The sequence below is a fragment of the Salvia miltiorrhiza genome, chromosome 3, assembly GCF_028751815.1.
Source record: "Salvia miltiorrhiza cultivar Shanhuang (shh) chromosome 3, IMPLAD_Smil_shh, whole genome shotgun sequence".
Lineage (NCBI taxonomy): Eukaryota > Viridiplantae > Streptophyta > Magnoliopsida > Lamiales > Lamiaceae > Salvia > Salvia miltiorrhiza.
Genome location: NC_080389.1, coordinates 52,777,942 through 52,920,787, shown reverse-complemented (window position 1 = coordinate 52,920,787; position 142,846 = coordinate 52,777,942). Strand labels below are relative to the sequence as shown.

Here is a 142,846-nt window from a genome sequence, read left to right as displayed (position 1 = left end):
GGACAGGTATATTCATAGTTTATGACAAGTATAGTTTGGTTACATAGAGACTGATTGTAATGGTGTTTGACAGAAGCTTCGGGGGTGCGTGCTTCAACTGTGGGCAAGCTGGTCATAGAGCATCAGATTGCCCTACCAAGAAAGAGTACTAACTCCTCTTGTAGTTGGCAAGTGGAAAGTTGCGTTGCTGAAGAGCCATCATTTTGGGTGGAAGCTGGAAACGACTTTGCAGAGGAATTGGGAAGCACCAAACTCGTCTTGGACTTGCATCTCCTAACCTCTGCTCTTTACTCACTTGGAATCTCATTATATATTATCCGTTTCTCACAGCTTTGGGTGATACGTTAATAGGAATTATGTATCTTCTTAGAAAATGCATATACGAATCTTCATTTAATCACGTTGGTGTCGGATGGCGACATATTCAGGCTTTGTATTCAGACGGTTTCTACTACTTGTGAGCTTACTCTGATTGGGGCTTTTCTTTTCTTCATTGCTTTTATTATCCACTATATTAATATACATCATTCTAACAAAGTTGCTACTCCCCCGTAGGGTGAATTTGTGGAGTAAATGTGCGTTCGTGAACTTGTTTCTCAACGGGAAGCAGGAATAAAGCAACATAATTATCTGTGATTATTCCTCTATATATATTGAAATAGACTAGACTAGGCTGTAAGTCTGTAGATTGCATAGAACTTGGTTTTAAAAAAATCAAATTCAAGCGAAGAACTCCTAAATACGAGTGTAAACTATTTGCAAATTCAAATTCAAATTAAAGAACTCCTAAATACGAGTATAAACTATTTGCAAATTCAAAAAAAAATTCAAATCAAGAACTCCTCGATAAGAGTTTAAACTATCAAAAATGAATTTCGAGACTCGTCTATTATCAAAGGCATTTCGTCCATAAACAAGTCTTGATGGGGCAATTTGTAGACAATTAAATTTGTCGTCAAATTAAATCATGCCACGTGTAAATTCATGAATTAAATATTCAATTATATTTTCTATTTTTATTAAAAGGGATTTTTATTCCTAATTTAAATAGATATATATAATTAATATTTAATATAATGAACTAATAGGCCTATTGGCCACTTAAAGCCCTAAATCCCATGCATGGAGGTTCAAAGCCTATAAAGTCCATGAGGCCCATCTCGTATATCTATAAATAGGGATGTCAATCGGGCCAGCCCATCGGGTTTTCGGGCTAGCCCTATCGGGTTCCGGGTTAGTCGGGTGCGGGCTAATCGGGTTGAAGATTTTTTCGGGTTGTAAATCTTCAACCCTAACCCTAAACTTTCGGGTTTCGGGCTAGCCCATCGGGCTAATCAGGTTAAAGGCGTAAAAATAAAATTATCATTTGTATTTTATTATTCCTAATGATCTAATGTATAATGTATAAAATATACATATATATTAAAGATATAAATTATATATCAAAACATGAAATGCAAAAATATAAGATATTCAAGATTACATAAATAAAATTATATTAAAATGAGATAGTAAAATTTAACATGTATCAATGCACTAGAATCAATCTGGATTATTATTGAATAATTAGTGGATTTGTCATGCACGTCTCATTGACAGAAAAAAAAAAATTGGTATCACTTTAAAATGAGATACTAATAATTAATTTCTAACTAATGAGATACTAATAATCAATTTCTACAAAAAAATCCGTAATTAATTTCACTTTTTTTAATGAGATTGCACACACACACACACACACATATATATTCTAACTAATTAATTTCACTTTTTTTAATGAGACTACATATATATATTTAAGCAAATACCATAGATCTAAACATAGCAGAAGTTGTAACTAGATGCATCAGTCACAATTCCATCAGCCCACTGAGTTTTCGGGCTAGCCCTATCGAGTTCCGGGTTAGTCGGGTGCGGGCTAATCGGGCTGGAGGTTTTTTCGGGTTGTGATTTTTCAACCCTAACCCTCTAAATTTGTCGGGTTATTCGGGTCGGCCCACGGATTTCGGGCTGCATTGACATCCCTATCTATAAATAGGGGTGTTGAGAGTTCATAAATGACATCTTGGAGGATGGAAAGGTTGAAGAGCACAAGAATTCTCTCTAGTGTCACAAGTGAAAGAAGTGGATGATTCAAGTATTCTTCAGGCATTCAAGCATTCTTCAAATCTTCAAGAGTTCAGGAATTCAAAATCTTCAAGAGTTCAAGAAGAGTTCAAGAATTCAAGATCTTCAAATTTTCAAGAATTCAAGATCTTCAAAGCTTCAAGAGTTCAATAATTCAAGATCTTCAAATTTTCAAGTGATCAAGATCTTCAAGTGATCAAACCTTCAAATCTTCAAGTGATCAAGATTTTCAAATCTTCAAGATCGAAAGCTTCAAGGCGTTCTTACAAAATTCTAATGACGTTTTTCTCCAAATCAAATCAACTTCGACGTGCAATTCAAAATCATGGCTTGAAGCCCTTTGGATTTATCGTCATCAAATCAAATATTTCAAGAACCTTCGAGATTGTTCGAGAATCAAATGGAAGAGAAAAATCAGAGGAACAACTAGAGATTGCAACCCGCAAAACTCTATCAAATTCTATCAAATTATCTTTGTAACGCGCTTTTGTATTTTCTTAAATTGAAATACAAAAATTTGTTGTTACAAATTTAAATAGACTAGACTAGGCTGTAAGTCTGTAGATTGCATAGAAAAGAACTCATTTTATTGTATTGTGAAAATCAGACTACAATGCGTAGAATTTATCATATTTATACACAGTTGAATACAAATGGAAGTATCAAGAAGCTACACAAAGTTTCAAGAAGCTAGACAGTTATAATTAATTTTATTTAACTAAAGATATCAACTAGTTGATCAGGAAGCTACACAAAGTTTCAAGAAGCTAGACATTTATAATTAATTTTATTTAACTGAAGATATCAGCTAGTTGATCGAAGAAGGAACATATCCCACATCGATCTCAATATGCTTCGTTCTTGATAGAAATACCAAGCTCTAAACATAGAGCTTTGAACCAAACAATGCGGTAGTCGCATTTGCCATGCTCCTATATTCAGATTCGGCAAGCCAAACAATGCCGATAGTCAACATATCCCACATCGATCTCAATATGCTTCGTTCTTGATAGAAATGCCAAGCTCTAAACATAAAGCTTTGAACCAAACAATGGGGTAGTCGCATTTGCCATGCTCCTATATTCAGATTCGGCAAGCCAAACAATGCCGATAGTTGCATTTGCCATGCTCCTATATTCAGATTCGGCACTGCTTCATCACACCACATCCTACTTTTTGGTAAATAGACCACGTGATAAAGTTATTTATATTATTATATAAAATAGCTAGAATAAAGATAGTATCGTTAAAATGAAGATGAAATCATCTTATAGTTGGAGGCGTATCAAATGAATGACCAAGACCTTGACAACATCTTTTTATCTAATGATTATTATTATCTATTTAAAATTTTCACCAAAATATCTAGATATTTTTCTTTCAAATTTTCTATTAGTCTTTGGGTTTTTGGAACTTTTAATTACTGTTTACTGATTTGCATTTCATAACATATTTTTTTGAGGCGTTAATTGACTGTAAATCCACAAACTATTAGTGAATTTTGGTATTTTTTTTAACTATATAAAATTGTAATATAAATACACAAACTTTAGTCCATTTCGGAACTTGCCCTGAATTTTGATTTCGTCCAAATCAAAACATACATGAAAAAATTAAAGATGATATAATATTTACACATATGTTAAAATAACTTATATACAAAAATTTCTCCTGAAATATATACAGTACTAAAATATATACATACATATATATACACACACACATTGTTATATTTAATGAATATATAGTTTAATTTTAAGATTCGTATTTTGATAGAATAATAACAAATAGTACAACCTAGCAACAATTATCCTAAAATATATGATCAAGGATCATGACACAATTAAAGTGGTTGGATTAATCTTAAATGTTCATGAAAGAAAGAAAGAATAAATGAATTAATAGATAAATAAATAAATAATTTTGTTAAAAGTCCATGTAAAATCATAAATCTATATATTATATAAAAGAGCAGTATAACGACTACTTTTTCCCACCAAAATTTCTCTCTCCTCATTTTTCTTTTTTTATTTTGATTCTTTTATAAAAATCGTCAACTTTGATTAATAAAAAGATATTCAACATAGATGTTAAATTAAAGATAACGAAAAGATCTTTAATTTGATATAAAAATTATAAAAAAAAAAAATTTAAAACGAATAAGTTATTATCAATTAAAGTTACAAAATTATTTTTTTTTCTCTCTCATCTTTTATCTCTCCTTTCTCTTTTATAATTTCTTTTAATTATCAATAAAAATCAATTAATTGGTAATTGAAAATACAAAATTAAAAATTTATATATTTTCAAATTCGTGTTTTTTATTGAAATTATATCGTGGATAATTTCAATTTTTTATTTAGATTTATATTTATATTTAAATTATAGTATATATTTAATATGGATATTTATTTATTTAAAATATCGTTCAGTTTCGATATTGATCGTGCATCGCACGAGTGGGCGTGTGGTAGTCTTGATCAATGTTAATATTTTAATAATTTTATTTAGGTTTACTAAATATCATATATACATTAACTGAAGATTTTATGATCATTTTAGACAAAAATATGTGATTACATATTTCATTAAATAAACATGAAACTGAATATTGCATATATGCTCAGAAAATATTTTATGACCATTTTAGACAAAAAGATGTGATTACATGTTTCATTAAATGTTTAGGTAACTAAATATTGTACACACATTAATTGAACATTTTATAATCATTTTAGACAAAAATATGTTTGACATATTTCATTAAATAAATATACAATACTGGTCATATAAGATAGTGTTAAGCTATAATTCCATTTTAAATAAGAACTACACGGTAAAAACTATGAAAATGTGATTGTATCAATAGAAAAATTTATAACAAAAAAATATAGGGTAAATGTCACTTTATGTCCCATCGTTTCAACGAATTCTAAAAAATGTCCCACCCTAACGATAATATCAAAGCAGTACCCAATCTATCACAAAAATATCATCCGTGTCCTGCAAATTTTTTTCGGGAATTAGAAACTTATGTGGATTGCCGGACTTACACCATAGCAAATTCACATGGACTCATTTAATCTAGGTGAAATTAATTTTTTTGCAGCCATTTAAAAAGCCCTAAACGACACCATTTCAGCCGTTCTTCTTCTCCTCTGCGCAAGAAAAATTTAGACGCAAGATTCTTCAAAGTTTGTTCCTGAAAAAAAAACGCGGCTATCTTCGTCTTCTTGAAATCGCGACGACTTCCTTCGTCTTCTTCAAATCGCGCATGAAAAGTTGGCGGCTGCTGAAAAAGCCCTAACACCTGCTGTGGCCTGAAGAAGCCCTAGAGGTGTCTGAAAATTTTCGGTAGGTATCGCCATCCCCAATCGCAGTGTTCTTCAATCTACTTCTTCAGCTTCTTTCTGCATATTTATTCCTAAATTCCATTCGAAAATTTCCAGCATGAACTCGATCCTAATTTGAATAATTTTTCGAAAATTCCCAAATTTCTTGCATCTGCTGCTATGTCTAATTTGATGGAATCAATTTTTGAATTAGTTTGTAATGATGGAAATTCCATGACTGCCTTTAAATTTTTGAAAATTCCCAAATTTCTGCATATTGCACAGAATACATCTACATTCTGAAATGGATTCTCTAATACTCCTAAACATATTTTTTTGCAGATATAATATAATGGATAAACTTGTGGTTAGGCTTAGATTGTGGCACGGAGGGTCTTTTTTCAGTGATAGAGAGTATGAATTCAAAGAAGCATTTGATATTCCCGAGTATGACATATTTGAATGGGAGGATGCTTTTCCTAATGAGTTGGTGGCTGCTGATTTTGGGTATGATGACGTAGGTAGATATGCATTTAGAGATAAAATCAGTGGTCAGTTTGTGTTTGTGGATCCGTATGATGACAAGGCTGATTTTGTGTCTCTTACATTTTGTGGATGATGAAACAAAGATCTTGGAAATATTTTGTGACTGTAAGAAAGAAGAAAATGAGGATGGGGGACCAACTGTTGAGAAAAAGGGTAAAGAAAATGTGGTAGAAGAGGGAAGACCAACTGTTGACGAAAAGGGTAAAGAAAATGTAGTAAAAGTTGATGTAGGTGAGTGGGGACCAACTGTGGAGGAGGAGGTACCAACTGATTCAGATCCTGACTTTGATGAGAGGGCCTTTGAAGATGATTACAGTTGTGATGATGGGCTGGAAGATATAGACTTTTCAGACGATGATGATGAATTTCTCGAAGCAAGAAAGAATGGCATAGCACGAAAAAATGACAAAGGCAAGAGTGTTGGTGAAGGCAACATTGCAAGCAAAAGATGTCGAGGATGAAGATGAGCTGGACTCAGACGCTTCTTGTGAAAGCACTGATGTTGAAGGCAAGAGAAATAACAGGTCTAAGTTGTACTCGAAGAATATTCATTTCAAGTATACAGTGGATAGCACTCCGGGATCGCAAAGCAGCCAAGTGGATGATCCGACCCCTCCTTAGTTGCATTTTTTGGGTTTTTTTTTTTATAGCCAAGTTTAGGCTTTTTGATGGAACTTATCATTTGGATGAAACTTGTCATTTTGATGCTTAGCCAAATTTAGGCTTTTTAGACTAAGTTTAGAAGTTTGAGCAAAATTGTCATTTTGAGTACTATGTTATCTAGTTTCATATTTCATGAATGAGAAATTTGTATCACATTCACTAATTATTCTTGGAGTACAGAATTTTGTTACTTTGTGTTTCAGCACCACCATTAGTCTTCTTCTTCTTCTTGTATCACATTCACTAATTATTCCCTAATTATTCTTGGAGTGCAGAATTTTGTATCGAATAATTACTATAAAATTAAAATGTAACAGCTTCTAGCATTTCATTTACATTAACTCGAACATGAAAGTGATGCAGCAACTCAATGAAGCATACATTATGAAGTTTTTGTGATGAAAGTCTAAGTTTCATTAAGCATAACATTTACATAGGAAGACGACGTCGGGTGTCCGATACAAACTCAACTCGACCTACGGAAATCCAAAGCATCAAAAACACATATGTTTCAATCAATACAAAACACAAAGTATGAAGTCTACACTTCGTCTCCTTCAAAGACTTCTTCAATGACCTATTTTCAACACGATACTTATGCATCTTCAACTCTAGGTCGTCCTTTAATTCTTGAAGTTTCTCGACTGCAACCTTTTGCTCTTTCTCAACCAATACGTTACTTTTTCCTATGCAATGTAGTAGAGCCGATTTCGCTTTTCCATCGAACGGCTTATCGTACCACACAAAATACTTGCAATCACCCGGCTAAATTAACAAATTCTTTGACAATTACATAGAATTGGACAACAAAAATTTTGACTTCAAAGAAAAAAATGGAACTTTAACGAAATTGAAGAAAAACAAAAAACCTTACCAAATTTCCAAATCGACATCTCCAAAATCTCCTACTTGGATTAGCTGTACTAAATGATCGAAGGAGATTACATTCTCCATTAATGCAGTACTTTCTCTCAAATGAATTCACGGACTCCTCACTGTAAGAGTTCTCCATTCTTTGATCTAGGTTGAGAGATTTTTATCGAGAAATTGATAATTGAATAAGATGTAAGAGAGATGGGAAGAAGAGTGTCGCGTTTGAAACTAGGGCAAATGCTGAGATTTGAAGAAGAGTATTGCATTTGAATTTTTCTTACGCAGAAGAGAAGAAAAATGGCTGAGACGGTGCTGTTTAGGGCTTTTTAAATGGCTGCAAAAAAATTAATTCCACCTAGATTACATGAGTCCACGTGGATTTGTCATGGTGTAAGTTACACCATGGCAAATCCACGTAAGTTTTCGATTCTCGAAATTTTTTTGCAGGACATGGATAATATTTTTGTGATAGGTTGGGTACCATTTTGATATTATCGTTAGGGTGGGACATTATTGAGAATTTGTTGAAACGATGGGACAGAAAGTGATCTTTACCCAAAAATATATGTATAATCTAGAGTAGATGAAATGAATAAAAAAATTAGAAACAAAAAATTATTTCTAAAAGTAGTAAGGTGATTTTTAGTGAAAAAATATAACTTACTCCTCCGTCCACAAAAATTAGTCATTTTTTGCCATTTTGGGATGTCCACAAAAATTAGTCCATTTTTATTTTTGAAAACTATTTATTACATGGTGGGCCATATTCTCCACTCATAATACAATTAATTATTATTATAAACACTACTCCCTCCGTCCACGAAAAATAGTCATGTTTCACTTTTTGACAAATTTACCCTTATTTTACTTCACTTTTTACTTTAGTTGCCATTGATGGACCCACCACAAATCAAATTTAAACATCCCAATTAGTATTCCTTAATTAAATTAGTGAGGCTGAAACACACGAATTAATTAACCCCCCCCCCAATTTAATTTCGTAACACCCCCACTCCCAATTTAATGTCATTTTACCCTAAGTCTTTCTCTCTAAAAACCTTAGGTGCCGCTTCACTTCTCTCTGAAAACCCTAGTTTATGCCACCTTGCGCCTCTTTCCTCGCTCCGATTCCGCTTCATTTCCCCTTTGATTCCTCATCGCCTCTCACCCCTGCGCGATGGATCAACAACCATCTCTCATTTCTCTTTGTAAATTTGGTGATTCTACCGAAGAATCACTGGATCCGTTGCCATCTCCGATGAATCAATGTAAATCCGGTGATTATACCGATTATTCACTGGATTCGATGAAGGTGCCTTGATTTTTCGATGATACGGCGCCTCTGACGGAGTCTGAACCGACGTTTTCAGACATTTTGATGGCGACCCATACTGAAGATTTGTCCTTTCCGTCGTGGGCTTTGGAGCCGGACACTGTGGTGCCGAAAACAGAATTGATGGAAGCGTCGCTGGACTCCCCGATTCCTCATTCGATAGGGGAGTCTTTCGGTGAATCGTCTCCGACGTTCTGTGATACGGTGGTGCCGGAAACATCCTAAGATCTGGTCGTGGATGGCTTCATCCAGGATGAAGAAGTCCGACCTTTTGATAACTGGAGGGGCTGGAGCGATGAGAGAAGGATTTGGTACCTTCGATTACTTTCTCGGTGGTGCCCGACGGCCTTGGACCTAACCTAATCAGGTGATTATGTTCCTAATTTGCTTATGGGTTGGTGGTGGCTGGTGATGCCTTGCATTCATTATTTATTTTTGTTGGTTGGCTTCTGATGCATTGCATGCCTTATGTGACTAAATTAATTGGCTGAAAATAATCTAAACGATGAAGCATTTAGGAGGTTGTAGCCACCACTAAGTTTTTCCTAGTTTAGGAGGTTCCCCTCTATTTGTTATGTTGATATATGTTGGCTGAAATAAATTACCATGTGATGGCCACAACTTCATAGTGTCTGAGGGTGCAGCTTCTGTAATTCTAGCCCCCACTAGGTATTTCCTAGTTTAGGAGGTTGAATTCAGGGCCTGAATTAATGTCAATGATGCAAAAAAAAGTGTTTTCAAAAGCTGAGACATTAAAAAAGTGTTTACAAACATATAATGCAGTGTTTGAGTTTGTAAACATTCTAGCACAAAAAAAATGTCAACATTACTTGCTAATCCATCAAAACAACCTGTTGTAGTCCGTCGACTAGTTGATCAAGGTTGTAGATTGTGCCTTGTTCAATTTGCTGTTGTCTTAACTCTTTCAAACAGTCTCTTACAAGATGTTCTTCCACCTCCAAACATTCTGGGAGAACTCCAAGTCTTGAGAGTCTTTCCTTATTGATATGTTGCCCCTACATTTTATCATTTCATGGTAGCAACCCTGTAGTGTGAGGAAAACGTTGTTTAACTTATGTGGTTCAAGCTCTTCAAATGCATCTTTCACGTTCTTGAGCAAATCTTCTACACCATTAGCCAACTTGTCATCTTGTAGGGACTGAATTGCTCTTAAAAACCCTAGATCATTCACATTTGTATCCGGCAAGTTCGGCGGTTGGCACATCAGTTGGATATTAAATCCATCTGATGTGGCAGCAGCTACAAAGTCAGGGTCTGAACCCTTAATGTGGGGCTTCACGTTGTCTTGTTGTACAATTATATGCCTTCTTGCACCACGAGGCCACTTGGCCTTAATTGTTGGAATAATTAGAAACATTAAGTGGTAAGTAGGAAAATAATCTAAATGATGAAGCATATAACGCATTCTGATAGTTAAAAGCATAGTCTAAAAACTCACTTGGTTGATGAAAACATCTTTGTTGACTTCCTTTGTGATTGCCTGGATTGGCTTTGTTTCCAACGTGCCTTTCAATCTGTTTTTGTTGTTCCTAACAGCTGGCTCAACCGTAGTGAATGGGAATATCCCATACTTACCATCAAAAATCATTTTACCTTCATTGTCATATCGTGGCCTTGAAACCACACAAATGAACATGATTTTCTCAATAAATCTTTTAGATTTGCATGCTCTATAAGGCTCTATCTCATCTGGCAGCAGGTAGTACCTATCCGATGTTTTGGTTAAATAAAATCATTTTTCATCTATGTTTATTGTGTTATACATAGGCTGAAATTTGATTCTCCCATTTGCACTCATTGCACTTAATTAACTAAGGCTCCAAGTGAGCCTACTTAACTGATTTTGAAGTGTTAGAAGAGGTTTAATTGCATTGGTATGTGCTCTAATCTTTTTTCCTTTATCCACACTCCAAGAAAGTTTTTACTAACTTCAAGTTTGCTTGCCATTTTCCTTATAGTTGACCTCTCTAGAATGGATAGTTGCTTTACTTTTTCTACGTCGAGTACCTTTTTATCGTTGTGTGTTGATCCATTCTTCATTGAAACGAGTTGTACAGGCCTTCCCATCATCTTTTGTGTGCGTGCTGTTGTCCATAGTTGCCAGACCGTCCTCACATCGATCTGGAAACGAGTTGCTGCCTCTTTCTTCGTGTCGTGTCGAAGCTTGAAATCCTTGTTGTTCTGGAACAACCACTGTGCAACGTTGTTCCTTTCAATTTCAGACATGTTGGCTCTTTTCCTTTTGTCTGCCATCTTCTCTTTATCTTCTCTTACCTTTTCAGATTCTGATGTAAATGGAGCATTTAGGCTTTAAATGCTCCTGAATTTATTGATGTAAGTGGAGCAAAAAATAATTTGAATTTGGCTCCAATTCGTATGAAATGAAATCTAAAATTTTAGGTGAAAAATGAAATTTAGCTCCTTTATTTCACTTGGTTTGTTTTTGTGCATTTCGAAATCAGTGCAACCTTATTTCATTTTAATTTTGGAAATCAGTGAATTTTAATGCCATACACTTAACTTTTGAAATCAGGAATTCTTAATACTCGAAATTAGTGTTTGATTCTTAAATGAATTATTAATTAAAATCTGAATTAAAATGAATTCTTAATTAAAGTGTTGAATAATTAATTCAAGTTTTTAGAGCATCTGCAATGGTGCCTACTTGATAGCCTACTTGAGAGCATCCGCAATGGGCTTACTTGATAGCCTACCTGATAGCCTACTTGATAGTGGGTTGTGTTATTGAGTAGGTAGTGCTGCATTGGGGTTACTTGATAGCCTACTTGATAACATTAGTTTTGATTTTTATGTTTTTCATTTAAATTTAATTGTGCAAATTTAAATAACACAATTTATTTCAAATTTAAATTGCATTAATTATAAAATCCTAAATATTACATAAAACTTAAATAAAATAAAAATAATTCCTAAAAATTAACTACTCTGGCCTTAGAGGTCCGAAATGTGCCCAAAGGTGCTCCACCAAATCATTTCGGAGCTGAGCATGTAGATGTCTATCTCGGAGAATTGTATCCCTTCGCACATATTCCTCGAAGGACACCGGTCTTTGTCCAACACTCTCCGTCGAAGCACTGCTAGACGCTTCGTCATCATCTCTCCAGTTGACAGCCGCTTCACCTTCGTGCTCCACAATCATGTTGTGGAGAATGATGCAACACAACATGATGTCCTTCAGGTGCTCTACGTACCAATTGCGCGCCAAATCCACAAATCGAAAGATGCAACGGCCTCCAATATCAAGGTGGGCTCTCCCTGATCCCCGCGTGTGTAGGCGCCGTGCCACGCCTTTGGGCAGTTCTTCCACGCCCAATGCATGCAGTCTAAGCTCCCGAGCATCCCGGGAAAGCCATATCGTACCTCGTGCAAATGAAGTAGGCGTTGCACGTCAGTTGGCGTTGGACGGCGCAGGTAATAGGCTCCAAAAGCCCGTATGACCACCTTGCAGAACTTCTTGAGGCATACACGCCCGGTTGAGTCCGCCACTTTGAGATACTCATCGAAAATATCCGCACTAACCCCGGTGGCTAATTGGCGGATAGCCGACGTGCATTTCTGTAAAGGAGAAAGAGAATCTCGACCGAGTGCATCAGTTCTCATATGGAAGAAAATATCTTCACCTTGAACAGCCTCGACGATGCACAAGAACAACTCCTTCTGCATGCGAAAACGACACCGGAAAAAAGTAGGGCCGTACGTTGGATTGTCGATGAAGTAGTCTTGCATAAGACGTACATGGGCCTCTTCACGATCACGGTGGACGTATGATCGGGGACGTTTGACACGCGCCGGCTCTGGCGCCGGTTGGGGGCAGTATGATTGAAGCACTTGTTTCTGCAACTCAACCAACTCCATGAACCTTTCAGCTACTTCGTCGGAATCGGGCGAAGAATCATGTTCGGGTGACGACATTTTTGGAAGAACGAAGATGATATTTTGCAAGAAAAATTGTAGGAGGAAGAAGGAGTGAGCTGTGATGAATGAAGAGTGAGTTGTGATGAATGAGGGAGGGAGAAGTATTATTTATAGAGAGAAAAGAAGAGAAAAAAAAATTGGGCTCAAACGGCTAAAAGAGCCGTTGCAAAAAAAAATAATCAAAAAAGCCATTGGAAATTAGTTTTTTTTTCTTTTATTTGAGGCGTGTGCACAGCACGCGCCGCTCGAGTGCTACACGAGCACTCGAGCAATACTCGAGTCCCCCCCCCCCCCCCCCCGCAACGCACATACACGATGGCAACGCTCTACTCGAGTAAGCCATCGAGTAGAGCGTTGCCAATGCTCTGATAGCTTACTTGATAGGAGGGGACCACATTGAGTAAGGAGGCTGCATTGGGATTACTTGATAGCCTACTTACTTGATTTTTTTAGTTTTGATTTTTATGCTTTTCATTTAATTTTAATTGCTCAAATTTAAATAAAATAATTTACTAATAATTAAAATTGCATTAAATAAAGATCCTAAATATTACATCAAAAAACACCTAAAGACACATTAAGAATTACTTAAATCCTAAAAAATATATTTAAAACTAACATTAAAATATCTAATTTCAAAGAAAAGAAAAAAAAAAGAAAAAAAAAAGAGAAAATGGGTGATTATCGGGTATACTCGAACAAACGAGTAACCCTCGAGTAAGCAAGCTCTGCAACGGGCTACTCGAGTAAGGGGCATCGAGTAGCCCGTTACCGATGCTCTTAGTAAAGTTAAATTATTGCCATCAAAAGTTAATTGAGGATTAAGGAACTTTAAAAGTCATATTAGCACCACCCCTATAAATTTACTTCTCTCTCCACTTACACCTACTTTAACAACTTTCTTAAAACACATGCCGAACTTCAAATGAGACTCTTTTTCATGGACGGAGGGAGTACTATTTAAATGTGATCATTTATCCACTCATAATACAATAACTATTTTTATTAAAATCTGTGCCGTCCAGCTTTAAGATTAGTTTTGGTAGACGGAGGGAGTACTATTTTTAAAAGTGATTGTGCTTTTATATTTATATATATTTCAATAATAACAATTTATAGTAAAAAAATACACAAAATTTTCCAATGATTGAAAAGATGAAATGGCAACCTTTTTGAATCTTAATCGAAAATCTCAATTCCAATGATTGAAAAGATGAAATGGCAACCTTTTTGAATCTTAATCGAAAATCTCAATTCTTATGCAATGCACGCTGTGGAGGATTTAGAAGGCAAGATGAATTGATTCATGTTTCACAAAAATTGTAAAAACTGTGAATATTAATTCTTGTAAGTGGCTTTGTGCTCAATTCTCTTTTTTTTTTTTTTTTGTTGTTCAATATTTGAGAGGTGTGGTCCGCGGAAAGATTATCTAGCAAGTAGGCTTTAATTTTTGATCTTCTTATGGTAGAGGAGTACCCCTTTTACTCATCTATATATAGTTTTCCCTCCGTCCCACAAAAAATGGCCTATATTCTATTTTGAACCGTCCCTCTATAATTGACCTATTTCCAAAAGTGGAAACATTTAACCATTGAAAAAGTGAGAGACCTACCACTTTTAACAAATTTACACTATCTCCTTAATTTCTGTGCCGAAAAGTTATGAGCCACTTATAGTAAGACGGAAGGAGTATGTTTTTGACTTCTCAAAAAAAAAAAAAAAACATCAACAATATCAGCCCAAAAAAAATTGATCCAAGAATTTGCACATTGCAAGTTTTGCAACTCAAGACATAAAGGTATTTGATTTAATCTGAGAACGAAGAAATAATCAGTTGGCATATAAAACATTGATGATCAAACTCGGAATGCTCCCTTTCTTATTCTTAATCACATCCCTGATTTTGTCTTCTTGGGGCGCGACGCCCTTTGCCTTCAACATCTCCAGCAACTGTATCCCCTCATTCCGGAGATCCGCCTTCAGCAGCCCCTCAAACACTGCCACGCACGTCCCCGCATTGGGCCTCATCCCCCGCCCCACCATCTCCCCCACGTACTTGCTCGCCTCCTTGGCCGCTCCGCTCTCGGCTAGCCCCCTGATCAGGACCTTGTATGTATAGGCATTGGGCGACACCCCACTCGCCAGCATCCGCAGATACACCTTGTGCGCCTCCTTCGCCTGCCCGGCGTCCACGTACGCCTCCATCACCGCCGTGTAGGCGATCACGTCCGGCATCTCGCCTCTGTCCTTGATCCGGGAGAAGAGTTCCAGGGCCTCGTGGGTCAGCCCGTCTTGGGACAATCCGTCGAACATCTTGGCTGCGCTGTTCATCAGGCCGTCCTCGCGTATCTTCGCGAACACCTCCTGCAGATTCTTCGGGTCCCCGGGCCCTTTGATGGCCGGCTCCTTGCTGAACGGGTTGTACGGCGGTGGGATTTTGGACTTGTCGGGACGTGTAGCTGGAGCTGCGGCGTCGGAGTCGGAATCGGTGTCGGAAGGGGAGAAGTTTATCAGTTTGGGGTTTGGTTTTTGGGGCTGATCAGGGGTTTCCGGCGAGGTGCAAAATGAGGCGGCGGAGGAGGAATGGAAGGAGAAGGCGCGGCTTAAGAGGGTGGGAAATTGGGATTTAGATTTGGAGAGGAAGAAGGATTTCAGCGCCATGGCGTTTCGGCTGTGGGAATGGAGGAAAACCACCTTGCCCTACCCTGCGTTTTCTGTTGTAGGGAAACTTCTAGAACCGCCAAGTTACACGAGCATGTGCTTCAAGAAGGAGGCCTTTATACACTTATTTATTTATGTTTTTTCCGTGAATATTTAACTTTAAATACTCCCTCCGTCCCATAAAGCATGCCCCATTTCTTTTCGACACAGTTGATATTTTATGTATTAAGTATGGTAGGTGAAAAAGTGAAAAGGTGAATAAAGGGTAAATTTTTTACACAAAAACTTAAATGAGCGCCGTGTATTTTTTGCGCTCACATGGTGCGCGCTGAATTTAATATATATTGAAAAGAAAAAATTAATTGTCGCTATCGCTGGACAACCAGTACTCCTCTCTCTTCTCTCGCTCATCATCTTTCTCTTCTCTCTCAAAGGAACACGCAAACAACGCCGCGCCGTCCTCCTCCTTCTTCGCCGGCGGACTCAAGGTGAAGTTGCTAATGTTTACGGCGGCTCCAGTCGGGCGACCGCCCGCCGATTTTAAGCTAGAGGGAGATGGTGAAGGCGCCGGCCTTCACCGATTGAGCCTTGAGGGCGGAGGCGGCGGCGTTGTGGTTGCAAAAGAGTAAGCGCAGAAGATGTTGGAACGGGGAATTCATCCTATTCGGGTTGCGGAAGGCTATGAGATGGCTTCAAGGGTATATATCGCATAAGTTTGAGTTTAGTGCGATAAATGCTGAATCTCTCATCCAGACTTGTAAATGACACCATATACATTAATAAATGACACTTATAATATATGTAAATGACACCATATACATTAATAGATGAAACTATGATTCTATCAATATTCTTCTCCCTATCTTCTCTCGCTGACTTCAAACAAAACAAAAACAATCATGTCTCGCTTTTAATTATTCTGATTACTTAACAATTATTTCTTGATCTTTTCTCGATCTGCAAACATTTTTCCCATTGATTTATCCAAGGTTAATTGGACAGTGTAATTTTTTACGTAATGAATATAGTGTTATAATTTCATTTTAATGAAAAGTGTCATTTCAAATGTTAAAATGTTATAGTAACATTTGTACGTCGGAGTAGTGCCATATCAAATCTTATTGTGTTATTTCAATTGTTGAAGTTTCATTTGAAATGTCACAGTGTCATTTGAAATGTTATAGTATCATTTGAAATGTTAAAGTGTCATTTGAAATGTTATAGTGTCTTTGAAATGTCATAGTGTCATTTGAAATGTTATAGTGTCATTTCAATTGTTAAAGTTTCATTTGAAATGTCATAGTGAAATTTGAAATCTTGTAGTATCATTTCAAATGTCATAGTGTCATTTGAAATGACGTAGTGTCATTTGAAATGACATAGTGTCATTCGAAATGTCATAGTGCCATTCAAAGTGTCTTTGAAATGTCATAGTGTCATTTGAAATCTTTTTTTTATAACATTTGAAATGTCATAGTGTCATTTGAAATGTCATAGTGTCATTTTGAAATATGATAGTGTCATTTGAAATCTCGTAGTGTTATTCGAAATGCCATAGTGTCATTTCAATTCTTGTAGTGTCATTTGAAATGTCATAGTGTCATTTGAAATGTCGTAGTGTCATTTGATATGTCATAGTGTCATTTGAAATGTCGTAGTGTCATTTCAAATGATATAGTGTCATTCGATATGTCATAGTGTCATTCAAAACGTCTTTGAAATGTCATACTGTCATTTGAAATGTTATAGTGTCATTTCAATTGTTGAAGTTTCATATGAAATGTCATAGTGTCATTGAAATCTTATAGTGTCATTTGAAATGTTATAGTGTCATTTGAAATGTCATAGTGTCATTTCAAATCTTATAGTGTCATTTCAATTGTTGAAGTTTCATTTGAAATGTCATAGTGCATTTGAAATCTTATAGTGTCTTTTGAAATCTTGTAGTATCATTTGAAATCTTGTAGTGTCATTTCAAATGTCACAGTGTCATTTGAAATCTTATAGTGTCATTTCAAATGCCATAGTATCATTTGAAATGACGTAGTGTCATTTCAAATGACATAGTGTCATTTGAAATGTCATAGTGTCATTCAAAGTGTCTTTGAAATGTCATAGTGTCATTTTGAAATATGATAGTGTCATTCGAAATGTCATAGTGTCATTTGAAATGTCGTAGTGTCATTTCAAATGATATAGTGTCTCGCCTATAGAAAAATACAAATATTAAAGAAATTACATACTTAAAAGAAAGAAACTACATACTTAAAAGAAAAATACTACAAGTATTAAAAGAAAGAAACTATAGAAAAAAGAAAGAAACTACAAATATTAAAAGAAAGAAACTACAAGTATTAAAAGAAAGAAACTACATACTTAAAAGAAAGAAACTACAAAAAATCTCGCCTTCTAATAAAGAAATTACATACTTAAAAGAAAGAAACTACAAGCATTATTTTTTTATAAAAAACGTGGAGTGTTTTGCTAACATTATATGTTAATAAAATTACAATTATAAAAGTTAAGCATTGACACTATTTTTGTTAATAAAAAACACTTTAAAAATATCTAAATGACACTAGACAAAAGTTGAAATAAAATACTAAAGATAGTATGCTTCATATATATAAACTATAACATTGACACTATTTTTGCTAATAAAAAACACTTTAAAAATATCTAAATGACACTAGACAAAAGTTGAAATAAAATACTAAAAATAGTATGCTTCATATATATAAACTATAACATTGACACTATTTTTGTTAATAAAAAACACTTTAAAAATATCTAAATGACACTAGACAATTAAAAGTTGAAATAAAATATTTAAAAAAAGTGCAGGAGCTGAAATTCGAACCCAACACCCGACGCTTAAAATTACTACCCAAACCAACTACACTACCTTCTAACTTGTTTCTATTTCCATTCACATTTTATATAATTAGTAGTAAAGTCATTGCAATTTTTTTTTTAATATATATAATGGATCCGGATCCGGGTCGAATAGATCCAAGATCCGCGCTCACTGTGTGAGCGCAAAATTTGTTCAGCGCGCACGTAAGTCTTCCTCAATTTTTTATCATTTTTAAAAATTGGTCAAACTTGGTGGGACAAACTGAAAAGAAAACTGGTCATGCTTCGTGGGACAGAGGGAGTATGTTAAACTCGGTGTATAACGTGTTTCAATTTTTATTGAAGAATACTGAAAATAGTACTACCAAGTATCAATATGCTTTTTCTCTCAAAAAAAAAAAAAAAGTATCAACATGCTTCAATAAAAGTTAAAACTCAGTGCATATTTGATAAATATTATAGATTCATATGAGTTGCGTGCAGTTTTTCTTTTCAAGTAGATTTTTTTTGAGATACAAGTAGCTAGAAGAATGTTATTGAGCGTATATATTTCAAGTAATGGTAACTAAAATTGCAGAGAAGTTCATTGTTCAAACTACAATGTTGTTCTTTTCTTGCATAAGAAGATTGGTAATCATTTTGATTTTAAAATCAATAACCAATTTAACATGTTGAGCGATAGAAAATAAGAAATAATGTTTAATTGTATGAAAAAATTCATAATAAGAAAGAAAGAATGTGATGGGAGTGAAAGGAATAATATAGGTCAGCTGCAGCATAAAGGAATTAGATAGAAAATCTTGTTTTCCATCTTCTTAGGAATATAGGCAGGAAAGATTGCTGCAATCAAACATCTAAGTAATGTTATTGGTTCCAATAATTTTTTATTAAAAATTTAGTTTGGAAAAGTGAAGATTTAATAAATCTTCATTATAAATTTTGTATATGCTTGTACTTAAAATAAGATTTAACTTTGTCCGATATTTTCCCTGAAAAAAAATATCTTATACTTACAATAAAAAAACTAAGAATTTTTTAATTTTTCAATTTAATTTTATAGGGCAGACGGAGGTTTTCATGTCATATTTTAAACGAACCAATTGGTAAATGCTTATAGTTTTGAATTGTCATTTTCTAAACATTCTTTAGTTATTACTCCCTCCGTCCCAATAATGAAGACACACTTTCATTAATGGGCTGTCCCAATAATGAAGACACATTTCCATATATGGAAATAATTAGGGCACTCCAATAGCTAGTTAATTGTGGCTTAATTACGGTATTTCCCTCAAATCCTTTCTGAAACACTCCCATCCCCGCCTCTCTCATTCTCTCTTCTCGGCACCATTTCTGAAACACTCCCATCCCCGCCGCCCCATCTCCTCCTCCTCCTCCTCCTCGGCGAAGTCGTCGCCGGTGAGGCACGACGTCGCGCCGCGACCGCCCCTGTCCGACCCCTCTCTCTATCCCTCTCGGTTCTCCTTCATCTCTCTCGCTCTAGACCTCTATGTCTGCCGCCGCCGCCTCCTCCTCCCTTCCGCCGCCTTCTCCGGCCGAACAGCCGCCACCTATCCCTCTCTCTTCTTCGGCGGATCTGGGGGCTAGGGTATGCAGGGCGGCGGATCTGGGGGCAAGGGGCTAGGGTTTGCTGGCGCGGCAGATCTCTGAAGAGAAGGAGCAGAGGCGTTCGATTTTAGGCGAGAATCCTCCGTCTGTTTCATGCCTATGGTTCCAGACCGCCATCGCCGCCACTCCACTGTCCTCCGTCCTCTCCTCCGGCTCCGCTGCCTTCCCAATCGAGAATCTCTAAGCGAAAATTGGCCCTATTTCTGCCAACAGCAAGGTAATGTTGCAGAATCTCCGGCCAAAGGTAATGTTGCAGAATCTCTAGGCGAAAATTGGAGAGAGCAAATGGAGAAATTGAGATTTGAGCTTTGAAAAATTAGGGCTCGATTTGGGGAAGAGGGATTCCGCTAGACTGAAAAAGAGGGAGCACCCGTCGGATTCAGGGAGAGGCTATCATGGTCGGCGACTTCTGAAGGAGAGAGGGGAGTACGACTCTGTTTCTCGCTTGGTTGATTCGAAACTTTCAAGAATCGCTTAAAACTCGAATCTTTGTTCAATTTTTGTAAAAGTTGCAGAAATCGTGTAGTGTTAATTTTGAATCAGTTTTCGATGCTCAATTTTTTGGACATTTTTTTGGATGATCTGCGATTTCTAAATTTGATTTCTGGGTTCGATTTTTGGTGGTTTGATTTTCGGTGGTTTGCTTTTCTGGGTTTGATTTTCGGTGGCATAGCAGATGGAATCGGCGCCGGCGGCGGTGGTGGTTGGAGAAGATGAGAGAGAGTACTAATTTACCTACACCAGAATAAATTTAAAATAAAAGTAAATAAAACTCCTAATCAACTTCTTAATCAAACACTTTATTTCCTAAACTATCTCGCCTTAACCTCCGTGCCCAAATGAAGTGTGTCTTCATTATTGGGACGGAGGGAGTATAATAATAATACAGCAATAATTTACTATAAAATACATGAAAGAGACGCAAAAGAAATTATAACAACAATTTAAAGTTGTGGGACCAAAATTACATAAATTTGCACCCAAAGGTATTTAATGTTCCAATGAAAATAGTATTCCCTCCGTTCCACGAATCTTGACACGTTTTCCTTTTTGGGCCGTCCCACGAATCTTGACACGTTTCCTTTTTTAGCAATAATTATTACCTTCTCTCTCCTACTTTATCACCTTTATTATATCTCTCCTACTTTATCACTTTTATTACCTTCTCTCTCCTACTTTATCAATTTTATACATTATTAATTACACACTTAAAACACTAATCTACAACTCCTTAATTCTCGTACCGAACCCAAACGTGTCAAGACTCGCGGGACGGAGGGAGTACTACCAATGAAAATAGTACTACCAATTATCAATATGCTTTGTCCAATAAGATTTGTGTTGCTTTAGTATTTTCAAGGAGTTTTCAGAATTCATAAGATATACCACTGTAAAATTAAGCAATCTAGCACTGTATAACTCCTGACTCAATTCGGGAAATTAGCTACACGTTACTCAGTAGTTTCGAAATGAAAGTTCTAACTAACAGGTATCAAATTCAACATCAGACACCATGCTTCCGATAATAGATAACTCACTAAACTAAACTTCTCTCTGCGTTGCTGCGAGCAATCTTGAAAAAGTGGTAAGAAGAGAACAAATGCAGCCAAGAGGCTTTAGCCATTGATCTACCTACCTAAGCTCTGATCCAACACTAGCTAGAGAAAATGTACCGCAAATTCAAAAGATAAGTCAACAAATTTACCACCAGCTACGCTAATGGCCACAGGAGGTCTCCAGCGGGACAATAGAAGAGGAGGAGTCAGCAGAGTCGCCACACTCTTGGGTTGACACAGATTCACTAGTATGAGAAATATATGAATAAGCAGCCAATGATGCCCCAATTCCAAATGCCATTCCCATAATACTCCATAGCCACCTCCTTCTACTCTTCCTTTCTTGTTGTCTACGTGCGACCTCTGCAGAGATAAACTCAAGAAAGTGAGTTCAAATATATTATTTACAGACCCCATCATTTTTTTTATCATGTATTTTCTATAAAGAGCAACTAACGTATGCAAAAGTCATGTAAGCTACTGGTCCCAAACTCAGGTTCTTTCAAAACAAAGAAATAATTCTCGAGGAAGAAAGCATCGTACAAACTCAACAAATTGAGTTACAGGCATATAGGGAAGTCTAGGCAGTATCTGGAAGTGCATAATGATTTCAAAATTCCCAAACAATGAGCTTTGCTGGATTTATATCAGCCAAGTCATAAAGCAGAATTTGATAGTACTAAAATAAAACCAACACAATTGCTTAAGAGGAATGGAAGATTTTAAAAATGATAATATACTTATCCAAGGGTATTGGAATTAACTTTGGATATCTTAGAACCATCTCTTTCCTGAAATTACAACTTTGATCACTTCAACACCTAATGAATTCCACCAACACCTAATGAATTCCACCTTATTTGCAGTAAATCTTAGTGGTAGGCAGGCAAAGAGATGTTGTTTTCTCTCCTCTCTATTTAGATGTTTAGATAGTTCTCCTCAATTTAATGGAGTTTAACTTTCGAACAGCCTTATCAAAGGAGCAACTAGAATCCACTAATCAACAGGAGACTGCAAATAGTCCGAGACCATGCCAATGTAAAGAAAAAAATAGCAAGAAGTATATTATGTGCAGGAGATTTTAAGGCTTATATGATTGCAGAATGGTAACTTAAACTAGAAAGCATAATTTCGAAAGCTTACCAACAAGCTTCCTCTGGGACATTTCATGATTAACAGTTTCATAGTACTGCAATCTATCACGTAGCCGGAGGATCTCCAGGTCTTTCAATTCAATGATCGCCGAAGCAGTTTCTTCAGCCTCAGCGCGTGCTAGACCCCTTCCAACTGCTTCAGCAACAAATTTAGCAGCAACAACTTCCTGGGACATTTTATCCACTTCCTGATCCTCGAGCTGCATGCCATCACTAATAGCAGGAGGAGCAGGAAAAGTAAGTCCAGCTTCAGACATAAGGATCCTGATTTTCTCCCACCGACTGTGCATCAAAAGAAAAGTTTCCTCTGCAATCTTTCTCTTTTCAATTTCCTCAAGAAGATTGAGCCTTGACGCATGCAATTCTGATTCAAGTCTATGATCACATGATGGTGTGTTTGAAGTGGACCCATCAGAGGAGAACTCTGCAAACAAAGTCAAGTCATCAATCTTAGTTTCACTTAAAGATATAATACATGCAATCTTTCTATCAAATTGACGCAAAAGTCACAATTACAGGAGCCGAATGTTATCAAGTGCAGCATGATGTGCCTACTACTCCAACATTGATATACATGCTAAACAAAGAACCACCAGGATTGCAGAAAAAATACAGAAGGAAGAACATAATCAGGCAAAAAGCTAAGTAATCCATTAATTTACTTTCACATAAAACTTAAAGCTAAAAACGAATTTCTTGAAAAATCATCTCTCGCATACTATTGTGCAGAATCTCGAATCGATGTAAAAGGTGTTCTGTAGTTATTTCCTGATTTCCTTCTGCCGCAAATACGAATCAGAGTTGACATTCATCACAACAGTATTTCCTGACAAAAGTCAGGCCATCTAAACTTAAACCCATCATCAAGTTAATACAGGCACTCAGGGAAAAAAAATCATTCAAAACAATGAAATACCTCCATACACTATATTCATTATAAAACTAACTTCATTCTGTCGCTAGTTTTCTGAGCATAACATACACACAAAAGATACGAAGGATCTGTTCGCAGCATCCCAATTGTGCCTACCATTCCCAAAAACATCATACTGCAGGCATTCCCATAACGATTTTCCAATGCGAAGTTGTAAATATAAAATAAAACGATTGTCTTATAATACCGTCACATAATCAAGGATCTAATTCAGGAAAAAGACAATTCAATTATACCATCGATCGCGTCGAAGAATTCCCCTTGCGCCGAAACGAAGCTGCGGCTCTCCATTTGAATTTGGCTCAAATCAGCTGCATCCAACTCACTCGCCACCTCACTCATCGGATCGAGACACCCCTCATCCTCCTCAGCTACACCGTCAACGCCCTCGTTCAAAAACTTCTCCGCCTCCTCCTCCTCCACACTAGAACCCTCGGTTTCGTCACCGCCGCGGCGCATTTCCGGAATTCTGACATGCCCTCCTCCGCGGCGCTTGTGATTTGCAACGTAAGGAGAAGGGGAGGGAGGGTCATGCGAGGAGTACTCGGGTATGGGTGACTGCTCCGGCGTGGCATAAAGGGCCGGGGATATGTACAGGTGCCTCGAGCGCCCATTCTCTGGGTTCGGGCCCTCCGGCTCGGGCTTCTTGAGGGAATCCCGAACTCTAGGCTCGAGTAGGTTTTCTAGCGCGATTGCAGTGTAGGTCGGCATGGTTGTTAATTGAGGAATTCCGGTTTATTTTGGCTTCGCCGCCATGTAAAGAGACGAGAGAGTAAAGAGAGAGATGAGGTGGGTAGGAGGGAGGGAAGGTGGGTTTTAGGGAAGGAAGATTGGAAGACAAGAAAGGGCGACGGTAGATGTATGAGAAATTCATTTTCTTTTCCAAAAAAAGAGAATTTTTATTTTTATTTTCCTTTTTATGTTGTATAGGAAACGTCGATTATCACGCGTTAAACATGTCAACTAGAAAAGGATTTGTTTATAAAATATTAAATAAACAAATTTTGAAAAGCATTATTCTTAATAAATAAATAGCATACCTTCGGACAAAGAAAAATTAAATCAATAGTATTAAATTAGTTCTTTCAAAAGCACAAGAATATTTTTATTTTTTAAGAAAATAGGCTTACGGCTATGCCTATTTTTTTTTTTTGAGGTATCCCTAAGCCAATCAGGGTATTCCCTCGTCCAACATACAGAGGTTGGGAAGTTTCTAGTCATCTGAGCAAGTCTATGAGCTACCATTAGGGATGGCAGTGGATCTTGGACCCGGTCCAGATCCGTGGATCCAGATCCGTTTTTACGGATCTGGATCTCAATTTTTTGGACTCGACGGATCTGGATCTGGATCTGGATCTCAGTTTTGAAAACGGATCTGGATCTGGATCTGGATCTGGATCTTGAAATTTTAGATCCGGATCCGGTCCAGATCCGACCTGTGGATCCGTTTTATTTTATATATGTTTTTTATATTTTATATTTAGTTTACTAATAATATTAACTAAATTAAAAATAATAAATAAATTATATTTAAAAGAATAAAAACTAAAAGTAATTAGATAAAAGTATTTTGTGTTATATTTTTCATGATGGAAATTAGATGTTGTTGATTTTGTGAATTTTTTTTAATTTAATTTAAAAATAGTAGATCCATGGATCTAGACCCGTGGACCCGCGGATCTGACGGATCTGGATCTGGATCCAAAATTTTCAGATCCACGGATCTGGATCTGGATCTGGATCTAGTATATGAAAACGAATCTGGATCTGGTATTGGCCAGACCCGGTCCAGATCCGGCCCGTTGCCATCCCTAGCTACCATATTGGCTTCTCTATACACATGATTCACACAAATCAGACAATTCTCTCTAGCAACCTGGATAATTTCGCAAAAACCCTCTGGTAGAAACCGCTCCTCTTCACCTTCATTCGCCATGACCCTCGCCGCAAGAAGCGACTATTATTACTAAACAATCAAATATCGGTGGATAGGAACCAAATATTCTCGCAAATAAATGGATAATAATCATACCTATGCATACTCCCTCCTTCCCACGAATCTTGTCACGTTTGATTTCGGCATGAGAATTAAGGAGTTGTAGATTAGTATTTTAAGTGTGTAGGTAATAAAGTATAAAAGTGATAAATTATGAGAAAGAAGATTTACCTTATTTGAAAATGTGTCATGATTTATGGGACGATCCAAAAAAGAATACGTGTCAAGATTCGTGGAACAGAAGAAGTAGCATTTATAATTAAAAAAGATAAATTATCTTATTAGGAAAAATCAATTCATTGCTTCAATTCCTTTTCTTTTTCTTGAATAACCTGAGCGTGTTAGTTGGGTTTAATGTTGAGACTAGCAACTTTTCCCATAACTTTGGAATGTTCTTTGGTTTTCGAAAGAGACCAAATCATCAATTTTGTAATGTGAAACGTTCAAAGTCAAATTGGCATGTGACGTGTGCAACTTTTTAGTGGTTATTTGGGTTATTTAATAACCAAAAATAAAAGGGCAAGGGTGATCTGGTCCGTGGACGTGGCTTTGTTTGACTTAAAATTTCAAGAAAATTAGAATAGCATCCGATCTGGGAAATTGTTTTCTACATTGAGTGTCCACCGTAGACCACTACTTTTCTTCGAGTGTCGATGTATACAAGTAGTTAATTCGATGAATCTATGAATTTGGTCATATGAATCATACTCGTACAAACATGAATTGTGTAGTTACTTTAAGAAAATATTACACTTCTACATTTAAAATATGTTTTAGAATTAGAACATAATTTCAACATTGAAAGATTAATATTTAATTTCCAATGAATGTATAAGAGCATTTGCAGCAGGGCACAACCAAAAGATTCGAGCTGGTCCTCGATGAACCCTGCCTCATTGCCGAGCCCCCAGGCTTGATGATGGGGCACGATGTTAAGAGCCCGACTCGCTGCAGAAATTTAAGACTCGTGCTATAAATGCGTAATTATAAAAACAAAACAACAAAAAAGTTTTTTAAAAAAAATTGAATTTCTCATTTTTTATTCTTGAACCGTTGCAAACAACGATTTTTTTCCATTTCTATTATTTAGTTTTCTCTTATAAATATCTCATACTTTCATTCACTGTTTACACCAACTAAATATATACCTCTTATTCTTCCGATTTAACTTTTGTTCTTGTTCTTTCTCTTTAAAAAATGGAGCGTGACTTCAACAATTAGTTCACTAACCAACCAAATTCGCCAATGATCCAAACTTTTTCTCGTCTCGGCTTTTTTTTTCGTTCTCAAGCCTTCAACACATTTAACCCTCAAGGTCTTAAGGCTATAAAAAAAATTCAAATCGTTGAAGATGGCGAAGTCATCGTGATTTCCTGCGCTTTCAAAGACAACGAAGTCACGTGCTGGGTGTAGACCGAGCTAATTTTCTCACTATGTGCCGATGTGACCCACAACACTATCAAGGGTGCCGATCAAAAGATACTCGTCTATTATGGAGAAATCACGAGGCGATTCAATGAATCTCGTCATTCCAACACACCGACACACGACAAAAAATAAATCAAGTTGCACTTCTAATGTGTGTAAAATGACGTAAATGTTTAGGAGGCTAATTACAACATTGTTGAAGCAATTGGGAGAGCGACATAAGCGATGACCAAATCACCTAACAAGCCCAATACATATATCAAACCAACATAGACACTCCTTTCAAATACTTCAGGGTGTGGTGTATTCTCCACGAATCTCAACGATTCACCTTCATCGGCGATGATGTCCATTTGACGAAGCACACGAAGAATACCTCTGAGGGGGTACTCGACGACATCCTCCGATCTGAGCGTTACGACTAGGCCTATAAGCCAAAAAGACGGCAAAGCGCGACAAAGAAAATGGACAAAAGGTTGAGTCATTGTTGGTGCCCTCGGAGTACCTTAATATAATGGAAAAATTCACCGAGAAGCTTGACGATTTCAATAAAACAAAGCATGAACTAAACAACTACCAAATTATTATCCTAGACACTTCGCAAATGGGGCCGACTCAATTAGCCATGCATAAGGCAATGTGTGAGGAGATTATTGAAACATCGACGATTCAATTTGTAATTTTTTTATAATTATTTTAATTTATTTTTCTATTTAATTATTGTAATTTTTGTGTTACGCATGAAACGTGAATCTGATCGCCAAGAACAGAGAAAACACCAGCACAAATGCAGTAAAGAAAACAAACACAAACAATTACATGGTTCGATCCTAAAACGATCTACATCCACGGGACAAGGAGAATATTTTATTACTGGTGTGAACAAGCTTCGAGTACAATAACTGTGTATAAGATCCAGGGCAAACTTGGAATAAAACTGATTCTTTGAAACCTTTACACTAACTGTGAAGAAGATGATGAAAATCGAGCTAAAGAAAATCGGCTATATCTAATTTCAGCTGGATTTAATTTGAGCCTTTGATTTACTGAATGGCTGAGATTGAACTGAACTTGAGTGTAACTGTTTTCTATTAACTCCCTCCACATTTCAATCTTTGGTACAGAGGTCCTCCATCTTCTCAATATTTCCTATGAACGCATGAGACAATATATCCACATTTTGAATTTAAATTTAATAAAAAAATATTATTGTAAAATTTATAATTTATTTAGAAATCATTTTTTTAAATGGGATTAAAATCTATAAAGCCCCCATTGTAGGGGTGAGCATTTAGAATTTCAATCAACTTTTTGCTTGATCCGATCCGATCTGAAAATTCAAAATCTACCTAAAATTCAATGCGATCTAAACCATATTATCTGAAAATCCGAATCCGAAGATCCCAAAAATTAAGGATAAAATCTGATCCGAACCGAAAAATCAAAATATGAAAGAAAAAAAAACGAAATATGAAAAAAATCGAAATGTGAAAAAAAAAATTCAAAAACCAAACAAATCTAAAAAAACTAAAATACATATCAACCTAACCAATTAGATAATTACAATCGAATTAAGGTCATAATTAATAAATCATTCAATATAATCAACCAAGATGAGAGTGTAGGTTAAAATATAGAAATATTTAACAATCTAAGAACTAATATATATATATATATATATATATATATATATATATATATCGATTTTTCTCGTAGTTTAAAAGTATCAATCCGATCCGAAAATTCAAAAATTCCGAAAGACATTTTAAATTTCGGTTTGATTTGGATTGGTTATTCGAATTTCGGGTATTTTGTTCACCCCTACCCCATTGTTGGAGGGGTGGCTCTAAGGAGGGGCCCACCTCTATAGAGCCTCCAAGGGGACTTTCCATTGTACATGCTATAAGATATTCAAATTTAGAAATGGTAAAAGTTTACACGTGGAATATATTCATGTTGTTTGGCTTTGGTGTGGGAAAAAAAATCATGTCTGATGAGGAGTAATATGTGCAGAGTAGGGAAAGAATATAAATCAGAGGAATCGACCCCACTGGCGGGACGAATATGGCAGAAGAGATACACTTACCAGAGAAGTCAATTCCATCAGAGAAATCACCATAATCAGAGAAGTCATCCCCATCAGAGAAGTCACCATCATCAGAGAAGTCATCCCCCTCAGAGAAGTCACCATCGCCAGAGAAGTCCTCCACGCCAGAGAAGTCATCCACGTCAGAGAAGTCCTCCATGCCAGAGAAGTCATCCATGTCAGAGAAGTCCTCCATGCCAGAGAAGTCATCCACGTCAGAGAAGTCCTCCATGCCAGGGAAGTCATCCGTGCCAGAGAGATCGCCTCTTTCAGAAGGATTGCCAAAGACGCGGAGGATTTTCCCGCGTGAAGATGAAATTCCTGATATACCCTTCGACCACGCCAAGTGCATGCGCGGACACCAATTTTACTATTTTACCCTTCCCTGTACCCTATAAATAGACCTTAGCTCGTGTATGACAATTACGCTAGCATTTGCTCTTGAATACTACAGTTATATTTTGCTCTCGTGCTCGATTCTCCAATTGTCAGTTCATCCTTTCCGATCAACGTTACTAGGTATAGTTTACGCCTTTCATTCCGTAGTTTAGGTGTTGGTTTCATTAAACACCAATGTCAATGTTTCACATCTATTACCCATATCCCCCAAAATTTTATCATTTTGAGAATGACATGAGTTTTAATAAAATGGTTTGTATATTTGGTTGGCACTTGCCAGACCCGCCCGAACAACAACTTCATTTTTCTAATGGTCATTTGTCACTTGGCAGTATATTATTTGACAAGTGTATTTTTTATTTTATGTTGGATTCGGTCATTGATAAAGTATAAAGGTTGTAGAATTGAGTTTGATTGTAGGGTCATTGATAAAATATAAAGAGAGATGAATAATTATTCTATTAAATATTGCGGATAGTTGATAAATATAGTCTAAAAGTCTCTGTTAAAGTGATTACAGTGGAGTAAGAGTCTCACTTTTATGGGGTTACGTGGAGTAATTTTACTAAAAATAGAAATAGTGAGGATTTGGATGATAAACTAAAATAGAAAAAATAGTAAAGATTTGGGGGACGAATGAAGTATATTTTGGGTGGATTTGAAACCATTAGAAGTAGACAACATCCTAAGAACACTGAGGTTTAGAAGCATGCACAATACAGTTCACATCGACGAGAAGTAGTTTTACGTGACTAAAGGAGCACACGAGTTATATCTTACACCAGGAGAAACTGAGTCACATAAGATATGCAAGAGCAAAAAAATCATAACTAAAGTTATGTTTATGTATGTTGTGTGCAAACCTATATTTAGTCCAAATGGAGATGTTACATTTGATGAGAAGATTGGGATATTCCCATTCACTCAGAAGGTCCCAGCATAGAGGGCAAGTAAAGACAAACTAGCTAGTACAATAGCGACCAAGGCAATAGACACAGTGACTAAAAAAGTTGTGAGATAATGCTTAATCAATAAGGTATGGAATGCAAATGATGCATGTATGAAATGTAAGTCTAGAATGTTTGATTTACAACTATTGAATGTCATAGAATAAATAGTTCATTTTCTTTTATGTGTATTTTAGATTATGTCAGCAACTAAGGCAAAATGGCTAATTGGAGCAAGCAAGATTATTTATATTGAATAGGACAATGTAAAGCTAATCCAATTTTCAGAGATGCAACCAATCAAGATGGCTTTACATTTACTATAGTGCATCAACCACCAAACTCACCAGACACTAATGTGAATGATTTAGGGTGGTTTAATGTTATCCAAAGTTTACAAACACAGACCAACAATTAGACGATTGATCAATTAATTGAGGTTGTACCCAAGTCATTTGAAGACTTGTCTCCCACAACTTTGAACAATATCTTCCTAAGTTTACAAGTATGTATGGTGGAAATAATGAAGGTAAGATGTGAGAATTCTTACAAAATTTCCCATATGAAGAAAGGGACACTTGTTAGATCTGATGCATTCACATTAAACTTGGAAGTGTCGGAGGATTTGGTGAGACATGTATACTATACTTAATTGAAAATGGAAGTGCAATGGGGATTAAAGAGCTTATAAATACGCTTGGGAGGGGGGTGTTTACCTTGGAGAGCTTATAAAAATAGTAATATTAATTCCTTGTTTACTTATATGGATTAAAATTTTAGGATATTCTGAGGACCTTGATTATTTATATCATTTAAGCTAATTTTGCTTAATCCATATTTCATTGAAAGAGTGAGATTAGATAAATCCTACTCAAGAATAAAAATATTCAATCATGCAAAGTAAATGCACATTTGGTATTCACACGCTAGAAGATCATTAAACAAAAGACAGATCATCATTTTCAAAACATTAAGCAACACATACAGGTGGTAAAGAAGTTTATGTCTCGGAAACATGGTTGATTTGTAAAAAACATGTTTTAGATCTAAACTTTTTGTGTGAATAGGTTGATTTTTGTATAGAATGTATGTGTCCTATAAAATGAACGATGAATGGTAAAAAAAAGTGCAATTAACCTCAGCAGCACACACAACACATCTCACAATTTATATTCAATTATTGATGTCAACGACATACAGAACACATCTCAAAATTTAACCACATCAACAATCAGCCTCAGTAAACCATAAGGGTAACATCACATAATAACCTCATGAAACCACAATCTCAGTAGCACAAAAACCATAAGGGCAACATCATATAAAAACCTCAGAATAACACAACCTCAGTAGCACAAAAACCATAAGGGCGACATCACATAAAATTCTGAAGACACCACAACCTCATAACATCTAAGGTCAGCAACCAATCATCAATGCCAAAACCACACCAGTAATACAAAAATGAGCATATCATCATCATCATCATCATCATCATCATCATCATTATCATAAAATACAAAATTCATTCCAACACAGTACTCGAACCATAAGAAAACCAATACATCGTCATGCAAAGGGAGTGGGAAATGTCTAACTAAGTCAAAGTACATCAGGAGTAAAATTCTTAGCAAGTTGTTTATAGCTTCAGAATTTTCGGATCCAGGTTCGGCCCTCTCTTCTCCACCCTGGAAGTCCGCTGCCATCATCGAGCAATTCTCAAAGTCAGTCGATGGCCCTTCACCAATAGAGTCCTACGACCCTTCTTCCCACAGCGAAGCATATAAAAATGAAATAGGTTTCAAAAGGGAGTTCGCATATAATAAAAACACAAAATCGTAAATTTTGCCAATACCTTACCAAGATTGTCCTTTAATATGAGGAAATCAAGAGATGTGCTTTCGAAGACGAAATCTACAAGTAAGGGCTTAGAGAGTCGGGTTTCCATAAGATTTATGCAAGATCTCATACGATCGCGGACAAGATCAGCTTCCATTAGACAAAGATACTAACTCTCCAAGTTAGAGATCTTATAACATGTCTTTAGGGCATTATTGATCTCGCCCTTCGAGAAAGAAGAGGTGGGAAAGAGGCTCAGATTTCATCGACATTGGCGGAGGAACTGAAAAACTGAGAATTGCTCGAGTTGTAGACAGATGAATCAGATAATAGAGATAGAATCGTTCAAGTTGCAAACGAAGGATAAAGAGAGAGAGAGGGGTCGAACGAGAGACAATGGAGTGGAGAGGCAACGCAATAATGAGTGGGATGAATTAGGGTTTGGGGGATGGGGGCTAATTAATTAAAGGGGATAATTAGTAAAATTAAGGTTTACCATAATGAGGATTTAAAACCCCTAATTATTTTTATTTTAGGAAATTTTCATTATAAATAAGACAAATAAAAAATGTAAGTGTGTCAAAATAAGCGGGACGAAGGGAGTGTCATTTAAACCTCATCCCATATATATTTATATACTCCTTCCGTCCCTCAAACATCTTCATTTCTTTCCATTTTGGTCCGTCCCCAAAATATATTCCTATATAACCTATTTTTGGAAATAATTTCATTAATATTTACCCTTTTGTGGGACCCATTTTCCACTCATCAAATACACAACTAACTTTTATTAAAACTCGTGTCACCCTTCTTATGAAGATGTTTGAAGGACAGAGGGAGTATTTGATTACATATATATAGTGATGTGGATGATAATTTGCTCCTCTTTTCGAAATAGGCATAACATATGAAAATTACGGATTAAAGTAAAGAATCAAACTTGGTAAAAGTAAATTATAAAGGATAAAGTTAAGGTTGATTGCATTTAGTTAATGATTGAAGAATAAGACAAAAAAAAAATCAGTCAACCTTGGCGGATCAGCTCCGCCGACTTTGGATGTCAGCTCCGCCAAACTTCGATGGTCCACTTCAAGACATAAACTATTGTAATGAGACTTGAGCCCAATTTCCGCAATTAATAGACCTTGGTGCTAGATTTATTTTGTAATCTATAAATAAGACTCTCATTTATAAAATTACCAATTCATTATGTATTCATCAAGTGAAAGTTAAATATTTTCTATCTCTACCTTTTCTATGCAAATCTCAATTGTTCATACTCAGAATCATGTTATTTCATAGTATTTTTTTTATTTTTATAAATTTGCTATTGAAATTTAAATCCGACTCAATATGTAGACTATAAACATATATTTTGTAGTATATAATATGCTATTTTTCACAATAGTAACATGATATCTTATTATAATAAAATATTTAATTTAAAATAAATTTGATAACTTAATCTTAAGAAATCTAGATATCATAAATAAGAATAAGATCAGAAAGATTTAAGGGAATTTATAAAGAACGACTTTAAAAGAAGGGTTAATGACCATGTATTAAGTTTGAAGAGAAAAATGAGTCAATAACAATAAATACAAAATTATTTAATAAGTTGAATCTTTGAATAATACTAATTTCATTTGTCTATAAAAAATATACTCATTTCATATTTTATTTTTCAGTAAGTATATATTACTAACTATAATCCTCAATATTACCCCATATTTATCAATATTTCATTATTGGGCCTAACTGCAATAAAAGTAAAATTATATTCCACTCACAACACACTCAACCAATTTATTAAAATTTATGTCATTATGAAATGAGATTTTTTTTAATTGACTGAGGAAATACTAAATTAAGATTTATTTTATTTAAGATGTGTATTGTATATTTATTTAAGAAAAAGCTACATTGAAAAGGTTACTTATGTAGAGTGAGAATAAAAAAAAATACTACTAAATTTTTACAAAGACGCGTGAATATGTACATGTTTAGAAAATGGTGCTCAATTTGTTTTGATGTTTTTTCTATTATATTAAGTGTTGTTATTTAATTTGGATAACTAGTACCCCTTCGTGCAAATGCACGATAAATATGGAAATTAAACAATATATTCAATTAAATAAATAAATATATTAAATAGAATTAAAATATAAATAAATATAACATATATTTTAAAATTAAAATAATCCACATCAATTACTCAATGAAATATTGAATTTAAAAATGAAAAATTTCAATTCTGTACAAAGTTTAATGATAATTATAGTTATTAAATGTAGAGGCTAAATCTACAATTGAGAAGAGCCCTAGGTTGAGCATCGGGAGGGAGCCGAATTGGGCTTGAGCCAAATCGACAAATTTTGTCCACTACATTTATATAATTTCAAATCATTTGATAAAGAAAATTAACATTACACATTATTATTATTATAGAGTATTACACGTCATAATAAATAAATAAATATTTTCGTACACAAATATAAATAAAATGTTATAAAATTTTAATAAAGATAAAAAAATAAAATATTTTAAAATTTGTATAACTTATTAAATATTTTGTCACGAACCTTCATTAATCAAATTTGACAATGTTTTAAAAAGAATTAAATTATATAAAAAAAATATAGTTAAAAAGTTTGTGGGAGTAGTGAGAGAAAAAAAGGGGAAAAAACTCCTCATTTATATATTATATAGATGTAATTTATAATTTGAACTTTATAGTTATATTTATTACTACAATTCAATTGAAATTTTTAATTTTTTAATAGAATTTATTTATAAATTAATTATGTTTTAAGATTAAGATTAAGACAAATCAGTACATGAAGCTGAAGCCTGAACCGTAAAATTAAATTCGCCTGAAATACCAGGTTGTACCATTTTTTTCTAGCAACCCCCTAGCCTAGCTCATCGTCAGAGCAAAATTGAGTCGATCTGAACCGCTTCTTCTCTGGCGATCAGCAAACAATCTTTCCAACTTTTCTTCATTCGGATTCAGATCCGTGTTTTAGTAGAACCGAGAGAGAAATTTGAACGCAATGCTGCGGTTGCGGGCCTTCCGGCCGACGAGTGATAAGATTGTGAAGATTCAATTGCATCCGACACATCCGTGGCTTGTAACTGCCGATGCGTCAGATCACGTCTCCGTTTGGAATTGGGAACACCGCCAGGTTAGTCGCTGGGTGTGAGTGTGTGCACGTTTTTAAAAAGTAATTTATCTTGTTTATTTTCTTTCTCGTTTTCAGTATGTGGTGCGAATTTGTGATGCTTGATGTTGTTTTTTCTTTTTTTTTAGGTTATTTACGAGTTGAAAGCTGGAGGTGTGGATGAGAGACGTTTAGTTGGTGCTAAATTGGAGAAGCTCGCGGAGGGCGAAACAGGTCGGTTTGCGTGATCCTAGTTTCATTGTTGTTGAGACCTTTAGCAGAACTCGATAGCGTTCGATAAATATCTGATGGTTGTGATTGAGATAGATTCATTTTCTCCCCATTCTTGTTTAGTGCTTATTTTGGTCAGGGTTGGATAGTTTGAATGTTAATGGCGCTTGATGTCAAATGTGGTTTAACTGGTTAGTCGTTTTGGGTGGAAATGGTTTGACCATGGTTGTGATCCCCTTATTTGAATGACTGGCAACTGTAGTTTGCTACAGAGGTGCTTATCTCTTTTAAGGTTAATACTTGTCAAGTTTTGCTTCAGGCCTAGCTGTGGGCAAAAGACTTCATCTTTGTTTTTCTGCTAAATGTATTTTCCTTGTAGGGAACAGTATCAGATTCTGAGTTTCTCAATTTCCTTATGCACATATAGCTCTTTTTATACCTAATGTCTTTGCATTGACATCATTCTAGGACAGACAAAAGTAACTCAAAACGCCTTTTGTAAGATGCAAAGAGTCATCATATCTTGAGTTGTCACTCATCAGGAGTTTTCTATTAGCTTCTTCGAGAGAAAATAAGTCAAAATAATGCATAGAAGATCTATGTTAATTAGGTATGAAAAAGTAGAGATGCGAAGATTCATTCTATCTTGAGTCATTAGTCTTCCAGTTCTGCATTAGTGTCCTATTAGCTTTCATATAGAATCTCATTGAGCTTTTCTGTTTTGGGATACGGTTTGTTTATGATATTAATCCAAAATGGCTGATTTCGTTCTTTTGATGTGTGTAGAGCCTAGAGGTAAACCTACAGAAGCCATACGAGGTGGAAGGTATATTTCCATGTCAACACTTCAGTGTCTTTTTCCACGTTTTCCGTCAATTTATTTTCTATTAATGTATGTATTTTACCAGAGACTGATATCATATCATGGGGTTTTAAGTGTTAAACAGGTTAGCTTTTATGATGATGATGTACGCTATTGGCAACTTTGGCGGAATCGGTCTGCTGCTGCTGAAGCTCCAACGGCTGTCAACAATATCACCTCAACTTTAAGTTCCCCTGCTCCCTCAACGAAAGGACGCCATTTTCTTGTCATATGCTGTGAGAACAAAGCTATTTTTCTAGATCTAGTGACAATGCGTGGCCGAGATGTACCAAAGCAGGACTTGGATAACAGATCTCTCCTATGGCAAGTTTAAATATATCTACATTCTAGAGAATTTAGTGCTTTTTTATACTTGAAACTTTCTGCTAAGCATACTCAAAATTCACGCTGAGCTTGACTATACTGCATACGTTAGGATAGGATCCCATTAACGAGAAATCATTGGTGCCGGAGTGCTTGGACTTAGTTCTTGTAAATTTGTCACTCATAAATTTTATTAAATTATACTACTAATTATTTTGGGGAGTTTATTTTCAGAGATAGGTGGGAATGTGTTAATGATGATAATGTGTTTATATATGATCTTTGAAAATATGTTTGGTGTTTTGTTGGGGAAGCATGAATGAATGTGTTTTGGTTCTCAACGCCGAGGCTTGTCAATGTTACTTCTTTGTATCCAGATGAGGTATAGAGATAGACAACTATTTAAGTGTTAAAAGTTGATGGATAATATATGAATATGAAAATGGTTCTTTCTAAGTGTTAGTGGCGAAAAATGTTTGATAACGAGTTTGATAAATGAAACTACATGCAGCGACAAGCTTGCACTGGTCAATTTGGAAGGATTTCATTCACTTTAAAGGCATTTCTGTAGACAACTTTAATGTTAGCATGGCTGCTTAATGAGTTAAAGGTTGAGTTATCAGAGAACATTCAATAATATTGTCCTCCTATTCGTTTTTTAAGATACGGAGAGCTTGAACTAGAACTCTAACAAAAACTATTCTAAAATCTGCTCCAAATTTTGTGATTTCCCAACGATTAAGTAGTTGATCTGGCTAGTCTAACTCTTTACTGAGCCCTCCCTTTATTCTTATAAATACTGATTATAATGATCCTTTTTGTATTTGTCTTTACCCAGTACTTGCATATAGTACTAACTAATGACTGAGTAGTCTAGTTCAACTGCTACTGCCCTTAGAAAGTACTCTTTTACAAATGGAACATGTCATTTTGGATGCACATTTTTTATGTGGTTCACCTTAAAATGCATCATGTGGCCGGATTGCATGCACGGTAGAACCTAGTGTCAAAATATGTGTTCTTTTCTGCTATGTGTAAATCAATGTGTACTGCCTCCAGGAAATAACTTGACTAAATAGGGCACTGCCTCTTAGAATTTAGAAAGTATCTCTTTTGATATGGCCATTGTGGACGGCTGAACATTGAAAGTAATGAGTTTTTCTTTCTCATTATTTTATTTATTTATTCCTTCTAATTTCTATTTGTTTCTGGAAAGTTATCTGGAAGCTTGTTGCCTGGTAATGAAGGAACAACTGTCTTGACCATCTCGAATTATTTTTATGCAGCATGGAATTCTTGTGTAGATCTACTGCCAGTGATGGGCCCCTTGTTGCGTTTGGCGGATCAGATGGTGTGATCAGAGTTCTTTCTATGCTAACTTGGAAGGTTTCTCTATTTCTTTTTGGTGGTTTTCATCTATGATTTGAAGTCATGAAGCACACCTGCAAACTCAACCAAACAGGATGATTGAGGACTGACATTGCATGAGATGCTTATTTTGCTGCAGCTTGCTAGAAGATATACAGGAGGTCATAAAGGATCAATTTCTTGTTTAATGACTTTCATGGCCTCTTCCGGCGAGGTAATTCTATAGTTATAAAGTTGTTTAGTTTTATGTTGACTTATGGACATGTACTTGGCCTCGCATGTTGATCACATCACAATCTTGTATCCTTCAGTGGTATCACAGTATCACTTAAATATGGTGAAATTGAACTGCTTTATTCGGTTTTGTGAATCTTTTGTCTGCACACGGGCGGACTTGTGAGACAACGAGAAAGTTCCAATTTCACATTGGAGAGTGCCAGTATAATGATCAAGCAACCTATCATAGCTGGAGCTTTGATATGGAGCTTGACAATGCTGTTTGAGACCACTTAAGGAAAGAATTTCTTGTGTGGGGTCATTTATCCGCTGATACCAGGTTGCGGTTCTTAAGTCTAAATTGTCATAAAAGCCTTGGCCCTAGTTTACTTGATGTGAAAGAAGTGAGGAGCTAAGTGACAACTAGAGATTCTTCTTTCTTTCTTGTTATTTAGATTTGCTGCTAGACACTTCATACTTCCATCTTTTTGTGTAAAGCCATAAAAAAACAGGCCTTTTATCTCTTTGCAGAAGATACAGAGTGTGGAGTGAGAAAAATAATTCTAAAGCAATTTATTTGATGTCAAGAAATGTTCGGCAATCAAATTAAAGAGAACATTCAGCATCTTTCTTCGAAACTGCTTATAACAGAAAAATATTACTTCCCATTTTTCTTGAGAGTTGAAAATGGAGTTTAAAATAAATATATGCCATTTTCAAAGTAATGAATGAAATCTATAATATAGATCTTGCCTCAAACATAGTTTTGAATTTGTATGTCATATCTTAAGTTGTTCATTGGCATCATACTGAAGATTGTTGGTCTGCTGCCGTTGAAAATAGGATTCGAAGTACATGTTTGCATATCCAAAGTGATGACTGAACCGTTTTCTCATTCCCGTTCTATTATATATTATCTTTAGCATATGTAGCTTTGTTGTTGTATTTGATAACCTGTGGTTGTACATTGTTGTCCTACTGGAAATTGTGGATTTGCTCATTGCAACCGAGCTCAAAGTATACTTATTCTTTTTTAGTTTCTCTAATTAAGTTTTTGAAAGAGATAAAATATTTGTTATGTCTCTTCATAAAACACGGAACACTGGTGAATAACCTTGTACTTCACTAGAGTAACAGTTTAAGTCATGAAAATTTATGATTTCTTTCACTATCATTTATTTGAGCTTTGTAAATGCATAATTACTTTGTTTATTGGCTATCAGGAAATATTTTTAAAAGATTACAAATCTGGTCGGTCCCACTATTATGATTATAAGTTAAGTTTGGTGGTGCTTGCCCATGCCTTGGGAGATGCTATCAAAGTTGCCGAATTGCACCATCCTGTAGATTTTGCATTGTATACAACTGATTAAAGCCCAAGTGGAGTGCTCCTCTTGCACACAAGCTTGCGAACTTAATACGAGCATTGATTAGCGCTGTGGTCCTTTATGCGCGCATGAAACATAAAGAATGATCTTAGTTATTGTTTGCCCCAGTGGTAATATAATCATTTGTAACATAAACAATCTACTGTCAAGCAATATCAGCACTACATTCATGAAAGATGTTAATTTGAGCTGCTTCCTTTTCTATTAGAGTTTGGCATGTTATTTATTTCATTTGTGTTATTTTGGTGACTTATTGCCTCTCTTTGTTTGATGTGCTTTATCAGGCCCTTTTGGTTTCTGGTGGCAGTGATGGCTTGCTTGTGCTTTGGAATGCGGATTATGGTCAAGATTCACGAGAGCTTGTTCCTAAGTTAAGCTTAAAGGTAATTGTCTTCATCTTTACTCTGTATTTACGTTCTTAGGTTTCCTTTTTTTTTTAAAAAAAAAAAATATAAACTCTGTTTTATGACGTATCAGTATTTATGTAAATAACAACAGTTAATTAATAACTGCTTTGCCAATTCTGATGTTTGTGTTGAAAACCCTTTGATTTTCTTGCGACATCCAGGCACATGACGGCGGGGTTGTTGCAATTGAGCTTTCTCATGTGCTTGGTGCTGCACCCCAACTCATTACTATTGGTGCAGACAAGACTCTAGCTATCTGGGACACTATAACGTTTAAGGTTCTCCTTGATTATTTCGTGCATCTTTTAGTACAAAATCAATGTTCAAATACCCCCCCCCCCCCCAACACACACACACGCACACATTTTTAATTCCCCTTCCACTCATACCAGGAACTGCGTCGAATAAAGCCTGTTTCGAAATTGGCTTGCCATAGTGTGGCATCTTGGTCTCATCCTCGAGCTCCAAATCTTGACATTCTGACATGTGTTAAAGATTCCCATATATGGTATGTTGCAGTACAGGTTTTATAAATTGTCATTTAAACTAAGGAATGGAATTATTACAAACTAATGATAGTTTTTGATGGTTCAGCTATTTTCTTATTTCTATCTCAAAGGGAACCTGATTACCTGTCATATCTTAACAGGGCCATTGAGCACCCCACTTATTCAGCTCTGACAAGGCCACTGTGTGAGCTGTCATCATTAGTTCCACCCCAGCTGCTTGCATCTCACAAGAAACTAAGAGTATAACTTTAATAACTTAACATTTAGTTTTTATCATTAGTTAGTTGACATCTAAGATAAGAACTTGTATTGAGCTTACAGTGCATATTACTGAAATAGGTTTATTCCATGGTTGCACATTCTCTACAACCCCATCTTGTTGCAACTGGGACGAACATGGGTGTTCTTGTATGTGAATTTGATGCCAAATCGCTCCCACCTGTAGCTCCATTGCCAACACCAACTGGAGATCGAGAACATGCTGCTGTCTATGTAGTTGAACGGGAATTGAAACTGCTACAATTTCAATTGTCAAACACTGCAAATCCAGCTCTTGGAAGCAATGGATCCTTGAATGATGTGGGAAGAATCAGAGGAGACGCACCAGAACAGCTCCATGTGAAGCAAGTTAAAAAGCATGTTAGCACTCCTGTTCCACACGATTCATACTCGGTGCTTTCTGTGAGCAGTTCCGGAAAGTAAGTAGTCTTTTTTTTTTTCATGTCTTGGCAGTGATTGCTGCTCAGGCATTGATCTCTCTTTAGATATAGGAACGGCAGTGTTGTTCAGCACTCTTCCAATCAAAATTGTTACATATACTTATTATGAATATTATGACTGTATTTTTCTTGCCCTTATCTGTGACGTATGCATACTTGAGTCTGAAACTGTGATGTTGATATGTTTGATTTGCCGTGTTATTTTTGCAGGTTTCTTGCCATTGTGTGGCCAGATATTCCCTACTTCTCAATTTACAAGATCAGTGACTGGTCGATTGTTGATTCAGGTAGTGCAAGGCTCTTGGCTTGGGACACTTGTAGAGATAGATTCGCGTTGCTGGAGTCTGCTATACCTCCCAGAATGCCTATAATCCCTAAAGGCAGCTCATCACGGAAAGCGAAGGAAGCTGCAGCTGCTGCTGCACAAGCTGCTGCAGCTGCAGCTTCTGCAGCTTCATCTGCCAGTGTCCAAGTCCGGATATTGCTGGATGATGGCACATCCAACATTTTGATGAGATCAGTTGGTAGCCGGAGTGAACCAGTTACCGGGTTGCATGGGGGAGCACTGCTTGGTGTTGCTTATAGGACATCTCGACGAATAAGCCCTGTTGCTGCCACATCTATTTCTACGATTCAGTCGATGCCCTTGTCAGGATTTGGAAGTAGTCCCAATTCTTCTTTCAGCACCGTGGATGATGGATATTCTTCACAAAAAACTACTGCTGAAGCTGCACCTCCTAATTTTCAACTTTACAGCTGGGAAACCTTTGAACCAGTGGGAGGTCTTCTTCCTCAACCTGAATGGACTGCATGGGATCAAACTGTTGAATATTGTGCTTTTGCCTACCAACAATATATTGTCATATCTTCGTTGCGTCCTCAGTTTCGATACCTAGGAGATGTTGCAATTCCTTATGCTACTGGAGGTGTATGGCACCGAAGGCAATTATTTGTTGCTACACCAACCACCATTGAGTGTGTTTTTGTGGATGCTGGTATTGCACCTATTGATATAGAAACTAAACGAAAGAAAGCAGAGATACGGCTTAAAGAGATGCAGTCAAGAGCAATTGCTGAGCATGGAGAATTGGCATTAATATCAGTTGATAGTCAACAGGCTGCTTCACAGGAAAGGATAGCATTAAGGCCTCCTATGTTACAGGTTGTGCGTCTAGCTTCGTTTCAGCATGCTCCCTCAATACCTCCCTTCTTAACATTGCCTAAACAATCTAAAGTTGAAGGAATTGATTCGCCAATACCTAAAGAGATGGAGGAAAGAAAAGTTAATGAAGTTGCTGTGGGTGGTGGTGGGGTTGCGGTTGCTGTTACTAGATTCCCAGCCGAACAAAAACGACCAGTTGGACCTCTTCTTGTTGTTGGAGTAAGAGACGGTGTTCTCTGGCTAATTGACAGGTACATGTCTGCTCATGCAATATCACTCAACCATCCAGGTATCCGTTGTAGATGTCTTGCAGCATATGGTGATGCTGTTAGTGCTGTGAAATGGGCGAGTAGGCTTGGTAGAGAAGATCATGATGATTTAGCTCAATTTATGCTAGGAATGGGTTATGCCACTGAAGCTCTTCACTTGCCTGGCATATCCAAAAGACTGGAATTTGATCTAGCAATGCAGAGTAATGATTTGAAGAGAGCCCTACAATGCCTTCTGATCATGAGCAACAGTAGAGATATTGGGCAAGAAGCTTTGGGGTTGAACTTGAATGACATAATAAATTTGTCCTCAAAGAAGGAAAATGTTGTGGATGCTGTTCAAGGAGTAGTGAAGTTTGCGAAGGAGTTCCAGGAACTTATTGATGCTGCAGATGCCACTGGACAAGCTGACATAGCTCGTGAAGCTCTTAAGAGATTAGCTGCTGCAGGTTCTGTGAAAGGAGCTTTGCAAGGCCATGAGATAAGAGGGCTCTCACTGCGCCTTGCAAATCATGGAGAGTTGACACGTCTCAGTGTATGTATCTATTTGTCAATAATTCTTATAGGCTACCATCAGGGATACTTACAACTACCCGTCTGAACCTTGGAGTTTTTTCCACTTTGCACCCACACATTTTTTGTTTATAGCTGTTTGCATGCTACTGTGAGATCTATAGCTTTATTAATGGGTTCTCATAGAAGCACATTATGTTAACATAACAAATTCAGTTTTAGTAAATAAATGATTTGAACTTTTTAGATGATGCAACTACAGAATGCCTTTGAACCTTTTCGTACAGGGCCTTCCCAGTTGAGTCTAGGCATACCATGTAAACAGTGGCTCATATCTCTCAAAATGCTACTAGTTTCAGTGGTTTCTGACCTGAACCTATAATTTATACGCCCTGCTTTGAGTAATTCTAAGTCATATGGATAGTCTTCAGCATAGGAAGGTTAAAACAAAATCATTTCATTTTATGTTCTAATACCACCTTATATGCTAGATCAAGAACTGGTTATAAACATTTATTGAAAAAAATCTCTATAGGATGATTCTACTTCTTGAGATTGGAAACATCATGTTTTTAACTTTTTGATCTCCTCTTATATGTTGATGAGTCACTATGTTTGCAAATTTTGCAGAATTTGGTGAACAATTTGATCTCAGTTGGTTCAGGAAGAGAAGCTGCTTTTGCAGCTGCCCTCTTGGGAGATAACATACTCATGGAGAAGGCTTGGCAGGAGACGGGAATGCTCGCTGAGGCTGTTCTCCATGCTCACGTATGATATATGTAGCCTTATAGAAGTTACTGCAAACTAAGTCTATAGACCTAACCATAACAAGCTGTTTTCTGTAGGCTCATGGTCGACCAACATTGAGAAGCTTGGTTCAAGCCTGGAATAAAACACTGCAAAAAGAGCTGGAGCACACCCCATCCACCAAAATGGATGCAGCAGCTGCATTTTTGGCTTCTCTCGAGGAATCAAAGATCACAAGCCTGCAGGATGCAGCCAAGAAGCCACCAATTGAAATTCTGCCACCTGGAATGGCGACTTTGTATGGTCCTAATCCTGGCCAGTCTGGTCAGAAAAAGCCAGGTCTTACCCTTCCAAGTTCGCAGCAGCAACCTAGCAAACCTTTGCTATTAGAAGCGCCTGCAGCCACACCCATAACCACTTCTTCAGAGTCCAATGGTCTGCCCTCAACTGAATCAGGTTCTTCACAGAACTCTACGGGGGCTCCTGCTGCTCCACCTACGTCTGAATCTGCTAGTACGACTTCAGAGTCAATTGCTCCTCCACAATTGGAGCCAGATTCTTCTGCCCCACCAGTCACTGAATCGAGCGACCATGGCCCTCCATCAGATCATAATAATGTGGAACACCAGGAGCAGCCAGCATCAGTACAGAGTGTTGCAGAGTCTAATGGTACCGAGGTAAGTGCCCCGATAGCATCTGAGACTACTGCAGTTACCCCGGATGAGGGTCATCAACAAGCAAGTGACCAAGGAACAAGAGTACGCCCTGAACTCTCAATGATTGACTTCACTTGACAAGGATACTATTCGATATCAACAGACTGAGTATGAGTCAGTGGCATTCAAAGTATCAGGCGTTAGAAGCATTGCAGACACGTGCTTGAGGACGTCGTGTGTAAGCTGCAGTGTAATTTAGACTTCTTTGTGTATTGCTTAGCCAAAGAGAGATGTTTCTTCTCCTCAACTAAGATGATTTATTGTGCAGCAGTTGTGATATAGTTTGTGTATCAGCAGTTGTGATATACTAGTTTGTATCATGTTTGATTATATTTTTTCATCCCACTTCGAGGTTGGTTTTTTGAATTTGATGCCTGTATCTTTTTATTTTTATTCTTTAATTGTTTCTAAGTTATTTATAATTTTATTATACACGACCATAATTTTAATATTATATTGATGGTAATAAATTTATTGTACTGCAAATAAATAAGAGTGGATTTTAAAAATAGCCTATTTCTTTTAATAAACTTAAAAATTACCCACTAAGATAAAAAACTTAAAAAAATACACACCCTTACCATTTTACCCCTTCAAACACCACCCTTTAAAAAATTTCTGCATTTCACAATCCAATGGAATTCACAATCATAATTTTTTGGTTGTGAATTCAAAACCAGTCGAATTCACAACCAAAATTTATTTTGGTTGTGAATACAAGTAATTGTGAATTTGAGTTTTAAAGTTTGAATTCACAACTAAAGACATTAGTTGTGAATTCACAACAATAAAGTTGGTTGTGAATTCGAGATTTAAAACTCGAATTCACAACTAACACTAACAATTCAGCCATGAATTCATCAAACTGGTTGTGAATTCGAGAATTCACAATCAAAACAACTAGTTGTGAATTCGAACTTTAAAACTCGAATTCACAACCAGAATTTATTTTGGTTGTGAATTCAAATAGTCGTGAATTTGAATTTTAAAGTTTGAATTCACAACCAGCAATAGAGTTGGTTGTGAATTTAAGAACATTTAATTGTGAATTTATATATCTGATTGTGAATTTAAGAATATCAAGTTGTGAATTCATAGATCTGATCGTGAATTCAAGAACATTTAGTTGTGAATTCAAAAACATTAATTAATTTCCAATCTCCCAGCCACAAAAAGTCACCCAAAAGGAGAGAGGGAGAGCTATGAACACATTCTAATTAATATTAATAAATCTATCCAAACCAAATAAACACCACAAAGTGAGCTTTGTTAGTATTATCAGTTTATCACAGGCTGGCAAGCACCAAAACAAAACCTAATACATTAGGCACATTCGCCTGCTTCAAATCAAAATTGCTTCCAAAAAAAAAAGATATCTCTTTTTCTAAAATCTATTTTTAATAATTGAACAAATCTGGAGCATCTCGAATCCCCCACCGCTATTGCAGCAAATCAACCAATTCCTCTTCATGCCACGCAATTGCCGGAGGACCCCACCGCCATTGCCACAAATCAGCCAATTCATTCAATTCCTCTAGCTATTCACGAAGAACCAATTGGAATTCGACGGTATAGGTTTTAGGGGCGGCTGCGGCGCCATCCTTGGCAGAGATCACGAGCTTGTAATTCATACCAGTCGCTACTTGCGATTCTCCGTTACAGCCGGAGAAGACGATGCGACGACGATTCGCTATCGGAGGAGGCGGCGTGAGGAACGACGAAAAAGGAGAGAGAGAGAGAGATGATGGGTTGGGGTGAGTATTTTTTTTAATTTTTATTTTAAGGGCATTTCGATTTTTTTGTGTAAAAAGTGAATAAAATTTTATATTGTTATCTTATAAGCTAAATTTTAATTTTGCAATATGAAATAGGCACTTTAATATATTGACACATTAATAATGTTGATGCATGTATAAAAATAGGTCTAATATGTGCGTACGCAAAAAGCAACGGAAGGGTCCGCCATTCAACCAATCAAATTGAAAGCATGATGAATTCAACTTCAACATATATAGATATAACTCAACGGCTTCTAGAAATGTTTACAAAGTCAACTTGGGACAAAAACTACAAAAATATCCTCTCTTTTTATCCTTAATTTTTAAAGGATCCAACATTCTCTCTTTTTCGTTTAACGACATCCAATTTTTTTTCTTTTTTTTCCTAAAAAAACAAATGCCCTTTTAAATTAAGCTTCATTTGCTTTTTATTCCTCTAAATAAAGGAATAATATAATGAGGTATAAATTTATCACTTAAAATAGAAATCGTATTTATTACTCCCTCCGTCCCATGAAGCATGACACACTTCTTTTCGGCACAGGAATTAAGAAATTGGTATTTTGTGTGTAAGTGTGGTAGGTGAAAAAGTGAAAATGTGGATAAATGATACTCCCTCCGTCCCACTCCAATAGGCTCAGTTTCCTTTTTGGGTTGTCCCACTCCAATAGGCTCAGTTTCCTTTTTGGGTAAAAAAATTGTACTTAATTGGTGTGGACCACACCACTTTACTACCACTTTTCTACTAAAAAGTAAGTTTTCTTAATCTCCGTGCTCAAATGAAGTGAGCCTATTGGAGTGGGACGGAGGGAGTAAATTTTTTGCCATTTTTAGAAACGTGTCATGCTTCGTGGGACAGACCAAAAAAGAAACTGTGTCATGCTTCGTGGGACGGAGGGAGTATATCTTATTTGGTTTGAAGGATATATTTATTTACTCCTTATAAGGTGGTATAAAATTATCCATTTTCAAAGGAATAAGGGATGCCCGAATAATTATACAATCTGTTCCGATTATTTTATACATCAAAGCAAACGAAGTATAAGATGATAAATATAGTTTATTCCTCCCTTATACCTGAAAGTAAACAGAGTAAAAATCTAATTTATTACTAATTGTAATTAGTAAATGTATCCCACGGGCCAGCCGCGCTGTATTCATGTACCATTATCTATTTTGTTAATATAAACATGTGGCTACGTGTACTTGTTGAAATACTAACACCAATAATATCTAGATTATAATAGTGATACAACAAAAGTAGTCAGCAAAACTATGCTTATTTTGCTTCATGCTTAAGAAACGGACTTTTTTCATAAAAGGAGCGACATTTAGTAGTACATTTTCAAAATTTGGATAAGTCTGTGATTTACTTTGCGATTAATTCTACTATATAATTGTGGTTACGTTTCTTGGACTTAAATAATATTTGTGCTGAGTTGGATTTTTACCATAGTAATTCTAAATTACATAACAAAATTTCCAATCTCTAAGGTTAATTGTCCTTGCAATAGCTAAATATAATTGTTTATGGCTAATCATTCGTTTCATCAATGAAAAAGGTCGAGTTAAACATTGTTATCTAGCAACGCTTTTTTTCCTTTTCTTTTTCCGTTGAGGGGATCTAATTGCAACTCAACTTAATAGAATTACTTTTAATTTTTTATTGTGCTCCGGGAAACATGAAGTTAGATTAAACTAAGAGTAAAGGTCTATCTAAATAGAAATGGAAAAGTAACTAAAATAGTTATAGTATATATAACAAACAATCTCAGTGATATTAAAAATATACAGCCTTTTTTGGAAACACCAGACCCCGTTTTGGCGTAAGATTAGTTATGATCAAAACCCTTTTTTGATTAATTGAATCCAGAAAATAAAATACATTTAAAAAGTTGTCTATATGAGTATATGATTACAATTTCTTTTGAGGACATCCCAAACAATGAAACAATGAACATGGGTATATTTTGTGAGTAATTTCAATCACTAACTCTTTCTATTTTTTTTATGAGATCATTTCTTCACACACTAAACAAATACCTATTAATTTTTTTAAAAAAATTTATGTTGCTCTTCCGTATAATTTTATTTTCGTGGACAAACAGAGTAGTTACATGGGAAAATTGGCAACTTACTGTTTCTAGAAGATTATGCTTTTTAGCTATAAATGGAAGATTATGTTTTGATAAATATTGATAGTCCAACGTCTCTTTATAATTTTTTATGCTTGTTTATATATATAGAAACGTTTCACATTTAATTCTAAATATTGACATACACACAAAATAAATACTCCTTCCTTCCCATATATATAGGCTAATTGAGATTTTCACATAAATTAAGAAAAAAATTGAACATAAAATATATAAATAAACTTCTTAATATGCCCATATTTATTATTTAATGATGTATTAAAGTTGGAGTAAATTAAAGAATTAAATAGAGATATAATAATAAATGAGTAAAAAAAATATTATTTTTTATGAAAATAAACCTATATAAATGGAACATTCGAAAAAGAAAAACAAGCATTATATATATATATATATATATATGTATATATATATGAGACAGAACACTACAAGAAAACACGCGTTTAACGACCGAAAATTTCGGTCGTTAATTTTGCGGCCTTAACGATCGATTTACGATCGTTTAACGATCGATTTTATTTTTTATTTATTTTTATTTTTTAACGACCGAAAATTCGGTCGCTAATTATTTTTTTAATATTTTAATATTTAATTTTTTTTAACGACCGAATTTTCGGTCGTAAAAATTATTTTTTTATATTTTAATTATTTTTTTAATTTTAACGACCGAAAATTCGGTCGTTAATATATATTTTTTTATTTTTTTTATTTAAAAATTATTTTTTAAAAAAAATATTTTTTTTAAAAATAAATATTTTAAAAAAAAAATTATTTTTTTAACGACCGAATTAATATTATTTTTTAATTATTTTTAATTTTTTTTTATTTTTTTATATTTTTTTAATATTTTTTAAATAAAAAAATATTTTTTTAATTATTTTTTTTAAAGACCGAATTTTTCGGTCGTTAAAATTATTTTTATTTATTTTTTATTTTTTTTATATTTTTTTATTTATTTTTATTTATTTATTTTATTTATTAACGATCGAATAATCGGTCGTTAATTTTATTTTTTCAATTATAAAAATTTTAAATTTCGTTTTTATTTTTATTTTTTGATTATATATAAATATATATATAAATATTTATTTATTTTTTTATTAATTTTCTATTTAATTATTTTTTTCAAATTATAGAGAATATTTTGAAAATGATTGTTATTTTCATAATATTATTCTATAAAAATAGATAATATTGATTATTAATAAAAATGTGATATTATTTGCAAATAATAATAAATTATTAGATTTATTATAATAAATTATTAGACTTATTATAATAAATTATTAGACTTATTAGATTTTCTAAATTATTAGATTCATTATTTTCAAAATATTAATAATTTTATTATTTTAAAATAATAAAATTATTTTTCAAATATTAATTTTATTAATATTGATTATTTGATTTAATATTGATTTTGTTGTATATTTGATTGTTATTTTTCATACTCATATTTTCTTTTCTTTTTTTAATTACGATAATATTATTTTTTTATTATTTTAAATTCGATCGTATATTTATCGTCAATGTTTCGCCGACACCACAAATCTTAGTTATTATCTCGACATATTATAAGGTTATGAATGATTAATGATATTTTATATTGAATTAGAGTTTAAATGAATTAATAGGTACTATATATATCAATAATACGAGTGTTCTCTATTGGTGACTACTCGAAAGGAACTTCAAGGTTAAGCGTGCTTGACTTAGAGCACAAGTAAGATGGGTGACTTACTGGGAAGTTCGTCAAATGGTATGCAATTAAGGTCAAAATACATTAGAAATACACTAAAAATACTTGTGGGATACAAAGATATAAAAAAAAAAATCGAAAAAAAAAATATTTTTTTATTTATATATATTTTTTTTTTCTCTTTTTAACGACCGAAATTTCGGTCGTTAAAAATAAAAAATCGGTCGTTAAATTTAACAACCGAAAAAACGGTCGTTAAAACTCGGGCGACGATGCAAACAACGACCGAAAAAAACGGTCGTTAAATCGGTCGTTAAAAATATTAACGACCGATTTTTGGGTTTTAACGACCGAAATTTCGGTCGTTAGAGCCGCATTTTCTTGTAGTGGAATGAGTAAAAAAATCTTACTCCCTCCGTCCACGAAAAAAAGTCCATCACATCATACATTTTCTCTTATATTAATAACAGAACCAATCATCTATCCACTGTGAACAAGCATAACGTGTCCACTACTGATGTGACAGTTTTAATTAGAAAAGAGAATTAACATATCTTATTCTAATTAAAATTGCCACATTAGTGGTGGACAAGTATAAATTATAGTATTTTTATTCTACTTACAACAATTTTATTAAAATTCGTATCCACTCTTAAACGAGACTCTATTTCGTGAACAGAGAGAGTATTTTTTAAGGAACATACTATTCATTAGTTGAAAGAGACTCCACATTGTTTAAAATAAACGTTAGCTGTTTATTTGTGTATCCCATTCATTTCACGCGAATATTTGAAGAACATCCGGATCCCTTATAATTTCAACGTCCAACGGTGTCACTTAACTATGTTCTAGAACCACGTAACTTCAAAAACTTTATATATTGATTTAGCCTTACAATAAATTATTGTAGTTTTGAGCCGGTTTAGTCTCCTGTTTTCGTTTTGATTTCGTGTCTTCGATTGGTTAAATATGTATTCTTTTTTTCCTTAAAGGTTTTTCTTCATAGAGTTTTTCTTAAGGCGATTTTAATGAGGCCTCTCTCTTATACTCTCAAGAGTTTTTTCTAGCTTTTCCTTTTCTTTTTTAATAATATTACATTTTAATATTATTATGATTTTTTTGTCCTAATTCATTAATACATTATTCAAATCTAATAAATTCGTGATTCAAAGAAAAATCTTGATAAAATGATTTTATTTATATAATTATTAAATATATATTACTTTTTTTTACTCCTTCCGTCTCATATATATATATATATATATATATATATATATATATATATATATATATATATATATATAGGGTGTGGTTCTAGAGAAAACTACATTATTTGTGAGAACGTGAGAACCATCAAATCCAATGCATTCACTGTAAAAATTAATGCATTCGCTGTTAAAATTAATGCACTCAAAAAAATAAAAAAAAATTGCTCCCTTCAGGATTCGAACCCAGAATCTGCATTCATCAAACAAGATGATACATCCACCATAGATCTTGATAATCAAATGGCTGAAAATGGTTCTCCGTTCTTTTTTTATTTATGGTTCTTTCTTGAACCTCTCCCTATATATATATATAGGGGAAGGCTAAAATAAGAACGCTTCTTAAAATATAAATTAGGAACCATTTTCAGTCCTTAGATCATCAAGATCTACGGTTGATTCATCACCTTGTTGGATAAATTCATGGTCCTGAGTTCGAATCTCAAAGGTAGCAAAAAATTATTTTTCGCAATTCATACCTTTATACAGTTTATTCATGCATGTTATACATAAAATTCATGCATTTTTGCTGGTTCGTAATTCTTAAAATAATGGTGGTTTATTGAATAACCGCCCCATATATATATATATATATATATATATATGTGTGTGTGTGTGTGTGTGTATATGGTGTTGTTTTGCATTTGGATTGTTGTAATTGTGATTATAATTAAATAATTTCTCAAAATTCAGACTATATAAAAAATAAATTAAAGTTGAAGCTATAAAGTGAAATTTGTTGAAAGTTCATGCTATAAACTATAATTAATCCATTTTTTTTACTAAGTTTGGTCTTGGAAATATTCTAACATTTATTAGAGCATCTACAACCCTTGTGTGACGTGTCTTAGGTTGTGTCTTAGGTGGTGGTCCCCACCTAAGACACAACCCTCCACAGCCCTTGTGTTTTAGCTTGTGTCTTAAATCTTCATTTCCACAAAATCTCAATTCTACACATTAATTTTAAAATTTAAAATTTTCATTAAAATTAATATTCAAACATTGCAATTAAAATAAAATTACATAATGAAAAAAATTACATGAATTAAAATCTTAATCTAAATAAGTCATCGACGTTTGAGCACTTCTTGGATCATGTGGTTGTGCAATGTCAATTGTGCATCTGTCATGTTCGTAGTATCCGTGTTGAGGAGCTTCATATCGAGCTCCTCCCTTTTCAACTCGGCTTGCATTTTTTTTTTTGCTTCGGCGATGTGGCTCGTTTGGAGGGCATGCTCCTTCATGCTTTCGGGGACCTTCTCAAGGGCTTCGGAGTACGACGACTTTCCTGAAGACTCTTCCCCCTTCTTCCCCTTGCCCTTGTCTCGCTTCGCTGCTTTTTGACCTTGGGGCCTCGTCGTGATACTCGGCTCCAAAGAAGTGGTGGTTGCTTGGCCATCGAAGCCCTTCGACTTCTTCGCGGAGTGGACATCCGCGACTTGTGACGAGAACCTTTCACACTCGCGCATGACTTTCCAAGCTTTGATGTAGCCGAATTTCTTCCTGTGATTCGCCTCATACATCGCCTGAGCTTGTTTGATGATTTGGTTGTCGCTCATACTGCTGCCCCAATTGTCCTTGCAAGTGTTGTAGAAGTCCTCCCAAATTTTCGTGTCCTTTTGGATGCGTGCGAAGTGGGATTTGAGATGATCAGGCTTACGCCTTGGCGCTCCCGCCGGTTTGAGGTTGTTGTACTTCTCGGTGATTGGACCCCAATATTGGAGCAACCTTTGGGACATTCCCAAAACAGGATTGTGGGTAGTCTCCGCCCACAATATTGCTACCCGCCGGTGTTGGAAGATTTTTCGTAGCCAAGATATTTGAGGCTTGCGAGAACGGAGCAAACCCCATCATCAGGACATTAGGGACGCTCGAAGCTCCAACGTGTTGCTGAAGATATTCGTCGATCTCACGATCCATTGCAAGGAAATTTTAGTTGAGAGAATTGTAGTTGAGAGAAGAAGAGGAGTGAATTTTGATGTAGGAGAAGTTGATATTTATAGAAGGGAAAGAAAGAAAAAAAAAAGTCAAAAACCTAAAACTAGCCGTTTTGAGGTTGAACGGTCGAATTTTTAAAAAATAATAAAAAAATTAAACGATCAAATTTCAAAAAAAAAAAAACAAAATTTTCAATATTTTTTTATTAAATGGCGGACGCGCCTCACACTCTCCCCCTTTCGACCCGAGGCGCTACAGAGACACGGCATCGACCTCGCCCGTGTCTCCATCACGCAGCCACCACACCTTCATTCCGTGTCGAGCCGGGGCGCCACAGCTGCTCTGTGAATGCTCTTAAGAAGGTCCATCAGGAGGCTTTATACCATATATGATAATTGAATTAAAGTTATCTTCTTAAGATTAATTAATGTACAACAACGACCATAAATATCTAATCCCAATCAAATGCTGTGTCATATAACTATATATTTCAAATTTCAATAGTTCAGTTTTGCTTAAGTAATATACTAACTACAAAAATTGACTATGTATCGGACTCTACAAAAAGAAATCTGCATTTAATTATTAACATTTTTTCTGGCTTCTAGTAAAACTTAACATCTACAGTAAAATAATTTAAAATTGAGTTATATATTCTGAGTATGTATACAAATATGTGAAACTTTTTTATTATTATTTGTAAATTATCTGTTAAATTTAAATTTAATAGAAATTACACCACGGTGGACTCATACTTATTTGACCTTAGATAGATATTAACCATTTGATGGCTAATTCAATCCACAAAAAAGATGAAAAACAAAAATCGAAACTTTTTCACATTATGCCACTATACGATTTCATGCGTCTAAACTCATTTAATTTCACTTTCTTTATTAGAGAATTTGATATTTCGAGATTTAGTTGAAGAGTCATCAACATCGAAAAGATGAATATTTCATTAAAGTGATGAAAGTTGACATGTTGTTCACAAGCAAAATTACTCAATCGCCCCTTATCAGCTTATAAGAAAAATATAACTAGATATTTAATCAATATGTATTCTTCCATATGTACGTTTTTCTATATCATTATAAATATTTTCAATGATTTTGAATTCCACACGATTAGTAGCACTAAAATACTGTATAGCTATTTTTAATTTATTTTATAGTAGTATTTACTATTTACATATAATAAATACTGCATGCTACAAACACAATAGTACAACTAGTAATTACTCCATTTAGTTACGTAATACCGAAGGAAATTCGAAATTCGAATATGAATTTTTTTTGGATCAGTGTAATGGGTTAAAATTTGAATTAAAGTACAAACAAAATTATAGTAAATATAAAATTAAATTCCAAATATGAATACTGTTCGAAGAAGTGTGTAATGTAATGTAACACAAATTTTTCAATGAAAATTCATTAATGAATTAATTAATTGATGATGAAATGTGAGAGGTCAAGTTGGGTGGGCTTGATTATATTGTTTAATTTGTTTTTGTCAAAACTGTCATACTTGAAAACAGGTCCTGAAATTTAAAAGAGAGAGTCTTTCGCGAATATTTGAAAATGGAAGAGTAAATGTGAAGAGAAAACACGCCCTGCGATTGCTCACCACCTACACCTACAGACTACACCCTACAAACAACTACAATTCCTTCAAACTTATCATATTTCTTTTTCCCCCAATTCAACTACCTCCTTCCACCATCTAACGTGTTTTTTGGGTCATCATCGTATTCATCATCATCTCCAACCAAAACGAAAAAGAATAGTTTTTGAAAGAAACGAATTTTTTCTCACCTGAAAAAGGTGGGAAAAGGTAAATTAATCGGAGACCACTTGTCCAAGTAGTGGCTCTTCTTCTACAGGTAGGTCTTCTTTTGGATCAAATATGCCTTCTTTTTCAAAATTTCGGATTCTTGAAGTATGTTTTAGGGTTTTCTTTTCATTTATTTCTCTTGAATCGTTAGGATTAATTGTTTTCTGGCGTAAGTGTTTAATTTGAATCGTAAAGATCAATTCTTTTCTGCTCGAGTGGTTAAATCTCTCCTTTGTTGTTTTTTATGCCCGAGTGTTCTCTCTGTTTCTCTCCCACCCTGATTTGCTTGTTAATAACTTTCTTTTCTTTTTATGATGTTGTGGACGCCCTTTATTTTGTTTTATTATGTTTTTATGCAGCTGTCTGCATGTGCATTTAGATTACTGGATTTTTCTGGTTTAATTAAAGGGTTTTGCAGAATCGGAAAATTCTTATTTTGTTCAGAAGCTGCTAAAGTAGGGACTGATTGTTGGTTTTTCAATCGGGGTGGTTACCAATATGCTCAAAAGCGTGCATTCAAATGGGGATAGAGCTGGGGATTTAATTATTCATGGGAATTGAAAAGGTTTTATTCATTGAAGACAAAATGTTCCTTGTTGGATAAATATGTTTTCTTTTTGCTGTATATGACGGTATGCTGTTCGAATTCATCTTTAATTGAACAATATGTAACTCTCTTGCTCTAGCCGTTGTTCTGTGCATCCCTTGGTGGCAGGCAGAAAAATAATATGGGGGAGCTAAAATAAAAAATTTACAGCGACATGGGGTGCTAAAAAAAATAATTCGAGAAAATTCTAAATATAAGGTCAAAGAATTGGTTGGGAGTGCTAATATCTGCTCGTGCTTGAAGGTTTGGTTCATTCTTGCTTCAGGCTTTGCAAATGCAAAATTATGAATTTGTCATTTTGCACTTGGATTTTTGCTAGGTAGAAAGTCTCTTAGTACTAGTAATAAGTAGAACTTAAATATGTAATTGCTGGTTCTGCTACAGAAGAGAAGGTATATAGTTCCATTGTTTGAACATTTTTATTTCAGTAGCATTTGTATAGAAAGCAACCTTGGCGCCAGTAAAGCAAAAAACCTTAAACAGCACACGACTATTTTAGCTTTCTGTTATACTCCAGCACTTATGGTTAAAATTGAAATTTATGTATTCTGCATTAAGTATGATTCTTATTTCACTAGTTTGCTTGTCCTGGAATGTGGTGTAGTATGTTCTTGATTATGGAGTCGCATCACATCACATCTTTCTTTGTTTTTATTTTAAGGCGTTGCCATACTTCATGGACATAATAAACTTGACCACGTTTTCTGATTTTCTAATCTCACTTTGCCATGTTTAGTTTTTGCTTGCATATTTTACGACATACCTTTATAGAAGTCTTCGAACATGAACATTCCATATTTGGTAACTTGTTTCCAACTGCAACCGGAATGCAGAATAGTTCAATAAAAAATTATCATTAGGTGCACCAAATTTGATTAGAGGAAAGGCATAGAAAACTATTCTCAATGGCTGTTATCCATTTAGTCTTGTCTACATTAATTATACTTGTATGTTGCGTTATCCTGTCATTCTTCCGGGTTCAAGGTAAAACGTGGTCAATCTTTTTTCTACTTTTGTAGGTAGGTCTCCATGTATTTGCATGTGATAATTATGTGCAACTGTAGAAAATTGTGGAGTTTAGGATTGAAGATTCTTTTTCCTTGTTTCTGGCAATAAAGTACTTAAATAATGATGTGTTTCAAACTTTAGGGGTGAAGTTTTTGTTCGTGTCTTCCTGAATATATATACTGCATGGATGCACTAATATGAAAGCTTACAGCTAAGATACTGCTTAGACGCTGATGCTTATTTTGTTGTTTTTGGCAGATTCTGGTGTCTCAATGAAGATGCCAGATTCGATTGAGGAGCCAGAGAAAATAAAGCAGAATGAGAGTAAAGCTCAAGTAAAGGAAGATAGTGAGTATGTAAGATTGGTTATTCCAAATGAACTAAGGACACATGAAACATATGCAGTATCTCCAACACAGCCAAGAAAAAGGTCTTTTGCATGGTGGATTAGGACTATAATATGGTCTTCAATTACCATTGCTTTGCTCCTTGTATTTGTGAAGTACGGAGTGCCATTTCTCGTTGAAAAGGTACCTCATTTTCCATATACTCTGCTGCAAATCATTCAGTATTACCTCCTCAAACTGAAAAACAAACTCAATGACTTGTTGTTAGATAAACTTAAAAATTGATCTGAAGTTTTAAAATCTCCGATGCCTAATAGCAATTAACTAATTCAAAGATGAGTCTGCATCTGTTTATGGGCTTTGTGATGGTCCAACCTGTGATAAAAAATCTCTTTTGTCTGCTCTCTCTCTCTCTCCCTCTCTCTCTTCCTTCTGATGAGAAAAATTTCTCTGTATTCTCACTACTCTGCAGCTTCAAAAGTTTAATGCAAAGGGCAAAGATTCCAGTTACAAACTTTTCTGTTGGGAGCTCACTATCTTAGGTTATGAACTTATGACTATGTGGATTTAAAAAGTTGATAGTTGAAGGTGCTAGCAACTTTCCTTGATGGAATTGCACCATTGTTGGCTATTATATGTTGGAATAAATTTGCTCTTGTATGTGCAGATATTTTTGCAGTGTCCCATTTCAGGCTACACTAGGGTCCAAACGAGATGTATGAATTTGTAGATAAAAGACATAGCTTTGTCCTATTTTCGTATGTATGCTAGAATAATGCTAGATATGTTAAACCATCCATAAAATGATTTTGAGAATCTTATGATTTTATTAATACATAGTATCTTACCTGCAATTCTTTGATTCATGTTAGGTTCTGTTTCCACTCTTGCAATGGGAAGCCACTGCATTCGGCCGTCCATTACTGGCACTTGTAATTGTAGCTTCCTTGGCTTTGTTTCCTGTTTTTCTAATTCCTTCTGGTCCGTCCATGTGGCTTGCGGGGATGATTTTTGGATACGGACTGGGTTTCATTATAATTATGGTCGGAACTACGATTGGGATGGTCCTGCCATACTTAATTGGTTTAATCTTTCGTGATAGAATTCATGTAAGTCAGAAAATAGCTGTTTGTGCAAAGGAAGACTTGTTTTAAGCTTTGGCTTATCTGTTTGTTGATGCATACACAGCAATGGTTGAAAAGATGGCCCCAGAAAGCTGCTATGATAAGGTTGGCTGGAGAAGGAAGTTGGTTCCATCAGTTTAAAGTGGTTGCCCTATTTAGGGTTTCACCATTCCCATACACAATATTCAATTACGCAGTGGTGGTTACAAGCATGCGATTCTGGCCCTATCTATGGGGATCAGTAGCAGGAATGATTCCAGAGGCATTCATTTACATCTACAGGTTCCTTCTCTCTCTCTCTCTTTGTAAAACTTGTTTTCGACCCGATGGTCTTGAGATTAGACGGCTGACTTCAGACGTGTCCCGTATTTTGTGCAGTGGCCGGCTTATAAGGACGTTGGCAGATGTCCAATATAGGAACTATCATCTGACTCCAGTGGAGATAATTTACAATGTGTTTTCTTTCATAGTTGCAATCATCACTACAGTTGCTTTCACCGTCTATGCTAGGAGAACTTTGGACGACCTCAAAGCTGCAGAAGCCAACGGCGAAGGCTCCGCCACAGACAAAGACAATAATAGCAGGTTTGAGATGCACAAGCTTCCACTTGAGAAGTACAAGAATAGTTTTTCGTTGCGTTAGTTAATAATACCCTTTTTTGATCTCTCATTGTAAATGTACTCGAGTGTTGAAGATAAATGGAAATAGGATTTGGCATTTACTATATTATCTTTGTATTGCGACTGTAAATATAGCAGCAGCTGATCATATTGATCATTGTTCCTCTTATTATCTGAATTGGGGCTTCTCCCCATTCTGCTAATCTCACAAAATTGGAGTGATTCAGTTCTATCTATCAAACCAATCAAACAAACTCTGTTTCTAATTAATTTTGGACTCTGTTTCAAACAAACTCTGTTTCTAATTAATTTAAGGAGCGTAGCAGCGGAAGGAAGAAATCGAGCAGAGCGGCAAGTGGAGGAGATAAATTGGGACCAGAGGCGTGAATCCATAAAGTAAGAAAATTGAAGGGGAAAAAACTGGGATGAGTCTCTTGTTCATGTATTGTAAAATATTTTAGTTCAGTTAAATAAGAATTTGATGGAATAAAAAATTACGAATACAAGCTATTAAAATAAAATAATAAAAAATTATAGGTACCTACCGAAATATAATACAAATCCATAAAGTTAAGCATGCAAATGGACTTTTTACATTAGGTACGTTTACTTTGCATAATTAATAAGATGTATGATTGGGTATTTTTATCATTAAGAGTAGAATTTTTTAAATCCCACTCTTTTAATTAATAAGATGTATGATTGGGTATTTTTATCATTAAGAGTAGAATTTTTTAAATCCCACTCTGTTAATAGGATAAGAATCAAACAAAAATAACTTAAATGATAGAAATAATCAAGAGCATTGAGATATCCTAAAGTTTCAATCCATCAAAATAAAAATTGGATTAGTATCAATACTTATTTTAAAACCTTAAATCATGCTGTCTAACTTGGTTCGAGAATGTATTGGGCGTTCAGATACCTATAATCTCTGCGTTGTCTCCTCTGGGTGTTCTTGTTCTTCCTATTTTTATCTTCCTTCCCAACGGTAGTAATTTTTGAAAGTAATTGAAAGGTTAAAAGCTGAATCAGGTATCCATTTCAAAACCAAGTCTCTTATAATACCGATGTTTATGCTATTTATAGACTACATGATGCAATGAGCATTTTAGTAATTCCTGTTCTAGGTACACGAGGGCATTTTTGTCATTCCCAAATCTTTTCTTTTTTACACCTATGGGCAAACTCGTCTTATCTACTTTAAGGCATCTTCCACGACAGTCGACAATCTGTTAGTTAGGGGTAGCGGTTCCTGCAAAAAGAAGGTCAGTGACCGCCTCCCATTCAGTTACAACAATCATCCCGTAGGTGCTATCTTTTCTTATAGATGCAAAAGTACTTTTTATTTGTATTCCCCCATTCTGCTAGTTTATCAGATCTACGGTCATTCATCAGTTACTGAAGACAATCTCCTTTCCTCTGCGTCTTACAAACTCATACCTACTGAGATCATGCTCATCTCTGGTACGAAGGATTCTACTCTATTCTGGTATAAAGAAGTTATGCTTCACTCTGACTTAAGGGGATTCTCCTCTAATTCTCTTTGGAGAGATTCTACTATGGCTCGGATTAAGAAGATCATACTCTGGTCTGAGCGAGGGAGACCCTACTCTGGTCTAACCTAAGGGAATCTGGCTCTTATATGAGCGAGCTAGATCTGTAGGTCCTTCGAGAGGCTTACTTTGCGATTCTCTTCTTTCCTTGATTGCTTCCCTCTTCACCAACTGAGGTATTCAGGACATTCTTATTTAGGAGACCGAGGTCCCGAATACCATCCTCATCACAAGGCTAATCCTTCAAAGTAAACGTTCCTATGAGTATAAGTTAAAATGATAAATTCATACTTATTTTTAATTTTTATTTTAAATAAGAAGCTATAATTAATAAAATAAAAAAAAAGAATTTATTAACAGAATAACACATTGGAGTTACAGTTTCCTACTTCCCTTTACATAGATCACCAATTGACTGTTAAAAATCCGTTGGGCTTAATCTAGTGATACTTTTTCATGGAGGGCGAAAAGACGCCAATTGAATACTTCCTCCGTCCCAATTCAATAGGTCATGTTTTCTTATTTGGACATTCCAATTCAATAAGCCACTTCCTAAAATGGAAAGTCAATACACAATAAATATCTCACACAACTCATTATTATATCAAATGTCATCCTCACACGTCCCCTTGGGATGGCCTAGTGGTTGGGGTGGTTGCCTGTCCTCCAAGAGGTCACAGGTTCGAGTACTCTCGGCCACAATAACTACTAGGTGGGGTGTGTGTGTGGTTTGTATTATTTATAATGTAATTTCATCAAAAAAAAAATGTCATCCTCACACATAAGTATCTTTTCCTTATTTCCCTCTCCTACTTTTTAGACATATATATCCTCAACAAAAATTACTTTCTCTCTCATATTTTATTGCAAATTATTTGTTTCTTAACCTCCATGTCCAAGCCTTTTGGCCTATTGAATTGAGACAGAGAGAGTATACATTAGGTCATAACTAACTAGCCATGCATTTCAGAAATGTAAATTATTGGACAAAGTAATATATTAAGCCATAACTAGCATGCATTTCAGAAATGTAATTATTGGACAAAATATGTATTACGATGGCGTTTACTTTACATGATTGGTAAAATACATGCATGATTGAGTATTTTTTTTAAATCAAATTCTCACTCTTTTGAATGGTTAAAAAGATCTTAAATGATAAAAATAATCAAGAACCTTGGGATATTTCTAAGTTTCAATCCATCAAAATAAACAAAGAATTAATTTTATTATTTTTATCTATCAAGACTAATCTTTCAAAGTAAACGAGGCGAGGGAAAGAGGAGCACACTCACATAGGCATCATCTATTTCTCATCGAAAAGTATGGTAGTTTACAAGTTTAACTATATCATGTCATTATAATTTAGGGGTTTTTGCAAATAAAATCACGAACAATTTTGAATTTGCAATTTTAACGCTACTTTTGAAGTGTGGCGAATTAAATCATAACCTTTTCAATTTTTGCAATTTCGTCCCCTCAATTTTTTCCGGCCACCGGAGTGATGAGTTGGAGCTTATGTGGATTATTTTTTTTCCACGTAATTAATTTCTGACTAAGATTAAAATAAAATCGAAACCTAATTCTTTTATTTTTCTTCTTTTTCGTTGAACTTATTTCAGTATCCCCCATTTTCCTTAAACTAGTACGCCTTCCCGTACGATGCACGGCCACGATATATTTATTTATTTTTAAAATTTGAAATTATGTAAAAATATTATTATTTATGAATCAAATTAATTAATAACAAAAAATATATTAATTTAAATATTAGTATTTGATTTAAAATAGTGTATAGTAATAATTTTATCAACTTAATGAGTAGGATTATAATATTAAGTTCAATGAGTATTGTATAATAATAATTAAATTTACCGAAAGTTTTTTGTTATTGATTATTATTTTCTATTAAAATTAAAATTAATAAATACTTTTATAATATTGTCTCGATATTTGTTGATAATTGTGCATTATATTTTTAATTAATATTTTTAATTTAAATATTTTTATGTATGCTTTGATAAAATAATTCAACAAATAAATATTATGTTTCTTTAATCAAAAGAGAAGAGAAGATATATAAATTTTGTAGGAGAAAGAGATACAAATAGAAATAATATAATAACAAAATAAGGAGAAAGAGAAAAAATAAAGAATATTGTAAAAGAGATAGGAGGGAGAAAAACAACCACTTTAGAATATTTTATAATCTTTAACTTAAGATACACATCAAATATATTTTTATAAAACACGAAAAAGAAGTAAAATAAAAGAATTAGGTTTTGATTTTGTTTTAATCTTAGTTAGAAATTAATTATGTGGAAAAAAATAATCCACATAAGCTCCAACTCATCACTCCGGTGGCCTACAAAAATTGAAAAGGTTATGATTTAATTCGCCACACTTCAAAAGTCACGTTAAAATTGCAAATTTAAAATTGTTCGTGATTTTATTTGCAAAAACCCCTATAATTTATAACGCATAAAGTTTAACTCTTTTTTTTTATTATTATTATTAATTTAGGATCTATTTACTTTAATGAAAAATGAGATAAATGATATATTTCACATTTTTTCACCATTTTCATATATTATGACAGAAAATTTTGTTCGAACAAGATGAAATATTTTTTCGAACAGCTCCAATTCACTCCAATGTTAGACAATATTATATTTGGATAGTGGCGTGAAAATATTTTCCAATATTTCTCATATTTTAATTTTTAGTAAACATATGATAGTTAAAAAAGAAGAATTTTTTATTTATTTTTTCATATTTTCTTACCCTTATTTTCCCAATTAAAATTTTACAACCAAAGTAAACCAACTCTTAAGGGTGTGTTTACTTTAGTTGTAACATTTTCATTGAAAAAATATGGATAAGAAAAGATGAGACCTCTACCTTAATATAATATTATCCAATATTGGAGAGAAAATGAGTGAAAAAGGGGTTGTTCGAGAAAATATTTCATCATGTCAGGAGAAAATCTTCATCATAGTAAACGTGTGAAAATGGTGAAAAATAGGTGAAAATTAAAGTAAAAATCCATCAATAATATCCCAAATCAGTTTTATTTGGACAAAAACAATATACTATATTATGATTTTATGTTAATTTTTCACTCAAACAACCTAAAATTCGAAATTAACAAAATTTATGGTGAAATTAATAAGGCTCCGAACCCACCGCGGTGACTACTTGACCACCCTGTCCCATAACTTGTGATGTCTCTTTCTCAAATTAAACACCACAATTGCAACATCTTCCCAAGTAGGCCCCAAAAGTTATGTCGATCAACTCTACTACGTTGAACGGGATAAATTCCTCTGCTTTGCACAATGTGCCAAAAAAAAATTACTACTAGTATTTTATTCAACTAAATGAAAGAGAAAAAAGATCAATAAAGAAAAAGAAAATAATAGTAATTCTCAAATTTTTTTTTTGAGGCAATAATTTTCAATTTCTTAATTTGTTTGGTTTAACACACAAAGCTGGGAAATAGATTTTTTTTTTTTTAGTTCAGTTGACTATTTGATTTAATAAATGAGAATCATTTTTTCTTAATACTCCCTCTGTCGCATGAAGCAAGACCAAGTTTCTTTTTTTGTCTGTCCCATGAAACAAGACCAGTTTCTAAAAATGGCAAAAAAAAAATACTCTTTATTCACTTTTTCACCTAGTACACTTAACACACAAAATATTAATTCATTAATTCTCGTGCCGAAATGAACTAGGTCTTGCTTCATATATGGGACGGAGGGAGTAATAATAATAATTATTACTCCCTCCGTCCACGAAATGAGTACCCATTTGTGGACGGCACGGGTTTTAAGAAATGTATGAAGTGTAGTGTGAATAGTTTAAGGGTCCCACTTTTTGAGAGTATTAATTAAAGGGTTGTGTGGGGTACACTTGCCAAAAAGGGAAATGAGTACTCATTTCGTGGACGGACGAAAAAGGAAATATGAGTACTCATTTCGTGAACGGAGGGAGTATTATTTATTATAAAAAAAATTAATTAAAGTGAATGAAGCGTGCGGCGGGATGGGTTCCGAATTAATCAGCGAACATTTGGACTTGTCTCGTCTTCCAAGAGAATTAACGAAGAGAGAGAGAGTGATGTCTACATGTAGTCATGTAGAGGCTAGCCCACACCAATTCTTGACCATATCTCTAGTTCATCCCCTACCCTACCCAACCCTAACAAAACAAAACAAAACAAAATCCTTTTAGCAATTCCATTTCTCATTTATAGGCTCAGCTCATAGCATAGCAAGATTTTCAAAAGGCGTGAGAGATATCGAGACAACATTCGAAGCTACGTGCATACTCTAGCTTCCATCATCAATAATTGAGTGGGTTCCGCAGCCAGCCATGAATAACAACAATCCAGAAGAAAGCAACAGTAGCAATCAAGATGAGCAGGAGCAAGACATGGTGATGCCTGGATTCCGCTTCCACCCTACAGAGGAGGAGCTCGTCGACTTCTACCTCCGCCGTAAGGTGGAGGGCAAGTCCTTCAATCTTGAACTCATCACTTTCCTAGACCTTTATCGCTATGACCCTTGGGAATTACCTGGTACATATATATATATACATCATGTCTAGCTCTTAATTAATTAATTAAATTCCATCATCACAATTCAATGGGTCATCAGGTCTGGCAGCCATGGGGGAGAAGGAATGGTACTTCTATGTCCCAAGAGACAGAAAATATAGGAACGGAGATCGGCCGAATCGCGTGACGACTTCCGGCTACTGGAAGGCGACGGGTGCTGATAGGATCATAAGAAGTGAGAGCCACCGCTCCATCGGCCTCAAGAAAACCCTTGTTTTCTACTCCGGCAAGGCCCCCAAAGGAATCCGAACCGCTTGGATCATGAACGAGTACCGCTTGCCCCTCCATGAAACCCAACGCCTTCAAAAGGTATGTATATACTCAAATACTTTCAAAACCCTAGCTACTTTTTTACCACTAAGCAGCCTTTTTCCTGCAGATCAATTAACATCATGTGTGTGTGTGTGTGTCTGGACCCTAATATATCGGGGGAAATCAAAGCTACTTGATGTAAATTTATTGAATGTAGAATTATTTTTTATTTAATTTTTTTGTACAACAGTGAAGATCTTAATTAAATGTTGACATGAGACATGCATGAAACATTTTCGAAAATTCAAACTCTTACATGCATTAAAAACAATCAAAATCCTCACGATATCTGTGAAGGATCAATAAATATTGGTGATATATATGTTGATTTAGTTCCATGATCATCAAAGCTTGATAACTCTCAACTTGGGCAGGCGGAAATCTCTCTTTGCCGCGTCTACAAAAGAGCCGGACTGGAAGACCAGCACACGAGAGGTTCGTCTTCTTCGTGTCGAAGAGGTTCAACGGCGAGTAGCAGCAGCGATATTGGCAGCAGCACTACCACTTCTCTTACCCTCCCATTCATCAATCCCTTAGCCTCCTCCACGTTTATCCCACTACAAGATGACCACCACACAATTATGCAACCCAACAACTCTAGTAATTTAACCACAAATATTGGCACCCCCATCTTTGACAATGCATTAGATGATCTCCATAAATTGGTGAATTTGAATTTCTCAAAAGATGTTGCTACTTCATCATCACTACCCAATCATGTTTACTACCCTAACGTTATTGCCACAGATTTTCTTTCATACTTCCCTACCTTGCAGCCTCGACCACCACCTGCTACAAACATCTCGTCTCCGGCCGCCTTCTCGGATAGACTAATGTGGGATTGGAATGCCATCTCCGAGTCAAGCAAAGACCTCACCAACCTTTTCAAGTAACCTAGCTATCACATTTTATAATATTTAGGTGCCTTGACTTGTGTTATCATATTCCTAATTAATTAAGCCAATATCATCAACTGTCCCTTTGAGGACATCCAAGCGGTGAAACCTTCTTTCTTTGTATAAAAGAGAGAATGGTTTAGAGTTTAATCCCCAATTCCTCACCCTTCCCGTACCCAAAATGGAAAAAAAAGAAATCTAGGGTTCAATCCTTGAAAAAAATGTTGCTCTAATTAATGTGTTATTTGTTGCTTTAAATTGTAACCGCCGACAGCTTATTCAAGACATATATTTGGAGTAAAATATTTTTGTTTATTAATTTTTGGGTTTTTGATGAGTTGATATGTATTTGTAATAATTAATCGATAATGTAATCAGCTTTATTAATTGTGTAGGCGTAAATTTGTTTTTGTTTAATCATCCAGTACTGGTATCTGCTTGGCATGTGATGGGGTTGGGCTTCAGTCTTATGATGGAGATTAAGCTCTTGTAAAAGCTTGTGTCCTTTTTGGGGTTGGTTAGAAATTGTGCATAAGTTTTGGATGAATCCTTTGATTTTATTGAAATTCGGGGTTTGCACGGTTGTCCATTGATGATTTGGATGAGCATGAGTTGAGCTTGTTATTGGATCACTTACTTTCATAGGTAGTCCAAGTATGCTCGCGGTTGAATGATGGCCCTAATCAAATCACGGGAATCTCATGTACTTGAAATTTATATGCTTGCAAAAAAGAGTTGGTCTAATGTCAAGCATTTGCTTTGCTCCATTTGGTTTGTTAGATGAGCTAGATCAATAATTCATCGATTTTGGGTGATAAATATACAATCATCATTATTGTGGCAAATTTTTGGGATGCCAACTTTCTATATTCAATAGATTTACACGTAAATTAATTGCTTCAAATTGATATACACTGCCTTAATTAACAGATTGTGGCTTAAATGCATTTATATTTACCAGTGTGTAACCTGTCGAAATTCGACGGGAAATTACTTTACATCGTAATTATCATTGTGCATATTAATGTAGTTATAGAATATGAAATAATTTTTATATAAATTATTTTTTAATTAATTTTATTTGATCAAAAATAAATTGGTGGTACAGTTCAAAATATGATAATCTCAACAATTTTCGTCAGTTATATGTTAGTTTTTTTGTAGAGAGTTATAATAGATTGCCTTTTTATATAAGTTTTTATTTGATGAAATTTCATACAAAATTGATGTGAGGTTGGAGATTTTAGAAAAATAAAAAGAAAAAATATATATATATTTGACATAAGATATGATGGGGGATTGATACATCATATTTCTTGTTAATCGTATATAGAAAAGATTTACTAATTTTATAGGTGTAATTTTTTTAAAAAATTGATAGGTAAAATTTAAGACCAAATCTTATACTCCCTCCGTCCGCAATATCGTTTCCACATTTGCCATTTCGGTCCGTCCGCGATATCGTTTCCACTTCCATTTATAGAAGTAGGGTCCACAAACTTCCACTCACAACAATTGTGGGACCCAAACTCCACTCACTACATATCCACTACTATCCACCACTTTTCTTAAAACCCGCGCCGTCCACAATGTGGAAACGATATCGCGGACGGAGGGAGTATGTGAATATCATCTCATCTGAACTTTCCAAGACTTTTGAGCATCACCTTGTATGTAGCTCGAAATATCATATTTGACTTTTGTACGTCAAACTTCTTATCATTATCTCGTCTAAAGCTTTAAATATGACATTTGACTTATAAGTATCACCATTTAGAGCTTGAAAGAATATAATTAACTTTTGAACATCATCTCATCTATATCTTGAAAGATAAGAACTGACCTGTGAGTAGCATTTCATCTGGAGCTTGTAAGACCATAACTAACCTGTGAGCATCATCTCATCCATAGTTTGGTAGACTGTAGCTAAGTTATACACATCAGTCATTTGGAGATTGAAAGACCAGAGCTGAGTGCTAACATTATCTCATTTGGAGCTTAAAATGCCAGAATTAAGTTATGAGCATTATCTTGTTTGGAGTTTGACAAACCACTTCTACCTTGTGAGCATCATATTGTTTGAAGCCAAAACTGAGTTCTGAGCTTGATAGACCATCTCTGATTTTTTTTTTTTAACATTATCTCATTTGAAATTTGAAATACCAATGGTGAATTTTGAGAATCATCTTGTTTGAAGCTATAAAAAGCATATATACCTAGCAAAAATGCTTGTCAATTAATTGGTCAATTTGTAGTTTAATACAAAAGATAATTTTGCCATATTGAACAAATAAAAAACTCATGCGGACATGTCAATATGAATTAGTATTAAATATATTAAGTCAAATTTTATTATATTTAAATTTATTTTATATATAAATATTAGTGTTTAGAAAATCATCTTATGCTTATCAGACAATTGGAATTTTCAACTTTCTCAATGTTGGTATCGTGATAAACTCGTAATTTAAAAAAAAATCAAAGTAGATAACTCAAATTTAGAGTTTTCATATCTACGCTAAACTGAATTTTCCTCAAACCAACATCAAATAATTGAATTTTTCAATCTGATTATTGATTGATCCAGTTAATTCATAAGAAAGATTAAATTTATTAATTCATTGTTCTAATATATGAACTTCTATTATTTGACAAACCTAGTTATTGACTGAAATATTATTAGTTGAATAAAATTAAAATTTTGTTGGAGAAATATGACTATTTATTTGGCCAATTAATTAAAATCTTGTTAAAAGATTCAAAATATATCATTCAGTTTAGATTTTCAATTTGTAAAGCTTTATGAAAAACGATTTAGGATTCAAAATTTGTTTAATAAAACTTGCATGAAATATATACTTTCTTTTAGGTTTTGAACTGAAAAAAGTGTCACAAAAATCAATATCAGATTTAAATTGCATAATTTTATTTTTTATTAATCCACTTTTATATAAATTTTACATTTGCTAAAATATCGTAAAGCTAAATGTTGAATTATAGAATTTATAAAATAGAATACTAAAAACTGTAATTTATTAATTCATAATTTTAATATATGGACATACATTATTCAATAAATTTAATTATTGGTCAAAGTAATATTAAATAAATAAAACTGATCTTTTAATAAAAATATAACTATTTATTTGGCCAACTAAAAGTTAATTGACCAAATTAAATTAGCGCAAAAAATATGTATAGTTAGAGATACTACGTACAGATATTATATAGGCTTTAGTCAAGATGAAATTTGATTAAAAATCATTGTGGAATAAGAAATTGTTATGAAAGAGAATGAGAATAAAAAAATAGAGAAATTTTAAAATGCTTGAATTCTTAAATGTCAATAGGCAAGTTTGATTTCCCCCCTATGAGAGAATATATCTTTTTATACCAAAGATATGGAGGATTTGCGTGGCCAATTTCCAGATTTCCGCCTTGAGGACAAGGCTATTTCACCGAAGGGAGTAATTGATGCAGATCCGCCAAGAGGGATTAAAGTTTATTCCCGACAAAAGCACAAGACCAAAGATGCTGCAGTTTAATTAAAATAGCTGGTGAGTTCTTATTTAATTATTATAGATATTTACTTATTTTCGGGCCTGATGTTTATGGGCCTCAGTAGGAAGTAGTATTGGGCCTTAGGAAGTAGAGTATTTATATTTGCCTCTCTTCCTAAATCAGGGATAGCTACATAATTTACTCCTCATCAAAGAGTAAAACTGAGATTAAATGGAAATGGAGATTATAGTGCAACTTAGAGCATCTCCAGCCCTTGGCGCTTAGGGGTAGCGCTAATTGGTGGTCCCCACCTTAGTGCCACCCCTCTCCAGTGCATTGGCGCTAAATCTCCATTTCCAATTAATCTCATTTTTTACTCTTTTAATTTAAATTTCAACATTTCATTTAAATTAAACATTCAACATTCAACATTTCATTAATTAAAATAAAATAAAGATTACATAAACTTAAATAATTAAAGTAAAATAAAAATTACAGCCTTCAACTTCACATTGTCGGCAACGGGGGGTGGGTTCGCCGGGGGTGGAACGTTGCCCGCCTCTAACGCGTTGGACGCTTGAGAGAAAGAAGCAAACCCCATCATCAGGTTGGTAGTCGGAATGGCCGCATCATGAGAATACTTCTTAAAAAATTCATCAAAACCTTCCTCCATTGCTTGAAGTTGATATGAAAATTAAAGAGTGTGGAGAAATTGTAGAGAGGTTGTAGCGAGATTGTAGAATATGTGAAAAAAGAAGAAGGAAAAGTGTAATATTTATAGAAGAAAAAAGGGGGAAAAAAGAATTTTTGCAACGGTAAAGAGGAAGAAAAAAGAAAAAAGAAAAAAAAAATTAACCGTTCCCAACGGCTTGATTCAGAATTTCAGATTTATTTTATATTTTTTAAAGCGTGAACCTTCCACCTTTTTCTTCATGCCTTGGCATGAACGCTCATGCCGCTTTCGAGCCCTAGCAGTGCGTCAGCCCACCACTCTTCCCTTCATGCCAACTCAATCCAGCCCTTAAATTCAGGGATGGAGATGCTCTTATAACGCCAATGCACTAGAGATGGTGGCGCTAAGGTGGTGACCACAATTAGCGCCACCCCTTAGCGCCTATGCACTGGAGATGGTCATAAGTGATATAAATAATCACACAAATCTACATAATTTAATCAGACTTTTAGATTTATACAGGACGATGTGTTTTGTACTACTTTTTACTAAACAAGATACCAGGATGTCATAATTATAGTTTACTCCCTCCGTCCCATTATAAATGTCCCACTTTTCATAATGTGATGTCCCATTACAAATGTCTCATTCCTTTCTTGGCAACATATTCCATCTCTATACCTAATATTTAAATAATTTCCACCAACCACCTTTATCTACTTTTTACACATTTCTTAATCTCCGTGGCCAAAAGTTATGAGACATTTTTAATGAGACACATATAGTAAATCATAATCAGATGTACCAAACGAGTCCTAAGAGTATACAATAATTATCTGATTTGGCGTACACAAAGAGTGTACTATTTCTATTTTTTAGACATGACTACACTTTTTCTTTTTAACCATAATCACTCATTTCTACATGACCCACACTCAATTTAATTACAACCACTCATTTCTACATGGTGAAATCCTTTATCCACTAAAAACACATTTAATAAAACTTATACCAAATTTAAAATAGTATACTTTTGGTGGACAAAGATAATACTCTCTCCGTCCACGAATCAACTTCCTGTTTGCCTCTAAAATTTTGTCCACCAATTAACTTCCTACTCTGCTTTTTGGACATATATACCCTCCATTACTTTTTAAATTACTACACTTTACCAATTGGACCCACCACACTTTACCATTACTTGTCTAATTAATCCAATTTTGAAGTTAATTAAATGGAGTAGGATATTTCGAATTTTTCAGTTTATTTATTTATTTTCTGAATTTTCAATTTATTTATTTTCTGAAAAATTTATTTCCAGTTAATTTATTTATTTTCTGAATTTTCAAGTTTATTTATTTATTTATTTTTGAATTTTCAGTTTATTTATTTCCAGTTTATTTATTTATTTCCAGTTTATTTATTTATTTATTTATTTATTTTTGAATATTCAGTTTAATTATTTTTCAGTTTATTTATTTATTTATTTTTTTTGAATATTCAGTTTATTTATTTATTTATTTTCTGAATTTCAAGTTTATTTATTTATTTATTTTTGAATTTTCAGTTTATTTATTTTTCAGTTTATTTATTTATTTTCTGAATTTTCAGTTTTTATATTTATTTATTTTCGAATTTTCAGTTTATTTATTTTCTGAATTTCAAGTTTATTTATTTATTGAATCGACACTTTTGTTTAATGTTTTCTGAATTTCTAGTTTATTTATTTATTTTTGAATTTTCAATTTATTTATTTCCAGTTTATTTATTTATTTTGAATTTTCAGTTTATTTATTTATTTATTTTCTGAATTTCAAGTTTATTTATTTATTTTTGAATTTTCAGTTTATTTATTTCTAGTTTATTTATTTATTTTCTGAATTTCAAGTTTATTTATTTATTTATTTTTGAATTTTCAGTTTATTTATTTATTTTTCTGAATTTCAAGTTTATTTATTTATTTATTTTTGAATTTTCAGTTTATTTATTTCCAGTTTATTTATTTATTTCCTGTTTATTTATTTATTTTCTGAATTTTCAGTTTATTTATTTATTTTTTTTTAATTTTCAGTTTATTTATTTTCTGAAAAATTTATTTCCAGTTTATTTATTTATTTATTTTCTGAATTTTCAGTTTATTTATTTATTTATTTTCTGAATTTCAAGTTTATTTATTTATTTATTTTTGAATTTTCAGTTTATTCATTTCCAGTTTATTTATTTATTTTCTGAATTTCAAGTTTATTTATTTATTTATTTTTGAATTTTCAGTTTATTTATTTTCCAGTTTATTTACTTATTTATTTATTTATTTATTTCCAGTTTATTTATTTATTTTCGCAATTTTCAATTTATTTATTTATTTATTTATTTTCGAATTTTCAGTTTATTTTTTTTCTGAAAATTTTATTTCCAATTTATTTATTTTCCAGTTTATTTATGTATTTATTTATTTATTTTCTGAATTTGTAGTTTATTTATTTATTTATTTTTTGAATTTCAAGTTTATTTATTTATTGAATCGGCACTTTTGTTTAATGTTTTCTCATTTAAATGCTTTCATTTAATTCACCTAATAAAATAATGTCTAATAATTAGTGCAAGATTAGTAAAAGTAACCACAATACATTAACACTACCCTTTTAGTCTTTTACACCACCTTTACACCACCTTTTTCAGTTTTCTTAAAACTCGTGGCGATCACCAAATAAGAAGATGATTCGTGGACGGAGGGAGTATCTGGAATTGAGGTAACAACGTTAAATATGCTCTAGTGATATAAAAACACAATAATAAGACAATAAAAATATTGTGTGCGTATCGATCTAATAATAGTATAATTAGGGAGCGTTTGGTTGCTTGAGATTGAATTATCGCGAGATTATTAGAAATTGAATTAACTTGAAATTATTTTTTTCATGAGAGTATGTTAAAATCTATTAGTAATAGTAATAATGAATTTTATGTGACATTGTTTTGAGATTAAGTACGGAGCCGTAATAAACAACATTAAAATACTATATCTAATAATTTATGCATTTACCAAAAAAAAACAAAAAAAATAAAAACACACTACGAGCACTCAAATTCGACAATCACACTATCTTTATGCATTTACCCAAAAAAAAAAACATATAAAAAAAAGAAGAAGAATGGAGCAAACCCTCCATAAATACTTTTTGGCCACACAGCATGGCCTCTATAAGACCAGACTGTCCAGTCTCTGTCTCCTGCTTTGTGTTTGGATTGAGTTTTAAGCGCGCGCACACAAGCACGCAGTAGAGCGATTTCTTACGAATGGGTGGGGCGATGCCTTCCATGGAGGACTTCCTCAAGCAGTGCGAACAGTCCGGTGACGCAGCCTACAGTTCCCTCCGATCACTCCTCGAGCGCCTGGAGGATCCGACTACTCGAACCGATGCCCGAATATTTCTCTCAGAGCTCCACAAACGTTTTGAATCCAAGGAAGCCTCCGAGTGCTGTCTACAGACCTACCATTTTCAGATTCAGGACATATATCTAGAACAATATGAAGGTAGACGCGCATTTACGTGATTTTATGTTTCATGGATGATTTTTGTTGTGATTGTGTTTCTACGACGATACATTAGATGATGAGTCGACGCAATCGTGGCAAACTGGATTTTGGGTATTTGGAAAAGTACCAGGTCTTTATGCGTGATTCGTTTTCGGATTTACGGGGCTATAATTCAAAAGGTGGCGTTAAGAGATTATCAATTCCAAATCAAAGAATCAGATGAATTTACTCTTTTCTGCTTGGATTTAGTATTGGATTATTAGAGATGAATACAAAATGCTACAGCTGCTGAAATCCTGATGTCGAGGTTTAATTTGCTACATAATATAGTTTACTGTAGCACAGGTTAACCGAGGCTAGCACAGGTTATTGGAGATGAATACAAAATGCATTGTTCTTGGGCCTCTCTGTGGTTAACCGAGGCTAGCACAGGTTTCTCTGGGCTGCACAGATATTGATCTCAAGGGTATAAGGCTTGGAGCAGGGCTTCAAGACCTACCCGTCAAGAAGGGCTGTACATTTGGAGGAATTAGATGCTATTGATTTTTATAAGTATTTAGGATGTACATGCTTATACTTTTAGCTCTCAAGAGCTACTTCTCTATGGATTCTGTTGGAGTTAGATGGGACCTCTTGAACTTATATTCAGATGAACTTGACAAGATATCTGTTTGATAGTTCGTGAGAATCAACTAGGTGGCAAGAGTTCAGACCTCCATTTAACACTAGGGGATATCAAAATATGCTATTTGATAATTTCAAAGTTCCAAGTAATGTTGAGGAACATTTTGTTTATGACATGTTTATATCTCTTTCCACTCTCGCAAGTTTCAAATTAGTTAGCATATGTGTATCTCCATCCTTTTTGTAGTTTGCGGCTGAGCCTTTTTTGTTCTCTTTATTTCATTTAACACAATTGATCAATGAAGTTTCACCTCTCTTTCACTGCTTTGGTTTGAGCAAAATTGTCTTATATCTTACAATCTAGCTGCATTTACAGCACTCTGTCATTGTTAACAGGCTTCGAGAAGAGGAGAAAACTCACCATGATGGTAATACCCAGTATCTTTATGCCAGAGGATTGGTCATTCACCTTCTACGAGGGGATCAACAGACATCCAGATTCTATTTTTAAGGACAGGACAGTAGCAGAGCTTGGTTGTGGAAATGGATGGATATCCATAGCAATTGCGGAGAAGTGTTCACCATATAAGGTCCTTGTCCTTAATCCTACAATGGATTGCATTTCATTTTTCACCGCTAGATGCTTTTTATTTGCTTCTAGTCTTCATTGAGTGCTTGTCAATTTTTTCCCTCTGTGATTGGAGACGTAAAAAATAAGTTGAACAATGTTTCTAACACACTCACGTGCCACTTTACAGGTCTACGGGCTTGATATTAATCCAAGAGCAGTAAAGATTTCCTGGATAAATCTGTATTTGAATGCTTTGGATGAAAAAGGCCACCCAATTTATGATGAGGAGAAAAAAACTCTTCTTGACAGAGTTGAATTTCATGAATCTGATTTACTCTCGTACTGCAGAGATAATCAGATTCAACTTGAGCGAATTGTTGGATGCATACCACAGGTAATGTCACCAATATCATGAATCATGTTGCAAATTTTAGCTAATTTATATGTTCCATTGTACATAGGCCATGTCAAATTATTGTTTATATTGGGATTACATTAACATTGTCGAGTTAGATTCTTTCCACATTCTGATCATTCTTGTCATTTTGTTTTGCAGATACTTAATCCTAATCCAGATGCAATGTCCAAAATGGTTACTGAAAATGCCAGTGAAGAGTTCCTACATTCTCTGAGCAACTATTGTGCTCTCCAGGTTGGATGGTAGTTCAGCTTCAGTCGTATCCAGCATGTTGCATGTAGTCATTACAACAGCATCTAATCTTTCATACTGAAGTATATATACTTGCTGCTCGATTTATTTATGTAACTAAGAAGATTTTCTTGGTATATGTATGTGACATGAATATGCATTGTAATTAGCCTTTGATTATACTGGTAGCAAAATCTTAAGCAAGAAAAAATGAAAGACAAACCACTATATTGGTAGCTGATGTCTTTCTCATCCTTCCTTGATTTAAATATATTCAAATGGAAAAAACAACCTTTTTTGTTATATCTCGTGAAAGAGAAACTATTTTGCATGGATGGAAAGAATCCAAAATTCATGGTTTCTGTGAGAGGCATATGAAGTTTTGATTGTTTGAAGAACTGAGAAATTTTATTCAAATTGGATTTTTAATGGATGGCATCAAAATCTAGGGCAGCTTTGCCTGCTTTGCAACTGAACAAATTTTCTATGCTTTAGGTTATTGATTGCAAGATTTCCATTTGCAATTCGACCTGTATTTTCTTGCTGGTGCCGTAATCACAATTATAGGTTTTATCCTCTCTAGTATTGGTATTCAATGGTGAGTCTGTTCATTCAACTGCAGAAGTTACTTGCCTTCTCTGCCTCTGCCCTGTTGATAATTTCTGAATTAGACTGCTGCTATGACTGTATTGATTCTCCCCTGTCTCCTGATTCTCCCTGTTTCCAGGGCTTTGTTGAAGACCAGTTTGGCTTAGGTTTAATTGCACGTGCTGTTGAAGAAGGCATATCTGTTATAAAACCTCTCGGGATTATGATATTTAATATGGGAGGCCGCCCAGGACAAGCTGTTTGCAGACGTTTGTTTGAACGTCGTGGTTTGTGTGTTGACCAACTCTGGCAGACTAAAGTTCTTCAGGTTCTACTATAAGTCCATTTATTTGATAATGTTGTAGAATGTTTTTGTATCTAGGTTTTCCTTATTTATCTGTTGTTATTTTAGAAATAGATTTAACCTAGTCGTAACTCTAGCTTTCTACTCCCTGTATATATGGGAAGACTCGCGTGCTGTGAATAATACACTTTATTCTTTTCTCCTATATACTTTACTCTTTACATGGTACCATAATAGGTACATATTTTTTTTGTGCTGCCGTCGTACCCTGTTTTCCGTGCTGCCGCCATCGTCCTATTTCTACTGCAATCCTCTCAGTCCTTATTGGTCCGTCTCCAGGTGCTGCCACTGTGCCTGATTTGCTCTGTCTAGGATTTTGCTTGCTGCTCTCTTTGATCGTGTCTGAGTCTAGGGCTATAAACTAGCCGAGCTGAGTTGAATACTAGCCAGCTCGAGCTCGGCTTGTTTATATACTCGGGTGTTCGAGCTCGGCTCGAGCTTAACTCGACCTTCTATTTTGTTGATCGAGCTCGGCTCACCATCCAATTACTGAGCTCGAGCTCAATTAGATTTCGACTCATGTGATACTCGTTAATATCGTATTCGAGCTTGAGCTAGAACTCGCCTCGTCTGATATTTGTATAATTGATGTTCAAACTCGAGCTCGTTAAAAACTTGTGAAAGGCTTGAAAAATATTCAAAATGTGCTATTGATCTTGATCAATGTATTACTTGAGATCGAGCTTGCGAACATGTTCGCGAATAAACGAATCCGAACATGTTCGTGAGCTTAACGAGCCGAGCACCGTCAGGCTATCGAGCCTAACTCGATGAAATTATCTAGCTTGAAATTGGGCTCGAGTTTGGCTTGTTTACTATCGAATCAATCTCCGAACGAGCTTATTATCTAGCACCATCCGCCATCTTTTCCTTCTCGAGTTAATAAATTTAGATCTTTTGCTTGTGAGCATGTTTAAGGTGATGTTTGGGGTCCTAGTTGAGTAGAGTATAGAGGGTTTTTTAGGTGTTTCCTGATATTTTTTTATGATTATTCGTGAATGATGTGGTTATTCAACAAACTAAGGTTCCTGATGTGCTCAAATTGTTTTATCATTATTCTTTAAATAAAAACTCTATTGTGTTGATTTACGCATTCTTCGCACCGATAATGCTCATCAGTTTACTCAAATATCTATCTCTATATTTTTCAGGAGAAACAAATATTTTAAAAGACCGCATATCTATCTTAACCTTTTGTGATTCTCATGGTATAATTCATCAAACTTCTTGCTGTCCCACTTCTCAATAAAATGGGGTTGGTGAATGCAAACATTGCCACATTTTGAATGTTGCTTTTACTAATGTGATGCCATCTACTGTGTTGCATGGGGATATTTTGTTTTTGTGTCTTAATCCTGATTAATTCCTTTACCATACTCCTAGCATATCTGGTGATTAATTCCTTTACCATACTCCTAACATATATGTTGATTAATTCCTTTACCATATTCCTCGCATATTTAGGTGTCCTTGTTTTGTTCATAATCTTACTCATGGCTTGGATGAGTTGTCTTCTCCTTCTATTAAGTGCGTTTTTCTTGGATATTCTCGCACACAAAAGGAATACCATTGTCTTGACCCTCTTATAAAGGCTCATTTTACAAAGTGTCATTGTACTTGTGCTGATGTTACTTTTTTCTTTGTCTCTAACCTTACTTTTTTTACTATTCTAGCTAAATCTCTCAAATTGTTAGTCCCCACTCTTTTCCCTATTCTATCATCCTTGTCTCCTAGTCCTCCTTCTAAACCATTTGGAGGTGTATACTTTACATTCTCGGCGAGAACCTGCCTCATGTTCCCCACCTGCGCGCGCAGGTCCTGAAGGTCTTTTTATTTCCACCGATGATTTACCCATTGCTTTTATGCAAAGGTAAACACTCTTGCATCACTAAAACACCCGTTGACTAACCATGTGTCTTTCAATTGTATGGGTTCTACTTTTCATGCCTTTTCTATTTCTATCTTGTAGTTTACAATTATTCTAGCATCTTATGAATCTTACCTTGAGTCATATAAACACCCTCTTTGGCGAGCTATTATGGATGAAGAAATGCGTGTTCTTATAAGCCGTGGTACTTGGGAACTAGTGTTTGCACCTCCTTCTACCGATCTCGTAGCTGCTTGTTGACCCACCAAGTTGATCTGTTAGGTAATTAAGAAATGGTTTGAGTAATTAAGAAATGGTTTGTGAGATGAGTTTTTTGTAAATATTGTGTGAATGAGGGTAAAAATATAAGGATATATGTCGTAAAATGGAAAGTCCACACTTATTGTGGACGGACAAAAATTGCAGGGAGTATCATGCCAATGGTACTATTGATAGGTACAAAACTCATCTTGTGGCTAAAGGGTAAACCCACACTTATGGTGTTGACTACTATGAGACGTTCTATCCTACTGCTTTGATTGAACATTTTTCGGATCTTGTTCTCTTTGCCTGTCAATCTTTCATGGCCAATGTATCAACTTGATGTGAAGAACGTCTTTCTCTATCGTGATTTGATTCCGTCTGTCTTTATGGAGCAACCTCTTGGGTATGTTGCTAAGGAGAAGGATGAGGTCTGTTGTCTTAAGAATGCTATTTATGGTCTTAGACAAAGTCTGAATGCTTGGTTTGATAAATTCAACAATGTTCTTGGAATTATTTTTAAGCATTGCAAGTCAGATCTAGATCGGTATTTTGTTCAATATCAAACGTCTTGAATTGTCATTCTCTTTTTTGTTTTTGTTTTTTTATAGGAGAAAGAAACAAATATTTTAAATGACCGGATAACAATGGACTTGAAGCGGAGGCCTTTGGCCTTAGGAATTAACCATACTACTACTAGGCGAACACTCACACTGTATTGTCATTCTCATTGTGTATGTTGTTGACATACTTATATTTGGCAGTGATGACCTAAGTATTTTTTAGGGATTGAAATTGCTCACAACAAGTCTGTAATTTCTGTACCCCCAATGAAACTATGCTACAACTTTACTTACTCGGAGAAATGGGATTGCTAGGAAAGAAGCCAGTTGATATTCCTATGGATATTAATCCGAGTATTTGGGATGGCAATATAAACTTCTTAGAGGACAAAGCAAAGTACATGGACTTGTTGGGAAACTTATCTAGTTGATAGTAACAAGGTCTGGCATTTGTTGGTTTTGTCAGCTGTTTTATGGATAAGCCTAAGTAGGTTCACTAGGATGATGTTGTTCGAATTCTTCAATATGTCAATAAATCTCCAAGGAGAGGATTCTTTGTTTAAGAATGATCATCTATAGATTGAAGGATATTCTTATGTTGATTATGTTGTGTCTAAAACTGAGAGGAAGTCTACTTTTGGATATTGCACCTATTTGTGTCTAACACTGAGATGATTTGGGATGAAACTTAGTAACTTGACGAAGTAAGAAACAACACACAGTTGCTAGATCTTCCGCCTGGGCTGAGTACTACATAGCTATGTCTACATTGCAAATAACCCAGTGTTTCATGAGAGGACTAAATACATTGAGGTTGATTGTCATTTCATTCGCGAGTGTGTATTGAGCCAGGCCCAGACTATTGCTACTCCGTTCACTTCTTCATTCACCCAGTATCTTCACTAAACCGTTGGGTGGGAAACGTTTCTTAGAACTTTGTAGCAAGCTGGACATGATCGATATATATGCTCTAGCCCGAGGGGAAGTGTTGTAAAATATTTTTGTATCTAGGTTTTCCTTATTTATCTATTTTTATATTAGAAATAGATTTAACCTAGTATTAACCCTAGCTTTCTACTCCCTTATATATGGGAGACTCTCTATACTTTACTGCTTTACAGATAAAATCCAAAAGTGTACTTTCTTAGATATCTTTTGGTGCAGGCTGCTGATACAGACATTTCAGCTTTGGTTGAAATTGAAAAGAATAGTCCACACCGTTTTGAGTTCTTCATGGGTCTTGCAGGAGACCAACCAATTTGTGCCCGAACAGCATGGGCCTATGCTAAGGCTGGCGGTCGTATTTCTCATGCTCTATCAGTATACAGTTGCCAGCTCCGCCAACCTAATCAGGTATGACTTTCTGTATTGTAGGTGCTTGTGTGAATACAAGCATTTAGCAAAAGAATGATAGTAATAGATAAAAATCTCTAGAGGAGTAGACGTGGAACACTGATTAATCTGCTGCAACAGGTAAAAGAGATTTTTGAGTTTCTCAGAAATGGATTCCATGACATCAGCAGCAGTTTAGATTTGTCCTTCGAAGATGATTCTGTTGCTGATGAGAAAATTCCATTCCTAGCTTATCTTGCTAGTGTTCTGAAAAAGAATTCATTTCTTCCATATGAACCTCCAGCTGGAAGTAGACGATTCCGTAATCTTATCTCTGGTTTTATGAGAACATACCATCATATTCCACTTTCTGCGGATGTAAGAATATTTTCTCTTTCAACTCCTTTTTGATATTCTTTTTGATGAGTTTAGATTTTCAAAGTGAATACCTTAGCATTTTTGTGGTCTTTGTTTCATGTATTTTTTAATGAAACCTATGATAGAGTATTAGTTAGATCTCTTACATGATGTGTGACTATGAGGAAAACTTAAAGTTCAGCATAAGAAGCTAACTGAATGAGACAAGAAAAAAGAAAGGCCAAGTGAATGAGACATGCAGTAATTTGGTTGAGCAGAATCACATGTAAATTAGCTTTGTTATTTTTTCATGGGCTGAGTGTGCATGTCAATGGCCTTGTGTGCAAAATTTTGATCTGTGTATGAACGAAATCTAGCTTGAAGTATACCAACCTTATAGGCAGTAGTTAAATAAATAAAATGTTAGTTTTCTCCTACTAAGGAAGGGAACGGAATTTGAGGACAATGTACATAAAATACTTATTATCAGTTGATTATGATATTTTCCAGGTATATTCTGTATTAGAATTATAATTCATCAGGGAAGCTATGCCATAAGCTACATCGCAAACACCTCAGACTAGACTGCTTACTCCGTTTCTCTGTGTATTGCTTAACAGCTATCTAGACATTAATATTTGTTAACGTGAAAAATTATCGCAACTCTGTTGGATTTTGGTATGAAATTTCTAGTTTGCCTTTCAAGGTCAAATCCCTGGCTTATCTAATTTGCATTCCTTTCTTTTGTCATTTTCCTGGCCAGAATGTTGTTGTATTTCCTTCGAGGACAGCAGCTATAGAAAGTGCTTTACGTCTGTTGTCTCCACGCCTCGCCATTGTTGATGAGCAATTGTCTCGGAATCTACCAAGGCAATGGTTAACATCCCTAAATGTTGGGGTATGGTGAATGCTTATATCGTTGACATCCCTTTATAACCTATTTATCGTTTTCTTTTCTAATTTCTTCACATCTGAGACAGGAGTCCGCTTCTATAGCCATAATTGGAGTTTGGGACAATGTCAAAACCATCTGAATAGTACTTTAAATATTTATTATAATATCTATGGTAGTCGGTTTATGCTTCATTGAGGAGTAAACCAGCATAATAATTGGTAATGAATAATGCAATGAAGTTTTATTTATTTATTTATTTTGCATTTGTTTTTATGAAAAGAAAAATGAAGAAATGTGCTGTACAGATCTGAAGGGAAGCAACCAGTATACATAATGCCAGTGTGCTTTTCCCTTATTCTAGAAAAAAGGTTTCAAAGAGCTTGTTATTGGAAGTGCACTGTGTAGTCTTAAGTTGCAGTACCTGACCTTCTCTATAATTAACAAAGCATGGATTCTCCTTGAACAGGAGTGTCAGTTTGTCTTCTTCTATAAGTATATTTTATGTTTAACAAAGGATGGATGCTCCTTAAACAGGAATGTATATATTATGTTCTCTATGTGCGGCCAAATATCTGACTGATTGCTCATATTTAATTGGAGTGTCAGTTTTTTATTACAATAATAAGATTGTTGCGACTAAAGTGCAGTTGCATCTGTTACTATTGTATGAGGTTACATCAAGATGTTCTCATTGGAAACTATGTTATGTTAATTATTCTTCACATCTTTGTGGGGTTTCCTCAGCTTTATCCTCATATCTTTTAGAACCATAAAGATTGATATTTGCTCCTATCTTTGATTCTTTTGATGCCTTCAAAGTTCTGTGACTATAGAGTGATTTTTGGGTGTGCGCTAAATGATCCACTTATATGTATACACATATACATTAAAAACTTCCCTTTTATCATTATAGTAGTTGGCTCTCTCGTGATCTCTACCTAGTATAGATGATGGTGTTTCCCATTTTAGATGTTCTCTTTGGAGGGGTATTGTTAAATGTGTATCGTTTTTTTTTTTCTTTCAAGAAAATGATTATTGGAATTCAGGTTGTTAAGTAGTGTGCATAATTATTTTTGACTACTTGAATCTCCTTTGCAGAAAACAGAAAGTGGAAAACATCCAGTGGGAGGGGTTGCAGTCATTGAAGCGCCACGGCAATCAGATTCAATGGTGGAGCTGATTAGAAAATTGAAGCCAGAAGTGGTAGTCACTGGGATGGCTCAATTTGAGTCAGTCACCAGTTCAGCATTTGAGCGTCTTACAGATATCACGCGAGAAATCGGATGTAGGTTGTTCTTAGATATATCAGACCACTTTGAGCTATCTAGCCTTCCAAGTTCCAATGGAGTCCTTAAATATCTTGCTGGGAATGTTCTTCCTTCACATGTAGCTATTGTATGTGGTTTGCTGAAAAATCAGGTATGGTGGCGTAGTGGCTTATATGATCATACAGGCTTTTTAAATCTTATATTGTGTTTGGACTTTGGATTGGGGATTTGACAATGTGGATCAAAATCTCCAATCTATATCCACTCAGTCAGTTTATATTCGACCCTAAATCTATAGATCTTAAATCCAGTGTTAGGTCAAAGAGACATTGTCCTGAATGGCCTATTGGTGGAGTGGGCATTCTTCTGATTAAAGGTCTAAGTTCGAATCCTGTTATCCCACCAACACCTTTCCTGTGTGGTTTGCAGGGTTTCCCTCATCATCCAAAATTTCTCCTCTCTCTCTCTCTCACTCTCTTTGTGGGTTGAATTCCATACTGTTACCTAGTCCATCAGGTCCATCTGATCACTATTATCGCGTCAAATGTTTTGTCTCAAACACACTCACATGCATTTTTTTTCCACATCTACATACATAAGCATGATTTCTGTCAGATTCAACTTAAAATATGATTTGTATACATACAATTAAGTATCCTTATTCTGTATTTTTATTACTATATAAATTTGCGGTTATTTATAACAATAACATTATCTTTTATTTTAATTTGGAAATAACAACTAAGAACATAAAAGATGATTCAAATAGTCATCCAAACTGTAAAAGTTGAATTTAAAATTCTTTCACAAATACACATTAAGTCCCAATTATAGGGATTTTACATTGGATAGATTTTCAGTCCATTCATTTTGATTCCATGGGATTTGGGGTCGCTCGGTACAATCACAACTTTAGTCATTTCATCCTCTGGTTATACGCTCCCTGATACCTTAGTCTCTGTATTCTAGGTTTATTCAGATTTGGAAGTGGCCTTTGTCATATCAGAAGAGGTGGCAATGTTTAAAGCATTATGCAAGACCGTTGAACTCTTACAAGGGAATTCTTCAATTATCAGCCAGTACTATTATGGCTGTCTTTTTCATGAGCTTCTAGCTTTCCAGCTTGCTGATCGACACTCGCTTACTGAGGTTAGTCTGTAATCTGTATTGAGATTGTATTACATAATTTCATTGCTCCTCTCTTTGCAAATCATTGCATTACTTTGTTGGTATGCCTCCGGCAGATTGAAAACAACAGACAATTTATGGAGTTAGTATTGACAGATTACCAAAACAACCTGCTTTCTTATTCGATGATGCTTAAGATCGACATAGTGATTTAAAGTCTGAAGAAACTAAAATAAGATTGCGCTCTCTTTATTTATCAACTAATTCTGGTTGTAGTTATTTTAGACCGTCAATTGAGTAAGTTGGTGGAGTGTAGTCATGTTTTCTAATTATCATCACTTCAATATGGTAGCATTTTAGGATCTGTTCCACTGTTGCCTTATGATGATATGCTCACTTTTTACCAGTACTACCTATACTTCAAATCATTACTCTTTATCTTAAAAGTTCTAGTAGATGGCCCCAAGAACATTGTTATTATGACTATCTAAACGATTGAAGATGCTTAAGCCAGTTGTATCTTGCAATAAAGGTTTCATAAATTCCTTAACATTTCATTATAAAGAACACTTAGAGGGTGTTTGGCTGGCTCCCCAAAAAATAAGTTCTTCAACCCCAACTTATTTTTTCATAATATTATAAGCAACAATCCTTTTACAAAATAACCCTACTATAGCTTTTTATTTCCAATATATACCCTTCCAATTTCATTTGTATTCAATTTTCTCTCTCTCTCTCTTACTCACACCTCTCTCTCTCTCTACCTTATATCCTCAATTATCCAAACACTTTGACAGCTTAAAAGCTCTTGGCTGTTGGAGCTTATAAGCTCTCCAAAATAAACTTAGCCAAACAACCTCTTAATATATCTTGCTTTAGTGCAGTAACTAAAAGATGAACTAAAGGCACTCTTATAGTGGGAACTAGATGGGGAAATTACCCTATGACACTCAAACTATTGACCTTTCACAATTATGTCATGATCTAAAGGAAATAACAATGGAATATCCGAACTATCACATTTTAACAATTACATCATGGAGTTTGATTTTTGGCAATGGAAATCCTATGGGGCATGCCAGCAGCTGAGTTGAATTTTAACAAAAGAAATTAAAAATGAGTTGGCTGCAAAACAACATTGTCATTGCAATAAAGTACAATTTAAATTTCATATCAACTCTCAAAGATCTTATTTTTGGCATCAAAATGTTGTTCTAATCTCAACTCACCAAAAATTGAACCTCATTACGTAATTGTTAAAAGTTTGATGTTTGGGTATGCAAATCTTATTTCTTTTAGATCGGAATGTAATTGTGAAAAAAAGTCAATATTCGAGTATTATAGTGTAATTTTTTCAATTAGAAGAATCAAGCAAAGGCATTCTAATTTCTAACATTATATAATATCTTTATTTGATTCTCTCGTTTCCAGAGGAGTGGTGAGAAGACAAGAGCTTTTGAGGCCAATGGCTTCTCTAGTTCCACTATCTCCATACTTGATCATGCTGAGTTGGCTGTGAACGAATCTGATGAATTTCCTGTAGTGCATATGGATGTCAACCAAAGCTTTTTGCCTATAACAACACCAGTCAAGGCTTCCATCTTCGAGAGTTTTGCTAGGCAGAATATATCAGAGTCTGAAACTGATATTACATGTGGAATTAGACAAATGATTAGCAGCAGTTACGGCTTTCCATCTGACAGCAACTCTGAGTTCATATATGCAGACAGTACCGTGGCACTTTTCAATAAGTTGGTACTTTGCTGTATCCAGGAGGGTGGAACACTGTGCTTTCCTACTGGTTCAAATGGAAATTATTTATCTGCTGCCAAATTCTTGAATGCAACAATTGCAAACATTCCAACCAATCCAGAAGTAGGATACAAGTTGACTGAAAAAACACTTTCTGGAGCTTTGGAGAAAATTAATAAACCATGGGTCTACATTTCTGGTCCTACTATTAGTCCCACTGGCTTGCTGTACAGCAACGAAGAGATCGATAAATTGTTATTGGTGTGTGCTAAGTTTGGAGCAAAGGTTATTCTAGATACTTCATTCTCAGGGGTGGAGTTTAACTCCAAGGGCTTCAATGGTTGGAATCTGGCAGGTACCCTGGATAAACTTTCTTCTGCTCAGCCAGACTTTTGCACGGCTCTTCTTGGGGGGCTCTTCTCTAAGATGCTGACTGGCGGGATAAAATTTGGGTATCTGCTCATCAATCAGCCCTCTCTGATTGAAACATTCCATAGCTTTGCAGGATTAAGTAAACCTCATAGAACTATTAAATACACTGTTAAAAGGTTACTGGATCTCAAAGAGCAGAGAACAGGGGATCTACTCAATGCTATTAATGAGCTGACAGAATTCTTGGGAGGCAGATATAAACAATTGAAACAGGTAAATGAATGCATCTTGTAAATGTTATTTTAGGTGTGCTGAAACATCCTGCTTAAAGAATCAATTCCTATTTCATTTACAACTATTTAATGTGTCTTGCTTCTTGTGTCCTTCCTTTCAGTAATTAATGATTTACTGTCCCCGTTATCTACTGTATAGAAACATTGGCTAATGATTTTTGTGCTCTTGCCTTGGTTGTCTCATCTCTGCTATACCCTGATTTTGAAAATCTACCTGATATTTCTGAAAACACTCTTGTCTGCTTTTTTTCTTGTTTTTTTGTTACTGACTGTTGAATTCCATTTACTACACAACATCAAAAGTGTTTTCCCGATCTGTCTGTACAGAGGTTGGAAGCTTGTGGGTGGGAGGTTCTTGAAGCTCAAGCGGGTGTATCCATTGTTGCAAAGCCATCAACTTATCTTGGCAAGACCATCAAGATAAATAAAGGTGAATTTAAGCTTGATGACACAAATATCCGGGAAGCCATGCTTAGGACTACTGGTCTGTGCATCAATAGTGCTTCCTGGACTGGAATTCCTGGCTATTGCTGTTTCATGATCGCCTTGGAAGACACTGATTTTGAGCGTTCACTAGAATGCATTTCTAACTTCAAAAGCTTGGTCTGTTAAGTTACTGCTCCAGCCTACCTCTTTGGATTACTCGCGATTGCTTGAGAGATGACATTTTCTTCAGATTGAACTAATTTTAGGGATGTTGCCTTGTGTTGCAAACTTGGTTGTTTTTATTATTTACTGCAGTTAATTTTGTTGGCTATATCAAATTATGCAGTTGAAACTTGTTTTGCTGAGATTTTCTCATGACTTTATGAGAAGGAATCAGATTTGATAGGGCAAATATATTTTTCTTTCATCGGCACTAGTAAAATATAAAATATTTTAAGAAGCCCTCCGTTTTTCTTATAAGAAATTTTAAAATTTGGCCCCAAGCCCAAATGAAATATAAGAACGGGAAAGTTGACTCGCTGCTCCCATTCAGTTATTGTTTGGGAGTACAAAATATATTAAATAATATATTTAATGCACATTATTTATTACTATTAAAAAATAATTGGGGACCCATACTGCTAGGGGTGGTAAAACGGTTTCGGTTATCCGGTTATAACCGTAACCGAACCGGAAAACCGGTTAATCGGTTAACCGATAACCGAAAATTATCGGTTCGGTTATCGGTTATTACATTTTCTGTAAACCGGTTAATCGGTTTAACCGGTAACCGACCGGTTAAAACCGAATTAACCGGTTTAGCATTGTATTATACAATTAAATAATTTATATTTAATTAACTTATTTAATATACTAATATGCGCTGTAAATAGGGTTTTCCTGGGTTTATATTTGAATTGAAAAACAACAAGTTTAATTAACCGAGCAATGGCAGACTCCTTATTTGCCAAGCGATAATTAAGAGAAATTAGGTAATGTAGAATGCTTTTTTCCAAAGCTGATGTAAGGTTTAAACTGTAATTTTGGTACCATGCACAACCTTTGAACAATTTCAGAAAAATGTCCACCTTCATATATTTGGTTATCAACTTATCATCGCCTCACTTTCCATTACCTTCTTCTCTGGAAATGAGATTGAAGTTGATTTTTTCGAAAATCCTGATGTATCCATTTTAAACCGGTTAATTCGGTTAACCGATTAACCGGTCCGGTTAACCGGACCGATTAATCGGTTAACCGAATTAAAAATCGATTCGGTTTTCGGTTAGTTATTTCATCCTTAATCGATTCCGGTTAACCGGAAAATCGGTTCGATTATAACCGAACCGAACCGATTACCACCCCTACATACTGCGTCTGCCACTGGGGAAGGGTTAGCAATTTGGGGGACTAGGGTTTACAAAAGGTGGCGCTACCACTTGATACACGAGTGGCGGCCGACTTGTGTGTTGTTGTGAACAGAATGAGATGGAGAGGGGTTCCAATGCCTCTTAATTAAAAATAACATTAAGTATGTGGGACACACAATTTACCTCTTAATTTTAGTCTCATAAGTACCCATGCCCAAAAGAAACGAGCCATGAATATTGGGACGAAGGTAATATATACTTTTCAAAAATAGCATGTGATCCATATATTCTTTACACACATTAAATAAGTGATCTATACTCACTTTACACTCTTAACACATTATTCTTAATCACCGTGTTCAAAGTTTATGTGACAAGATAAGTTGGACGTGAGGAATATTAAGGTGAGAATTTGAGTCACTGTAAAAGTGAAATGAAGAATTATTATTGATTTTAATAATAATAATAATAATAATAATAATAATAATAATAATAAACCTTGAAGTATGGTGGGACCGTACTCGACCGATCCTCAGGCGACCGAGGTTCCACGAACCATTAAAAAAAGGAAACGAACCTAATTTTGGGCAGAACAAATTGTCTTATCGGGCATGCCCAATCTATAAAATCACTAGAATTTGAGAGGAATTCACGTACAAATTGAGTTAACTTTCTTTAAATCCGATTCGAAAGGGATAGAATCGAAGAAATATGATTATTTAAAAAGAAAAGAAATAAAATCAATAGAACTTAAGAAAAAAAACATGACAAATCAAATAGGAAGAAGAGAGTTTTTCCAATAGAACTTAAAAAGAATAGCGCCGACATTTGATTAATTTGAAACTTGGATGCACCGAGTTTTTCCAATTGGTTAATAATTTCTTTCAATTCTGTAAATAGGATATAACCACATTATTAGTACCCGATACTCTTGACAATATAAATCCATATAGTGCATGTTTGTTTGGAACTGATGATGATGATTATTATTATCATCATCATCAGCATCATCTCAGTTGATAATTTAATTTTAGAATTACGAGTCATGTGGTATTTATATTAATTAATGTACATTGTTGTTACTATAAAAGTGATTAGGGAATTTTTTATGCATATTAATTATAATTTAATTATTGTATCTATTAATTAATTATGTGTAATTAATCAATACCAATTGAAAATCCTAATATTTTTCTTGAAATTTCCAAACACCGAATAAAGAATCTATTATAATTAATTTTCTTTGAAATCATTTTACTAAGAATAATACAACTATTATAATTAATTTTCTTTGAAATCATTTTACTTTTCTATTAACCAAACGAGTAAACAACTATTAATACAATAACCCAAAAAATCCAACTCTGGATTATAAGTATTTAATACCTACCAAAACTGTATTTAACAACTTATTTGATTTTTGGGACCACTTCCTCTATATAAGATGAAAGACCTTGACAACAAAAACTCATCACAACTTGCACTTGCAAAGATATTAGAAGACATAAAAAATGATTTCCTCTTCAAAGTTCCAAAGCATTTTCCTCCTCTTATGTGTTTCATATTTATCAGTTATTATGGTTTCCCTAGTAAGTTATAATACATATTTTCTCCTCCAAAATAGATATATATTTTGTCTTAATTATTGTTTAATTTCTTTTCCATTTGACTTCTTTTCTTTCAGCCAACATTTTTTTTATTTCGATCGATGTAGTGCGATATATATCTACTATTGAAGTACAAAAATGATGGGAAAAAAAGTGTATAACATGAGGAATGATATGCTAGTCATTGCTTATGAAATTTTTTTGCGAGCATTACTATAATGTGTTTACTCTATGTCAGCATTATTCTTCTTTTCATGTTTTTATTTTATTTTAATACTTTGAAAATTATTATTGACATAATTTATTTGAAAACATGAATAAAAATAAAAAATCAATTTGTTCTCTTCCCTTATACTTCAAATAGTAATTAATAAAATGAATGAATCGAGCTTCGATTTTTATGCAATTTTATAAATTATGTATTGCCAATAATAATTTTCGGTGTATTAAAATCAAAATAAATATATAAAACAAAAAAAGAACAATACTAATAAAGGTTAAATGTGCGCGAGTAGTATATCATTTCCTGTAGAACAAAAGGAAACGAAAAAAAAAACATTTTTCTAATGATGATTTTTTTTTTTTTTTTTTTTTGAGAAGCATGTGATAATTACTTACATCATACATAGTACCTGATGCTTTCGATATTCTTTGTTTTATTAGGGTGATGAAACTAATGTCTCAGTTTCCTTATTTTCCCCGATATTGGCGAGTGATCAAGTTACGTGTGCAGTCCCTCAAGACAGTGAGTCTTTTTAATACAATTTTATTTTTTATCATCCTTTTTATATACATGAAATATTAATCCATTATGTATATATAGACTCACAAAATTTTAACAAAAAAAAAGGCAATTTTATTAACAAGTGTATAAATAAGCAACCACTTACTATATATAAAGTGATTTGAATCCTAATGTTATTGTTATAGAATATGAAATTGGTATTAATTTATCAAAGTTATTTGTTTTTTAAAATAGAGTTTATATTTAATGAAGAAGTAATTAATATTTAGATGGTTGATGTAGAATGTGCAAGTGAATGTAATCGTAGATGCTCCAACACACAGCACGTGAACAATTGTTTGTTGTTCTGCAACAAATGTTGTAACACATGCCTATGCGTGCCGCCGGGAACCTATGGAAACAAGGAATGCTGCCCCTGCTACAATAACTGGAAGACCAAGGAAGGAGGCCCCAAATGCCCTTAATTCTTTCTTATGTATCCACATTAATTATTTATACATTAATAAATTAAATGTGTAACATATATGATCGCTTAATTTGTTCAGACACTAAGATTACATATATATTACTCGTAGCAACTAAAGACAGACTCATAATTGATAAACTCAGTTGCTTATATTATATACACCAAAAATCAAACACCGGAAGGAAGCAAGCTAGCTAGGCAAAAATCTTTAACAACTAAACAAAAAAAGAAAATAATTAAAAAGAGAAGGCCATTCTCATTTCTCACACCCAATTATTTTTAAGAGCAAAATCATGCAGCCGGAAAGAAAATTCCCCGGCGGTATCTCGTGCAATCGTAACATCCTGTTCCTGTCCATCACTCGCTACGGTCTCCTCATCATCATCCGAATCCTCCTCCTCCAGCAACGGCGCCACGCGGTTCGTGATCTCGAGGTGCGCCTCCGTGGATGGTGCGGAGGGGGGCGACGTGGACATGGCTCGGGCCCTGATGCTGCCCACATTCGCGTTGTTGGCGCTTCTGTCCCAGAGGAAGACGTGGAGGAGGATGGGAACTCTGGTGTGGCGGTGCAACGACAGCTTCTGGCTGAGCGACACCGTGTCGAAGCAGCGGATGGCGCCCGTCGCAGACACCATCCACGGCAGCACCTTCTGGTTCGATATCCGGGACACCACCAGCAGCCGCGACGATTGGGACGCCTGCTTGTACAGGCTGCTGAGCCCCGACCGGGCCGAGGGCGCGTCGTGTGCGCCCTCGATCACCGACGATATGTAGATGAATCCCTCTTCGGTTCTGCTGATGGCGAATCCAAGCCTGGTGTCGGTGTCTTTGATCCTGATCTCAATGGGGATCTCCCCCGCGAGAGGGGAGAACCAGAGACGGACGGCTCGGACCACGCCCAGGTCCACGCCGTGGTAGTCTTCGAATCCGTAGAGGCTCGTGTTTGCGATGTTGGAGAGGTCCGAGAGGGATCCAGCGTTGACAGTGGAAGAAGCCGTGTCGCCGGAGATCTTGGTGAGAAGTGACTCGGTTTGGATGTTCATGAAGACGATGGGAACCCCGGAGGCCTGAGACGCGTTGATCCAAGCGTGGGCACGTGCGAGGGTGTCCTCGAGGTCGTTGTAGCGGGCGCTTGCTTTGTCGGAGGATTTGGGCAGGAAGAGGAGGGAGTAGAAGCTGCTGGAATTGGGGATGGAGAGCATCTCCACCAGCCTCCGCTCCCACGGATACGATACGTATCCGTCTTGGAGCGGACTTCTCTCTAATGCACTCACCATTCTTGACGTCCTTGAAGCTGCACAAAATTACTACTTGTTTTTAATTACTACTTTCATCAAAATTTCCAACCATATACATATATGCATAAAGCGTTTACTTTGGATCATAGACTAGGCAAATAATGAATTTTAAACTTGATTTATCATTTAATCCTTTAACGACTTAATTCATGTGTGTTATTATCTCTATGTATCATAGAGTCCATAATGCGAAAACTAAATAATTCTATTGGGATTTTCTGTTTACTTACTTTGATTTCGTTGTCATTTTGTCAATTGTGTACACGAATCAAGTTGACTCTTAGATAGTCAGAAAAATGTGGAATAATAAAATAGAAGAATTAAGAAACAGGTGGGATGGGCCTAGTGAAAGTGACTTCCACATTATAAGAAAAGGTGGGTGCAACAAGTTGAAATTTAGAATGTTTACACGTTTCTAGCATTCATCAAGTCAAAATATGCAGCACCAGTTAGCAAACCTTGGCCCTCTTGGATTGGTGTACGCATACAATATTCTATTAGAATTTTCCATCTCGCTTCTCAACTTTGCTATTTTCAAACCAATCGTCTACTTTACTTTTCAAATTAACCAACAACATGAACCAAAATCAAGTCTTGCAGCAGTCATAGTGATTAATAAATTGTAACCGTGAATCGTGATTAAGTAATTTTAATTCAATATTAATAAACGTTTCAATAAATTCTAATCAAAATTAATAAACCCCAACCGGAACTAATTATCTCTTTCAACAAAGAATTAATTTATTAACTAATTGCGGCCGTTCGCTGAGGAGTGTTTGCCAAAATGTGAAAGAGGTTATAACTAATCTATTTCGATATCCACCACTTGACCTTAACTCTGTTGATACCTTTTCTACAAGCCAATTAATGATGAATAAATTTTATAAATACTCTCACTTCATTTAACCTAATTATTTTCAACACCAGTATTTAGAAAAATAAGATTATAATGTAAATATGGATAGATTCAATTTAATATTAGTGTAAAGTGATTATACCTAAAAAAAGAGACTAAGTTAAGGACAACTCAAAAAAAAAAAAAAAAATTACAGCTCAAATCAAATGAGATGAAGAGAGAGAATATATGAATGTGACCACATATAATTTCCTACACTTGTATAAAACAAAATAATATGTACAGGTAGCATCCAATTAATTGGTGCACGCATCATCATCATAATGTTGAACTAAAAGTAAAACGGAAATAATGTTGGTCTAACGGTGGTGGTAGACTGATTAATGTTTAAGGTCAGAAATTTTGGATTCGAGTTCATCCTTGCGTCATTTTTAAATTTCTTTATCTAATTATATATTAATTAAAAAAAAGTAACACGGAATATATATAGTTCTCGTGCAATATCAATTACAAAACAAATAATTTCATTGAACAAGAAATGTAGTTCACATAAATTATGAAGAATATAGTATAAATTTGACAATAATGGAATGCTACCAAACTAGGTGATGAAAACAGGTATATTCAGCAAAAAATCAAGCAGCAATTATTCATCAAGGCAGGAAAAGTCAAGCAAGGAGATATTTTGTTCTGACCTTGCAAATCAAGGCACTCGGTCTCGGTCCGATCGATGAAGCCGACGGCATAGTTGGGGTCGTCGATGGCTCGGAGAACGTACTGCTTCCGGCCGACGAACTGGTCGCCGGGCACTATGCAGGCCTGCAGCTCGGCCAGGTCGGAGGAGCCCCGCCTGACCCGGACCCGTATGGACGTCTCCTTCTGCCTGAAGGAGCCGTGTAGGATCTTCTGGACGCCGGATTTCCCGTTTTTGAAGGGCGATTTGACAATCATGTTGCCGATTCTGAGTTCCTCCACTATGTCGCCCGTCTGCAGCATATCGCCGGTCCATTCGTCGGCTTTCGAGCTGCCCTTCAAGCACTCGATAGAAAGTACGATCGTCGAGCCTTTCGCCGGAGACGAGCTCGTCGACGAGAACTGGGAGCTGTCGGAGGAAGACGACGAAAACGGTGATCGATCCATTGGCATTTCACGGAAGGCTTTTTCGACTTCGTATATTCACTACTGCATCACAATTTTCTTTAATTTGGATGTGTTGTATATTTAATTGTATGTATGTATTAAGATATCTGGATCAGGGAAAAGGGATATATAGGAGATGGAGGTTTTCGTGAGAGAGAGCGAGAGAGAGAGAGAGAGAGAGATGATTTAAAAAGATTGTAGATATAGAAATGATTAAATGAATGGAAGTCGTTTGTTTTTAGAAGTTTCAGAGAAATTTTCCAAAAAAATAAAAACAAAGTAATTTTGAAAATAAAGCGACATCACTGGCAGTTTTCTAACCGAAGACAAGTCCACTATTGGTTGGGTTAGGGAATTTTTTTTACATTAAAATTAGAAATAAATAATGATAATATAATTGTATCATCATTTAAATTACATGACGATTCATTTAAAAAATAGTTAAATATGATTGCCTCATAACATTTCTCTTATCTATTATAATTGGGTAACTTGGGTTGCAATGTATGCTTAAATATAACTAGTTCGAGCTAATAGCTTGCACTAATTTATTCCTTGATCGCATGAGATAATTCTTTTACTTACCGTAAAAAGAGATAGATTTCGCTATCTATTATTCTTAGTTGTTGATGATTTTGGGATGTATATAATCAGGCCAAACGCATCATTAGATCACTATACTTTTTGGGTTTCAAAAAAAGATCACTATACTTTTGTATTTAGGGTCCCTATTAAAACTTAGGGCCTGTTTGATATGGGTTTATAGGTAGGATAAATTAAATTAATACAGATTAGTGTGATGTTTGATATCATATGCAGTTAATATGATCAACTCCTATTAACCAGGGGGCTTAGCCCACTGGCCACCGGATCCTCACTTAATTGAAGTGACCCGGGTTCGATCCCTCTTGGGAGCGAATTGGAGATTGGAGATATAAGGTGGATTTGGTGAATGGAGAGATAAGGTGGTTCTTGGAGTGGATGGGGAACTAATTACTAACATCTAACATGACTTTGACCGATCAAAAAAAAAAATGATCAACTCCTATTTAATCCCACTTCTCCATGCTATTTTGTGGGAATAACCCATACTAATAATCCACCCCTCCCCCCTTGGATAACTTTAATACTGCGAAGTTGGATAAAAATTCTGCTACCCTTCCTCACGCATATCGATGCAAATGCCCAAGTAATGGTGGACACACATGGTATTTTTAAAATTATATGAGGATAGTTTTGGTATTAGATAATATAATCCAACATAATCCTATGGATATCAAACACAATATAGGATTAAGTAGCCATGATATCAAACACCCATAAAATAGTATAAATCCACACTAATCCACACTAATTTTTCAAGATAATTTTAATCCTAATCAATCCTAAACTGCAAATCAAACGGACCCTTATTTTATTACATATCTGTACAATTTTTATATTTTAATAAGTTCTTATACTTTAACTTTTTATTTCATCTGATCCTTATTTATCGGATTTAATATAATTTAAATTTTCCAGTACCTTCATCATCATTTACTGTTATAATTTTTATATAAATTAACAATTAAATTTTAAAATTATATACTCCCTCCGTCCATGAAAGAACTTCTTAGGAGGGAGTGACACGGGTTTTAAGAAAAAATATTGTTGAGTGTATTGAGAGTGGATAAAAGGTAGTTGGGTGTATTGAGAGTGGTGAAAAAGTGTTATAATTAATATTTGGAGTTGTGAAAAGTGAAAAGTAAGAGGATTATAAGTGGTGGGGTATAGTCCAAAAGTAGGTAGGAAGTTCTTTTGTGGACGTCCTAAAAAGGAAAGATAGAAAGTTTTTTCGTGGACGGAGGGAGTAAGTATTATACTGGACTCAAACCTGAAACTTTTGACTTCAGATATTAACCACTTACTCTTAGACCAACATAATACATATCATCATTTATTATTTAACTTAATTACATGTCATATCCTAATTAAAAATTTAATGTAATAATTATTAAAAAAAAAAAAAAGGCTCACAACAGTTACACTCTCTTCTCTTTCACTCTTAAAACCTCCATGGCACCGACACCCTCATATTTTCTTTGATCACTCTCTTTTCTTTCACCTCTATAGGCACTACCATTTCACCACTTTTGACACTCAATCACTCTTGATTTATAGCACAAATGCAATCATGTATGGCCGCATCATCCTCCTCTTTCACCCTAGTTTCAGTCTCCTCTTTCACCCTTGTTAGTATATATATACTTGTAAATTAAGTTGAAATTTTATGTCATAAAGTATGAGTGCCTTCATGAGTGTAACGTTGAAATGTATAATATAGACAATTTTCTTATGGGACTTGATCTCTTATGCAAGACAATTTCTTTATTTAAGGAACAAAATTATACAAAGAATGTATCTTGTCCAGCTCACAAATTAATATCTAGAGTTTGAAGAGTGTTTAAAGACCATTTCTCATTCAGAAAATGTGAAGATAAATTATTCTCTCATCTAATAAGACTACCAACTTGAACAAAGTTAATTACAAGAAAACGCGGCTCTAACGACCGAATTTTCGGTCGTTAAAGTCGAAAAAACGGTCGTTACAGACCTAACGACCGAAACAACGACCGAAAACTGTGGTCGCCATTTTGTTCGTCGTGTGCTCTTCAACGACCGTTTTTTTTCGGTCGTTGAAATTCAACGACCGAAATTTAATTATAACGACCGTTTATTCGGTCTTTAAAACCGTAGCCAAGCTCCCAGGGACGACGAAAATCAGGGATTAGCGACCGAAATTCGGTCGTTGATCAACGACCGTTTTAAAACGGTCGTTGGTGATCTCAGAAGATCAACGACCGTTTTAAAACGGTCGTTGATCAACGACCGAATTACGGTCGCGAAGCCCTGATTTTCGGTCGTTAAACAACGACCGTTATTAAAACGGTCGTTGCTCTTCCGAAAGAATTAACGACCGTTTTTAACTCGGTCGTTGTTTAAAGACCGAAATTTCGGTCGTTATAGGTCGTTTTTCCTGTTTTTTCCGTCATTTCTTAACGACCGTTTTTTTTTAAAATTTCGGTCGTTTTTTTGTTTTTTTGTTTTGTATTCCTGTTTTCAATTATATAGCAATCTATAAATTATTCAAAATCATGAAGATGAGCAAAGTAGAAAGACATCAAATATAACAAAGTAGCAAATCATAAAATATGTCAACAAGTTTAGAAATTCAGTATTCAAAGTATAGTATCAAACAAACGATAGTAAATAATATAATCAGAGGTCCGGGTGGGTCCCATCAGAGGCGTCGGAGGGGGACTGTGCATGATATCCTCGCATGAGGAGGGCGATCTGGGCTTGCATCTCCTGTATAGCCTTGCTCTGAGCCTCCTCGCTCGCTCTCCTGACCTCTAGCTCCCTCTGTGTGGAGCTCAGCTCCTCCCTCAATGTAATGAGCTCATCTCTCGAGGCAACAGGGAAAGGAAACTGGGAGGTGCTAGTGGAGTGCGTGCTCGACGAATCGCCGCTCTCAGTAATCGCCCTAGACATCATCATGCCTAATCCCATGATGCGCCCCCTCGAATCAGGAGCGACGACCTCTCGGAAGATGCGCTCTACATCTACGGGCGTGACGTCTTCCTGTGTTTGGCGAAGCTCTGCCAATCGCCTCTCGACCTCCAACTACAATACAAAAATAGTTAGAATAGTTGTAAAATAATTTATTCGAACAAAGGAATTTAAACATACTAAATTAACGTCATACCCCGTGCTGCGCAGGTCGTCCAGCGGTATACTGTCCATTCTTATAATGCATCCGTCGAAAAGTCGCCCAAGTAGCCTCGTCAAAAGAAATATTGCTCTCCCGAGCCTGACAAAACACATTAAAAATATAAGTAACAATTTAGTAATGCATAAAAATTTTAAATAAAACGTTGTAAAGTTACCAGATGCTCAGCATGATCTAAAGCACTGCGCGACCCTCCATGATGGATAGCCATCCCTGTACCCGGACCGCCTGGCTCTGAGCGGCGATTCCTGGACGCCTGAGCAGACCTTGCCTGAGTAGCAGGCAAAGCCCAATAAGCCCTCCAAGCTGCCTCAATGTTAGGCTGAAGATATTCAATCTTCTTCTTATGTATCAACAGGACCTTCTTGCAATTGCTGATGTAATCCTTGTACGCCACTCGAGCTGACTTAACCCACGCTTTCTTAATAACATGCCTGGTATGTTGCGTTTTATCCCAACAAAATGCTTTCTATTTAAAGATATTGCAAATAAGAAAAAAATTAGTATTGTGATTGTTTGTTTAGAATATAAAAATTGTATATGAGATGATCGTACCTCAAACTCATCAAAATAAAAATCCCTCATCCCCTCAGTCAAATTCTTCCAATTGGTGCCACTTTCATGTGGCATACCTTGAAAGCTATCAGTCGCCCTAGCCCGAATAGCTCCAGTCGGCCTCAGAATACTTAAAGTGTTGAAATTAAATTTAGAATTAATGTACAAAACAATTTGAAGTTAACTGATACATTGTGAAACGTACCTACGAGTGAAATAAACCCATGTCCGCCCATCACTAGCAACACGTTCCTCCTCCACATTAGGGTTTTCATCCACTGGCGGCCTATTATCGAAAATAGGACCAGAACCGGATGGACCCGAACCAGATGGAGTAGAACCGGATGGACCCGAACCAGATGGAGTAGAACCGGATGGATTAGACCCGGATTGAGTAATAACAACAGAATGCTGTAGCCTCTTCCACAAGATAAGCATTTGTAATTGATCCTTCAACTTTGGCTTTGTTTTTAACTGTTTTCTTCAACTTTCCCAAGTACCTCTCAAATGGATACATCCATCTATACTGTACAGGGCCTGCCATCATAGCCTCATCGGCCAAGTGTATTGGAAGATGCTCCATAGAGTCGAAGAAACTAGGAGGGAAGATTCTTTCCAACTTACAGAGAATGACAGGAATATTTTTTTGCATCTGAAGAAGATTGTCAACTTGAATGTTTGGTGAAGTCAAATCTTTGAAAAAGAGACAAAGATCTGTAATTGTTTTCCACACATTGAATGGTAGAAGATCTTTTAGTGCGACCGGCAATACTCGTTGCATCATCACGTGACAATCGTGACTCTTCATACCAAACATTTGAAGTGTACTCAAGTTGACACATCTACCCAACGAGGATACATAGCCATCAGGAAATCTAAGCCCTTCAATCCACTTAAGTAAGATTCTTTTCTCATCATTATCAAGCATATAACATGCTTTAGGGTACTTTCCTGTTTGTTCATTGGCTTCTAACTCAGGTCTGCGACAAAACCTATTCAATTCTTCGCGAGATTTGGCCGTATCCTTTGTTTTGCCTTTAGTGTTCATAATGGTGTTGAACAAATTATCAAAGACGTTCTTTTCTATATGCATAACATCAAGATTATGACGTATAAGCAACGAACTCCAATATGGCAAATCCCAGAATATACTTTTTTTCCTCCAACCTGATTCATAAGTTCTTTGTCGTTTAGATATCCGTAATCGAGTCTCTTCAACTGTCAATTCTGTTACTTTTTTAATCCCCAATCCCTCAATCTCAGCCAACAACTGGTACCCATTTTTTGTTTGTGGAGGACCTTTTCTTACTTGAGCATTTTTTATAAACGCATATTTGTTGCGTCGAAAAGGATGATCAGTGGGTAAGAACCTCCTATGACAGTCAAACCAGGATTGTTTACCACTCAAAGGTAATCGAAAAGAATCTGTATCATCACAACAACGTGGACATGCCAATCTACCAGCTGTACTCCAACCAGAAAGCATAGAATAAGCGGGAAAGTCACTAATTGTCCACAAAAGTGCAGCACGCATTTGGAAATTATTCTTCAATGATATGTCATACGCTTGGACACCCACTTCCCAAAGATGAGATAACTCAGCAATCAACGGTTGAAGAAAAACATCAATCATATCCTTTGGATTGTGTGGCCCAGGGACGACAGCAGTGAGAAATATGTGTTGTTCTCTCATGCACATCCAAGGAGGAAGATTGTATGGAGTAAGTAGGATTGGCCATGAGGAATATTGCTTTCCAAAATTGTTGAATGGCGAGAATCCGTCAGTACAAAGCCCCAATCTCACATTTCTGACCTCAGCCGCAAAATCAGGAAATGTGTTGTCAAAATGTTTCCATGCAGGTGAGTCTGCAGGGTGTCTCATCACACCATCATTAACTGATGTAGCATGCCATCGCATATCAGCTGCTGTTGCTTTAGATGCATATAACCTTTGCAATCTTGGAGTGATGGGAAAGTAATGCATCTGACTTACTGCAACTAGGCGTCGTTGACGACTACCACTGGGACCAGAAGATTCTTTGTAACGGTTTGCATCGCAAAACTTACACTCGTTCAAGCTTTCATCATCCCCCCAAAAAAGCATACAATTATTACGACAACAATCAATCTTCTCAACTGGCAAACCCATCCCACGAAGCAATTTCTTTGCACTGTAGAAATCTCCAGTCACCAAATTATTATCGGGAACTATTTCTTTAATCAACTCCAAAATCTGATCAAAACATCGCTCAGACATATTATTATCAGATTTTAAACTCATCAATCGAGCTACAAGAGATAATTGGGTATGGGTTTTACAGCCAGGCCACAACTCTCTATCAGCCGCCTTTAACATATCATACAAATGTTGGGCTGTTGGGTTTGGAGATTCTTCAATTAGATCATCGACATTGTGAAATTGAGCTGTCGCTACATCCATCACCATCGTCTCATAACGATTAACTTCTCTATCTTCCTCAATGGTTACAATACGCCTAGCAACATCAGGGACTTGCACTAACGCTTCACCATGCATCGTCCATATATGGTATCTAGGGATAAAACCATTCTTTGCCAAGTGAACCCTAACAGTCATTGGAGTATCAAATTTTTTGTTCTTACATTTCGTGCATGGGCATTTGATCTTATTTCCAATCATTAAGTCCGGTCGAGAAAGTGCATAATGGATAAATACTTCCAATCCATCCATGAACTCTCCTGTTAGACTACCTTGAGCATATCGCCTATACATCCACCCTCTATCTAAACTCATGTTTATATTTCCTGCATTCATATATTATTAATGTTTTAATTAGTTCACACATTAGATATAAAATTAAGATGATGAATAAGAGTGGAAATTAAGATTAGAAATTAAGATTAAGATTAAGATAAGGATTAGGAATTAAGATTAAGATTATGAAATGAGATTAATATTTGGATTAGGAATTAAGATTAAGATTAGGATTATGAAAGGAGATTAAGATTAGTATTTGGAATTAAAATTAAGAGTATGATTAAGAAAGGAGATTAAGATTTGGATTAGGAATTAAGAACTCAAATAAGGTCGGAGATTAGGATTATAGAAGGATGACCGAAGATTACGATTAGGATTTCAAGAAGGATGATTGAAGATTGAAATTTCAACACAACAACAAAACCAAGGCGGTAGTCATTGCTACCGCCTCCGCCTCTCCCCCACCGGCGGCCCAAACTCCAATTAATCACAATCATACTTAATCGCCTCTCCCCCACCGGCGAAACTATCATGCTTAATTATAATTAAAACATGCTCAACGCAATTAATCATGCTAAATCATATATTTCGCCTCTCCCCCACCGGCGATAAAGCGAATTAAATAAATTTAAACATTATAAGTTCTTTAAATAGAAATTAAGCTTCCTAAGTTCTTTAAATAGAAATGAACCTAACTAAGTTCTTTAAATAGAAATGAACCTAACTAAGTTCTTTAAATAGAGATTAACCTAACTAAGTTCTTTAACTAAATCTAATATATATAAACCTAACTAAGTTATTTAAATAAATCTAATATTTACAAATAAACCTAACTAAGTTCTTTAAATAAATCTTATAAAATAAATTATCTTACTAAGTTCTTGTTCTTTAAACAAATCAAATACAAATGAACATATATATAATTAACATATAATTTCACATTACATTCAAACTAAATTCACATTAATTCACATATACTATACAACACAACAACCAAATTTCACATTAATTCATACTAATATAATTAACATAAATTTGAAACATAGCCTACATTAATTCACATATAATTTATACTAAGTTCTATGTAAATTTCACATTAATTCACATATAATTAACCTAAATTCATATATACTAACATATCAATATTAACCTAAATTCAAATTAATAGCCTACATTATATAAGTTACACGAACTAACCTACAATCTCTTATTCCGGCAACGGCAGGAGCTTTCCGGCGAGGGCAGGGGCGGTCCGGCGAGGGCAGGGGGCTGGGAATTAGAGTTAGGGTTAATAATTGATGAAATCTATAAAAAATAATTAATTAGGGTTAGGATGAATAATTAATTAACTTACCGTAGAGTATCACGTCGACGGAGAGCAGCGGCGTCGGACGGAGAGCGGCGGCGGCGGCGCGTCGGACGGAGAGGAGCAGCAGCGGTCGCGTCGCGTCGGACGGAGAGAAGCAGCAGCGGTCGCGTCGGACGGAGAGGAGCAGCAGCGGCGGCGTCCGGTGGAGGTGGCCGTTCGATGGACGGAGGCGGCGGTGTCGGGAACGGCGAAATCGGCGGAAGGAGGTGGAGAATCGGAGGAGGAAAGGGTGGAGAAGAAAATGGGGGAAAAATTAGAAAACCTAAGTTAAGTCCGCGAATTCAACGACCGAATTTCAATTTAACGACCGTTTTTCGGTCGTTGCTAATTTTAATTAAAATATTAATAATTTTCGGTATACAACGACCGAAACACGGTCGTTATAAATAATTATTTCGGTCGTTAATATTAAATATATTTAAATAAATTAAAATACAACGACCGTTAAAAAACGGTCGTTAAATATTTCCGAAAACTTAAAAATATCAGAACTCAAATTTAAATAAATTAAAATACAACGACCGTTAGAAACGGTCGTTACATTAAAAATATATCAAAATTCAAAAAAAAAACCAACGACCGTAAAAACGGTCGTAGTTACGGTCGTTATAAGTTAACGACCGTTTCGTTCGGTCGTAGGAAATAAAAAAAAATAAGATTTAAAATATTAAACAAAACGGTCGTTAATATTAAAATTTCGGTCGTTACGGCCGCCTTTTTAACGACCGAAATTTTCGGTCGTTAATTTCGGTCGTTGGAGTCGCTGTTTCTTGTAGTGTTACTAACATCTAACATGACTTTGACCGATCAAAAAAAAAATGATCAACTCCTATTTAATCCCACTTCTCCATGCTATTTTGTGGGAATAACCCATACTAATAATCCACCCCTCCCCCCTTGGATAACTTTAATACTGCGAAGTTGGATAAAAATTCTGCTACCCTTCCTCACGCATATCGATGCAAATGCCCAAGTAATGGTGGACACACATGGTATTTTTAAAATTATATGAGGATAGTTTTGGTATTAGATAATATAATCCAACATAATCCTATGGATATCAAACACAATATAGGATTAAGTAGCCATGATATCAAACACCCATAAAATAGTATAAATCCACACTAATCCACACTAATTTTTCAAGATAATTTTAATCCTAATCAATCCTAAACTGCAAATCAAACGGACCCTTATTTTATTACATATCTGTACAATTTTTATATTTTAATAAGTTCTTATACTTTAACTTTTTATTTCATCTGATCCTTATTTATCGGATTTAATATAATTTAAATTTTCCAGTACCTTCATCATCATTTACTGTTATAATTTTTATATAAATTAACAATTAAATTTTAAAATTATATACTCCCTCCGTCCATGAAAGAACTTCTTAGGAGGGAGTGACACGGGTTTTAAGAAAAAATATTGTTGAGTGTATTGAGAGTGGATAAAAGGTAGTTGGGTGTATTGAGAGTGGTGAAAAAGTGTTATAATTAATATTTGGAGTTGTGAAAAGTGAAAAGTAAGAGGATTATAAGTGGTGGGGTATAGTCCAAAAGTAGGTAGGAAGTTCTTTTGTGGACGTCCTAAAAAGGAAAGATAGAAAGTTTTTTCGTGGACGGAGGGAGTAAGTATTATACTGGACTCAAACCTGAAACTTTTGACTTCAGATATTAACCACTTACTCTTAGACCAACATAATACATATCATCATTTATTATTTAACTTAATTACATGTCATATCCTAATTAAAAATTTAATGTAATAATTATTAAAAAAAAAAAAAAAAGGCTCACAACACTTACACTCTCTTCTCTTTCACTCTTAAAACCTCCATGGCACCGACACCCTCATATTTTCTTTGATCACTCTCTTTTCTTTCACCTCTATAGGCACTACCATTTCACCACTTTTGACACTCAATCACTCTTGATTTATAGCACAAATGCAATCATGTATGGCCGCATCATCCTCCTCTTTCACCCTAGTTTCAGTCTCCTCTTTCACCCTTGTTAGTATATATATACTTGTAAATTAAGTTGAAATTTTATGTCATAAAGTATGAGTGCCTTCATGAGTGTAACGTTGAAATGTATAATATAGACAATTTTCTTATGGGACTTGATCTCTTATGCAAGACAATTTCTTTATTTAAGGAACAAAATTATACAAAGAATGTATCTTGTCCAGCTCACAAATTAATATCTAGAGTTTGAAGAGTGTTTAAAGACCATTTCTCATTCAGAAAATGTGAAGATAAATTATTCTCTCATCTAATAAGACTACCAACTTGAACAAAGTTAATTACAAGAAAACGCGGCTCTAACGACCGAATTTTCGGTCGTTAAAGTCGAAAAAACGGTCGTTACAGACCTAACGACCGAAACAACGACCGAAAACTGTGGTCGCCATTTTGTTCGTCGTGTGCTCTTCAACGACCGTTTTTTTTCGGTCGTTGAAATTCAACGACCGAAATTTAATTATAACGACCGTTTATTCGGTCTTTAAAACCGTAGCCAAGCTCCCAGGGACGACGAAAATCAGGGATTAGCGACCGAATTACGGTCGCGAAGCCCTGATTTTCGGTCGTTAAACAACGACCGTTATTACAACGGTCGTTGCTCTTCCGAAAGAATTAACGACCGTTTTTAACTCGGTCGTTGTTTAAAGACCGAAATTTCGGTCGTTATAGGTCGTTTTTCCTGTTTTTTCCGTCATTTCTTAACGACCGTTTTTTTTTAAAATTTCGGTCGTTTTTTTGTTTTTTTGTTTTGTATTCCTGTTTTCAATTATATAGCAATCTATAAATTATTCAAAATCATGAAGATGAGCAAAGTAGAAAGACATCAAATATAACAAAGTAGCAAATCATAAAATATGTCAACAAGTTTAGAAATTCAGTATTCAAAGTATAGTATCAAACAAACGATAGTAAATAATATAATCAGAGGTCCGGGTGGGTCCCATCAGAGGCGTCGGAGGGGGACTGTGCATGATATCCTCGCATGAGGAGGGCGATCTGGGCTTGCATCTCCTGTATAGCCTTGCTCTGAGCCTCCTCGCTCGCTCTCCTGACCTCTAGCTCCCTCTGTGTGGAGCTCAGCTCCTCCCTCAATGTAATGAGCTCATCTCTCGAGGCAACAGGGAAAGGAAACTGGGAGGTGCTAGTGGAGTGCGTGCTCGACGAATCGCCGCTCTCAGTAATCGCCCTAGACATCATCATGCCTAATCCCATGATGCGCCCCCTCGAATCAGGAGCGACGACCTCTCGGAAGATGCGCTCTACATCTACGGGCGTGACGTCTTCCTGTGTTTGGCGAAGCTCTGCCAATCGCCTCTCGACCTCCAACTACAATACAAAAATAGTTAGAATAGTTGTAAAATAATTTATTCGAACAAAGGAATTTAAACATACTAAATTAACGTCATACCCCGTGCTGCGCAGGTCGTCCAGCGGTATACTGTCCATTCTTATAATGCATCCGTCGAAAAGTCGCCCAAGTAGCCTCGTCAAAAGAAATATTGCTCTCCCGAGCCTGACAAAACACATTAAAAATATAAGTAACAATTTAGTAATGCATAAAAATTTTAAATAAAACGTTGTAAAGTTACCAGATGCTCAGCATGATCTAAAGCACTGCGCGACCCTCCATGATGGATAGCCATCCCTGTACCCGGACCGCCTGGCTCTGAGCGGCGATTCCTGGACGCCTGAGCAGACCTTGCCTGAGTAGCAGGCAAAGCCCAATAAGCCCTCCAAGCTGCCTCAATGTTAGGCTGAAGATATTCAATCTTCTTCTTATGTATCAACAGGACCTTCTTGCAATTGCTGATGTAATCCTTGTACGCCACTCGAGCTGACTTAACCCACGCTTTCTTAATAACATGCCTGGTATGTTGCGTTTTATCCCAACAAAATGCTTTCTATTTAAAGATATTGCAAATAAGAAAAAAATTAGTATTGTGATTGTTTGTTTAGAATATAAAAATTGTATATGAGATGATCGTACCTCAAACTCATCAAAATAAAAATCCCTCATCCCCTCAGTCAAATTCTTCCAATTGGTGCCACTTTCATGTGGCATACCTTGAAAGCTATCAGTCGCCCTAGCCCGAATAGCTCCAGTCGGCCTCAGAATACTTAAAGTGTTGAAATTAAATTTAGAATTAATGTACAAAACAATTTGAAGTTAACTGATACATTGTGAAACGTACCTACGAGTGAAATAAACCCATGTCCGCCCATCACTAGCAACACGTTCCTCCTCCACATTAGGGTTTTCATCCACTGGCGGCCTATTATCGAAAATAGGACCAGAACCGGATGGACCCGAACCAGATGGAGTAGAACCGGATGGACCCGAACCAGATGGAGTAGAACCGGATGGATTAGACCCGGATTGAGTAATAACAACAGAATGCTGTAGCCTCTTCCACAAGATAAGCATTTGTAATTGATCCTTCAACTTTGGCTTTGTTTTTAACTGTTTTCTTCAACTTTCCCAAGTACCTCTCAAATGGATACATCCATCTATACTGTACAGGGCCTGCCATCATAGCCTCATCGGCCAAGTGTATTGGAAGATGCTCCATAGAGTCGAAGAAACTAGGAGGGAAGATTCTTTCCAACTTACAGAGAATGACAGGAATATTTTTTTGCATCTGAAGAAGATTGTCAACTTGAATGTTTGGTGAAGTCAAATCTTTGAAAAAGAGACAAAGATCTGTAATTGTTTTCCACACATTGAATGGTAGAAGATCTTTTAGTGCGACCGGCAATACTCGTTGCATCATCACGTGACAATCGTGACTCTTCATACCAAACATTTGAAGTGTACTCAAGTTGACACATCTACCCAACGAGGATACATAGCCATCAGGAAATCTAAGCCCTTCAATCCACTTAAGTAAGATTCTTTTCTCATCATTATCAAGCATATAACATGCTTTAGGGTACTTTCCTGTTTGTTCATTGGCTTCTAACTCAGGTCTGCGACAAAACCTATTCAATTCTTCGCGAGATTTGGCCGTATCCTTTGTTTTGCCTTTAGTGTTCATAATGGTGTTGAACAAATTATCAAAGACGTTCTTTTCTATATGCATAACATCAAGATTATGACGTATAAGCAACGAACTCCAATATGGCAAATCCCAGAATATACTTTTTTTCCTCCAACCTGATTCATAAGTTCTTTGTCGTTTAGATATCCGTAATCGAGTCTCTTCAACTGTCAATTCTGTTACTTTTTTAATCCCCAATCCCTCAATCTCAGCCAACAACTGGTACCCATTTTTTGTTTGTGGAGGACCTTTTCTTACTTGAGCATTTTTTATAAACGCATATTTGTTGCGTCGAAAAGGATGATCAGTGGGTAAGAACCTCCTATGACAGTCAAACCAGGATTGTTTACCACTCAAAGGTAATCGAAAAGAATCTGTATCATCACAACAACGTGGACATGCCAATCTACCAGCTGTACTCCAACCAGAAAGCATAGAATAAGCGGGAAAGTCACTAATTGTCCACAAAAGTGCAGCACGCATTTGGAAATTATTCTTCAATGATATGTCATACGCTTGGACACCCACTTCCCAAAGATGAGATAACTCAGCAATCAACGGTTGAAGAAAAACATCAATCATATCCTTTGGATTGTGTGGCCCAGGGACGACAGCAGTGAGAAATATGTGTTGTTCTCTCATGCACATCCAAGGAGGAAGATTGTATGGAGTAAGTAGGATTGGCCATGAGGAATATTGCTTTCCAAAATTGTTGAATGGCGAGAATCCGTCAGTACAAAGCCCCAATCTCACATTTCTGACCTCAGCCGCAAAATCAGGAAATGTGTTGTCAAAATGTTTCCATGCAGGTGAGTCTGCAGGGTGTCTCATCACACCATCATTAACTGATGTAGCATGCCATCGCATATCAGCTGCTGTTGCTTTAGATGCATATAACCTTTGCAATCTTGGAGTGATGGGAAAGTAATGCATCTGACTTACTGCAACTAGGCGTCGTTGACGACTACCACTGGGACCAGAAGATTCTTTGTAACGGTTTGCATCGCAAAACTTACACTCGTTCAAGCTTTCATCATCCCCCCAAAAAAGCATACAATTATTACGACAACAATCAATCTTCTCAACTGGCAAACCCATCCCACGAAGCAATTTCTTTGCACTGTAGAAATCTCCAGTCACCAAATTATTATCGGGAACTATTTCTTTAATCAACTCCAAAATCTGATCAAAACATCGCTCAGACATATTATTATCAGATTTTAAACTCATCAATCGAGCTACAAGAGATAATTGGGTATGGGTTTTACAGCCAGGCCACAACTCTCTATCAGCCGCCTTTAACATATCATACAAATGTTGGGCTGTTGGGTTTGGAGATTCTTCAATTAGATCATCGACATTGTGAAATTGAGCTGTCGCTACATCCATCACCATCGTCTCATAACGATTAACTTCTCTATCTTCCTCAATGGTTACAATACGCCTAGCAACATCAGGGACTTGCACTAACGCTTCACCATGCATCGTCCATATATGGTATCTAGGGATAAAACCATTCTTTGCCAAGTGAACCCTAACAGTCATTGGAGTATCAAATTTTTTGTTCTTACATTTCGTGCATGGGCATTTGATCTTATTTCCAATCATTAAGTCCGGTCGAGAAAGTGCATAATGGATAAATACTTCCAATCCATCCATGAACTCTCCTGTTAGACTACCTTGAGCATATCGCCTATACATCCACCCTCTATCTAAACTCATGTTTATATTTCCTGCATTCATATATTATTAATGTTTTAATTAGTTCACACATTAGATATAAAATTAAGATGATGAATAAGAGTGGAAATTAAGATTAGAAATTAAGATTAAGATTAAGATAAGGATTAGGAATTAAGATTAAGATTATGAAATGAGATTAATATTTGGATTAGGAATTAAGATTAAGATTAGGATTATGAAAGGAGATTAAGATTAGTATTTGGAATTAAAATTAAGAGTATGATTAAGAAAGGAGATTAAGATTTGGATTAGGAATTAAGAACTCAAATAAGGTCGGAGATTAGGATTATAGAAGGATGACCGAAGATTACGATTAGGATTTCAAGAAGGATGATTGAAGATTGAAATTTCAACACAACAACAAAACCAAGGCGGTAGTCATTGCTACCGCCTCCGCCTCTCCCCCACCGGCGGCCCAAACTCCAATTAATCACAATCATACTTAATCGCCTCTCCCCCACCGGCGAAACTATCATGCTTAATTATAATTAAAACATGCTCAACGCAATTAATCATGCTAAATCATATATTTCGCCTCTCCCCCACCGGCGATAAAGCGAATTAAATAAATTTAAACATTATAAGTTCTTTAAATAGAAATTAAGCTTCCTAAGTTCTTTAAATAGAAATGAACCTAACTAAGTTCTTTAAATAGAAATGAACCTAACTAAGTTCTTTAAATAGAGATTAACCTAACTAAGTTCTTTAACTAAATCTAATATATATAAACCTAACTAAGTTATTTAAATAAATCTAATATTTACAAATAAACCTAACTAAGTTCTTTAAATAAATCTTATAAAATAAATTATCTTACTAAGTTCTTGTTCTTTAAACAAATCAAATACAAATGAACATATATATAATTAACATATAATTTCACATTACATTCAAACTAAATTCACATTAATTCACATATACTATACAACACAACAACCAAATTTCACATTAATTCATACTAATATAATTAACATAAATTTGAAACATAGCCTACATTAATTCACATATAATTTATACTAAGTTCTATGTAAATTTCACATTAATTCACATATAATTAACCTAAATTCATATATACTAACATATCAATATTAACCTAAATTCAAATTAATAGCCTACATTATATAAGTTACACGAACTAACCTACAATCTCTTATTCCGGCAACGGCAGGAGCTTTCCGGCGAGGGCAGGGGCGGTCCGGTGAGGGCAGGGGGCTGGGAATTAGAGTTAGGGTTAATAATTGATGAAATCTATAAAAAATAATTAATTAGGGTTAGGATGAATAATTAATTAACTTACCGTAGAGTATCACGTCGACGGAGAGCAGCGGCGTCGGACGGAGAGCGGCGGCGGCGGCGCGTCGGACGGAGAGGAGCAGCAGCGGTCGCGTCGCGTCGGACGGAGAGAAGCAGCAGCGGTCGCGTCGGACGGAGAGGAGCAGCAGCGGCGGCGTCCGGTGGAGGTGGCCGTTCGATGGACGGAGGCGGCGGTGTCGGGAACGGCGAAATCGGCGGAAGGAGGTGGAGAATCGGAGGAGGAAAGGGTGGAGAAGAAAATGGGGGAAAAATTAGAAAACCTAAGTTAAGTCCGCGAATTCAACGACCGAATTTCAATTTAACGACCGTTTTTCGGTCGTTGCTAATTTTAATTAAAATATTAATAATTTTCGGTATACAACGACCGAAACACGGTCGTTATAAATAATTATTTCGGTCGTTAATATTAAATATATTTAAATAAATTAAAATACAACGACCGTTAAAAAACGGTCGTTAAATATTTCCGAAAACTTAAAAATATCAGAACTCAAATTTAAATAAATTAAAATACAACGACCGTTAGAAACGGTCGTTACATTAAAAATATATCAAAATTCAAAAAAAAAACCAACGACCGTAAAAACGGTCGTAGTTACGGTCGTTATAAGTTAACGACCGTTTCGTTCGGTCGTAGGAAATAAAAAAAAATAAGATTTAAAATATTAAACAAAACGGTCGTTAATATTAAAATTTCGGTCGTTACGGCCGCCTTTTTAACGACCGAAATTTTCGGTCGTTAATTTCGGTCGTTGGAGTCGCTGTTTCTTGTAGTGTTACTAACATCTAACATGACTTTGACCGATCAAAAAAAAAATGATCAACTCCTATTTAATCCCACTTCTCCATGCTATTTTGTGGGAATAACCCATACTAATAATCCACCCCTCCCCCCTTGGATAACTTTAATACTGCGAAGTTGGATAAAAATTCTGCTACCCTTCCTCACGCATATCGATGCAAATGCCCAAGTAATGGTGGACACACATGGTATTTTTAAAATTATATGAGGATAGTTTTGGTATTAGATAATATAATCCAACATAATCCTATGGATATCAAACACAATATAGGATTAAGTAGCCATGATATCAAACACCCATAAAATAGTATAAATCCACACTAATCCACACTAATTTTTCAAGATAATTTTAATCCTAATCAATCCTAAACTGCAAATCAAACGGACCCTTATTTTATTACATATCTGTACAATTTTTATATTTTAATAAGTTCTTATACTTTAACTTTTTATTTCATCTGATCCTTATTTATCGGATTTAATATAATTTAAATTTTCCAGTACCTTCATCATCATTTACTGTTATAATTTTTATATAAATTAACAATTAAATTTTAAAATTATATACTCCCTCCGTCCATGAAAGAACTTCTTAGGAGGGAGTGACACGGGTTTTAAGAAAAAATATTGTTGAGTGTATTGAGAGTGGATAAAAGGTAGTTGGGTGTATTGAGAGTGGTGAAAAAGTGTTATAATTAATATTTGGAGTTGTGAAAAGTGAAAAGTAAGAGGATTATAAGTGGTGGGGTATAGTCCAAAAGTAGGTAGGAAGTTCTTTTGTGGACGTCCTAAAAAGGAAAGATAGAAAGTTTTTTCGTGGACGGAGGGAGTAAGTATTATACTGGACTCAAACCTGAAACTTTTGACTTCAGATATTAACCACTTACTCTTAGACCAACATAATACATATCATCATTTATTATTTAACTTAATTACATGTCATATCCTAATTAAAAATTTAATGTAATAATTATTAAAAAAAAAAAAAAAAGGCTCACAACACTTACACTCTCTTCTCTTTCACTCTTAAAACCTCCATGGCACCGACACCCTCATATTTTCTTTGATCACTCTCTTTTCTTTCACCTCTATAGGCACTACCATTTCACCACTTTTGACACTCAATCACTCTTGATTTATAGCACAAATGCAATCATGTATGGCCGCATCATCCTCCTCTTTCACCCTAGTTTCAGTCTCCTCTTTCACCCTTGTTAGTATATATATACTTGTAAATTAAGTTGAAATTTTATGTCATAAAGTATGAGTGCCTTCATGAGTGTAACGTTGAAATGTATAATATAGACAATTTTCTTATGGGACTTGATCTCTTATGCAAGACAATTTCTTTATTTAAGGAACAAAATTATACAAAGAATGTATCTTGTCCAGCTCACAAATTAATATCTAGAGTTTGAAGAGTGTTTAAAGACCATTTCTCATTCAGAAAATGTGAAGATAAATTATTCTCTCATCTAATAAGACTACCAACTTGAACAAAGTTAATTAACTCACTCATCGTATGCTGATCTGAGTCACCTGAAGTTAGCTGATATATTTGATGGTTGATCAAGTCTTATCAGTTGAAAAAACAACACAAAAGTTTATAATTAGTATATTCCTACGCCAATATTTACTTGTTCGAGATCAATACGAGTTTTAATGTTATCCTCTGAATAAGCTCATAGTATTATCATAATCATATAATAAAATTTTCTTCTAATTCTTCCACTTTGGACTACCACTCATAGAAATTATGATTTCATATAATGTTGAAACTCAAAATGCCCCTATTTATGGTCGGTGGAAGAAGAACGGCAGACCGCGGGAGGGATGACGGTGATGAAATGGGTAATTGGGTATTATATTATTTTAAGGGTAAATATCATGAAAATCCCTGAATTATACCCACTTTATCAAAAATACCTTGAAATTTTTGAAATGTTCTCTAAACCCTCAAACTATCAGATTTTTATCAAATATATCCCGCATCTATTTTTCGATTACAAAAAACGTGATGTTGCTCGCCGGATGCCCTAATGTAATTTATATTCTATTTTTTTCAAAATGACAATGAAAAAACGACTTTGTTTCGTACCATATTCTATCGTGTTTATCCCTAATTCTAGGTTATTAGCGTGAATTTCAAACACGATAAGAGTGAATTTTAAATTTCAGAGTGGATTTTTTTTAAATGATATGGTACAAAGCGACATCGTTTTTGCCATTGCATTTAAAAAAAATTACATTGTGGCATCCAGCGAGCCACATCATATTTTTTATGACTGGAAAATAGATGCAGGATATATATATATATATATATATATATATATATATATATATATATATATATATAGGGGGGCGCTCCAATGAGACCCCCTAATTTTAGTGAGATCTAGGGCACGATCTGGTGCGTTTATTTTATCAATCCTATGGCTGATATTGTATCTGGAGGGTGATTTTTTTTCACAGGGTTCGAATCTTGGAGGGAGCAGAATATTTTAAATTTTGTTATTCATCAGCATATACTGCATTGTTCATCAGTATATACGGCCCTGTTCATCAGTATATATGTCTTATTCATTACGAATTTTTTAAATTTTATTTTTCATCAGTATATACATCTTGTTCATTAGATATACGTTTTGTTTATTAGTATTATATGTCTTATTCATTGTCCTAGTGTTTCACGAAAATTATGGGGTCTCACTGGAGCGCGCCCCTATATATATATATATAGGGTTAGGCTAAAATAAGAACCAAATTTAAGATATAAACTAAGAACCATTATAAACCACAAGATCTTTAGAAATAGATGGTCAGATTTCAATCTGAATCTATGCCTATAATTTTCGTTTTTTATATCAATAGGATACAAAGGTAATTTCATTTTTTATGTAATTATTATTTCCATAATTAAAGGGATTGTGTATCTCAAATTAGTTAAAGATTTGATACCACTATCTTCACGCAAATCCTATTATTTCTATAGCTTTCATAATCTCAGAGTCAAACAAAGAATTAACCATTAAAAAAACTATCGATCTGCACAAGAATTTTATCAAATTTCTCATTATTGCCGATGGAGAATGAACGTATGATATTATATTTTTAACAGCAAGAAATTTCTCAACATATCACACATATTATTCATGAATATACACTAAAATATTCACATACATTTAATTTTTCGCATTCTGATTTATCAGAATGTTGCTGTTTATGTGATATATGGTTTATTCGTACAATATGTGATAACGATTCATGCATAATTACATAGTTATTCTCATCGTTTAACCATGTATTTATGACCAGATTACGGACATCCTTTAGTTATTCACAATTTTGCTCATAACTTGAGATGAACAATTAATTTGTACATTTCAATAATTTTATGAAATCTGCATTATACCTCATGGAAATTCTTACACAGGTCGTGATAGAAAATATAAACATGAAACTGTTATAATTAATGTGTCTTCATATTCACGTTGGTTTGAATGTTATTCATGCGTACACACTAAAATATTTGCATCCATTGTAATATTCGTATTATGATACATTTGTATACTATGCTACGCCCAAATATTCACACACCATTGAATTATATTCACGTATTTGCTTAATTCGTGATTGACGATTGCATTCAATTCACATACAATAACAATTCATGCATAATTCCAATTTGATTCACACACGATTGCATATGATTCACGTACAAGAAATCAAACTTTTTATTTGCGTTAATATGTTATATTTTGGCTCACACTATCTTTACATTATGTTTGCTTTGTATTGAATAATATTCATCACATAATTCCATTATGTGTGTCTGAATAATATTCAGATAAATAACAATTAAACGAGGCTCACATTGGAAACTAGATATCATATAATAAGATAAAAAAATTAATTGCTTTGGCATGAATCGTGTATAAAATATCAGTTTACTTACATTGTTTCGACAAATAATTGCAGCACAATTGACACAATATATATATGCAGTGTTTGTTTTATGGTTTGTCAATGTCGGAATAACCTGCATGAATTCTTGTCTCATTCGTCAGTTTATATAATCGGCATACTATATAGGTTCACATATAAATTACGGAAAAAACACCGTCTAAATAACACACATGAATTACTGATTCATGCGCCTATTCATATAAACGTCATTCTATATATATTGGACATATATCTGCATGAATTCACCGGTTCATTTGCATGAAGCGAAACACCTCAACACAGTAATGAATTATACGGATGGGGTTAAAAAAAATTAATACAACTTTCAATAAAATTTATCTGTCCCATTGCTATTAGGAATAAAAATCCGAGTATCAATAATGTCTATGCCAAAAAGGTACATGAATTATACTGCCAAAAGGGTACGCAAAAATATAAGTAAAACTTCAATATTCATAGCCTGGAACAGTTGCTAAATAACATCACTTCCCAAGCCACGCAACGTCGAGGTTAAATGTCGGATCCTTGAACCCTGCATCGAAACTCGCTTTTGCACTTTCCTCCATTGCAATGTGAATACTGTTCTTATCCCAATCAATAAGAGATGCACAGTAACGCACTCGCAAAAGGTTAAGTTGTTTTCTTAACTTTTGAGCCAAACCACATGTCCACAACGACGAAGACTCGCCCATGACCGTCTCCAGGTACCTCATCATGTAAATACCTGTGTCATTTCGAAGCTTCGTACGCACTAGAAAGAACAACTCAGTTGTAATTAATTTTATGTCACAATCATAACCAATATAATAACCTTGTACCTATATATACTTAAAATATTAAACAAACCTTCCATTAATCTTGCTTGGCTGGAACTCACGGCACCCATTTTGATGCTTGCAACATTTTTGGCGTTCCCCTTCACCCTAGCTGAATATATATATATATATATATATATATATATATATATATATACACAAAGAACCAATATTAAAAATACTCATATACACAGAGAATAAAATATAACAAATAGACAATTCATTACATATGTAACATGAATTAGAACACTACAAGCATGAATAATTGCTAAATCCACACATTATATCATTATAATTAACACACTTTTACATAGTATGCACGCATATACAAATAAATCCATTCATAGCATGTACAGCGAACATGGGGTTATTTAACATGTCATGGCTTTATATATACACGAACTTTATTTAATCTGGCATGAATTTAAGAAATTTTTCCCACGAATTGTAATTATAATTCACACTAATCTAAGTTTCAAGCCCGCTAGAAGTCCAAAAAATTCATGCCTTTACACACAATATACATTTTTCGAACTATTTCACTAGCATCTTCTAGTGCAACATATTATGTTAAAAAAAAAGCAGCATGCAAAAAATAATACTCGATAAACGTTTAGCTAATTTATCTCACCTTCATTCACAGGTGCGCTACCTTCAGCTTCCACAGACCCATCGACAATTTTTTTTCCCCCTGTCCTTATATCTACTACTAGCTACACACATAACCAATTTTATAATGGGGGTTAAAAGTTGTCAAATTATTTTCCAAAAAAAAAAATTGATTCACACAATGACAAATACCATAACTTTAAGTGGTGTGAATAATTGCTACATACCACATGAACCAAAAAATAACAATCATCAAAAAAACAAAATAACAGATTAAATACTCATCCAAAATTACCTCTTGTAATTTGAGGACTACCATCCACAAATTCAGAAGGTTCGGTCATTTCCTTCCCCTTTACATTGGTGTCATGATTCCCTATAAACAAATCAAATAGTTATTATAAACATTAAAAAAAATATAAGATGACAAAAAAATATAGCAGCGTAGCTTAAAAGTGTACTGAATTGAATATCACTAAAGAATGTTCCAATAAATAGAGAGTGGTCAATTTCGGACAGCAGCGTAGCTTCAAAATTTTTGTTTCACATCGTTGTTCGCGCAACACCCACAAAACGTAGAAAGTTAAGATTCCTATAAAGAATGAAGCACAATAAATCCCTAGAAATACAGTGAAATTACCGGTAGGATTCGATTTTGTTCGTGCCATCGCCGGTGCACCGAAAGCGGTGTCGCAATCACCGAAAATATGGGTCTATTCAAGCCTTCGCCGCCTCAGTTCTTGCGTCGTTCGCCTTTCTTTAATTCTCAATCGACTGGTGTGATAGTGAATCTGTTCATAGGGTTTAGTATGTTTTATGTAATTGCATTTGATTGAACCGATGCATAATATCCCAATTTTTTAGCATTATTTCTCTGATTTTTCTTATTAATTCACGCAACAATCGATTGATATCCATAGCCTATAGTGTCAATCAAATACAATCTCTCCTAAGAAATAAATGAGGCGTATATCTCGGCCATATTCTGGGAGTCAATCATGAAAGTCAAATACCCATTCCAGATATACCCTCAGTAGCAATTCGAGTGTGAATTAAATTAATACATAAAATGAATCTGTAAATGAAATGCTAAAATTGATCTCTGCCGTTAATTAGCTCGAGATCAACGGTTAAAAGTTGTTCTTAATTTATATCTTAAGAGTAGTTTGTTGAATAACCCCTCCATATATATATATATATATATATATATATATATATATATATATGATAAAAATCTGATAGTTTTAGAGAACATTTTGAAAGTTTCAGGATATTTTTGATAAAGTGGGCATACTTCAGGGGTTTTCATGATATTTACCCTTATTTTAATTAGGATTTTCTTTTATTAGTTTAGGTTATCTTCAATTTTTTGTTCTTCATTTAATTTATTTTCATTAAGGGCATGTATGTCAATAAATACAAAAAATATATATGATTTTTTATCCTTCATTCTTCATTGGGGTAATTGCCTGCAAATTCCTAACGTTTACATGGAATTGGTTTTTGCACCTATTTTTATTTTTCTTCTTTTAAATACCTAACCTTTCGTTTTTGTCTCAAATTTGTCCGATCACCAATTTTTTCTTACGCCGACGCCGGAAATGCCACTGTGGCAGTCGGAATCGACGAGGTGGCAGCTATAATTGACACCTAAATATATATTTGACATGTGGAACAAAATTAAACAAAAAAAAAAAAGAAAAAAAATCACATGTGGAATAACCCCTCTCTCCCCCCCCCTCTCGTCTTCTTCCCCATCTCCTTCGTTCCCCCACCTGCCGCCCTCCCTCCTCTCCTTCCCCCACCATCTGCCACCGGGCACGCCGATCTCTGCAAATCGGCCACGCCACCACCGTCTCCCCTTCCCCCATCCTCCGTCGACCCCTCCTCCCCGTCTTCTTCCCCCTCTCCCTCGTTCCCCCACCCACCGCCCTCCATCCTCTCCTTCCCCCACCATCTGCCATCGGACACCGATCTCTGTAAATCGACCACGCCACCACCGTCTCCCCTTCCCCCATCCTCCGTCGACCCCTCTCCCCCGTCTTCTTCCCCCTCTCCCTCGCTCCCCCACCCGCCGCCCTCCATCCTCTCCTTCCCCCACCATCTGCCACCGGACTCCGATCTCTGTAAATCGGCCACGCCACCACCGTCTCCCCTTTCCCCATCCTCCGTCGACCCCTCCCCTTCCCCCACCCTCGCAGCTATCACCTCCCCCAACGCACAGAACATGACGACGACGATAGATGTGGAGCCCAGATCCGCCCAGATTTGAAGCTTTGTCTGAATTTCCTCTTTTTTTTTCTTCTTATTTTCTGTTGGGGAAGGAGAGTGTTGTGTAGAGCAGGGTAGGGGTTGGCGGCCGCAGAGGGGGAGGCGGCGGAAGGGGAGGGGATTAGGGTTTGTTGGATTGATTTGATGGTGGCTTCTTCTACTTTGAAATCCATCTCTTCCATGGCGGAATTATGCGAACGGTGGTGGTGGTGGTAGGGGGAGGCGGCGGCGGGTTGGAGGAGGGGGATAAGGGTTTGAGGAAATCGCCGGTGGCGCGCGAATCGTCGGTGGTGTGTGGCTGGGGGCGGTGGTGGCAGCAGCGGCGGCAGAGGGTGGCAGAGCCGGGTGGGGGAAGGGGAAGGGTGGGGAAGATGATGGCATAGATTTTTTTTTATTTTTTTATTATTTTTTTTAATTCCACATGTCATGAATAGGCTATGTGTCAATTTTCGGCTGCCAAATCAGCGATTCCGGCTGCCACAGTGGCATTTTCGGCGCCGGCGTAAGAAAAAACCGGTGATCGGACAAATTTGAGACAAAAACGAAAGGTTAGGTATTTACAAGAAGAAAAATAAAAATAGGTGCAAAAACCAATTCCGTGTAAACGTTAGAAATTTACAGGCAATTACCCCTTCTTCATTTAAATTATTTTCATTCACTAAGGGCATGTATGTCAATTAATACAAAAGGTATGTTTTCTTATCCTTCATTCGTCCCACTTAATATGATTGTCCACATTAATTACCTTTTTGCATATATTAAAAAAATAGAAAATATAATTTATATATAATTATTCTATTTTATCCTTATTCATTACTCTACATAAAAGTTATTTTAGTAAATATATATATATATATATATATATATATATATATATTGCATGTTTAATGTAAGCATGTATATTTTGTTTACTTTTCCAAAATGAGTATTATATACTACTATCTACCATTTATATCCTAATAACTCAATAAACACATGTAATTAATAAAAATATATAAAGTCTTCATATTTATTTGAGGTGGAATTCAAAATCGTGGTATTCTATTCAAATATTGTTGTAACATAATTATCAAACATACTTGCAGAACTGGGATTTTAAGGTTACGAGTTGACTTGGAAGTTCAGCCATCACAGACAATGACGCAGAACTTAGGGTAAATAATTTCAGATCTTCTTCATCAAATGCATTAAAATAAATTGACTTAAAGACTTCATTAATGAGACGACTCAAACAATTAAAATTCTTTGTTTTTCGCCATTGGTCAATAATTAATAAGACGATGGCAGGACTATTATACCCATATCTCAGTTCTATATACATACGTCTTTTTCTAATATAAAAAAGAAAATTGTGTAGTACGAGAGCATCCAGATCCGTTGAATCAATTGTTGACTCATCCACATTCGGGACCATTTATAAGTCAATGCTCTGCATTGGTGTGACTCATCCTGCAGAGTCATATCAATTAGTTTTGATTAATATTTTGACTTTTTATTTAATTTAAATGGTATCGATTTAAATAAAACAATTACTTGAATTAAAATTGTATTAATTTAAATGACATCAATTTAAATAACACATTTCCTTAAATTAAAATTACATTAAATTGAATTATGAAAATTAAAGTAATTAAAAAAACTGAAGATTAAAACAATTAAAAATTAAATGAATCATTTTTAAAGTTAGCAAAAGCCCAAATTAACTTTTAAAAGCCCAAACTAATTTTTAAAAGCAAAACCCACTATTTCTCTCTTTAAACCCTAAAATCATCATCTTCTCCATGTATGATGCGGCTCCACCATTTTCTCTAGAAATCTTCCGCTACTTTAAGGTAAGTTTTTTTAGAGAAAAAGAAAACAAAAAAAATGCGTGTGTATCACACGCACAACCCTTAAACACCATATGAGCTCAGCTGAGCTCATATGGATGAGCCGCAGCTCAAGTCCCCCCTATCTGCATCGGGTAGCTCATCGCCCAAATCGACTCGAGTCGACGATGAGCCACCATCGATGTAGATACTCTGATTTATCTATTTATTCTTGTTCATGATGCGAAATATTCACTGATAGCTCTTTTGTTATATAGTATGAAATAATGTGTGATATCTTTGATTAGAATAATGTGTAAAAATCAATAGTTGTCCACCCAATATTATTTGACAAAAGTATAGTCAATTTTAACGGGCTCGGACAGAATTACCTCCACTTTTTCTCTATTTTACGTACTAAAAAATATACAGGCACTATTATATTTGTTCTCACTCTATCTTAAACCTTAATTTTCTCCGTCTTGCCTCTCTCTCTCTCGGACGAGTTGCTCTTCTTTTTATCTACGGCAGTCTCTTCTCTAATTTCCTTCATCTCCTCCGTCAATATTTTTATTTTATGTAGAATTCGGTGAAATATGAGTTCAAGGAGTTCCATATCTACGAGAATTATGATATGCAAATTCAGATCTAAGAAAATGTGAAATGAAAACGAACGAATATGTTATATCCGTACAAATATCTGTCGTGTTAACCGGAGTAACTGATGGTCCAAATCTAACCATTCATTCTTGGAACAGTATAGTCTGTCTCATATATGCGTGACATAAATGGTACGAAATTTGTCATTTCACACATGGAACGAATGGTACGAATATTCCATTTCGCTCATATTATTCGAACCATTGGTCACAACATTTGTCAGAGTAAAATTAGCACTTTAGATTTGGACAAATTGTAAGAATATGTTATTCCGCACCATTTGTGCCAAACACTTGGTGCGACAAAGAATAAGACGAATGATACGAATATGTTATTCGCATTGTTCGTCCTAATGTCATTCGCACCAAATGTTAGTATAAATGGTTCGAATATGTTATTTCATAAATTTCGTGTCAAGATCTGTTGTCTCAATGTCATTTGCGTCAAGTGTTCCTAACTTTCGTGCCAATCGGGCCAAGTGTGAAATGGCCCACTTGTGCTAACACTAGCGCGAATTTTTGGCATGAATGGTGCGAAATAACGTATTCCTACCATTTGTACCAAACATTTTGCGCGAAAGACATTCAAACAAATGGTTCGAATATGTCATTTTATTTATTTTCTTCATTTTCAAAGTAGTGAAATTGATGTCTTTCGCGCAATATTCTTACAATTCTTACAATTTGTCAACATTCAAAACATAGCTAATTAACAAAATCTTACAATTTGTCGCGCAAATTCTTACAATTTGTCAACATTCAAAACATATTCTTACAATTCTTACAATTTGTCGCGCAATATTCAAAACGTAGTGAATTTGTACCATTCTTACAATTTGTCAACATTTTATTTATTTTTCAAACCAATATAATTACAAATTATATGAGCAAATTAACATAAAAATAACATGAAATCTATAAAATATAGCTAAATCCTTTTTATAAACGGTATGAGCAGGTTTAGCCGCGTAGGTGAATCCTCCTCCGATTGGAGAATGTTTTCTCAATATTTTCTCTATGTTTTCTGTACATTTTTGTTACAAATGGTACAAATTCGAGAAAATAAAAGCATCATTCGGTAGTGGAGGTAAATCCTGGGATGGTGTGAGAGCATTTTCTTTTCTTTCTGGCACTGATGGTGGTGGTTATGATTATTAGGGTGTTATTGTGGATTTTATTTTAAAGATAGAAAAATATGGATTTTGGTCTGGACTCAAACTCGACAGATTTTATGGATCTGTGTCTGAATTTTATTTTTTAGACCCGATAAATTTGAACCCGATCCAAACTTAAGTAAAAAATTCAAATCGAATTCAATCCAAAATAATACAATCATCTCTATGCCCTTAGGAAATAACACTATCTAATTTTTGGAAAATAATACGCTATTATAATTTATAAGTATATACATACACTATATTCAAAATAAATAGTTATAATAATCCCTCCATCTCCATAAATATGCATAAGCGTTTTCGGCACAAGTTTTAATATAAAGTTATTTAGAATATTGATAGTAGAAAAAAAAGTCTCAAATAAAGGGTATTGTTAAGTATATTGTGGGTAAATAATATAATTTATAATGATAAAATTATAAAAATTATGTGTGAAATAATGTCCAAAAATAAGGTGTGGAGAACTGATAGAAGAATATCTTTTTATCCATATAAAATTAGCATTTACACATACTACGCATTAATATACATGCAAATATGCTGTCACATGATTCCGTTATGTTAATCGCATTTCCCTCAAAACCAATGCAGAAAGATAGATGGCCATAATGGAACAATTCAAAATGCATTTGCATTGCGACCATGCGAATTAACGTTTCTGAATCAAACAATTGATTGTATCCCACAAGTAACACGATTTCACTTCCTCATAATCGAGATGATTTCATGAAGGAAATCCAATATGTTGCCTTAGACACTATTAACAAAGGCCTCCTCTCTCTTTTAACAAAAGAGCAAGTCACTATGGTGCATAGCCATGGTTCCATTGAAAAAGACGACCTAAATCCATCTCTTTTGAGCTGGTGCTGCTACTTCCTTGGATTTGCTAGGAGGTCGTCTCCTGCTCCTGTTCTCCCCACCGCCACTTGTCGTATGCGGATTCAGTGAATTCTCTTTCAAAGGAAGAAGCGAAGGTGAACTCTTAGCACCATCACATTTCACCTTCCATTTAGACTCTTTCTCACTTATCTCAACAGAGATGTGCTGCCTTTCCACAAGTGGAGCTTCCATCCGATGATTCCTGGGAATGCTGTCCGAATCTGAAGACGAAGGATCAGTCGTACTGTCCATGTCAAAAAGGACATTATCTGTCAGTGTAGGAAGATGCTGCAGATGATCTGTACTTGCTGCTGAGAAAGAGGGTCTCCGGCGTCTTGTAAGGCTCACCACCTGCACCAGATTACTTATTCATCACACAAATATGTTTGCATTATCTACCAGCATTAGCTAGTAGATAACAAGCCATAAATTCATTCAGCTGTTTGAAGTTACAGAGTTAGCATAGATCCTTACCTTCTGCTCCAAAGTTATTATGTCTTTCCGGAGCTTGTTGATGATCATATTCTTACGACGAATGATATCTTCTAATTCCACAATCCTCTGGAAAGTAGGAGAAATTTGTCATAGTTATAAACAATAGAAAGAATAGTAAACAATGGAATAAATAACAAACTAAGTCAGTGGAAAATATTACCTTTGAACTCAAGACTTCAGATGACCGAAGATAAGTAGACAGTTCCTTGATGGTAGCATCCTTCTCATCACATTCTTTCTTCAGGCTGTCCATATCATGTTCTAGTGCTAAACTCTCCAACTGAGAGAGAATCACATCCAAAAACATTACTTCATCTCAGTTCTCACGATTTTAACTGTGGATTTAAAGGCTCGTAGCCATTCAATAATAATGTAACTAGCGTTTATTTTGTTTGATAGGATGGATGATCACATCCATCTAAGGAAATGGTAGATTAGTCTATATTATTTTATCTACCAATACTATCATCCAATGTAAATGCCCTACGTTTGGATAAAGTAAGCAGATACATGGAAAGTTCTCAGTGAACCCATTTATCACTTAAACCATGACCGAACACAACCACAGTTCACTATTTGGTAGATGCAACATCCAGTGGGAAACTACAGAGTCTTGACACATGCATTTTCTTTAACTTGTAAATCCAAACCGTATGAATACATGACATTTATCCTCAGTGACACAATAACATAGTTTGCTAAAGAACTGAATTTTCTAATTCTAGCAGTGAGAACTGTTTTGGAAAGATAAGAAAAAACTTGCAATGATAGTAAATTTGAGTTTTCAAGAACAAAGCAGGGCATGAGACTCAATGCCTCCATAGTTCTGGAAGAAAATGAAGATCATCTTTATAAATATATATACCTGAATATCAACAGAAGAAGTAACACTGGGAGCCCAATCTGACAAATCAGACATTCGGCGCTCATCTGGCTCGGCCTCGTTTGATATTGGCATTTTGTACTTGAACACCTCATCCCCATTTGATCCTTTAGTTGATGTGTTGATCTTGAAACCAAACCCCCAAAAAACAGAAAATAGTATAAGTAAAATACAAATGAATCAAACGCTTGTGAATGATGAAAAGGACTAACACATTATAAGATGCAAGAAAAGAAACCATCAATATAAAACATTTTACCAAAGAATCATTTGGAGGAAGCTTATGATGTCTAAGCTTACAACCGCATTCAATCGTTGTTTTAGTCTCAACTTCAGGCTGATCCTTCAAATAATTCAACTGCTCACATAAATTGTCCAGCTTTTTCTGCATGCTAAAGAGCACTTGATCCTGGAACAATTTGTTAAAGAGAAAACGGAATTTCCTCAATCAGTCACTACATACACACACATGGTAAATGAATCGAAAGTGGAAAATGCTTTAACAAAGAAGAAAAGCAACGACGACGATTAAAGTTCCCAGAAAACTGTGTGAGTGTGGATTTTTTCAATAATTTGCTTTGGTAACGCATGAATTTAATGTATTTGCACGCACATAACAGTTGAAAAGTTAATTGCCGCTTCTTCAGCCACAAAAATTAAATCCTCAGTAAATGAATGAAGGATCATACCATCAATAATTCGAGAATGTATATCTCAAAACTGACTAATCATCTAAACAATTAAAAAGCAAATACTTTGTTTAATAATCTCAAAAGCGAATTTAACAAACATAAAATTTCTAAATCAGAAAATAAAAGCAAAAATAGAAATCAACTGACCCTGAGTTCAACTGATTTTTTCAGCTTCGAAATCTGCTCATTCTTCATCGAGTTGGTAGCTGCGGCCCCGACAACAGCGACGGTCAAAACCCGTTGAACGGGTGTAAATAGCTCCCACGCCGCCGCCTCTTGGGCGGTGAAGACGCCATTTGGATCAACAGTCTTAGCCGAGCTGGCTTCGTCGGCTCCAACAAGGCGGCCCTGGAGGGACACCCAGGCCAGGCGCCGTTTTGATCTAACCGGCGTAGCCGGATGCATGAAGCAGCTCGATAGCCGGCGCGGCGAGGGTGAGACCGCGGAAGCGAATGGGGTTAATGAGACCAATGCGGGGGGGAAGCCGGCGGCGAAGCATGAATCGCCGTCGTCGCAATCCATGAGTTTTTCGGTGGAAATTTCTGCTTTTATTTTTCTTTTCGTCTGGAAAATGCAATTTTCTTTATGGGAATTGAAAATAAAATTCAAATATATATGTGGGAGGGAAAAGTATGATTGTTTGAAATTGTAGAGAAAGAAAATGGCAGCTAGTGCTGTAGACTAGGTATTACTATTAACTAGCCGTTCATGGTTTTTGGTTTATTCTTTCTCTCTCTTGTTTCAATTTTTGCAAGAGGATTTGCAGAATCATATTGTCATGGAAAAGTCAAATTATTTGTAGAGGCAAATGTCGTAGATACGTCCATGAATATTTAGCGAATAATATAATGAATATATAACCTACCAAAAAAAAAAGAAAAATAGGAATTTGTATAGTTTTCTATTTTGAGTCGAGGAATTTGTATGGTTATACTTATGTATGACCACGGCAAAAAACATTATGACTCATAAAGTCACACCTAAATTAATTCAATTAATGCTTAACTAAATTAATTACTAAACATTAATTTTGAATTTATTAAATTCTAATAATAAATTAACAAATTTTAATTATGGATATATAATTAAATTTTAATTGACTAATTTTAAATATTAATGTAATATAATTTTTAAGCTTATTACCTTTATTTGATACCTGTAAGCGGTAGGCATCCGCATGAAGGAAAATAAAAATGGGTAATTGTCTGTAAATCCATAACATTTTTTTTTCACATGTCATAAATGTGCCACCGTGTCAATTTCGATTGTCACAATGTCATTTCCGGCGCCGACATAAGAAAAAATCGGTCACTAGACAAATTCAAGAAAAAAATGAAAGATTATGTATTTAAAAATAGAGTTTTTAAATTAGAAGCAAAACCCAATTTGAAGTAAATAACACTGACAATTACCCCCCCCCCCCCCAAAAAAAAGAGGGGACCGGGATTTGCTAAACTTCTCGTATTTTAGAAATTGTCTATCAAATATATCAATTTTTAGATTGTCTATAAATTATAGCCATTAACTTTTTCTAATATTTATTTGTAGTTAAAAAGTTGTTGTGCTTGGTTGCAAATGATTTATAATAGTAATATTTATAGGTGTTAAATGATGATTCTAGATCCATTCTAATACTTGAGGGATCTAAAATCTCTACTAAAATATCTTCGGATTTATCTGAATCATACAAATATTTCTAGTGGTGAATTCTCTAGAATATAGAATATTCTAGATAAATACATCATACTTTAATACTCCTCCTTGATGTGTTTATCGCCGGTGACTCCAAGCATTTTTTGTAGGAACTGAAATTTGTCCTTTGAGAGTGTTTTAGTGAAGATGTTCGTTAGTTGTTCTTCTGTTGGACAATACTCCATCTCAATAAGTCCCTTAGCTTGAACATCTCTCAAGAAGTGATATTTGATATCAATGTGCTTGGTACGACTATGTTGAACTGGAATTTTAACTATTACGATAGCTGAGTTGTTATCACAATAGCAATTTTAACTATTACGATAGTTGACTTGTTATCGCAATTTAAAATGTAATTTTTGTGTGCAAAATGAAAAAATGACTAAAATTCGTGTATTTTGGTGCAATTAACTCTAAAAACTATTATAATTTAAAAATATTTAAATTAAAATAATTATAATTAAACAATCATGTAAATTTTTTTGAAAAGGAAAAAAATGACATCTACTTATTTTCCACCAACAAACGAAAACAACATGAAAAAAAGAGTATGGTGTTCAATATTAGAGATAGATAATGGAGAGAAAAAAGATCATTTTAACACTTTAAACGATCATAACTTATTTGTTTCAAATTCATTTTTTATAATTTTTACATCGAATTAAATATCTTCTCGTAATCATTAGTTTAACATCAATATTGAATAGATTTCATAAATTGAAGTTATTTTTCTTTAAAAAAAATTAAATAAATAAATAAGAGATAGAAAATTTGATGGAAAAAATTGTGAGGGGAGATAAAATATGGCCACAAAAAAACTCTTGTTTTATAATATAGATAGATAGATTTGTGCGGATTGAGCCATGACTTTTTTTATTAGATTGACATCCGTATGTATTAATTAATTGAACAATGGAGTTTGCGTAATAAGATGCGTTTTGTATTGTTTTAGCGATTAATATAGTTTTGTTGACTTGATTGTGCAATTAACTACTCAATGAGTTGTAGGTATGTGGGCCGATCTCAACGCGGCAATTTCATGGCTAATATATATACGTGTTTTTTTTTTTTTTTTTGACTTGGGGAATATATATACGTGTTAATGTCTCTAAATAATTATTTTGCTTAATAAAAAGTTAATACTAATCATAAAAATAAAAATATATTAATTTTAATAATTTTTTGTGTAAATATACTATTGAACCCTTAATGATATTATAATAAAAGGAAAAATATAATTTAAAGACAATATAATTAAAAAATCTTAAAGAAAAAAAAGAGAGTAAGAAATCACAAACAACCCAACCCCCCACCGCACCCAATACCACCCCCTCCATTTCCCCCCAAATTTCCTTCTGTAATTATCGCAGATATTCAAGATGCCAAACTTTCTCCTAAAGCTTCTTTGTTCTTGTGACGAAGATCTATTTTTAACGTTGAAGCAATTTGAATTTCGCCGTAAAATTATGTTGCTAATCCCCTGAAACGTTATTAATATGCGTCATAGGTTAGAATTTATTAACTTTAAGTATGTGGGTATATGTTTTTTAAGAGGGATATGTGCAATGTATATTATATACGTATATGATATGAGTTAGTCTTCCGGGAAATCGAATGTATAGATAAGACGATTCTGACCCGACCCGATCGAAAGGCGTGAGGGCGGAGGGCGCGGGCATAGGGGCAGAGTGTGCGGTACGGGTTGGAGTAGAGCAACGGGGGCACGGACGCAAACGCGGAGCTAAGAGTGCGGTGTACTTAGTTTGGTCAAATAAATATTGTTATAAGAAAAAAGTAATTATTGATATAAAGAAATGTTATGTTTTAAAAGTGTATTTTTTTCATGTCGATTATTACGTATCATTATAATAATAATTACTTCGAATAATTCATATTTTTCAATCAGTTCTAATTGGCAGAGCGACGGAGGGCGCAAACACAGAGTTAAGGGCGCGGCAGCAGTGTACTTATTTTGGTCAAGTAATTATTGATATAAAGAAAAGTAATGTTTCAAAAAATATTATATTTCTTCATGTCGATTATTACTTTTCATCACAACAGTAATTATTTTGAATTATTCTGTCCAAACCCGCGACTCGTGCCCAGATCCGCCCGACCTGCGCTCAAATCCAACCAGGCTCACGCTCCAGCCCCGACTTGTCTCACTCATACACTCGGTCTTACAGAATAATTTATGATTATCTATAAGAGGGGGATATATATAATAAAAACTTTTTTGTCTTGTAGTAAGCAGGAACTAATCAGTAATGTTGGTCTTATTTAATTTACAATATTCATTACTAATAAAAGTAAGAGTATTATTCCATCCGTCTCACAAAAACATGAACGTTTTTCCATTTTGGGGTGTCTCACAAAAACATGAACCTTTCCATTTTAGTACATCATGGCCCACCACTACTTTTCCTTAATTAATTCATTACTCTCACAAACACCTTTTAAAGTGGAACCCATTTTCCACTTACTTTAACTCTCAACTAACATTTCTTAAAATCCGTGCATTTTTCTTTGTTCATGTTTTTGTGAGACGGAGGGAGTATTATAATGTATAAAAGTATTAAAATTAATTATATGTAAATATACGAAATATATCTAAAAAATTTAATTTTGGATTAATCAATGCTCCATCTGTCCACGAAAAAATGTCCACATATTTCATATAAAAATATATGAAATATATCTAAATTTTAATTTTGGATTAATCAATATGTAGTACTATTTTTTGGTCAGTTAAGTAATTTTTTTTGGAACTTGACCCGAATTAAAATTTAGATTACAATATTTAATCCTATGTGAATGGCGGAATTTTATTACATGACATTTTTTATATGAGCTGGCTATGACACGACAATCCAAGTGAAAATTTGAATTGAAATCATGTAATAAATTTAAGCGAATGTGGCTGCAATTTTAATTTAGGTAAAATTCTAAAAAACTTAAAACTTTATGAATTAATTTATCAAAAAATAATGTTGATTAAAATTCGAACATTTGAACATACTTCATATATAGGGATGTCAAAAAAGCCCGAAACCGACGGGTCGACCCGAATAGACCGATAAAAAAAGTGGGTTAGGGCTAAAAAAATTTAGCCCGAAAAAATTTTTGCCCGAATGGCCCGAACCGAAAATAGTCCGAGCCCGATAGGGTTGGCCCGAAAACCGAGTGGGTTGGCCCGATTAACCGAACACTTTCTTAATAATTGATTTCTAAACTTTAATACTTTACTTTTTAATTTGATAATAACATTTTGATGCTTGTATAATATGTGTATAATATGTTTTGATTTTTTCTAACGATCAATAATAAATATTTATGATATAAAAGTCAAAGAAACATATTAATTTATGTTATATCTATATACAATTTTTATTGGAAATAAAGTTAAAATTAGATATTATGTAAATTTACATTAAAATAACACTAATTTTTGTATCTAAAATAAGGCGAAATGTTTTGATTTAAAAAGCACGACTTATTTTTATTACAATAATATGATTATCCATATAAAAAAATTATACATATAAAAAAATCGTAAATTTGTGGGCCCGAATGGGCTAGCCCGAAACCGAGTGGGTTAGGGTTATGGTCGAAAAATTTTAGCCCGAAAAATAAAAAAACCGACTAGCCCGAATCGCAAATAACCCGAAACCGAATGGGTTGGCCCGAAACCGAGTGGGTTGGCCCGATTGACATCCCTATTCATATATATACATGCAATTAACCCAACATTTGCTCTCTGTTATCCCTTGTTGATTTCGTTGGGCGTTGTTAAAAATTATTTGATTTTATCCTATACGAGAAGAACCGTCTGTTCTTTCCCCTCTTCATTTCTTTTCTTTGGACTTAGCGATGCATCTCAACTATTCCTCGACTTAGGAGAGGCTAAAGTTTGAGTACTAGTTCTTTTTCCAATGAAATTATAGGAGTGGTACAATGGAGGAGTAAAGGTGGAAGGCTTAGCATCTTTCTCTTTCAACAGATCTATTTTGAATTGGGCTTACACCCGGTGTCGAGAGTAGTAACACAAATTATCAACACAAAGAGCGGAAGAGGTGATGTTGGCAAAAAGGCGGAGAAGCACAGGATGGAGAAGCAACAACCTAGAAAGCCGAAGTACGTTCATATAGGGGTTGGAGCGATTCTTTTGTTTTGGATTGAATCCCACTTGAATTTATGGTTTTGTGGCGATGTTCTACCGATGCGTCGACTTTTTGGTTGCGATAAATAACGTCCACTTTTATGGATGGGGTTGGCTGAAGCATTCCAGTTCTTCAGCTCCTCGTCTACCACGAAGCCTTCCTCCTCTCAACGATGTCCTATCATTCGATTTCGTACAAGCTTTGCTCTAAGATTAAGATAAGGTTGTAACTTTTGGACAGCGTCATGTATGAGATACTGGTGATGATTTATTTATAAATTGGGGGTCTGCCTAACCCTCACCCCCGGGTGTTTGTTTGTTTTTTTTTAACCCCAAATTATATATTTTTTTTTATATATATAAGCATAATATATACTCCATTCGTCCTCATAAAATATATTCAATTTGTCATTTTCCTCTGTCCTCATAAAATGTATCCAGTTTATTTTTAGCGAAATTTTCATTCACAATAAAGGGAGACCCTTACTTCACTCACAACATATTATACTATTTTATTAAAACTCGTGCCATTTAAAGATGGATACTTTTTACAAGGACGAAGGAAGTAGTTTACTTTCGAAAATGTCTATAGAATGCTATCCCTATATGTATACATATATGTATGATTTGAGTGAAATATACTTGAACACAAGATGTAAGAGGAATTATAGTGAAGAACCTTGTTAAAGCTGAAATGCTATTAACTTAGTAAATCATTTAATAAATGATCTTCAAGTTGATAAATCTACTTATAATATTTTCTCCTATCGATTGATAAAGTTCAATTGTTTTAAAACATTTAAGAAGTGTAATCCAATTAAATAGTCAGTTAAAGACCGATCAAAAAAAAAAAAAAAAAAAATAGTCAGTTAAAGTCCTTCGAGCAAATAGTTTTTGTCAAATTATTACTCCTCTTTTTTTTTGATAAAAATTATTACTCCTCTTTTATTGTTTCACCATTACTCATTAAAAAAATGACTGGTGTGAAAACTGTCAGTCTACAAACGAACAGTTCACCATTATTAAATAAATATAAGGATGTTTGAAGAAAATAATTAAATAGGACGCACATCTTATATTGTTCACCAAATTCGACACCTGTCCACATATGATACCTTATTTTTGTATGGACTTCAAACAATAAATTATTATCTCCACTCATTGATAGAAAATAAATCCCTAGTTTAAACATATTGTAAAGGGGTTATTGCCAGAAAATACATATACTTTGTCAATTTTCTGGTTTATATTATGACCTTATAATTTGGCCAGAAAATACATCAATTTTCAATTTAATTGCAATTATAACATGACTTTATAGTCTGGCCAGAAAATACATCAAGTTTCAATTTATTCTCAATTATAACATGACCTTATAATTAATTTAGTATAATAATATCAAGTTTAATACATTAAATATTTTTAATTTTCTTTTCATCTCACAATATACTATATATAAATACATATATATTTGATAAATATATATCTATATGTAAATAATATATAATATTATTTACTTTTTAACATAGTTTCTATTATATATGTACGCAATTTTTTTATTGGTCCTAATATTTTATAATTTCATAATTTAAATAAATAAATACTTATTATATATATAATATATTAATAGAACATTAAAATCAAATTTATATATATATATATATATATATATATATGCATTTGTGTCTTGAAAATGTAGATATATATATATATATATATATATATATATATATATATATATATAAAACAAGATATTATATTGATGGCTTAAAAATACATACATATATATATATACATATATATATATATTATGAAATAATTATTATGAAATAATTAATCAATCAATTATAAATATTTTGTACATAACAATTCAATATAAATACAATAAATATTAATACATCTATGATGAAAAATAATCTAAATAAGGTCATGTTATAATTGAGAATAAATTGAAACTTGGTGTATTTTCTAGCCAGACTATAAAGTCATGTTATAATTGTAATTAAATTGAAAATTGATGTATTTTCTGGCCAAATTATAAAGTCATGATATAAACCAGAAAATTGACAAAGTATATGTATTTTCTGGCAATAACCCCTATTGTAAAAGAGAATAATTAATTGGAATTGGAATTGGAATTATAAAGAAAACAAAGTAGGTCAGTGTAAAGGTGTTGAAACAAATCAGGCTGGCCCGAAGGACGGGCCTGGTTTCGGGGCAGACCGACCCGACCCAACCCAACTAATTCATTTGGCCCATGGCTTGCAGTATGCGGACGGCTAAACCCGGCCCGTATGATAATATTGGCCCGCGGGCTTGGACCCTTTGACAGCTCTTGGTGAGTGAAATGTTGAGATTGAGACGTGAAAGTCAACGCCAAGGTTGATAGTAAATCATAGTAGAACATAAGTGAAAGAAATAACCACAATCAAGAATCCATAAACTCAACTTTTTTATATGAATCTCACATTGCCACATCAATTTTTAAAATATTACCAATTTTCATTCTATTTTTCTCTTAATCAATAAATCTACAGATTTAACTTTTACATGCGTCTCATTATTACACAATTTTCATATGAATCTCACTATATTACACACAATTTTATATATAAATCCCAAAAGAGAAAGAAAGAAGCAGTTAACTTTCATTTATAAAAATTAGTTGAAGCTTTTAACTCTGATATTTTGTCATTAGAGACCTAAAAGTTGGATTCCAATGTTTAATTCAACTTTTGCACCGGCATTGATGGCAACCCTACATCATTAAAAATGACAGAAAAAATCAAAAGCTATATTTTTGTTGAATTGTTTTAGCCCAAAAAGTCGGAGATCCCTGGTGTCCACGAGTTCCCATTGGCCGCACCATTTTCAGCTCTCTCTCTCTACTCCAACTTATAGTCTGCCAGTTTGCCAGCACCACCTTCTCCACTCTTCCACTTCCACTTTGAGCTCAAATCTTGGAGCACTTTTATGTTTGAGGATAAAAAGCTCTGTTTTAATAAGGATAAAAGTTATTGCACATCAAAGTTGCCGATGTGTGCGTCTCAGGACCCCTCGCCTTTGCCTTTTTCTTCTTCTTCTTCTTTTCCTGTCCTTGAAATTTTGTATATTCCTATTCACACTACCCCTCTCTATCTTAATCTTTCATTTTCGCTCCAATAATCCATTTCCAAAATTCATTTCTTTTTTTCCTGCAGTTCCGCGTCTTGAATTTGCGAAAGCGCATGTTTCATGCGATTGCTTTTGCTTGTCTTTAATTTAAGCAGAGAGTTGAATTGAAGATCCTCTTGGGATAAAAATTTCACGAGATCTTGTCCTTCACTTGACTTGACTTGATGAATAGCCATGAGCAGCAATTCCAGCAAAATACGCAGATGGGGTCGGGGCTGACCCGATACAGGTCGGCCCCGAGCTCGTATTTGACTAGCCTTCTCAGCGCTCCAAGCAGCGATGGCGGATTCGGAGAGGAAGATTTCGCCGAGCTCTTCAACCCGCGAGCTTCGAGTCCTGAGACGCAAGTAATTTTCTCGAGGTTCATGAACAGCTCCGGACAAGAATCCCGTCCCTCAATTGCGCCTCTGCCGAGAAAGTCGGAGAATCAAGAGTATGCGCCCCCGCAGAAGCTGCAGAGGCAGCATAGCCATGATTTGTATTCCGAGGCTGCTGCTGTTGCCGACACCTCCTACAGCAAAGTGTTTGCGCCTTTGAGCTCCAATTGCGCGGCGCCGGTGCAGGTCAAGATGGAACGCACCTCTGGCCTCATTCGTCACAGCAGCTCGCCTGCAGGCCTCTTCGCCAACATAAACATCGAAAATGGTACTTTTTCTTACCTAAATTTTCATAATTGTCTACGATTCATTCAGCATCTGCAAAGAAAAGGGATTCTTACCTAAAGTAATTGATGCGTTTAATCCAACTAAACAGATATAGGAATTATTTTTTGTTTCTTTCGTTTCGTTATTGGGAAAACAGACAAATATGGTGGTTGTGTTAATCTTTAATTGCCTCATTTGTTTCCTCACTAGAAGTTGAGAAATGTAGTTAAGATGTTTCAGCAATCCACAGAGTTCAAAACAATGAGAGGCGTGGGCAGCTACGGAGGCGGTAACAGTGCTAATTCGGAAGCAACATTTTCTTCTTCGGCAAACAGGTTTGTGGCCCAAATGGACTACCCCTCTTCTTCGGCGATGAATATGATGAACCCTATTTCAGAAGGCATTGGAGAAAATGCAGCAGTTGATGACGATGATGTTGACTTCATCACTAGTTTACCTTGGGATGATTCACCACTCTTGTCTGATCCTTACCTCAATGATCAGGTCTTGTGTCTTAACTAATTCCCACTTGTTTCCTCTTAAAAAAAAAAAAACTAATTGTGTTTCTCTAGCTGATGGAAAACATTTGCAACGGTGCAGAAAAACGAAGCAGGAAATCGGCCTAAACCTCTGTTGTCTCATCACCTAAGTTTGCCAAAAGCAGCAATGGAGAAGCTGCTGCAAGATTCAGTTCCCTGCAAAATCAGAGCCAAGCGAGGCTGTGCTACTCATCCTCGAAGCATTGCTGAAAGGGTACTTACCGAATAAGCGAAAAATCTTTGAAATAATTTGATGGAAGTACAAGTTTCACATAATCAATCTTGTGTCAGGTTAGAAGAACTAAGATCAGTGAGCGAATGAGGAAGCTGCAAGAACTCGTGCCTAATATGGAGAAGGTGATGCTGTTTCTTGCATTGATATGCATATTGTTGTAATAATTTCTTTGGTTTCTAATCAAGATTGCATTCTGTTTTCTAGCAAACCAATACATCTGATATGCTGGACTTGGCTGTTGATTACATCAAGGATCTTCAAAGACAAGTAAAGGTGTGTCATCTGCCTTGTATCACAAATTTCACTATACATTCTTTGCATTGACTCTCTCTTTCTCTCTCTCCCCCCTTTTGATATTCAATTGTTTAGACGCTTTCGGGTAATCAAGCCAAGTGTAGCTGCTCGGCTAAACAATGATCCTAGATCAAATGGCTACTGACCTTGCAAGATGATCAATGAGAAAAGGCCATTAAGGATGATGTCAGTATATACATTCGATCAGATTGTAAGTCTGTCTTAGGTTGAGAAACTTAATCAATGTTTTTTATTTTATTTTTTTAATTTGGGGTTAGGAGTGAAATCACGAAGTTCAATTAGATTGAGCTTCTTGTCACATGGAGTATTTTAGAACGAGAGGCATGTTAAAGTCATCATTTTGGATAGAAGAAATGGTACTTTTCTGGCTACATTGATTAAAAAGAGCTTCTCTAGTCACTTTTGTTATTAAAGACAATAAATACTCTTAATATACGGAGAGAGTCACATTTGCTTTATCAGATATACTCGAGATAACATATATGGGCTTCGTTATCAAATCAATCATAACCTGATAACATACACGGTGATTCTCTCCGCATATTAATGGGTATTTTTTATTTTTAATAATAAAAGTGACTTATTTTTTCACCATGATAGCTGGAAAAGTATTTTTATTATCCAAATTGACTAGGCTTGTGCATTCCTAATTGGTAAATTATTATGTTAGTGAAGTCCATAAACATTCTTATAAATAAAATGAGTTGAATTTCCTTGCTGAAGATTGTGTTGCATCTTTGTCAAGGTTGCAAATTGTTTGGAGGAGTCAATATAAACTTACTTGGCAAGGGTGATTTCGGCTAATGGAAAGTAAAACTTCCTATGAAGAAGATTATATTTGGAATATTTTCAAAATCATGACATTTTGTATTTACCTTTCAGTGCTTTCACTATCAATTAGCCGTCTGAAATGGTACCACTGATAATGATGTCCATAAAAACTTGTCCGAAAACTCTCTCTGTAGATGTCCGTTTAAGTTTAGTTATGTCAACTTTTGTTAAAGGTTGTGTACTCTCACCATCAATTTTTAATCACAAAACAAATTGGAATAAAAAAAGCTGCCCTTTTTTCTTCTTAAGGAAAGCGTAATTGATTGGAATAATTATAGACATAGACCATTACAATTATCAAAGCAAGAAAGCGCCGAGGGTAAGTTACAAATTAAAGAAATGTTACACTACCAATAACCGATCAAAGCATTCATATTTATGGTTCGTTTACTTTAATTGTGAAATTTTCTTTAGAAAAAGATGAATAAAAAAAGAGAAAATATTATTTTTTTTTCTTCATTTTTATTATATATATGTTTACTAGAGATATAAGAAAAATATTGAAAAATATTTTTACACTATTGTCTAAAGATAATACTCCATTATTTAACATTTGAGAGAAAAGGAGCTGTCCGAGAAAATATTTCATCATGTTCTAAAATAATTTTGTATCATAATAAACATGTAAAAAAAATGAAAATATAATTTTTATTCTTCTTTTTCATCAAAGTAAATACGCCCTTAATGTTTTGCACATTTCAGTTGCTATACAACAATGACATTTGCCTAAGCGAATTACGACTCCATGTCCCTTTAGAAGTAGCCTATTTTTTTTTTCTTGTTTTCAGAGAAGAAGTAGCGTAATGTTGGAGCTTGAGCTTGTAGCCAAATGCCATGAGTAATGTGGGGTCACATCATGGAATTTAATTTGTGCAACGTCTTATGTTTTCTATTATGGTTGGTTGTTTTTTTGTCGTAAGGTTACCATTAAAAAAGAAGAGAAAAAAGGGAATTTTTTATCACATTTTAGTGGTCTTTATACTTTTTATCTCATATTTTTTTTGGTTGAAAAATATATGAAAATATTATGAAAAGAGAGAGACAGGAAGAGAGAGAATGAGAAATATAAAGAGATAAGTTAAATTGTACTTCATCCGTCCCATTATAAATGACACAAAATAGTTGAACACAAAAATTAAGAAAAATGTGTAAATTGATTAAAAGTGATATAACCTAGTATATTTTTTAAGGGTTTAAACATTGTCACTTTTGGAAAAAGACCACTTATAGTGGAACAGTCCAAAATAGAATATAAGTCACTTTTAGTGGGACATAGGGAGTATATATTTGAAGGTAAAATTAAAAAAATCATAAAAATATATAATATGAGAAGATATTATCAGACCTATAACTTGTGATAATATTATCATGAATTGGAGTGAAAAGATGGGAAATGGATTGCCCGGTAAAATTTTCCTTTCCGCTCGAGGAAAATTTTCCAACTAAGAGAACATGTAAAAATAGTAGAAAAATGAGAAAAATATATATATTTCATAATTTTTCATTAAAGAGAACGCACCCTATATAGTATGATGGTTTATTGCATTAAAGCATGATTCACGCACAATGCGCCACAAGTTGTGGCTAAGAATTTGTCCTTGTCGTCCGAATAAATGTAAGTACATACCGTTAGAGAAACATTTTTGCTATGTATACTAATTTATTAAGTGCATGTTGTAGTGGACAAATTTCGTATAGCCCACTTGAATAAATATTTGAGGCCTAAATGTCTAGCTCAATTCAAAAAATTGAATTAATTTCAATTAATTCATCCCGTACTCTAGGTCATTAAGGCCCATCGACCCAAACCCGAAAAAGGGCAGCGACTTGGGAGAGAAGGCAAGAAGCTAGGTCAAGGATACGATCCCATGAATATCGGAACAACTAGGGTTTAAGGAGACGTGCCAGCGAAACCCTAGCCGTCAGGCTACCACAGTGTAAATCAAGACCAACTAGGTCATTCAAGTCATACAATCATTCGCACTCCAACACTTTCTCTCTACCTTCTCTCTCCACTTGCACTATTCTATCTCCACACTCTCAGCCTTAGGTTTTCCGGTGACTAGATCAACCGGGATGACCCAACGGCCCACGCTCATTTCTCAGTTGCTCTTCAACTCCGTCGACCAGATTGACCCGATTTACTCCTTCATTTACTTTTAATTACTTTCAATATAATTTTTCTTAATATTGTTTATTGACTTGAGCGTTGAAGGCCTTTCCATCGACAGCCCCAACGGTGCTCTAAGAAGGGCTCTAATGTTGTTCGTGTTTCAGGTTGCTAGTGCCCATCGTACCGGATGACCCCGACGTCCTTATCCGTAGTTGTTGGATTTATCCCCAACACATGTTTGGTAAGTCTTATAAGCCTCGAAAGCTAAATAATTTGGGGTTATCTATGCGTTTAGTATTCTAAATTATTAATCAAGAGGATTAAGGATTAAACCAAGACTCTCTCTTATTTAACTATTCCCTTTTGAAAAATAATTTCACCTCACCCCCGAGATAAAATTAATCTTAACGATACAGTAACTATTCACTATTTCCTCTTTGTATTACTTATTTGACTTTTATTAATCAGTCCATTTTCAAATATAGATATCAAACAAGTGCTAAGTATATTTATAGAGAAATAAAATACAAAAGCTTAGTGTTTGAACTATAGGGAATATTATAGTTTAATATCCAAATTATTGGCATTTTAACAGGAATTTCTTGAATTATACATAATTATAAGTGTTAATAGGCCAATCTATGTATTCTTATATAGTAAAAGAAAATAGTATTCATGAAGATAAAAAAAATTAAAAACATTAATCTTTTATAGTGTAAATGTACCAATATACCCTTAATGATTAAAAAACTCACAAACCTTCGCCCCCCTCCTCCCACAAACCCTAACTCCTGCAGCCATTCCTCTTTTCCCAAACCCTAACTTCCGTTGACATCCCCCTCCCCCGCTTCGCCGCCTGCTACCACCACTATCGTCGCCTCTCATTGTCTCTTTCTCTCTTTTTCCGTCAGTCTCTCTCTCTAGGCCACCATCGTCTCTTACACAATACAGTTCAAAATATTATGTACCGCTTTTATGAGTCACTTTGCCAATATTAAAAGCTCCTCAATGCTCCTCGCAACGATGCGCACATGCGAAGTTAAAAGTGCGCCTTAAAACATCAATTGCGACAAGTGCACTTTCTCATACTAGGACTTGAATGGTGCTACGCATTATCCTCTTCTCTTCCTCTTTCTCGATGATTTTTTCTCTTGTTCTTTATTTGTATGGTGTCGCAACGACAATATTTTCAAATATTTAGGAACTTTTTTGGGGGGAACTTACGAAACATGGAAATGGAGTGATATTTGAAAACAATCTCCCCTATAACCCAGGCATTCCTACAATTTATAGCCAATTACGAGTGAAGGGTATTTTAGTGATTTTAACCTCGAGTACGGGAGGGTATTTCTATCATTTCTTATGCATTCCTTCCCTTCATCCGAGGATAAGAACGTCTTCTTCCCTTTTGAGCATTCTCCATGTCAGCCGACGAGTTGATAGTTTAACATAGCGGCTCCTGCAAAAAGTGGAGGGGACCACCTGCAAGTCGGTTACAACTACCACTTCTTAGGTGCACCTTTTTGCAGTCACAAAAATACTTTTTGTATTCATCTTCAGATCTGCAGCTCATCAGGAATCAACTTCTTCTCTCTCAGCTGCCCTCGATGATTCTCTATTTGGGGATCAGGATACTCCGCTCTTCTGATCAAAGGAACTCCTTCTCCTCTAACTAAAAGAGCTTTCTTCTGATGTTAAATTCTTTCATCCGATGAATTTTTTCATCTGCTTCCTCCCCAATATTCTCTTACGTCACGACTCTTCTCTAAACGACTCAGCTCTAAGAGAGGGAATGATTTTCATTCTACTATAGAGTCCCAATGGGATTATTACGGATCCTTCTCAGAGGTGACCACATTTGCCCGTGAAATTTAGGTATTTGGGGCTACCTTTAGACCTTAAGATCTAAGACCCAAATACCATCCTCACCAGCCACGTTATACTAATAAATTTATTCATAAATTTTAGGGTTAATTGCATCAAAATACCCGAACTTTAGTCACTTTTTCATTCTGCATATGACTTTTGAAATTTACAATTTTAATCATGAATTTTGCAAGTGTTTCAATTTTTCCTTAAAATTGAATTCTGGCAGCCGAAAAGTTGACGTGTCATTGTAGATGCCACACTAATAGTTAAAATGACGTGGCAATACAAAACGACGTCGTTTTGAGAGCGTTCATCTAAATTACAGTGTTTTGATGATAAACGACATTGTTTCGCTTTTAATTCCAAATTAAATCCCTCAAATTAGGTTATTATCATTTTTTACATTTGTAACTTTTAGGGCTATAGGAAATTAGGTGATTTTGCCGGAATTATCGTGGTTTAGAGCTAATGTGTTATATAGCGTGGCATCTATAATGACG

General features: G+C 34.9%; 16 protein-coding genes and 1 long non-coding RNA gene across 20 annotated transcripts in view; 6 read left to right on the top strand and 11 right to left on the bottom strand.

The window, feature by feature from the left end:
- LOC131014342 (DEAD-box ATP-dependent RNA helicase 3, chloroplastic) overlaps positions 1 to 493 on the top strand; it is a 4,642-nt gene extending 4,149 nt beyond the window's left edge. Inside the window, exons 9-10 of the mRNA XM_057942276.1 lie at positions 1 to 6; positions 74 to 493. The exon at positions 1 to 6 is cut by the window's left edge and continues 398 nt beyond it. Coding sequence (XP_057798259.1) covers positions 1 to 6; positions 74 to 152 — 85 coding nt within the window. The 3' untranslated portion in view covers positions 153 to 493. The remainder of the gene's footprint in view (positions 7 to 73) is intronic.
- A 14,114-nt stretch (positions 494 to 14,607) lies between these two features.
- Positions 14,608 to 15,660, bottom strand: LOC131014341 (pentatricopeptide repeat-containing protein At4g38150-like). Its single transcript, XM_057942275.1, has one exon. It carries the CDS (start codon positions 15,490 to 15,492, stop codon positions 14,662 to 14,664), a length of 831 nt encoding a protein of 276 aa, XP_057798258.1. The 5' UTR covers positions 15,493 to 15,660; the 3' UTR covers positions 14,608 to 14,661.
- A 5,710-nt stretch (positions 15,661 to 21,370) lies between these two features.
- LOC131014340 (uncharacterized) lies at positions 21,371 to 24,509 on the bottom strand. The gene is made up of 3 exons (XM_057942274.1): positions 23,855 to 24,509; positions 22,674 to 23,108; positions 21,371 to 21,893 (listed from the first exon to the last, which is right to left on the bottom strand). The coding sequence occupies exons 1-3, from the start codon at positions 24,327 to 24,329 to the stop codon at positions 21,691 to 21,693; spliced, it is 1,113 nt and encodes a 370-aa protein (XP_057798257.1). The 5' UTR covers positions 24,330 to 24,509; the 3' UTR covers positions 21,371 to 21,690.
- Positions 24,510 to 35,156: 10,647 nt separating this feature from the next.
- LOC131014339 (uncharacterized) lies at positions 35,157 to 45,271 on the top strand. 2 transcript variants are annotated; one of them, XM_057942271.1, is made up of 14 exons: positions 35,157 to 35,498; positions 35,624 to 35,708; positions 36,492 to 36,531; positions 36,643 to 36,891; positions 38,178 to 38,277; positions 38,399 to 38,473; positions 40,148 to 40,246; positions 40,432 to 40,548; positions 40,663 to 40,778; positions 40,920 to 41,019; positions 41,119 to 41,477; positions 41,709 to 43,464; positions 44,073 to 44,210; positions 44,288 to 45,271. In XM_057942271.1, exons 1-14 carry the CDS (start codon positions 35,367 to 35,369, stop codon positions 44,981 to 44,983), a joined length of 4,062 nt encoding a protein of 1,353 aa, XP_057798254.1. In that variant the 5' UTR covers positions 35,157 to 35,366; the 3' UTR covers positions 44,984 to 45,271. The 2 variants fall into 2 exon arrangements, with proteins under 2 accessions (XP_057798254.1, XP_057798256.1); XM_057942273.1 differs by lacking the exon at positions 35,157 to 35,498 and having other exon boundaries at positions 36,653 to 36,891.
- Positions 45,272 to 52,870: 7,599 nt separating this feature from the next.
- On the bottom strand, positions 52,871 to 53,542 carry LOC131018986 (uncharacterized). Its single transcript, XM_057947671.1, has one exon. The coding sequence runs from the start codon at positions 53,540 to 53,542 to the stop codon at positions 52,871 to 52,873; it is 672 nt and encodes a 223-aa protein (XP_057803654.1).
- Positions 53,543 to 55,633: 2,091 nt separating this feature from the next.
- Positions 55,634 to 59,385, top strand: LOC131014338 (uncharacterized). Of its 2 annotated transcripts, XM_057942270.1 has the most exons (5): positions 55,634 to 55,743; positions 57,448 to 57,719; positions 58,409 to 58,645; positions 58,725 to 58,942; positions 59,039 to 59,385. In XM_057942270.1, the coding sequence occupies exons 1-5, from the start codon at positions 55,647 to 55,649 to the stop codon at positions 59,301 to 59,303; spliced, it is 1,089 nt and encodes a 362-aa protein (XP_057798253.1). In that variant the 5' UTR covers positions 55,634 to 55,646; the 3' UTR covers positions 59,304 to 59,385. The 2 variants fall into 2 exon arrangements, with proteins under 2 accessions (XP_057798253.1, XP_057798252.1); XM_057942269.1 differs by having other exon boundaries at positions 58,725 to 59,385.
- A 5,659-nt stretch (positions 59,386 to 65,044) lies between these two features.
- LOC131014336 (NAC domain-containing protein 35-like) lies at positions 65,045 to 67,050 on the top strand. The gene is made up of 3 exons (XM_057942268.1): positions 65,045 to 65,416; positions 65,496 to 65,764; positions 66,142 to 67,050. The coding sequence occupies exons 1-3, from the start codon at positions 65,212 to 65,214 to the stop codon at positions 66,658 to 66,660; spliced, it is 993 nt and encodes a 330-aa protein (XP_057798251.1). The 5' UTR covers positions 65,045 to 65,211; the 3' UTR covers positions 66,661 to 67,050.
- A 6,956-nt stretch (positions 67,051 to 74,006) lies between these two features.
- LOC131014335 (methionine S-methyltransferase-like) lies at positions 74,007 to 88,097 on the top strand. The gene is made up of 12 exons (XM_057942267.1): positions 74,007 to 74,372; positions 75,396 to 75,589; positions 75,758 to 75,964; positions 76,127 to 76,222; positions 76,947 to 77,135; positions 81,027 to 81,215; positions 81,336 to 81,572; positions 82,315 to 82,449; positions 83,545 to 83,865; positions 84,684 to 84,863; positions 86,274 to 87,239; positions 87,587 to 88,097. The coding sequence occupies exons 1-12, from the start codon at positions 74,135 to 74,137 to the stop codon at positions 87,869 to 87,871; spliced, it is 3,237 nt and encodes a 1,078-aa protein (XP_057798250.1). The 5' UTR covers positions 74,007 to 74,134; the 3' UTR covers positions 87,872 to 88,097.
- A 3,906-nt stretch (positions 88,098 to 92,003) lies between these two features.
- LOC131014334 (uncharacterized) lies at positions 92,004 to 95,570 on the bottom strand. The gene is made up of 2 exons (XM_057942266.1): positions 94,723 to 95,570; positions 92,004 to 93,167 (listed from the first exon to the last, which is right to left on the bottom strand). The coding sequence occupies exons 1-2, from the start codon at positions 95,171 to 95,173 to the stop codon at positions 92,137 to 92,139; spliced, it is 1,482 nt and encodes a 493-aa protein (XP_057798249.1). The 5' UTR covers positions 95,174 to 95,570; the 3' UTR covers positions 92,004 to 92,136.
- Positions 95,571 to 98,308: 2,738 nt separating this feature from the next.
- Positions 98,309 to 99,859, bottom strand: LOC131014333 (uncharacterized). The gene is made up of 5 exons (XM_057942265.1): positions 99,697 to 99,859; positions 99,492 to 99,621; positions 99,094 to 99,405; positions 98,913 to 99,017; positions 98,309 to 98,830 (listed from the first exon to the last, which is right to left on the bottom strand). The coding sequence occupies exons 2-5, from the start codon at positions 99,564 to 99,566 to the stop codon at positions 98,426 to 98,428; spliced, it is 897 nt and encodes a 298-aa protein (XP_057798248.1). The 5' UTR covers positions 99,567 to 99,621; positions 99,697 to 99,859; the 3' UTR covers positions 98,309 to 98,425.
- Positions 99,860 to 99,870: 11 nt separating this feature from the next.
- Positions 99,871 to 104,351, bottom strand: LOC131018985 (uncharacterized). The gene is made up of 3 exons (XM_057947670.1): positions 103,583 to 104,351; positions 103,426 to 103,497; positions 99,871 to 102,275 (listed from the first exon to the last, which is right to left on the bottom strand). Exon 3 carries the CDS (start codon positions 102,262 to 102,264, stop codon positions 99,871 to 99,873), a length of 2,394 nt encoding a protein of 797 aa, XP_057803653.1. The 5' UTR covers positions 102,265 to 102,275; positions 103,426 to 103,497; positions 103,583 to 104,351.
- A 2,079-nt stretch (positions 104,352 to 106,430) lies between these two features.
- On the bottom strand, positions 106,431 to 107,981 carry LOC131014332 (uncharacterized). The gene is made up of 5 exons (XM_057942264.1): positions 107,819 to 107,981; positions 107,614 to 107,743; positions 107,216 to 107,527; positions 107,035 to 107,139; positions 106,431 to 106,952 (listed from the first exon to the last, which is right to left on the bottom strand). The coding sequence occupies exons 2-5, from the start codon at positions 107,686 to 107,688 to the stop codon at positions 106,548 to 106,550; spliced, it is 897 nt and encodes a 298-aa protein (XP_057798247.1). The 5' UTR covers positions 107,689 to 107,743; positions 107,819 to 107,981; the 3' UTR covers positions 106,431 to 106,547.
- An 11-nt stretch (positions 107,982 to 107,992) lies between these two features.
- LOC131018984 (uncharacterized) lies at positions 107,993 to 112,473 on the bottom strand. The gene is made up of 2 exons (XM_057947669.1): positions 111,548 to 112,473; positions 107,993 to 110,397 (listed from the first exon to the last, which is right to left on the bottom strand). Exon 2 carries the CDS (start codon positions 110,384 to 110,386, stop codon positions 107,993 to 107,995), a length of 2,394 nt encoding a protein of 797 aa, XP_057803652.1. The 5' UTR covers positions 110,387 to 110,397; positions 111,548 to 112,473.
- Positions 112,474 to 116,847: 4,374 nt separating this feature from the next.
- Positions 116,848 to 118,018, bottom strand: LOC131014331 (uncharacterized). Its single transcript, XR_009098174.1, has 3 exons — positions 117,936 to 118,018; positions 117,336 to 117,416; positions 116,848 to 117,229 (listed from the first exon to the last, which is right to left on the bottom strand). It is a non-coding gene; the product is annotated as an uncharacterized LOC131014331 (long non-coding RNA).
- Positions 118,019 to 119,620: 1,602 nt separating this feature from the next.
- LOC131018983 (transcription elongation factor SPT6 homolog) lies at positions 119,621 to 120,142 on the bottom strand. Its single transcript, XM_057947667.1, has one exon. It carries the CDS (start codon positions 120,140 to 120,142, stop codon positions 119,621 to 119,623), a length of 522 nt encoding a protein of 173 aa, XP_057803650.1.
- A 4,290-nt stretch (positions 120,143 to 124,432) lies between these two features.
- LOC131014330 (uncharacterized) lies at positions 124,433 to 127,581 on the bottom strand. Its single transcript, XM_057942263.1, has 6 exons — positions 126,923 to 127,581; positions 126,343 to 126,492; positions 126,066 to 126,209; positions 125,361 to 125,480; positions 125,180 to 125,266; positions 124,433 to 125,056 (listed from the first exon to the last, which is right to left on the bottom strand). The coding sequence occupies exons 1-6, from the start codon at positions 127,295 to 127,297 to the stop codon at positions 124,667 to 124,669; spliced, it is 1,266 nt and encodes a 421-aa protein (XP_057798246.1). The 5' UTR covers positions 127,298 to 127,581; the 3' UTR covers positions 124,433 to 124,666.
- A 7,685-nt stretch (positions 127,582 to 135,266) lies between these two features.
- On the top strand, positions 135,267 to 138,255 carry LOC131014329 (transcription factor bHLH122-like). 2 transcript variants are annotated; one of them, XM_057942262.1, is made up of 6 exons: positions 135,267 to 136,445; positions 136,695 to 136,948; positions 137,045 to 137,197; positions 137,275 to 137,340; positions 137,423 to 137,491; positions 137,588 to 138,255. In XM_057942262.1, exons 1-6 carry the CDS (start codon positions 135,965 to 135,967, stop codon positions 137,633 to 137,635), a joined length of 1,071 nt encoding a protein of 356 aa, XP_057798245.1. In that variant the 5' UTR covers positions 135,267 to 135,964; the 3' UTR covers positions 137,636 to 138,255. The 2 variants fall into 2 exon arrangements, with proteins under 2 accessions (XP_057798245.1, XP_057798243.1); XM_057942260.1 differs by having other exon boundaries at positions 135,421 to 136,445; positions 137,423 to 138,255.
- The last annotated feature ends 4,591 nt before the right edge of the window (positions 138,256 to 142,846 follow it).

Bases quoted from the DNA above. Each gene is read 5' to 3' on its own strand.
- LOC131014333 (XM_057942265.1), bottom strand. From the start codon at position 99,566: ATGCCACATGAAAGTGGCACCAATTGGAAGAATTTGACTGAGGGGATG. The intron at 99,018-99,093 runs GTAACTTTACAA...GTGTTTTGTCAG, and splicing joins TAGATCATGCTGAGCATCTG to GCTCGGGAGAGCAATATTTC. The intron at 98,831-98,912 runs GTATGACGTTAA...TTTGTATTGTAG, and splicing joins GACGACCTGCGCAGCACGGG to TTGGAGGTCGAGAGGCGATT.
- LOC131014338 (XM_057942269.1), top strand. From the start codon at position 55,647: ATGCCTTCTTTTTCAAAATTTCGGATTCTTGAAGTATGTTTTAGGGTT. The intron at 57,720-58,408 runs GTACCTCATTTT...GATTCATGTTAG, and splicing joins TGCCATTTCTCGTTGAAAAG to GTTCTGTTTCCACTCTTGCA. The intron at 58,646-58,724 runs GTAAGTCAGAAA...ATGCATACACAG, and splicing joins TCTTTCGTGATAGAATTCAT to CAATGGTTGAAAAGATGGCC.
- LOC131014332 (XM_057942264.1), bottom strand. From the start codon at position 107,688: ATGCCACATGAAAGTGGCACCAATTGGAAGAATTTGACTGAGGGGATG. The intron at 107,528-107,613 runs GTACGATCATCT...ATCTTTAAATAG, and splicing joins TTTATTTTGATGAGTTTGAG to AAAGCATTTTGTTGGGATAA. The intron at 106,953-107,034 runs GTATGACGTTAA...TTTGTATTGTAG, and splicing joins GACGACCTGCGCAGCACGGG to TTGGAGGTCGAGAGGCGATT.
- LOC131014329 (XM_057942260.1), top strand. From the start codon at position 135,965: ATGAATAGCCATGAGCAGCAATTCCAGCAAAATACGCAGATGGGGTCG. The intron at 136,446-136,694 runs GTACTTTTTCTT...AGCAATCCACAG, and splicing joins CAACATAAACATCGAAAATG to AGTTCAAAACAATGAGAGGC. The intron at 136,949-137,044 runs GTCTTGTGTCTT...GCAACGGTGCAG, and splicing joins ATCCTTACCTCAATGATCAG to AAAAACGAAGCAGGAAATCG.
- LOC131014335 (XM_057942267.1), top strand. From the start codon at position 74,135: ATGGGTGGGGCGATGCCTTCCATGGAGGACTTCCTCAAGCAGTGCGAA. The intron at 77,136-81,026 runs GTTCTACTATAA...CTTTTGGTGCAG, and splicing joins GGCAGACTAAAGTTCTTCAG to GCTGCTGATACAGACATTTC. The intron at 82,450-83,544 runs GTATGGTGAATG...TCTCCTTTGCAG, and splicing joins TAACATCCCTAAATGTTGGG to AAAACAGAAAGTGGAAAACA.
- LOC131018984 (XM_057947669.1), bottom strand. From the start codon at position 110,386: ATGAGTTTAGATAGAGGGTGGATGTATAGGCGATATGCTCAAGGTAGT.
- LOC131014336 (XM_057942268.1), top strand. From the start codon at position 65,212: ATGAATAACAACAATCCAGAAGAAAGCAACAGTAGCAATCAAGATGAG. The intron at 65,417-65,495 runs GTACATATATAT...ATGGGTCATCAG, and splicing joins TGACCCTTGGGAATTACCTG to GTCTGGCAGCCATGGGGGAG. The intron at 65,765-66,141 runs GTATGTATATAC...CAACTTGGGCAG, and splicing joins AAACCCAACGCCTTCAAAAG to GCGGAAATCTCTCTTTGCCG.
- LOC131018983 (XM_057947667.1), bottom strand. From the start codon at position 120,142: ATGTTCTGTGCGTTGGGGGAGGTGATAGCTGCGAGGGTGGGGGAAGGG.
- LOC131014334 (XM_057942266.1), bottom strand. From the start codon at position 95,173: ATGCCAATGGATCGATCACCGTTTTCGTCGTCTTCCTCCGACAGCTCC. The intron at 93,168-94,722 runs GTCAGAACAAAA...AATTTTGTGCAG, and splicing joins CGAGTGCCTTGATTTGCAAG to CTTCAAGGACGTCAAGAATG.
- LOC131014339 (XM_057942271.1), top strand. From the start codon at position 35,367: ATGCTGCGGTTGCGGGCCTTCCGGCCGACGAGTGATAAGATTGTGAAG. The intron at 36,532-36,642 runs GTATATTTCCAT...TGGGGTTTTAAG, and splicing joins GAAGCCATACGAGGTGGAAG to TGTTAAACAGGTTAGCTTTT. The intron at 44,211-44,287 runs GTATGATATATG...TGTTTTCTGTAG, and splicing joins AGGCTGTTCTCCATGCTCAC to GCTCATGGTCGACCAACATT.
- LOC131018985 (XM_057947670.1), bottom strand. From the start codon at position 102,264: ATGAGTTTAGATAGAGGGTGGATGTATAGGCGATATGCTCAAGGTAGT.
- LOC131014330 (XM_057942263.1), bottom strand. From the start codon at position 127,297: ATGGATTGCGACGACGGCGATTCATGCTTCGCCGCCGGCTTCCCCCCC. The intron at 126,210-126,342 runs GTAAAATGTTTT...TTTGGTTTCAAG, and splicing joins TTCCTCCAAATGATTCTTTG to ATCAACACATCAACTAAAGG. The intron at 125,481-126,065 runs GTATATATATTT...ATTCTCTCTCAG, and splicing joins CTTCTTCTGTTGATATTCAG to TTGGAGAGTTTAGCACTAGA.
- LOC131018986 (XM_057947671.1), bottom strand. From the start codon at position 53,542: ATGTCCCAAAGGTTGCTCCAATATTGGGGTCCAATCACCGAGAAGTAC.
- LOC131014341 (XM_057942275.1), bottom strand. From the start codon at position 15,492: ATGGCGCTGAAATCCTTCTTCCTCTCCAAATCTAAATCCCAATTTCCC.
- LOC131014340 (XM_057942274.1), bottom strand. From the start codon at position 24,329: ATGCCGACCTACACTGCAATCGCGCTAGAAAACCTACTCGAGCCTAGA. The intron at 23,109-23,854 runs GTATAATTGAAT...CTTTGTTTGCAG, and splicing joins ATTCTTCGACGCGATCGATG to AGTTCTCCTCTGATGGGTCC. The intron at 21,894-22,673 runs GTAAGCTTTCGA...TTATCTCTGCAG, and splicing joins GTCCCAGAGGAAGCTTGTTG to AGGTCGCACGTAGACAACAA.